Consider the following 121,896-nt stretch of genomic DNA (forward strand, 5'->3'; position numbering starts at 1 on the left):
TAAATTCCTCTGTACTCTTTCAACCTTATTTACATCTACCCTATAGGTTTGTGATCCAAACTGCACACAATACTCCAAATTAGTCCCCAACAACGTCTTAATACTTCAACATAACATCCATCTCCTTTACTCAATACTTCAATTTATGAAGGCCAGTGTGCCAAAAGCTTTCTTTATGACCATATCTATCTGTGACATCACTTTCAATGAATTAGGTACCTCTATTACCATATCCCTTTGCTCTAACGTTCACTGTGTAAGTGGACCTGGTTGGTCCTAACAAAGTGCAACACTAAGCACTTGTCTGCATTAAGTTTCAAATCTCTTCTCAATGTTCTATGTTCCAAGGAATAAAGTCCTAAACTATTCAATCTGTCTTTATACTCGGGTCCTACAGACCTGCAACATACTTGTAAATTTTCTCTGTATTCGTTAAACATTAGTTACATCCTGGAAGACTCCACAAGCAAAGTCATATGGACAGGGATTAGGAATGGAAAAAGTGTAACTTTGTAATGGGTGTATTGTCAGCCTCCAAACCAGCAACATGATGTTGAATGGCAGATATTAGAGAGAAACAATAAAAATAGGTTCATCGAACCAGCTATTGCCTTCCAGCTTCAGCCCATCTCCCTTCACTCTGCTATATACTGGCAATCTTTCCTGTGTACTCTTGACCCAAAATGTTGCCTTGTACCTTTTGACTAGATGTAGCGTTACCTGCTGAGCTCTTTCAGCATTGTTTTTCATTCTAGATTTCAGCATCTGTGATCTTTTTAGTTCTCAGAGCCAGTACCTCAATGCCTACTATTTTTGATGTGAGTCTTCATTTATATCAAGGCAGCCAGCAGCTCATCAAAAATGCGGTTCGTGGTGTCTTGCTGTGAATTAACTAATGGTGCAGGCTGGCAGCAGAGTACTTGCAGATGTGTACATGCAGCAGGTACCCAGGCAATTTGGCTCTTAAACTGCATTTGAAGCTTGGCTTGCTTACAAGGAAAGAACTCATGGAAATGGTTTTACAACGGGCATTTCATTGAATTACTCAGAAAAGAGACTGGATAGGTCATTTTTAGTTGGTAAACAGGAACTACCACTTGGTACAAGAATTGATTTCTATTAATGATTGATTGGAGCAGTATGTATTGTGGATAAGTATGCTGGTAAAATGGGTACAAGGGTAAGTCTTTGAGTGGACATAGAGATTAAACCTGAAAGGAAAAATAATAACAGGAGAAGTGTGATGTGATATGAAGTTACTGATTTTTCTTAGAATAGAAAAGCAGATTATTGTTTAAAAATTAACACCATACAAAATGCTCTTGTATAGTGCTGTATTTCATGAAACGATGTTAGTGTGCAGCGGCTGGAAATAATTATGAAGGTTAATGGAAAGTTGTCCTTTATTGAACTACTAAAGGATGGAAGTCTTTTCCACAATTGCACAGGGTGACAATGAGACCACACCTGGAGTACTGCATATAATTTTGGTCTTAGTTTATGCAGATCGTGTTTAGATTTGAAGCAATTTAAATAAGGTTAATTTATTTTGATAAAATGTTGTCTTACAGGGAAATTTTGCAGATACTTGGTCCTATGCACAGTTTAGAATAAAAGGTAACCCGATTGACACACAATTCTGAGGGGCTTTGACGTAATAGATGTTGTGAGGAATCTGGTTTCACTGGAACTGCTCTTGGATTGTCAATTTGATTGTAATAATAGGTGTGAATGGAGAAACTGAAAGATTATGTATAAACATCAAATTCCCTTGATTCATAATCTAGCTTCACAAAATGCTGGAGGAACTCAGCAGGCCAGGCAGCATCGAGGAAGAGAGTGTTGTGTTTCTCCAGTATTTTGTGTGTGGTGCTCGGATTTCCAGTATCTGCAGATATTCCTTTGTTCAGAATCTAGATTAGTGATTTGGCTGATGGGACCAAATGACATATATTCAAGTTTGCTGACATTGCTAAACTAGTTTTTGCTGTCTGTGGACAAACTGAATGACTGGATAGAACATAGAATATCTCAAAATGAGGATTTATCTGTTTTAATGTTCTGCAATGTAGAATATTCTTTGAATTGTGTATTCCTGATGTTCTAAGTGACCTGTATAATGTTTGTATATAAATCAGCAAGGGCCAACATGCAGGTGGCAAGACTGTGTTTTAAGTATTGTATACAGTTTTAAGGATGCATTTGCTATAGGATTGCAGCAAAAGTTGATTCCAGCTTGCACAAGGATTGAGGAGATCATGCTTTTAGAGTTCAGAAATTGAGATTTCCTCCTGAATGAACAGTGTTGGACCATGAGTCGTATTCTCACTATAAAAATTAAGAGCATCTAGGACTGAGCTGCGAAGAACCTTTTTCCCTTGCAGGACAAAGATAGTTTAGATTCTCAGAGGCTCCACAGCTCTCTAGGGTAGTCACCAGGTCTGGTCAAAAAATAAAGGTAAATGTAGACATCTGGATACAGATACAGGCTGGGTTGGAGCAGCCTGATGGTCTCCACATGCTCCTGTTTATGTAATGTGAACAGGATTTCTATCCCGTTCCATTGAGACGCTTTACATAATACTCCTTAGTAAACTTATCTGGAGCTGCATGGACATAGTAGCATATTAAGTGATATTGGTGTATTATGTTGATTGACCACTATTGGTGGAGAGTAATTGGTAATTTTTACAGAAGACCCAAGTCAAACAAAGGAATCAAAATTACCCATATTCTGTATTTAATTTTAGATACAATTGTGCAAATAAAAGCAGTTTTAAAATTTGAAGCATATTTTGATTTATATTAAATGCTTGTACCAAAAGCATCCAGCAAACATAATAAAAGCACCAGCAATTATATTAGTTCTTTTCAGTAACCAATTGGGAAAACATTTCTATGGCTGTATAGCACAAAACAAACAGTTTCTAAACGTAAAAGGTCAATTCAGTTTGAATATTCTATTTGTTTTATAAACCAAGATTCCAAAACATGATTCTCTGATCACCATTGTTGTGATCTACTTGTGCCATATTTATAGACTTAAAGAAAGGAGTTGCTAATTTTTGAATATTTGGACTTTCTTACAAAAGGTAATAATCATTAGTAAATCACTGATACAATGTGGCTGCTGCAAATATAAGATGTATAACTAATATAAGATGTCTTTCAGGAATATTGATACTCAATATGATCTGGATTAAAATAGTTTTGATTCCCACATTGCTGTGTAGCAATTCACCTTAAAGACAGGATAGCAATGCACTAACAAAATCAGAACCCTATTCCCTTCACTCTATGCCGATACATGATATCCAATTAGTGGAATTATTTTAGTTCTCATGTTGCTCCTTTATAGTTTAGAGATGTCCATTTTAGTATTTGGTTATTGATTGAAGACTGCCTTCTTGTGACATAGCAGCATTTTAGTTCAGTACCAGACGCAGCCACTGTGAAAAGAGAAATTAAAATAATCCATTAATCTCTGAGGGGAGAAAGTGTAAAATTTAAAGAGATGTGGTCAATTTATTTGGGAGTAACACCATAAGGGAAATAGTTTTAAAAAAAAGAAAAACGAAGTTTGTGTGGCTATATTCCTTTAGTAAGTTGAAAGCAAACTTTCTAATAGATGTGGTAGGGAGATTTTGCTGCATGATGTTGAAAAATTCCTGCTGGGATGTTCCCATTTAAAATGGATTTGGAATTTTGCTTAGATCAGAGGATAAATATTCCCCACTGCAGGTAAATGTATATAATGATTGTTAACTGTTTATTTCAAGTAATGAACCACAGACCTGTGCATTTGTTTCCAACCTTAACACGGACTTTTTAATTGAACTCACAGTTCCAAATGTTGATGGACTAACACTCATTTATATTAATTGGCATCAATCTTTTGGAATTGGAATGCTAAACATTTTACTTTACCTCTTGCCCCCCTTAACCTTTTTTCAACTTTGACTGCTTATCCTGGGGTGTATATTGAAATGTATCATCTCTATTTGGCAGAGACTCTACATCAAATGAAAATCCATTGCTTACCTTGAGGGTTGAACATTTCCTGTTTAGCCTGGATGCCTTGTTTTTTATATCGTGACTCATACCTTCTTAATCGTTCTCCAGCTCTACCCTTATTGCTGCTGTAAGTCCTGTATGGTTCTGGATGCAAGTCCACAGAAATGGCTGTCCACATTGAAGGGGAATTTGGGACAATTGCAACTCTTTCACAGCCTAACAAAAATCCCATAAATCCTATCCTTTGTTTGATAAATGATACTATAATGTTCATAATGGAAGTTTTCTCAAATACACATTCCCATAGTTTGCAGATTTCATAGGGAAGTGCAGGGATCAAGAATTTGAATCTTAGTTAACAATCACATAAGTAGTTGTTCTTGTTTAATTAACTTTAATTCTGTTTCTATATCCTCCTGAAAATAGGGGAAACACTGAATAGTGCTAGAAGTGGATAAATAGAATATTCAGTGTATTTAAAATATGCTGTTCTAGAATTTCTAACATACAGGGTTGGTGGCCACTTACCTGATATATATCCAACTCTGCTTCTCCATCATCCAGATCTAATGATTTAAATATCCCTGAAAAAACAGGAAGGTACAGTTTAAGCATTGCAATTTATCTCAATTTTGATAGAATGTGGATCTTAAATATTTAATGCCCTCAACAATGTAAATTAATATACTCACTATTAAGAAATTAATTTGAAATGAAAGCTTTTACCCAAATCTGTATTCAAATTGAACATGATTAATTTTAGTTTGAGACTCACTTGAAGTAGTTTACTTGTACCAAATGAATAATGAAGAAATGCAGCTATTGCTCACAAAGATTAGCACCCACTGTACTAAATCACATTAGGTAACCACTCGCTGTGCTATTTCAGGTGGAACACCACAATTTGGAATGTAAATAAAGCAATTTGTGTAACCCAGTAGCTGATTCCACTTTCCATCAATATTTTCTTAGGACTCTCAATTGTTTTGAACTGATCACAAAACTGCAAAGATTTGGGAGGGCCAAATCTGGCTCGGGAGTATACCTTGCGGTTGCACAATCAACAAAAAATGAGCCTAATTTGGAGCATATTGGAAGGAAGTTCTTTGACTATTTCTTTAATTCTGTACAAAGTCTTATTAGAAATTAAGTGAGCAGAAAGTAAATATTGTCATAGTGTGTTCGAAAAATGACTTTGCTTGTTAGTCCACCATAAGCCACTGTAACATTTCTGGTCTAATTGTCTTTAAATTGTTGGGACAACCAGGTGACGATTACTTAGCATGCAAATCTGAATCATCCCATACTATATTTTGCAGAGAGTATTGATTAATATCCAGCCAAGATATCTAGATATTTGTTGTGATTGATTTCAGTATAGAGGCAGCCCATGGTCCAGTGAATTTGAATCTCAATGTACATGTTAAATATAGGCTGTTAAAATGAAGTTCAAAAAATCAACTTACTGAACATGGTTTCCAGTCGAATCAAACAGCCAACAAAGTTATCAAAGTCAATGACCAGGTTGGAGTTTGCATAACGTGCAACAATGATCTGAATCAATGTATTGTTCAGAGTGAAACCTGAGGAGAAAAACATAAATTTACATTAATGGTAATTTTATTTCTGTGTCCATCTAATTATTACATCAGTATATAAGTATTGTTTTGCCAAGGGCTGCAGCTGATAATCATGGAAACAAAGATTATGTATTGAAGAAAGGTAAGGGATGAATGTTGGAAATAACTTGGAAAACATGTGGCTCAGGTGGTTGATGGTTGGGTTGCGTTCTCCAATCCTGGCAATCCACCTGCAAATATTTTGTCACCTTACGAGGAGACATCATCAGTGTGCTGTTCGTTTGTGGTGTGTTCTCCAAATGCTTGGCCTTTACATACTTAGCAATCAGCTGATTGATTGCATGGCAAACTCTGATTTTCCGCAAACAATTCCGTAGATAGACATGTAAATCTCAATCCTATTTATAAGCCAATGCAGGCGAAAATCCAGTGGCACTCACTCCTGCTCTCTGACACTCACAGAACTCTGGAACACTGCTGGTGTCTGCCACGGTGAAGACAGTTGCAGAGTAGCCATTAAGTTCATCTGCCTTTCTTTTGTCCCCCTTTACTACGGGCATCATTTTCCAGTGGTCCAATATCAACTCTTACCTCCCTTTTACTCTTTATATAAAAAAAATTGATATCCAGCTTTATATTATTGGCTAGTCTGCCCTCATTTCATCTTTTCCCTTCTTATAGCTTTTTTAGTTGCCATTTGTTGGATTTATAAAGCTTCCCAATCAACCAACTTCCCAGTCACTTTTGCTACCTTGTATGCTCTTTCTTTGGCTTTTAGGCAGTCCTAAACTTCCTTTGTTAGCCACGGTTGCCTACCCCTGTCATTTGAGAACTTCTTCCTCTGTGGGGCATATCTATCCTGTGCGTAGTGAACTATTCCCAGAAACTTAGGCCATCTCTGCTCTGCTGTCATCTCCACCAGTATCCTCTTCCAATCCACCTGGACAAGCTCCTCTCTCATGTATCTGTAATTACCTTTATTCCATTGTGATACACATACATGTGAGTTATGCTTCACCCTCTCAAATTGCAGTAGGAATTCAATGATGATCACTGCCTCCTAAGGGTTCCTTTATGTTAAGCTTCCTCATAAAATCTGGGTTATTGGACAACACCCAATCAAACATGGCCTTTCCCCAAGTAGGCTCAAGCACAAGCTGGTCCAAAATGCCACTTTGTAGGCATTCAACGAATTCCCTCCCTTGTGATCCACACACCAACTTGATTTTCCCAAACCCCTTGCATGTTGAAGTTCCCCATTACAATTGTGTCATTACCCTTATTACATGCATTTTCCAGCTCCCTTTGTTATCTCAATCCCACACCCTAGCTACTATTTGGAGGCCTATCTACAATTCCCATAATGTTTTTTTTAAACCCTTGCTATTTCTTAACTCGAACCACAAAGATTCAATGTTCTCTAATCTCTACGTCACCTCTTCCTAAAGATGTAATTCCATCTCTTACCAACAGAGCCACACCATGACCTATGCCTGTCCTTCAATACAAGGTATATATCCTTTGATGTTATGCTTCCAGCTATGGCCTTCTTTCAGCTACGATTTGGTGATGCCCACAATGTCACACCAATCAATCTCTAATTGCACCATGAGTTTGTCTACCTTATTCTGAATGCTACTTAAATACTGCATTTTTTGTTCTGCATTCTTCACCTTTGGAATTTTGCCTCTGTGGTACAATTTAACTCTTTGCTCTGTCTGCATTTGTACCCAGTCATTGTCTTGTCCTTCCATACATTCATGTTACATCCATCATCTACTTGTGAACCTGTTGGCTCATCCTCAGCTCTGTTATACTGGTTCCCATCTCCCTGCCATATCAGTTTAAACCATTCTCAATATCTCTAGTAAATCTGCCTGCAAGAATATTGGCCCCCTCAGATTTAAGTGCATCCCATCCCTTTTGTATAGGTTGTCCCTGTCCCAGAAGAGGTCCCAATGATCCAGAAATCTGAATCCCTGCCCCCTGCTCCAATTTTTAAGCCACACATTTATCTGCCACCTCATTCTATTCCTATTCTCAGTGTCATGTGGCACAGGCAATGATCCTGAGATTACTACCCTTGAGGATCTACTGCTCAGCTTTCTTCCTAACTCCTTACATTCTTTTTTTCAGGACCTTCTCCCTTTTTCTTCCTATGTCCTTGGTATCAATATGCATCACAACTTCTGCCTGCTCACCCTCCCTTTTCAGGATATTGTGGATGAGATCAGAAACATCTCAGATCCAAGCACCGAGGCAAATTACCATCCAGTTTCCTTTTTGCACCATACAATCGCCTATCTGTCCCCCAATGATAGTCCTCTATAACTGCTGTCATCCTCTTCAGTTCCCCAGGGCTAGACTCAGTGCGCTGTTGCTTCCCCCAGGTAGGTGTCCCCCCCAGCCCCACACCAACAGTACTCAAAATGGAGTAACTGTTGAGAAGGAGAGCCATACAGGAGCTCTCCACTATCTGATGTTCTTCTTTCCCTCTCCTGACAATCACCTGCTTATCTGTGTCTTGTAGCATGGGTGACTACCTCCCTGTAGCTCCTGTCTGTCATTGCCTCACTTTCCCTAACAAGCCTGTGCTCTCCTGTGTTCATTGAGAAAATCATAGTTACTCCAAGAGATGAAAGCAAGAAGTGGAGATGTTTTGAAAGACATTCATCTTACCAGTGAGGATCTATTTCAGTCTTATAGTACACTGAGGTGGTTTAAGTTCCCTGAAATTCATGGGAGCTTACAGGGGACATTATGAAGACCCTTGCAGAGATATTTCCTTCCTTCGTGAGGTTCCTGAAGACAGGAAGGTGGCTAATATTGTTCTGTTGTTTGAAAAACACAGCAAGGACAAGCCAAGGATCTACAATCCAGTCAACCTGACTTCAGTTGTGGGAAAGTTATTGGAGGGAATTCTGAGGGACAGGATCTACCAGCATTTGGATAGATAATACCTGATTAAGAAGACTTGACAATGCTTTGTGCTCAAGAATTCATTTTTGATGAATTTTGGAGTTGTTTGAAGAAGTGGCTAGAAAGTTAGATGCAGGGCAGTGCATGTTGTCCCATGTGGTATGTTGCTCCAGAAGGTTTGGTCTCAGAGAAACCAGAGAGAGCAAGTTAGGTGGATTCAAAATAAGCTTAGAGGTAGGAAACAGAGGGTGGTGGTTGAATGCTGTCTCTTGGAATGGAGGCCAGTGACTATTTCAGTGTTTGGACCCTTGTCATTCATTTATTTTATATAAATGTTTTGGATTCAGATGCACAAGGCTTGATCAGTAAATTTGTGGATGACATGGAATCAGGTGTTATTGATAATGAAGTTTATCACAAATTTCAAAGAGATCTTTGGGTTGAGGAGATGCAAATGGATTTCAATAAAAAAAATAAGCGTGAGGTGACGTATTTTGGAAAATCAAACCAGAATAAATGAATAGTAGAGCATTAGGGAGTGTAATGGAGCAGAAGAATTTAAGAGGACAAATACATTTGGAGAGGGTGATATAAAAAAAATAGCAAGTTGGCTTTCATCAATCAGGGCACCAAGTACAATTTTGATTATCCTATTATAGAAAGATGTGGTTAAACTGAAAAGAATGCAGAAAAGGAAAACTGTTGTCAGTTCTGTAAGCCCAAGTCATAGGGAGAGGTTGACCAGATTAGGTCTTTATTCCTTGGCCCTTGGGAAAATGAGGGGTGACCTTATAGAAATGTTTAAAATCAGGAGGCATAGTTAAAATGCATGTTAACAATCTTCCTCCCAAGGTAGATGAGACCAAAATAAGGGGGTGTATAGTTTAGGTGGGGGGAGGATTTAAAAAGGACCTGAGGGGTAACTTTTTCCACAGAGGACGGTGAGTATATAGAATGAGCTGTAAAAGGAAGTGGTTGAGGCAGGTATAAGTATTATTTGAGAAGCACTTGGATACATACATGGAGGAGTCAGGGTTCAGGGGGATAGGGACTGAATGCAGGGAATTGGGACTAGGTAGGTTGGCATCATGGTCAGTCTTAGACTCATTGGGCAGGGCCTGTATCATGCTCAATTGCTTTATGACTATTTTATTGCATATCAGTAGAATTAAACTTTGTTGTTCCTTTTGCACCAGCCACTCAGCTTTTATCCATCATTACAGAAGAAAAGGTGGTTATCTAATTTATATTCTTGTAAGTGATACTTGGAAGTAAAAGAGATAGCTCTAAAGTATCTGAAAAGATATCATCTCTGACGTGCCAATGGTCATTTCCATTTGAGATAAATTATTTGGCCAAAGCAAGAGCAAAGGAAATCTTTACCCACCTTTTGAAAATTAGTTACAAAAGGATGCTGGTTCAGATTAGTTAGCAAAAGATTGAAAGGAATTGATTGATTGGACTTGAAACTAATGAGATTCAGGGAGCATATTTGATCTGGTTGGATTACATTCATGCATTTTGATACAGCCTGGGCAAAAATAGCAGAGGCATAATTAATGTATTATTGTTGGAAAAAGTCTAATGCCAAATGCTTTACAGAATATTGATTACCTATATTTAGCTTATTATTGCTCTTCAGTATTAAGAAAAGCAGCAGAAACAAATAAGGCAATGAAATATAATGAAAAGTTGCTCGACTAATCTCATTAAGCTTTTCAGTGGTGTACCACATAATACACTAAAGAAAAATCGGGGAGCATTACCCAGGTTGGAAAATGAGTTCCCTTAAGGAACATGACCATTTGCTCATAGTTTACAAAAATAAGTTAGCCTTTAAAATTTGTTTGGTGCAATAGTTAATGCTGAAGACAACAATAAATCTACGTAATTGATAACCTGACCAGAGAATTTTAACATAGATTAGTGAAGCACAACATTTCTTGGAAAGCAGACTAGAGGATGAACGAACTCTTCTTGGGCTTCCAGCCAGGTAAGGGCATCAATGATAAGCTGACGTTTCGATGACCAGCTCTGCTATCCTCATCAGGGATGATGGCTGGACACATCTAGTCTGGCGGCATTTGTACCCCAGTAGTCCGTACCTCCTAATCGGTGAGTCCTCATCCAATCAGGTTTCCACTCTCCCACCATGTTTCAATTGAGTTCTGATTTTTACTTGGAGGGAGACCTTCTTCCTTGTCAAAATTCTTTTCCTCTAGTTTTATTTTAATGACTTCCTTTACCAGGCGGTCCCAAAAGCCACTGGTGTGACAAAGTGGTTTTGTGCCAAAGTCAAACCCATGGTCATTGCAAATGCAGTGTTCTGCTACCACCGATTTCTCCAGGTAACCCAAATGGATACACCTTCCTGTGCTCCTTGAAGTGGGTTCCCACCATCTGGTTGATATACACTGCTCTGCTTTCACAGGAAATCCTGTAAACCCCATACTTCTTGAGACCCAGGTCATCTTTGAACTGCATAAACTGATTTGAGCTTCCTTATGGGTTTGTGGATGGTATTCATCCTGAAGATATACCAAATGCTGGTGATCCTTCCAGAAACTGGAAATATAGGGAAGACAGGCAGTAGCAACAAGTTCCTCCTGGTTTTTCTATCGACCCTTTAAAGACCCAATTGATTTCCTTCACCTTGTAACCATTCTGTAAGAATGTCATACAGTTATTTCTCTGGGGAGACTCTCCTGGTCCAAAATAGATTCCACTGGAAGCCTGAAAAAAGTTTATTTGTCATATACATCAGGAAAGCAGTAGATACTCTTTCATCACCTCTACAGGGAGGAAGTTCACTGCAATATTTGTCGCTTTGAATCACTGCATAAAGAGAAGCTAAGGCTTCTTTATTCTTTAGCCTTCCTTCTGAGATGTCAGGACAAGGACATCATCCCTAAGTTCATGAGGTTGCATTCATAGTAGTTTCTCCAGCAGATAAATGCATTCTACAATAAGCTAGCCAAGCTTTGAGCAGGGAGCATGTCTATTACATTAGATCTGCTCTGGACATCAATGCGAACAGACCTGGGTTCCCTTCACCTGGGTCTGTCAGCCCTCGTCTCCTAGTGATTGGAAGTACATCGACAGGTCCTCCCCTGCCCAAAGTGAACTAGTTTCACTAAGGAACACTAAGAGGCAGGTCAGAAAATACTACAAACTATCCAAACAAAGTGTAACAATCTCTGTCTTAAGTACACCCAATGACCTGGACTCCACAGCTGCCTGTGGTAATACATTCCACAAATTCACCATGATTTGAAAAATCATTGCTAATGTCTCCACAATCTTTACCACTACCTCTTTTAGAACTCTGGGGTTCAGTTCACCTGGTCAGGGTGACTAAGGAAATTTCTCTGCAACTCTGTTTTAAGTGGACGCACCTCTACCCTGAGGTTGTGCCTCTTGTCCTAGTCAACCCCATCATGGGAAACATCTTTTCCACATCTACTCTGTCTGGACCTTTCAGCTTTAGAAAGGTTTCAGTGAGATCCCCACCCCCCCCCCCATTCTTTTAATTTCCAGCAAGTACAGACTCAGAGCCATCAAACATTCCTCCTATGATAATCTTTCATTCCCAGAATCAACCTTGTAAACCTCCTCTGGACCCCTTCCAATGTCAGCATATCTTAGATGAGGAGCCCAAAACTGTTCATAATACTTAAGGTGGGGTCTCACTAGTGCCTTATAAAGCCTCAGCATCACATCCCTGCTCGTGTATTCTAGACCTCTTGAAATTAATGCTTCTATTACATTTGCCTGCCTTACCACTAACTGCAAGTTAACCTTTAGGTTGTTCTGCACAAGGACTCCCAAGTCCCTTTGCATCTTAGATTTTTGGATTTTCTCTTTGTTTAGAAAATAGCCTGCACATATATTTCTACTACCAAAGTGCATGACCATGCATTTTTCTACATTTTATTTCATTTACCACTCTCTGGCCCATTCTCCTAATCTGTCTAAGTCCTTCTGCATCCTACCTGCTTCCTCAACACCACCTGCTTCTCCACCAATCTTTCTATCATCTGCAAACTTGACAAGAAAGCCATCTATTCCATCATCTAAATCACTGATGTACAGCATAAGAAGCAGTCCCAACACCGACCCCTGTGGAACACCACTACTCACTGGGAGCCAACCAGAAAAGAATCCTTTTATTCCCAGTCGCTACCTCCTAACAATCAGCCAATGCTCTAACCATGTTAGTAACTTTCCTGTAATACCATGGGCTCTTAACTTAAGCAGACTCATGTATGGCACCTTGTCAAAGGCCTTCTGAAAGTCTAAATATAAAACATCCACTGCATCCCCTTTATCTATCCTACGTGTAATCTCCTGAAAGATCCCAACAGGTTTGTCAGACAATCTTGTCCTGAGACTCCAAGTACTCCATAACTTCATCCTTAACAATTGACTCCAATATCTTCCCAACCACTGAAGTCAAGCTCATTTTCTTTCTGCTGCCTTCCTCCTTTCTTAAAGTGTGGGATGACATGGACAATTTTCCAGTCCTCTGCACTGTGCTGGAGTCCAAGGATTTTTTTTTTAAAGATCATTGCTAATGTCTCCAGAATCTCTACCACTACCTCTTTCAGAACCCTAGGGTACAGTTCATCTGGTCAGGGTGACCCTTGGGTCTTTCAGTGTTTTGAGCACTTCCTCCTTTGTAATAGTAACTGCATTCACTTCTAACCTTTCACACCCTTTGACATCTGGCACACTGCTAGTGTCTTCCATAGTGAAGACTGACACAAAATACTCATTTAGTTCATTAGCCATCTCCTTGTCTACTGTTGTTATTTCTCCAGCCTCATTTTCTAGCAGTCCAAGATCCACTCCATCTCTTTTTTTTTACATACTTGAAAAAGCTTTTACTATCCACTTTGATGTTGTCTGCTAGCTTGCTTTCATATTTTATCTTTTCCCTCCTAATGACTTTTTAATTGCTCTCTGTAGGGTTTTAAAAACGTCCCAATCCTCTGTCTTACCACTAATTTTTGCTTTGTTGTATGTTCTCTTTTGTTTTTACATTAGCTTGGTTGAACTATTTTGCCAGTTGAGTATTTCTTTGTGGAATACATCTATCCTACACCTTCTTCATTCTTCCCAGAAACTCACACCATTGCTGCTCTGCTGTCATCCCTGCCAGCAATCTCCTTCCAATTTACTTTGTCCAACTCCTTTCTCATACCACTCTAATTTAGTTTACTCCATTGAAATACTGTCAAACTTTACTTACTCTCTATCAAATTTCAAGTTGAACTCAATCATATTGTGATCACTGGTTCCAAAGGGTTCTTTTCCTAATCACCTCCAGTTAATTACACAACACCCAATCCAGTATAGCTGATCCCCTAGTAGGCTCAACAACAAACTGCTCTAAAAATCATCTAGGAGCATTCAACAAACTCACTCTCTTGAGATCCACTGCCAACTTGATTTTTCGCAATCGACCTGCATGTTGAAATCTCTCATGATTATCATAACATTGCCCTTTTGATACTATATTTCTATTTCCTGTTGTAATCTGTGATCCAGTCACTGTTAGACTCCTTTTACCCTTGCAGTTTCTTAACTCAACCCACATGGATTCAACATCTTCCGATCCTATGTCACATTTTCCTAATGATTTGATGCCATTGTTTACCTGCAGAGCCATGCCATTTCTTCAGACAACCTTCCTGTCCCTCCAATACATTGTGTAACCTTGGATATTCAGCTCCCAACTCCAGCCAATGCATTGATCTCACACTACTGGCTGCAATTATGTCCTAACATCTGCCTGCCCTTCCTGACAGTCTAACTGCACACTATCTTTGCTTTTTTTCTGTCCTGTCCTGAGTTCCTTCACTCCAGTTCCCACACCCCTGTCAAATTAGTTTAAACCCTCCCCAATAGCTCTAACAAACCTGCCCACGAGAATAGTAGTTCCCCTCGGGTTCAGGTGCAATCTGTTCCTTTTCAACAGGTCATACCTCCTGTTTCCAATGATCCAAGAACCTGAAACCTTACCTCCTGCACTCAGCCATGTATTAATCTGCCAAATCATCCTGTCTCTACCCTCACTGGCGCATGGCACAGGCAGCAACCCAGAAATTACTAAGCGGGATGTCCTGCTTCTCAGCTATCTGCCTAGCTCTCCAAATTCTCTTTTCAGGACCTCTTTTCCTTCCTATACTGTTGGTACCAATATGTACCAAGGCATCTGGCTGCTCTCTGTCCCTCTCCAAAATGTTGTGGACATGATCACAGTCTTCCCTGACCCTGTCACCTGTGAGGCTACATACCATCTGCGTGTCCCGTTCACATCCATAGAATCTCCTGTCTGTTCCCCTGACTATTCAGTCTCCTTTCACTATCACTATCACTCCCCTCTTCTCCCCCTCTCCCTTCTGCTTAGTGCCAGTAACCCGGTCTCCTTGGTGTTCTCCTGGGAGATTATCCCCACAACATTATCAAAAGTGGTATACACTATTTTTAAGGGGAATGGTAGAGGGGTGCTCTGTGCTAACTACCTATTTACATATCCATTTCTCCTGCCAGTCACCCAGCTACTCGCCTCCTGCAACTTCCAGGTGACTACTTCCATGTAACTCTGATCAATTATCTCCTCACTCTCCTGTACAAGCTGAAGGTCATCCAGTTGCTGCTCCATATCCCTAACATAGATATGCAGGATATAACAAGGAACTGCAGCTGGATCCAGTTTGTAGGATTCCCTGTGAACATGGAGCAGCATATATTGGCCCCACGGGACACACGGTGGAAACCTGCATCAAGGAGCACAGACGTATCTGTTTTGAGCTATATGGAGAAAATCAGCGGTAGCAGAACACTGCATCACAATGGCCACAAAAATACTGTTTGGGACAGCATGATGAAGGAAGCCATTGAAATAAAACTAGAGGAAAAGAACTTTAAAAAAGGTGATCTCGTTCCAAGTAAGAACTGGAATTCGATCATAAACAATGTGGAAAAGCAGAGACCCGATTGGATGAGGACTAACCAATCAGGAGGGACAGATGACCATCGGACTAGATATGCCAGGCATCATCCCTTATGAAGATGGCACAGTTGGTCATCAAGTCATCAGTTACAATTGATACCTTACCCGGATGGAAGCACAAGAGTTTATTTGTTAAATATGCCAAGAGAGCAAATAGATCCTTTTTCAGACTACAGGAGTTAAAGGAACAGATTTCCAGTCCATTTTCTAGTAATAAAGTCAAAAATAAGCTTACAATTAGAGAGCTTACATTCAAACACATGAAATGAATGCCAAATTTGCCACTGAATCTGGGTTCAACTAGACATTTGCACTGTGTGTAGTTATTATAGTTTAGCACTACAGTGCAGAACCTGGGCCTCTGTATATCCCTCTGTAACTGTATTCTCAACTTCCTAATCGGAAGACCACAATCCATGCAGATTGTAAATAATACCTCCAGCTCCCTGACAATGAACACTGGTGCACTTCAAGGATGTGTGCTAAGCCCACTCCTCTACTCTCTACACCCATAACTGTGTTGCTGCGTGCAGCTCACATGCCATCTACAAATTTGCTGACAGAATTGTTGGCAGAATTTCAAATTGTGATAAGAGGATGCACAGGAGTGAGATATCTCAGCTAGTTGAGTGGTGCTGCAGCAACAACCTTGCACTGAGACCAGTGAGACCAAAGAACTGACTGTGGACTTCAGGAAGGATAAAACAAAGGAACACACACCAGTTCTCATAAAGAGATCAGAAGTGGAAAGAGTGAGCAATTTCAAGTTCCTGGGTGTCAATAACTCTGAGGATCAAACCTGGAACCAACGTATCAGTGCAGTTACAAAGATGCCGCAATAGTAGCTTTATTTCATTAGGAGTTTGAGATGATTTGGTATATCACCAAAAACGCTCACAAATTTCTACGGTTGTCCCAAGCAGAGTATTCTAGCCGGCTGCATCACTGTCTGCACAGGATCACAATAAGCTGCAGAGAGTTGTAAACTTAGTCAGCTCCATCATGAGCACTAACCTCCGTAATACCCAGGACAAAAAGGAGCAATGCCTCAAAAAGGCGACATCCATCATTAAGGATCCCAATCATCTGAGCCATGCCTCATTCTCGTTGCTACCATCAGGATGGAGGTACAGAAGCCTGAAGACACACACTCAATGCTTTAGGAACAGCTTCATCCCCTCTGCCATCCAATTTATGAATGGACAATGAAACCATGAACACCACCTCACTCCTTTTTTTTTTAAATTTCCTATTATTTGTGCTTATTTAACTATATATTTACTGTAATACAGTTTTATTCTACTGTTATATTGCATTGTACTGCTGCCACAAAGACAAAAAAATTATACAACATATGCCGATGATATTAAACCTGATTCTCATTATCATCATGTTGTATTGAAAATAGAGGCACTTGAGAGAATCAAACAGCTTGTCAAGTTGTAACCCATCACTAAGAAATAAAAACGGGGAATTCAGAAAAAATATTTTCCCCAGATTGTGGCCAGACAACAAGTATCGAAATATTTAAGGTGAAGCTAAATGAGCACATGAAGGGAACAGGTTATACTGATTACAATGGTTGAGTCAAATGACAGATTTTCATACTAGACACGTCCAGTAAAACAAAAACCTGTTTCTTAAAACCTTCAATTTTTGGCAGTTGAGCGAACTACAAGATAAAGGAAATAAGTAATTCTGCCAATCGGTCTTGGAAAAGTACGTTTGCCTGCACTAGTGGACTATTCTGAAATTACCTGCTTCTTCAAGTGCCAGTCGCATTTCATGTGAACTCATGGTACCAGATTCATCAGCATCCATCTTCTTGAAGATTTTCTAAATGAAGAAAAGATGAATGTTTATTGTCGTATGGTCATCTGTTGATCTAATGAAAAGCTTGCTTGAAGGAGCATTAAAGGCTGACAGGTGCATCCGCTGAGCTGCGTTTCATGGGGCAGGGAAGGTCTGGCATGAAAATGTCACATTGTAAGCAACTGCACAAATTGAGCTTTCATAAAACAATGCATCATCTCCTGTACCTCCCACTTATGTCTAAATTAGAGTCACCTCCCATGTATCACATTTGCCAAACTTTATATTGTCAACTGCATATTCACTTGTTCTATTAGTCTTTCTAAATTAGTTATTCAATGAGGAAATGGTACATGAAATTATCACCACTATAATGCAGAGTCATCAAGCTAATTTACATACATAGAATTAAACAAATAGGTAACTACTCAAACGCCTGTTAAAGGTCATCTCAACCAAATGATGTTAGAGTGGGTCCTGATAGATGAAGTGTCTGTGGGCGTGTTTTCTTTTAAAGCAGCTAATATGGGAGCACAGGAAGATTTCAATTGGGAAACATCTTTATAAAAACACAATTACCAGCATCTTCTGTAACTTGTTCCAAAACACCTTGAATTCGACTAGTCCAATTTTTCCTGATCCATCTTTCTGTTTTTTTCATTCTTATTTAGGAAGACTACTTAGAAAAGGTATTAGAATATAGCAGCACAAGAACTGGCCCATCAACCCATGATGTGTTACTGAACTAAATAATCTCTTCTGCTTGCTCAGGTCCATATCCCTCCTTTCTCTGAACATGTGTCAAACAGCCCCTTAAACGTTTCTATCATATTTGCCTCCACCACACCCCTGGCAACACATGTCTAGTATCCACCACTCTGAGTATAATAAAAATACTTGCTCTGCACAAATCCTTCAGGCTTACTCATTTCTAACCATAAATGCATGTCCCCTTGTATTCGACATTTTGACCTTGGGAAAAAGATACTGGCTGTCTACTCTATTTAAGATCCTCATAGAGCTTCCCTCAGTCTTTGCTACTCATGAAAAACAGCTGAAGTTTGTCCATCCTCTCTTCATAGCACTTGCCCTTAATCCAAACAACGTTCGGCTTCACCTCTCACGTCGCTCTCCAAAACCTTGACATCCTTCCTATACTGTGATCAGAATTAGATGTAATACTCCAAATGCAATCTAACTAAAGTTTTATAAAGCTGCCGCATAAGTTCCTATTCCTGCACTCAATACCTTGACTAATAATGGCAAACATGTCATATGCCTTCTTTGCTACCCTATCGACTTGTGTGGTCACTTCCAGGGAGCTATGGACTAGGACCCTGAGATCCATCTGCACTACACCACTGTTAAGGGTTTTGCCATCAATGGTGTATTGTCCCCTTGCACTTTGGGAGATCAGCTGCAAAACCTCACGCTTGTCCAGACTAAACTCTGCCTGCCATTTCTCCAAACATATGTCAACTGAATCTCTATCACTATCTTTTGGAAATCTACACTATCCAAAATGTCACTAATCTTTACATCATCTGCAAACTTTCATCCAAATTGTTTACATACTGTCTAAACAAACATCAGAGATTCTAACACAATATTTTTTTATTCCTTTGAATCCCACCAACCCTCAGAGCAAATGATAATTCGGGGTGAATGCCTATCCAAGTCGACTGGGTCAAGACCAGCTTTTGGTGAGGCTATTTGGTGTTTAGAAAAGAGAGACACCCCAGTGTATCGATTCAGGAGCGCATGGCATAATGGTAAATAAAATTCCTGTTGCAATCTCTTCAAATCTGTCTGATCATGTCAGAAAATAAGAGAAAAGAACTTCTCCAAGGTAACAAAACAAAAAAAGACAATTAATTGTTCCTATAAGGCACTGTATGACTGCTGATCAGAGATCTAGATGCAGAATACCTGATGATAAGAGGACATTAATAATGATTACATTGTGATTTTTCAATCAATTGGGAAGTTTTGTGTTCGATACAGTAGTCTGTGGAATCTGATTTTTCTCTCATCTTTATAGTTATTAAAAGGATACATCCATTAGACTGATTACATTTCGACAGGTCTCCAAAGTAAAGCCATCAGTTTTAATGTCTTCACCTTGAAGAGAAAGAATATATTTAAAGGAACAATATTTACTCAACAATACAGATGCAACCCATTTTTCCCATGCAATTTACTTGGAAAAACCCATCCTTAATTTCATTCGCAATCCATGTAGTCTTTAAGCCTTTCTATCAGTAGAACGTCCAGCAATACCTGTGGTCATATTTATAGCTTTTTGTTAAATTTAGATAGACACTCATTTCTTCCATATAGTAGATTATTTCACAGAGTAGAAGAAGCCAAAATTCTTGTTTGTTTATTTCTCTATTGACCATTATGAAATTGTTTGAAACCCATCTGTAAGCTGGGTTCTAAGATTCATGCTGAATAGATCTAAGCAAATTCAGGGAAAGGATAGAGTTTGGTGTTTCTTCCAATTGGGACAAAGAAGGAAATTGACTTATTTCTGGGCTGAAGAAACCCTGATGTAATTTTGCAACATTAAACTGGTTCTGTCTTATACGTGCACTGATCACACAAGAAACCTGCTCTTTTATTCCAGCTCTCCCCAACCTGGATCCATCATAGTAACTCTTCTAATTTCAAGTCATCTGAAATCAGCAAATGGAACAATGACCATGATTAAATTTAGGCTTCAGGTATACAAAGTTAGCACTCTATTCCACTTAATTACTCAGGAGTATTAAAACACGACAGTCCTTTGACCCATCTAGGCCATGCCAAACTATTGACCTGACCAGGACATATCCCTTCTATCCATGTACCTATCCAAATTTCTCTTAAAGGCTGAAATTGAACCCATACCCACCACTACCACAAAGCAGCTTGTTCCAGACTCTCTGCACCCTCTGAGAGTAGAAGCTCCCCCTCATGTTCACCTTAACTTTTTCACCTTTTACCATTAACCCATGACCTCTGGTTCTAGTCTCACCCAAACTCAGTGGAAAAAGCCTGCTTGCATTTACATCAACTATACCCCTCATAATTGTATATACCTCTATCAAATCTCCCCATAATCTTCTACGTTCTAAGGAATAAAGTCCCAACCCATTCAACCTTTTTCTATAATTCAGGTCCTCAAGTCCCAGCAACAACCTTGTAAACTTTCTCAGCACTCTTTCAATCTTATTTATATCTTTCCTGTAGGTAGGTGACCAAATCTGGACACAGCACTTCAAATCAGGCCTCACCAACATCTTATCAGCATAGCATCCCAACTCCTATACTCAATTTCATTTATGGACGCCAATGTGCCGAAAGCTCTCTTTATAACCCTATCTACCTGTGACACCACTTCTGGGGAACCCTCTGTCCTGCCTTACTCTTCAGTGCCCTACTGCTCACCATGCGAGCCCTATCCTGGGTTGTCGTCCCAAAGTGCAATGGCTCACACCTCTCTGCATTCAATTCTATCTGCCATTTTCAACATTTTTCCAGCTGATCCAAATTCCACTGCAAACTTTGTTGGCCTTCCTCACTGTTCCCAATCTTGGTATACGTGCAGATGTACCATCATTTTATTCACTCACTCAGCACGCAGGCAACAAATTCAAATTGGAGCATCAGTACCGTCAGTGGATGAGCCTACATAATAAATGGGTTCCTTTACTCACGGTTGGATACAATTTTGTTCAGTATACTTTGCAGCTCGAAGGCGGAAATCTCCGCATCCTTAATTAAAAAAAAACAAAAGAGAAACAAAGTTCAAATAACTGCCACATCATTCCTACACAGCCTAAATGCCACGATCAATCTTTTGCTTCAAAATGGGTAGAATGAAAAAATTCACTATTGGGGCTTTAGCTATAAGGAGAGATTGGATAGGTTGGGCTTATTTTCAGTGGAAAGTCAAAGTCTGAGAAATGACCATACTGAGATTTGGGAAATGATGAGAGGCATAAGTAGGCCATATAGTCAGTGTTTTACCCAGGATAAGGTACCTAGCAGGAGGAAAGTGCATAGTTTTAAGATGAGCGGGGAAAATATTAATGGGGATTGAGGGGCAGGTTTTTCCACAGAGGTAGTGAACCTGAGGTAACAAGAAGGAACTGCCGGTGAAGGGGATAGTGGCAGATACATTTACAAAGTTAAAAATGCATTTGGACAGGTACTTTGGTAGGAAAGGTACAGAAGAATAAGGACCTAACATGGAAAAATGATTACAATACAAAGAAACAACATGTTGATGCGGTCAAATTGCGACACATTTTCTGTGCTGTACAATTCTATGAGAACTAGCTGTGGAGAATCAGAGAGTAATACATAACAAAAACAAGCCCTTCGGCCCAGCTGTCCAGGATGTTCAAGGCATTCTCCTCACTAGTTCCACTTGCCTGCATTCGCCCCAAACTCTCCAAGTCCCTTCCCTCTACGTACCTATTCAAATACCTCAAACAGGACATGCTACACTGGTTAGATATTAAGGAAATCAAAAGGAACAAGGGTAGTACAGGAAAATGGAGCAAGAGTGAATTTCACAAATTGCTCAAAGGGCCAGATAGATAACACTGCTCTAATTTTATATGTACAAACCTCAAATTTTACTTCCAATTTGAATGCATTTTACTGCCTTTTCTCATATTTAAATTGTTTTCTGAATTGAATACTGGTTAACCTATTGGGAAAAAAACCATTGGCAATTGAATCATCTTTATAAGTTTGACTATAAACCACAGTGGGTTATTGTCATTATGTCCTAATATTCTCCTGGGCCTCAATTCAGCTGTTTATAAAGTTGTAGAATCTGGAACTGCTTTGCATCTTCACTGTATCTGAACACTTTGCAATTCAACAAGGGACTCAACTAAATAATGAAAATCCCTTGTGTCTTTGTCAAACCCATTTTGCCTCTGCCTATTTTAGGTCATACTCATGGAATGTGTCTCTAATAATCAGCAAGATTAAAGTCATGAAAGGTAATCTTAGTGGTAAATTTGTCTTACCTCTCCCGCTAAATAATCAAACAAATTCTCGAAGTTCCTACTAATGTCTTCTTCATCAACCTTTAGAAATTTTTTTCAGAAAAGAAAATAATTAAAAGCACTTTATATGGAAGTGAATATAGCAAGGACAGAGACAGACAGACAGACAAATTAACAAGTATACATTACAGTGAAGCAGATCTTGGAATTTATCATTTCCAATGCAAAACCTTAAGTATTAAATGCACAAAATGCTTGCACTCTGCATAAAGATATCCAGTCATGTCTAGTACCCTGGCACCATCCTCAATGAAACCTCCATGTATGTTTGGGGGCGGGGGTATGAAAGCAGAAAAAGGCCTGTCACATTTATTGTTACTTTTGGGTTAATTTTTACAATTTTTTGGAGGATCAATTTAAAAATCATTGGTTGCTCCATCTTTCTTCATCCACAATGTGGTTGAAAGACCACCTTTGCAGAGTCCACAGTTCCATCAAACCATCTACCTGGTCCTTGTATTATTCGTAAATTTTCACCCTCACTTCAATGGAATTTAATCCATATTCCCTTTTAAAACAATAGCTTTATGTCCCACAGCTGTAACTTAGAAATTATTTAGATTTCACATTAGGTACACACATTATCATGTTTACAACTTTATTAAACTGCCTGACTCCATTCCTTTCAAGACTGTAAACCTCAAGTTTTTCTGTTCGTCATGACCTAGAACTTTAGATCAGGCATGAACTTTATTGCTGGCTCACATTTACACTTTTATGGGACCCTCTTTTTTTTAGATATTTACAGATCAGGAATTTTTTAAACACTGTACTTCCTACCTTTCCAAATCTGGATTGTATGGGTATTTTGGAGAAAATTTTAGAATTAAATCCTTTTCAGAAAGGTGTAATAGCAAATGTTTACAATATAATTATGAAAATACGTTCAGAAGTTTCTTATAAAATTAAGAATGATTGGGAAAGGAAACTTAAGTTTACTATTCCTATTGAGAAATGGGAAAAAATTCTTCAATTAGTTAATTCATCCTCTATATGTTCCAAGTATTCATTGATACAGTTTAAAGTTGTGCACAGGGCTCGTATGTCCAAGGATAAATTAGCTTGTTTTTATTCCCATATAAATCCTGTATGTGACAGATGTCAATCTGAGATAGCTTCTCTAACTCATATGTTTTGGTCATGACCATCTTTGAAAAAACATTGGCAAGATATCTTTGATATTATTTCCACGGTATTGAGTATTGATTTACAACCTCATCCTATTACTGCAATCTTTGGTTTACCAATGATAGAGTCAATTCATTTATCTCCTTCTGCTTGTCGGATGATTGCATTTCTTACATTAATGGCTAAAAGATGTATTTTGTTGAATTGGAAAGAGATTAATCCCTCTACCACATTTAATTCGTTTTCTCAAACTATGTTATGTTTAAATTTGGAAAAAATTAGAAGCGTCATACATGATTCTTCTATTAAATTTGAAAAGACTTGGAGGCCATTTATTCAATATTTTCATATGATGTAATTTGACCTTTTTCCAAACCTATTTCTTTCTGCTTCTGGTTATATACATGTAGAGAGAATCGGAGCTGATGACACTTATGAATTTTTTTCTTTTCTAAGATATTATAAACAGCCCATTTTTTTCTTTTCTTTTTTCTTTAGTTAGTGGTTAGCTTGTTAGAGTAGTTTCTTTTTTTTAGTTTTATTTGGGGTATAATTTGTTTTCTTCTTTTTCTGTTTTTTTTCATATTGTTACATCTAATTTTCTTGTCTTGTATACATTACATTTGTGTCATGTATGATTTTGGGAGACTCAATCATTTTTTTCTACCTATTGTTTATATATCCTTTTATGTTAACTTTTAATTTTGTAATCCCAATAATTATGTATTAATTATTGTATCATTTTTGTTATCTTAATATGCTGATATTAATAAAAAGATTGAAAAGACATTTACGCTCTTATGGTTGAAGGTAGCCATGACAGCAGAGATTACCGAAGCCACAATCAGACTGGAATAAACTATTGTTTCATCAGGGATTAATACTCTTTCATGGAAGAATTCCATTCAATTCTATCCCAACCATAACATACTTGGCAGGAATTTCACTACTTAGCCCGGCAGCAGCTAAAGAGTACCAAACATTGAAAGAGTTTGAAAATCCCCTAAAAACAGGGCACCACATCGGAGAAGCAGGCACCTAGTCCTCATGGTCATTCCTAATCTTCCTAGTGAATGCCAGAAATTGGGAATTGTGACAATAATAACCTTCGTGACATGGAAAGACAAGCAAAGTGACTAAATGGTTATAAAACTTTGCAGCAAACAGAAAATCAGTCACCTACCTCCTCATCCTCCAGTACTGCATCAACTTCAATGTCTATTGCCCTGTAATAAGACACATGAAGATAATTCCAATTGACATTCCAGTAGCACCTCAATCATAATTAATTTTTATTTTGTTTACTCTAATTTTCTTCCATTTTCATGCTTTGAAGCCGTGAACTGACAAATAAATGCTGGGAGTCCTGCTGAAGGGTCTTGGCCTGAAACATCAGCTCTTCATTCTTTTCCATAGATGTCATCTGATCTTCTGAGTTTCTCCAGCATTTTGTGTGTGTTGCTTTGGATTTCCAGCATCTGATTTTCTTGTGTTAATAAATGGTGGGATCTGGTTCTGCAGGCCCTAGCAACTCTTCAATGTTCCACTCAAAGACAAGTCTCAGTCAGAAACTGCTTGCAGACTACTTCACTCTGGTAGCAGTCCAGGATCTGGAGAATGGTCATAAAGGAAGCAATGGAAACTTTGCCTCCCCTACAGCTGTAGACATTGATTACTTCAGCAATGAAAGGAAAATTCCTTGACTGTGAAGACCACGTATAATGTGAAACAGAAATGAGAGGAAGCTTGGCCAAACGCATTCATGGCATGCAATTTAATTCTATCCTGCATATTCAAAAAAGATCCTGCTCGACATAGTCTTTAATTATGTAACTGTGCCAGTTGTTGTAACAGCACAGAGGACATTTCCATCCAGTGGACTGGTAGAGGGACAGATAAAGGTGTCATAATGAAAAACAAAATGGCAGCATCACTTCCCAAACGTGCCCTTTGAAAGGTAAATTACCATTATTAGTTACAGCATCTTCTAATTTAAAATTGCTTGATTTGTGTTTTTACTACTTACTCTACTTCAGCTTGTTTCTCTGTAAATATACGGATTGCAAAGTCTCCATCTTTATTTGGCTCAAAAGTGGATGGTACAATGAAGTATTGTCCGGGTGGAAGAGCATGTCGGTTCATGACCTCTCGCAGGTTGATGAAGGTTTCTGATCTAGCACGGGACGCATGGGTCATGAAAAAGTCCCTTCTCAGCTGAATATTAGTTTGGCCTTTATACTAATTTGTAGAAAGAGAGAAAAAATTACTTGTCAATGTTTTTGAAATACCCTTTCAGCACAGCATGTAAAATATCTTGCATTAAAGATATAGGCTACAATCTGCAAATCATCAGTATAATACATCAATCTACAATGACAGCATTAGCAACAGACAAGAAACAGAACAGTACAGAATACAAAGCATATTCCCATAATTCTCATTGTTTAGACTAGTCTTCTGTTGCATTGGAAAGTTGAATTAGAGATGGACAAGAAAATGCCAATTTTCATCTAATTTGTGTTATAAATGCATGCACTGGATTGTCTTAGCAAGGAACTACATAGCATCCAAGGAGTTGACTTTTATTGCAGAAAACTGGATTAAAAGACAAAAACATGGCATTTATAAGTGCAGACTTTATTTAATCAGGACATCCCATAGTACTTTACAGTCTACAGCATACTTTTGAATTAAGCCCTTTGGATATAGGAGCAGAATTAGGCCACTTGGCCCAATGAATCTGCTCCACCATTTCATTGTGGCTGATCCAATTTTCCTCTCAGCCCCAATCTCCTCCCTTCTCCCCATATCCCTTTATGCCCTGACTATTAAATATACCCAATAACTTGGCCTCCATCATTGTATTAACTCTATTAATGTAGGGAAGAGACTGAACAAACACAACAAATTTAGAATTCAATAAAGCTTGAATAAATCACAGGAATATTGGGAATACTATTTAAAAAATAGTATTCCAAATATTCCCAATAGTATATTGAAATCATTAATTGGAGAACATAATGTTAGATTGTCATGCTAAAAAGCGGGTATCTCAGCTGTAAATAATACAGCTTGTCTGATGCATGATTCCATTCAACAAAACAGAATTCTAGTCCCCAGTGATTTCTGAAATAATTAACTCTCAACTCTAGAACTAAAAGATGAAAGTTGATGCGGGTTCACCTCTTTAAGAAAGAACCTCAAACTCACTGGTTTCTTCTCACCCCTTACAAGGATACAAATTGCAAGTTCATAGGCACAACACCAACTGTTACAGAATAGAGACCATCAGATCCACCCTCATGCACTGTCTGGTTCATGATAGAAGGAGTGTTACTGGAAGAAAACCATTTACCTGATCTTCCTTCCAGAGTATCATGTATAAAAGTAATTTAAGTATAATGATAACTGAAGAAAAGGTACCAGATATTGTATAAATGGACTTAGCAAGGCCCTGCCTGGGAGGTCAGTCGACAAGGTTCGGTGGCATGGCATTCAAGATTGGGTGGCAAAATGGATTACACATGGGCTTCGCGGGAGAAGCTACAGAGTGGTAGTGGATGGTTGTCTCTCTGAGGTCGAGCTGTGACAGTGGAGTGCCACAGGGAATTGCGCTGGTCCGTTGTTGTTTGTCATAATCTGATTAACTGCATCAGCAAGTTTGCAAATGACACCAGGATTGGGATTGTGGTGGGTAGAGGGGAAGACTAGCAGAGCTTGCAGTGGGATTGGACTGGCTGGAAAAAGGGGCTGAAAAATGGCAGATGGAATTTATTGCAGACAAGTGCAAGGTATTGCACTTCAGTAGAACCAGCCAGGATAGATCTTACACAGTGAATGGCAGGACACTAAGCAGTGCTGTAGAACAAAGTGATTTGGGAATTCAGCTCCATAATCCATTAAAAGTGGTGTCACAGGGAGATAGCATCATAAAGAAAGCTTTTGGCTCATTGACCTTCATGAATCAAAGTAGTGAGTACAGGAGATGGAATCTTATGTTGAAGTTATATGAAATGTTAGTGAGGCCTAATTTGGAGCATTGTATGCAGTTTTGGTCACCTACCTAGAGGAAAGATATAAATAAGGTTGAAAGCGTACAGAGAACATTTAAAAGAATGTTGCTGGAACTGGAGGACCTGAGGTGTAGCAAAAGATTGAATGAGTTAGCATTTTATTCCTTGGAATGTAGAAGATTGAGGGGAGATTTGATAGAGGTATTTAAAATTATGAGGGGTCCAAATAGGGTAAATGGAAGCAGGTTTTTCCCACCAAGGTTGGGTGTGACAACTAGAGGTCATAGGCTAAGGGTGAAAGATGAAATGTTTAAGGGAAACACAAGGTTAAACTTCTTCACTCAGGGAGTCATGAGTGTGTGAACTGAGCTGCCAGTGCAAGTGGTGCATGTGAGCTTGATTCAACATGCAAGAGAAGTCTGGATAGCTACATGAATGGCAGGGGTTGGGAGGGCTATGGTTCCGGTGCATGTCGATGAGACTAAGCAGCTTAAATAGTTTGGCACAGACTGGATGGGCTAAAGGGCCTGTTTCTGTGCTGTACTTTTCTACAACTATAAAAGCACACTTACCAGTTCTTCATCAGCCCTCTCAGGATCAGTTTGAAGATCAATTGTGCAATATTCAATGAGTTATTATGAACTAACTAAATGGTGCCTACATGTAAAAATCTGATTAAATGTGCATCTCTGGAACATAATCCAACATACCTCATCAGGGACCTGCAAAATAAACAGAAGGGTAAATGAGCCTAAAGGCTTTCATAAAAAAGGCTATAAAAACTGCCTGAACCATATAAATTGAGCACAACTAAAGTCATGTATTCAGATACAGAATTAACATGAAAGAGGTATCTTAATAACATCAGAACAGGGTCTTCATACTAAAATGTATTTTACACTGGTAAAATATCAGCACCAAATAATGCAAACACACTTACACTAAGAGCAAATGGGATTGTCTGTCATCATCTGTCCCCACAAGTTGCTCTGTTTCAAAAATCTTTCAAGTCATTTCACAGAACAGACCCACTTGTTTTGTTCTATCACAAAAATAATAACTCAAATCATTCCATCTTTCTTACTATATGTATGAGGTAGTGTCCAAAGATTCAGTGTCCATTTAGGAATCCGATGGCAGAGGGGAAGAAGTTGTTCCTGAATCACTGAGTGTGTGCCTTCAGTACTTCCTTCCCGATGGTAGCCATCTGAAAACGGCATGACCTGGGTGATGGGGTTAATTAATGATGAATGTCACCTTTTTGAGGCATCGCTCCTTGAAGATGTCCTGGATACTACAGAGGCTAGTGTCCATGATGAAGCTGACTAAGTTTACAAGTCTTTGCAGCTTATTTCAATCCTGTGCAGGAGAAAAACCCCTCCTCTCGTACCAGCCAGTATTCCCTTTTACTAGCTCTGGTAGATTTTAGCATTAAAAACATACTTGGAGGCTGGTCTAGGGATGAATGGATTTAATCTCAAGACTAGTGTATTACCAACACCACACCATCATGTGGTATTGTGGCCAGAGATAGCGTACTGTCTTGCCAGCAATTATTTATTGGTACTTCGATCACTTGGGAAATCCTCAAGAGGCAGTGCCTCAAGGAGGTGGCATCCATCATTAAATACCCTCACCATTTGGAACATGCTGTCTTCACATTAATACCATCAGGGAGGAGCTACAGGAGTCCGAAGACCTCTGCTGAATGTTTTAGGAACATCTTGTTTCCTTCCACTATCAGATTTCTGAACAGTCTATGAACACTACCTCGTCCTTTACACTGTCAATTTATTTTTGTAATTTATTATCACTTGCTGTCTTGCACTGCACTGCCGTCACAAAGCAACACAGTTCAGCTCATATGAAAGTGTTAATAAACCTGATTCTGATTCTGAGGGTGGTGGAGGCAGGTACTCCGGCAGCACCAGATGCAAACTTGAAAGCAAATTCCATAGGTGGCTTTAGGCCATGTGCTTGGAAGTTTGGAAAAGATAGTGAGGGCTTCAAAGGTTACAGGGAGAAGGCAGAAGAATGGGGTTAAGAGGGAATCTAAATCAGCCATGATTGAATGACAGAGCAGACACAATGGGCTGAATGGCCTAACTCTGCTCCTATGTCTTTGTTCTAAATGGGGTTAGTATAGATAGGTACTCAGGCAGTGCAGGCACCTTGGACCCTACTTCTGTGCTGTATGACTTCATTCTGGAGATTTGAATGCCAGATAAAACCAACCATTGTCATATTTTTGATACAGAGACAACAACAGATCCCAGGCGCTTGATGCTGCATCATCACTGAATAATGGAACCAATAAAATTAGAGGATTATTAAATGAATTTAAACTTACAAAGATACAGGTTAAGTGCAGGAGTAAACAATAGCACCTTGAGCCCATTCCGTTTTTCAGTATTAACACTAGCAATATCTTTGGTAATTTTTTTGTGTTGAATTTATAAATCCCAAAAAGGCATTTTATTGGACTTCCTTCACCTTTTAGTTTATACAGCAGTAACAGGCAAAATGTTGAAACTTGCCTCATAGATAGCAAAGCCTACAGTATGCATGTCCTCTCCCATTTTCCGTTGCTGTCTACGATTCTTCTGAATCACCCCAACTAGAAAACTGCACAACTCATCTTCATCATCAGGATCTTCATCTGCTTCATTCAGAACAATCTTAAACTGAGGATTTGTCCAAAATGTCTCTGTGAATGGAAACCAAGAGGCATTGATGTTAAGATATGCAACAACTGATGAATGTATACATAACAGAACAAGCAAATCAGTTTCACTTTCCTACTCCAATCTGAAAATGTCTGGGTAATGTGGGATATGAAGGCATGATTATTATGTACTGAGATAGACTGACAACCCAGGGGACTGGACTATCAATCTGAAGCCACAAGTTCAAATTCTGCCATGGAAAAAGGGAAACATTTCTGCAGATGCTGGAAGTCCAGAGTAACACATACACAGAGTGCTGGAGGAACTCAGCAGGTGGGGCAGCCTCCACGGAAAGGAATAAAGACTCGAGGTTTCAGGCTGAGTCTCTTCATCAGGATTCGAAAGAAAGGGGAAAGGAACTAGAATAAGGTGGTGGGGTAGAAGGTGTTAAGTGTTGCCAGATGTGGGTGAAGGTAGGTGGGTGAGGGAAGGGTGATGAAGTGAGGTAAAGAGTGGAAAGGGGAAAAACTTGAAGAAGGAATCTGATTGGAGAGGAAAGTGAGCTATGGGCAAAAAGGGGAAAGAGGAGGGGCACCAGAGGTGATGAATGGCAGTTGAGAGGAGAAAAGGAACGAAGGGAGCCAGAATGGGGAATGGAGGAAAAGAAAAGGAGGAGGGGCAAGAAATTACCAGAAGTCAAAGAAATTGATGTTAATACTGTCAGGTTGGAGGCTACCCAGATGGAATACAAGTTGTTGCTCCTCCAACCCAATAGTGGACTCATTGTGACAGTAGAAGGGGCCATGGACCAATATAGGGGAATGTGGACTGGAATTAAAATGGTTGGCCAGGGGGGAATCCTGTTTGTTGCAGATGGTACCAAGGTGCTCGACAAAGTGGTCCCTAAATCTACATTGGTGAAACCCAAAGTCAGGACCAGACCAGTGCACCAGATACAGTGAGTGACACTAACAGATTCACAGGTAAAGTGTTGCCTCACTGGAAGGACTGTTTTGGGCCCTGATTGGAGAACAGAAATTTGAATTATGTAATCCAGAATAAAAACCTGACTTCAATGATCTGATCTCAGTCTGGCCTACGTGCACCTCCAGAACAATTGGCATAATGCACTTTTAATGCTGGGTTCAGAATTTTAGAGCATGGAGGTTATCATACACCTGTATAAAACATAAGCAATAGCTGGAATCTTGGGTTCAGTTCGTGCCACCACAGTAGGAAGGATGTGACTGCAATGGAGAAAGATCAGAGAAGATTCATTTGGATATTGATTAACAAACACGAGGAAATCTGCAGATGCTGGAAATTCTAACAACACCATACACAAAATGCTGGTGGAACGCAGCAGGCCAGGCAGCATCTATAAGGAGAAGCGCTGTCGACGTTTCGGGCCGAGACTCTTCTCAGGACTAAACATCGACAGCGCTTCTCCTTATGGATGCTCCCTGGCCTGCTGTGTTCCACCAGCATTTTGTGTGTGTTGTTGTTTGGATATTGATTGCCTGGATCAGAATTCTTCAGATATGAAGAGGATTGGATAGCCTGGGCTTGTTTACTGGGAGAGGGAGTGGGTGTACAAAATTACAAGAAACAGTGTTGTTGGGTAGATAAAGTGTTGAAAAAAATACAAGGATAGTGCCAAGATTTGAACGTTGACAGTATGGAACAAGCTGTCAACAGAAGGTAAGTGCAGGTTTAATTGTAACATTTAAGAGAAGTTTGGACAGGGACATGGACAGGAGAGGTATAGAGGGGCTATACCTTGGGTCTGGTTGATGGAACTTGACACAAGATCAGGCCCAAAAAGAACTAGGTGAGTCAAAGGGCCTGTTTCTCTATTATAGTGCTCTATGACTTTATAAATTGGGATGAGTATAGACAGATACTTGATGACCAGAATAGACACAGTGGGCCAAAGGGCCTGTTTCTGTGCTGTCTGATTATGTTTGAAATTGTTCATATTAATAGCTCTGCCAGCTATGCCCATTTCTTAAAACCTCAATCTAATGAATGGATAATTACAAAATGTTAATGAACTTTGTGTGTTGTATCATTGTTTGAGCTGCTATTTTATCACCTGCATAAGACAACAATTTTAAATGGTTAACAAGTCCCTTTAGTAGAAGCCATGTGGAGAACAGGGATAATTTGATGTTAAGGTAAGACTGGAGACATTTAATAGGAACCCGGTGGGGGGGGGGCAACATTTTCACCCTTACAGTGACCAGTATTTGGAGCGAGCTGCTAGTGGAAGTGGTTATGGTAGGTACATTATTAACATTTATGTCATAAAGAAAGATCTATAGAGATATGGGTCAAATGCAGGCCAATGTTGGCTGGACGGGTATCTTGGTTGGCGTTGAACAGCCAGGTTAACACGATATGGTAATAAGCCTGATTTAAAAGGGCCCATTTTAATGCTCAAAAAACCTAAGTATTGAGAGAATAGAAGTATTGTCTTACTAATTAGAAAATGGGATAAGCAGGAATTTCATTTAATAAAGCCAACTAAAAAAATTCATAAATAGACTGAGTCTTGAAACAGAAACCATACCAAAAAATGTTTTCTTGTCACTAAGTTATCTTTGGATGAAGTAAAGAAAACATATTAGCAGAGCCAGAGTCTTTCCAACAGTTTGGTTCCAAGACAGTGTTACCAGGGAATACACTGGATTCTACAGAATTACAATGATGAGGAAAATAGTAATTTTATACTTGGGTAGTTTCGACATCCCCCTGCAGAAGATCCAGTTCTCCAGGACCCATTGTGAACAATCATGCTCCATTTATGAACTTCATCACTGGCAAGTGTGTCAGGGGTGAGATTGCAGATTTCCACTCGAGAGAAATTCCTTAGAAATTCAGAAAATGCCATCCTAGAATGTGGAGATGTAACAAAATAAATCTGAAACTCTCTCAGGACAAAATCCTCACCTTGTCAAAGTATTGCAGACATTTATGAATGGACTTGTTTCTTATGCATTAAACGAGGTGGACAGACTGATGTACATTAATTACTACATAGGAATAGTAATTTCATCCATCTATTCTGGTGTTTGTTCAGAATCAGGTTTAATATATGTCATGAAATTTGCTAACTTAGTGGCAGCAATACAATGATAAATAAGTCAATTACAGTAAGTATGTATTAAATATGTGTATTAAATAATTAAATTAAAAGTTGTGCAAAAGCAGAAATAAAATAAAAATAAAATGAGGTAGTGTTCACAGATTCAATGTCCATTTGGGAATTATACAGCAGAGGGGAAGAAGCTGTTCCCGAATTGCTGAGTGTGTGCCTTCAGGCTTCTGTACTTCCTTTCTGACAGTAACAATGAGAACAGGGAATGTCTTGGATGATGGCGGTCCTTAATAATGGACACCACCCTTCTGAGACACCAGTCCCTGAAGGATGTTTTCACTAGAACTCAAGATGGAGCTGACTAATTTTATAACTTGCTGAAGCTTCTTTCGATCCTGTGCAGTCGCCAAAGTCATTTAGATCACATTTCTTCCCCATGCTGATGTTTGGTCTGAACAACAACTGAACCTCTTGACCATGTCTGCGTGCATTGAGTTGCTGGCACATGATTGGCTGATTAGATATTTGCATTAACAAGCAGGTGTACAGGTGTACCTAATAAAGTGGTCACGAATGTACACCTCATTTGGCATGGACACACTGAGCCACAGGGCCTTTCTCCATTCTATACAATACTACAAATCTATGACATTAACTCATCTACTCGCATTAGATCTGTTTCATTTTATTTCTAGCCTACCTGAGTGCCTGTCTAAATTTCTATTAAGATAGTGATTTCATCTGATACCACGAGCAGCAGAAAACTCCAAATATAAACTCCCTATACAAAAGACATTATTATCAAATCACATTTACAGCTCCTTCCTTTCACTTCGAGGCAACGCCCTTTTATTTTTCATGCCCTAACTAAAGGAAAACAGATTCTGGGATTCTATACCTCTCATAATCTGATATCCCTCTATCAGGTTACCCCTCAATCTCCTTGGATCAACAGAAAATAAGCCCACCCTATCCAACTTCTCTTCATAGTTGATGTCCAGGCATCATCCTGGTGAATCTGTCCTACACACTCTCCAGTACAAACCACATCCTTCTGATAATGCGGCAAGCAGAACTAGAATGGCCTAACCAGTGTTTTAACCTCCCAACTTTTACATTTTATGATCCAACCCATGAAAGCAATTGTCTTTCATCTCCACTCTATCTACCCAAGATTCCACTTTCAACGAACTATGAACCTGAACCACAAGGTCCCTCTGTTAGTCACTATTACTTAGTGTCCTTACCATTTACTGTATATAATCTATTTCTATTTTACTTCACATCACACTTGTTGGGAATAAATTCCATCTGCCCACATTCCACTCAACTTTTCATCTCAGCTACTCCCTTCTGCAGCCTTAGACAAACTTTCCTGCTATTCACACCACCGGCAACTTTCATTTCACCCAGAGCCTTAGTTATAATAATTTAAGATTATAATCATTACAATTACAAACCTTAGTTAAACATTTCCATCCAAGTTGTCAATTTAAAAAGAAATCACAAACAAGGGTCCCAGCACTGGTTCCTGTGCTATACAATTGGTTGCAGACTCCCAAAAAGAGAAACATCCTATGCCCCCTTTTACCAATCCAATTTTCCATCTTTTTAGCCAGTTTGAGTTGGATCCAATGTGCCTTAAACTGCTGGACCAGACTATAATATGGGACTAGTCAGTTGTAATGAAAATTCCTTGACCCAAAGCTAAGGATGCCACCTGAACAGCAGAATTCTTCCATCATTTTCTGTTTTTCTTTAATTTCTCCATCTTCTGCAGCACTTTTTTCCAGCTAATATATCAATGTGGAAGCCAAAATTTCAATCCAAACCCTTTCACATGCTTCTTAAAAAGGTTTCTTTGGACCAGAGCTTTATAGCACTCACATTTAATCTTAAACTGTAAAAACTCACATGCTGGATTTCATGGGTCCCCGATAATCCAGCGTATTTGTAATCCCATATTGCCTCCATGATTCACCAGCTGCCTTCCCGTCAGGATCAGTTACTGCCACCTGAACAATGTTCCTATTTGCCAGATAACTAAGCTTTTACTCAAGGTTTCTTGATTCAGCATCCTGAGTTACTAGCCTCACCAATTCTAACCACGTTCACAGCAATTATCAAGACTGCAGTCATGAAGTAATATAGCTATATGGATTTACTACTCTGGGATGTTGTCCATCAGGTGACCTATCCACCTTAAGACCTTTGAGTTTGCCTAGCACTTTTTCCTTTGTAATAGCAATGACACTCACTCCTGCTCGCTGACACTCTCACACCTCTGGCACACTGCCAGTTTCTTCCACAGTGAAGATAGATGCCAAGTACCCATTAAGTTCATCTGCCATTTCTTTATCCTCCATTGCTACCTCACCAGCATCATTTTTCTGGTCCAACAGCAACTCTCACCTCCCTTTTATGCTTTATATAACTATAAAAAAATTTGGTATCCTTCCTTATATTATTGGCTAGTCTGTCCTTATAATTTCATCTTTTCCATTCTTGTAGCTTTTTTAGTTGCCTTTTGTTGGATTCTAAAAGCTTCCCAATCATCCAACTTCCCACTCACTTCTGCCATCTTATATGCCCTTTTCTTGGCTTTTATGCAGTCCTTAACTTTCCTTGTCAGCCACAGTTGCCTACCCCTGCCATTTGAGAACTTCTTTCTCTGTGGGACATATCTATCCTGTGCGTAGTGAACTATTCCCAGAAACTTCAGCCATCCCTGCTCTGCTGTCATCCCTGCCAGTATCCTCCTCCAATCCACCTGGGCAGCTCCTCTCTCCTGCCGCTGTAATTCCCTTTATTGCATTGCGATACTGATACATGAGAGTAATGCTTCTCCCCCTCAAACTTAGCTTTACCTCTATCTCCACAAGTTTGCATGTTGAATACCTCCTTTACACATCCAGCTACCATATTGCTTAGTTTGTCATTGAACTATTTATAAAATCAAGGAGAAATTCATTTTTACCAGAATTCTCCATTCTCCGATCGGTCACAAAGGCGCTCTCTTTCTTCATCAGGGACACATCCCCACTCTGATGCACTGGAATTAGATGAAAAGTGTTACAAACCCCATAATTGGGTGACTTACCAGCAAAGATAGGGACGTCCGTTGAAGTCTGATGATACTATTTTTAACAGTATTTATTAGTAAAAATACACAAAAATAATATCAATGCAAACATACAGATAATATACGTCATCAATACTGAACCTAAAAGTGCGGGTATAATAATAATCAATAAGAAATAAGCTCTATCGTTGTCTAGGGGATAATGTATTGTCCGAAGGAAATATAAAGTTCACTTAGTTCATGCAGGCTGCAGCCTTTGGGAACCGCTGGGTTGCAATGGTTGGAGAGATTTGGAGAAAAACTTGCCGATTTTCCTTTTATGATTTTGATCCGTCGGAGTCTCGTTGTTCACTTGTGGCCTCTCCTTTAGCTAAACCGTTCTTCCGCGGTGAGCCCACCAATCCCAGGCAAGGGAAGGATGCACACGAGCCCCCCACCGGCTGTCGCTATTAAATGCTGTCACAGGATTTCTAGCATTTCTCCTGGTGCATCTAAAGGGGCTGTTCCCAGGACCCTCTTTTATCCTTACTCACGGGGTCTCAGATGTCAATCAGGTGGGGATGATGCAATCCCTCAACCAGCCCACTCTGGTTGTCCCCTGAGGGGTTTCAATGAATAGTACAGTACTCAGTACACAATTCCGTCTCCAAGAGACAATAGCCATTATCAGCGGTTCCGTTTCGCTGAGGCCAGGACACATTCCAAGCCTTGTGTATTCTGGATGTCTCTCTCTCACTTCCTGGGTCCCAGACCCGAATTAATAGCGATCTTGCGATTCTCAAAAAGGAGGGGGGGGGGGCGACTTTGTACCCTTCGGCCCCTCAGAGTTGCGGCACATTCGTAACAAAAGTATAAAAGGTAATTATGTTGTCACTGTTTACAGGAACAGCACATGAACATAAACATCATCTTTTCTCATGAAAGCTCAAAATTATCTAGATAAATGCATAATACTTGAAACCCTTAGGAACAACATAACCAATGTTGGAGTACTCTCAGTAATGCACTTGGTTTCTCTTAAGGATGAGATTCAGACTTTAGTTTGGTTGCAAGGCGTAACTGGAATTTCAGAAATGGCTTAAAAATAAATTGTTGTTAATGTCATTTATCAAAAGCAGTTTCTCAGTTTGCACCTGAGAGAAACAGGAGAAAGGATACGATTAGAGACAGAGCAAAGAGGCTGTTCACTATGAGTTTTTGAATGTAATCTGCATCATCATTATGCATGCAGTTTAAAACTGCAGTCAGTCCCCAGGTTATGTGAAGATTCCACTACCGAGAACAGTCTGTTAATCGAAATTTCCAAGTCAGAAATGATCAATTTCAATGAGGGCTGCTTAACATGAACATTTATAATTTTCCCTATGTAATTACAATGATACAGAGGTCCTACATCCAATTGGCAAGATTTGATGATCTTTAAGTGTGAAATATATTGTTAGATATTTTGCAAATATCAGTTGAAGAGATTGTCTTGTTTGTTTCCATAGCAAATCCCTTATGCATGTGACACAGGAGCTGCATTGTAATTACTGCAAGGAGTTTGTCTTTTTTAAAGTGATGCACTAAGTTAATGCTAACAATCAGTCATCCACTTATTTTTGACATAAGTGTGATGAATCTCTGGAATTGTTGGCCATGGAGGGCTGTGACGGTTACATAGTCCAGAATTCCCGCTTGAAACTCAGCACAGCAATATTCACTCCAGGATGCCAAAGCTCCTCTTGATGACTAATCAGAGGCAGGTACATTGCCCAGCTCACTTATGGTTGAATGCCTCATGACATCACTGCTTTTGGGAAGAGGGGTCTTGGCTTGTCACAGAAATGGCCATCTATTAACATAGGTCAGCAGAATTCAAAAGAATGGATTAAGGATCATAAACATTTGATAACCATCAACATAAAAATTACACAAAATAACCTACTTGTCAGACCAGCTTCCAGTCCACTCTACTTGACCCCAAGGATTCCTGACTCGGATCAATTTTTCCTGATCACCTTGATAGCTCACCTACAAGATTAAAACTACGTCCTCAATTTATTTCTACATTATTCATCACTAAGACAACATTCTTCAATTCTACAGCAAAATATGCATTCATAAGCTATATTTAATATAGGAAATTGCCTCAAGGTGCTTCAAGAGTTTCAGCAAATAAAACTTGGCAAGGACAAAGCAGATGTTACAATATTCATCCAAAACTTGTACAAAGAGGAAATTTTTATGAATCCCTTAAAGTAAGAAAACAGAGAACATGAAGTAGGAAGATCTTTCAAGAATTGGGAAGAGCATGTCAGTGAAGAAATTTGAAAAAAAAATGTTTAAATTATACATGCTATTAACTGGGAAGCAAATCATAGATTTTAAATAGAGGTGTGATTGGTGAACAGAACTTGTAATGGATTAGACAAAGTTAGAAGAGATTTCCGCAGATTCACCACCTACTGACTGAAGAAATTTCTCCTCATCTCTGTCCTAAATGGAAGTCCCCCTATTATGAGGTTGTACCATCTTGTCATAGACTTCACTACTATAGGAAACGTACTCCCACATCAACTATCTAGGCCTTTCAATATTCAATTGGATTCAATGAGATCCCCCCCCCCCACATTCTTCTACATTCCAGTCAGTACAGGCCCAGAGCCGTCAAACACTCCTCTTATGATAAGCCTTTCATTCCCAGAATCATTTTTGAACCCTCTCCAAAGATTTTGGGTCCAAAACTGCTCAGAATACTCCAAAGTGAGGCCTCACTAGTCCATTGTAAAGCCTTATCTCTACATTCTTGTTTATATATTCTAGTCCTCTCAAGATGAACACTATTTGCCCTCTTCACTGCTGACTCAACCTGCAAGTTAATCTTTAGGGAATCCTGCATGAGGACTCCCAAGTCCCTTTTCAACTCAGATTTTTGCATCTTCTCCCCATTTAGGAACTAGTCCATGGCATTTTTGCTCCTTCTACCAAAGTCTATGACCATGCACTTCCCTACAGTATATTCCATCTGCCACTTCTCTGCCCACTCTCCTAATCTGTCCAAGTCCTTCTGCAGATTCTCTGCTTCCTGAACACTACCTGCCCCTCCACCTACCTTCGTATCATACACAAACTCAGCCACAGCCATCAATTCCATATTCCAAATTATTGATATACACCATAAAGAGAATTAGTCCCTACACCAACCCCTTTGAAACTCCACTAGTCACTGGCAGCTAATCAGAAACGACTCCCTTTATTCCCACTGTTTGCCTCCTGCCAATCAGCCACTGCTCCATCCATGCTAGAATCTTTCCTGTACTGTCAGGTTTCTTAGCTGGATAAGCAGTCATGTGCAGCACCTTGTCAATAGCCGCCTGAAATCCAAGTACACAACATCCATTGATTCTCCTTTGTCTGCCTTGCTTATTTCCTCAAAGAATTCCAATAGATTTGTTATGCAATATTTTCCTTTTAGGAAACCATGCTGACTTTGGCCTACTTTATCATGTGCCTTCATGTACTTTGAGATCTCACCCTTAACAATCGACTCCAACATCTTCTCAACCACTATCAAGCTAACTAGTATACAATTTATTTTCTTCTTCCTCCGTCCGTACTTAGAGTAGAGTGACATTTACAATTTTCCAGTCCTCTGGAACTATGCCAGAATCTAGTGATTCCTGAAAGATCATAACCAATGCCTCCACAATCTCTTCAGATACCTCTTTCAGAACACTGGTCCAGGTGACAGTGGATAATCAGGCAGAACTAATTTTTTGCTTACAAGACTGAAATGTCAATGTCATTGTCAAGGAGAAGGGTTTTGGGTCAATCACCAGGTCTTCCTAGGAGAGGCTGTTGGGTACAAGTGTTGGGACATCACATTACACCAGTACAAGATGTTGGTGAGACTGCACATGGAATATTGCGTGCAGTTATGGTCATTGTACGATAAGAGTTAACATGGAGAGGGTGCAGAAAACATTGACAAGGATGCTTTCAAGACTAGAGGGCTTGAGTTATAAGACGGACTAGGACTGTTTTCCCTGGAGTGGAGGAGGGCAAGGATTGACACTGGAGGTTATTTTTTTAAATCATGAGAGGTGTAGACAAAGTGAATGGTCGTAATCCCTTTTCCCCAAGATAGGGGAATTTAAAAGTACAGGGTAAAGCGTAGGGTGAGGCGAAAGATTTAAAGGGGATTTGAGAGGCAGGTTTATCCACCCAGAGGGTGGTGGGTATATGAAAAAAGCTGCCAGAGGAAATAGTGGGGTTGGATATAATTATAACATTGAAAAAATATTTGGACAGGTACATGAATATTAACGTTTTATACTGATTGATGAAGGCAAGAATGCCATATGCCATGCTTTACCACCTTTCCTACTTGTGATGTCGCTTTCGGGGAACTATATCCCAATGCACTTTACTGCTAATGAAATACATTTTGATGTGTAACTCTGATGGCAATTCACATTCCCACCAAATTTTCCTCAAACTGCAATATGGCAGTGACTAGTGATGCTGATTAAATGATACATATTGTCTGGGACACCCACGACAACTCCGCTGCTTGCTTTCAACACAAAGTAATTTATTCTCCTTTTGGAAAGCACACAGAGCTGGAATAAGTATCTGATCTTAAAGATGGCACTCTGATGGTGTAGTGTTCCCTCGGTATTGCAAAGGAGTAATAGTCTGGAATTTATACTTAAACCTTTAAAGTAAAACTTCATTCCACAATCTTCTTACTTGCTCTAGGGTGGTACTAAATGAAAGGCAGTTGACAGAGTCAAGCTGTCCGTGCCAGAAGAAAGGTGTTTAGCACAGATGAGGCAGCTGCAATTTCATTCCAAGCTAGCCCCAGGATGTGGTCTAGCCAGATCGAACAACAAGTACGTTCGAGTTTGTGACAGGTGGACCCAATGATATGCTGCAGCACGGTAAGAGTGTTTCTGGAGAGAGGAATTTGAAAGGAATGTATGAGCAAAAGTGCCAGATAGATAGAGTTTGCAGGGAGAGCTGTGCTTGACTGTTTTGGCAACAAATAGAATGCCATAGGCTCGCTCTACCTGTGTAACCACTTGCTTCAATCAGCACAACTCAACTGCTTAAAGGGAGAGGGAGTGACTCCCAGGGAAACTGCACAGAAATGGTGAACAATGAGGAAACACTAGAATTCGGAGTACAAGTTTATAAAACACTCGTTTTCAGACTTACTGTTTCTGCTCCAGTTACAGAGTAAGCATGTCCTTTGACCAGCTGCTGCGAAGTAATAGCCTCCGTTTCTGCTGAGCTTGTGATCTAATGCATAAATAGTCAAATAAATCAGCGTTCATTCATCAACATGCATTCATCACATAAGTCAGTTAATTGAATTTATTACTTATGTAATGCACGATATCTCGTGCTACTTTATTTTTCCGTGAGTAGTACTACAGAGCACCGTGAGTAGGCCACAGAAGTAATATCAGAACGCTGGGGAGTGGCAAATGTTATTCCTTTGTTCAAGAAAAGTAACAGGGATAATCCTGGGAATTATAGAGCTGTAGTAGTGGAGGGCAAAATATTGGAGAGGGTTCTTAGAGACACGAACATTTGGAGAAACACCCTAATTAGGAATACTCAATATGATGGTGGCCATGCCTCAGTAATCTGACTGAATTATTTAAGGAAGTGACAAAAGATATTGATGAAGGTAGAGCAGTGGATGTGGTGCACATGGATTTTAGTAAGGCATTCAGAAAGTCAGAAGGCATGGGATCCAGAGAAACTTGGGTACGTGGATTCAGAACTGGCTTGCCCACAGAAGGCAGAGAGTGGTTGTTGAAGCAGCATATTATGCCTGGAGGTTGGTGACCGGTAATTTTCTGCAGGGATCCCTGCTTTTGTGATGTTTATAAATGACTTGGACGAGGAAGTGGAAGAGTGGGTTGGTAAGTTTGCAGATGATATGACAGTGTAGATGGTTGTAGGTTACAATGGGACATTGATAGGATGCAGAGCTAGGCTGAGAAGTGCCAGATGGAGTTCAATCTGGAAAAGTGTTAAGTAATTCACTTTGGAAGCTCAAACTTGAAGGCAAGTATAGGTTAATGGTAGGATTCATCAGTATGGTGGAACAGAGGGATCTTGAGGTCCATGCCTATATATGCCTTAAAGTTGTAGCACAAGTTGATAAAGTGGTTAAGGTGGCTCATGGTGCTTTGGCCTTCATTAGTTGGGTGGGGGGGGAATTGAGTTCCAGGTTTATAAAGCTCTGGTCAGTCCACATTTGGAATACTGTCTTAAGTTTTGATTGCCTTGTTATAATAAGGATGTGGAAGTTTTAGAGAGGGTGCAGAGGAGATTTACCAGGATGCTGCCTGGATCAGAGAGTGTGTCTTATGAGGAAAAGTTGAGAGTGCTAGGGCTTTTTTCTTTGGAGAGAAGTTAGGATGAGAAATGACTTGACAGAGGTGCAGGATGATAAGAGGCATAGATAAGTGTGCCTTTTCCCTCAGCACAGAAATGGGTGATATGAGAGGTCATCATTTTAAAGTGGTTGGAGCAAAGTACTTTGTCTGAGGAAGGATGTTTTAATTTTTTAAAAACACAGAGTGGTGGGTGCATGGTAGAGGTAGGTACATCAGGAACATTGAAGAGACTCTTTAGATAGGGACATGGATGAAAGAAAAATGATGGACTATGTGAGAGGGAAGTGTTAGACAAGTCTTAGAGTTGGTTAATAGATCAGCACAACATCGAGGGGCAAAGGGTCTGTACTATGCTGTACGGTTCTACGTTCATATACAATTACTCTTCTCTTCCACAGCTTCCCCCCACCATGTGCTCAGTCAGGAAGTTTAAAACTTTAACCAAGTTCAAAGGTCTTCAAATAGCTTGAATGACAATACAGCTTAAGTAGGTAGCACCACATTATAAAGCAGTGAGTCTATCTTTTCTACAAGGTAGATTTTGAAAAGTTTCTCGTTAGGATTTGTCTCTGCTGCTGAAATTCTGCCAACAATAGTTGTGTCATCAGCAAACTTATAGATGGCATTTGAGCTGTACCTAGCCCTCACAATCATGGATGTAGAGTGAGTCAGCCATCCTTGAGGTGTGCCAGTGTTGATTGTCAAAGAGGACGAGACGTTATTTCCAATCCGCTCTGATTGTGGTCTCCCAATGAAGAAGTCAAGGATCCAGTTGCAGAGGGAGGAGGTACAGAGACCCAGGTTTTGGAGCTTATTGATTATAACCGAGAGTATGATTGTGTTGAAGGCTGAGCTTTAGTCAATAAACAGCAGCCTGATGGTGAAATAATCACCGATAAAAGCAAGCAGATGAAACGTTGGGTAGACTCTGAGCTCTACTCAGGGGAAATGTTGTTGTTAGCTCAGCCATTGACGCCATCGATTGTCTACCGGTCATGGATGAACTCGACTCCGAACCAACCATTGAGGACCTCAGCAAGGCAAATGACAGTCCGGCCCCAGGGAGACCTCCTGGCAATGATGGGATTCCTCCAGACCTGATCAAACACTGCAAGAGCTCACTCCTCCAACCTTTATACAAGGTCCTCTGTCAGTGCTGGAAGGAAGGAGCCATACCACAGGATATGTGCAACTCCAAAATCATCACTTTGTACAAGAACAAGGGTGATAGGAGCAACTGCAACAACTACAGGGGTATCTCCCTCCTGAGTACTGTCAGCAAAGTCAGCTCGCGTAACTCTGGCATGTCTAAAAACTCTGGCAGGGATCTACCCTGAGTCCCAATGTGGTTTAAGCGCAAGTAGGTCAACTGTCAGCATGATTTTCTCACTCCGTCAACTCCAGGAGACATGCAGGGAAAAACAGAAACCCCTCTATGTCACTTTCATCAACTTGACCAAGGTATTTGACCTTGGACAAAAACCAGAGGACACGGGTTAAGGATGAAGGGGGAAAAGTTTAAAGGGAACATTGGGGGGGGGGCTTCTTCACACAGAGAGTGGTGGGAGTGTGGAATGAGCTGCCAGATGAAGTGGTAAATGCGGGCTCACTTTTAACATTTAAGAAAAACTTGGACAGGTACATGGATGAGAGGTCTATGGAGGGATATGGACCAGGTCCAGGTCAGTGGGACTAGGCAGAAAAAAGGTACAGCACAGCCAAGAAGGGCCAAAAGGCCTGTTTCTGTGCTGTAATGTTCTATGGTCAGCAGGGATGGGCTCTTTCAGGTTCTCCTCAAGACCGGCTGTCCCCCGAAACTCCAAAGTATCATCAAGTAATTCCATGATGACATGAGGGCTGCTGTTCAGTACGACGGCAGCTCGTCAGAACCCTTCACTATTCGTAGTGGAGTCAAACAAGGATGCGTGTTGGCCCCAACATTATTCGGCATCTTCTTCTTTATGCTATTGAAGCATGCATCTGTGACATCAGCAGCAGGCATCTACATGCACACCAGGTCTGACGGGCGGCTGCTCAGCCCTGCGTGCCTGAGAGCAAGCACAAAGGTGCGAAAGATCTTAATACGTGACATGGTCTTTGCTGATGACGCTGCAATAACCTCGCACACCAAACAGCAACTACAAACTCTCATGGACCGCTTCCCTAAGGCATGCAAGGACTTCGGGTTTATCATCAGCCTAAAGAAAATAAATGTCCTTGCTCAGAACGTAGTGGAGACACCAGTCATTACCATCGATAATTACGATCTAGAAGTGATCCATGAGTTCACACGCTTGGGGTCAATTATTAGTGACACTCTCTCCCTCAATGCTGAAATCAATAGGCCTATAGGCAAAGCAGCATCGATCCTTACTCAACTCTCCTTGCGGGTCTGGGAGAATCTGACACCCGGTACAAAGACCAAGACAATGCATGCGCTATCAGCACCCTCCTGTATGGTAGCGAGACTTGGACTACCTACACCAAGCAGGAGAGAAAACTCAATAGTTTTCACCTGCGCAGCCTTTGCTGCATCCTCTGCATCGCCTGGAGAGACCAAGTCCCAAACTCTGAGGTCCTCTCCCGCACTGGACTTCCCACTATGTTCACGCTTTTAAGACAACGCAGACGGCACTGGCTGTGCCATATCCGTCGTGTGAAGGATGGTAGTCTGCCAAAGGACATCCTCTACAGAGAACTAGCAACAGGCAAGAGGAACGTTGGTAGACCCCAGCTTCGCTTCAACAACCTCTGTAAGCACGACATGAAAGCCTTAAAAATCAACACAGAGTGGGGGGAGGATACAGCAGATGACGGCAACAAATGGCGAGGTACTCTTCAGCAACACCCAGAGCAAGGTGAAAGAGTGACCGAGTCAGTTTGAGGAGCTGACAACTAAACAGAGAACATAGTGGACAGCCAACAACAATTCCTTGACACCCTACACATGCAGCAACCGTGGCAGAGCCTGCCGTTCTAGGATTGGCCTCTATAGGCACAGTCCATGCTGCTCGACAAACCAGCGACTACCAGAGGTACAGTACCCATGACTGACCACGACCAACGGAGGACACACACACACACTCTGCAGGTATTGCTATTGCCTAGGTGATCAATGGCCAAGTGGAGAGCCAGTGAGATTGCATCTGCTGTAAAGCTGTTGTAGCAAAAGCCAAATTGCAGCATGTCCAGGCCTTTGCTTGGGCAGGAGATGATGCTAGCCATGACTAACGTCTCAAAGCATTTCATCACTGTTGTTGTGAGTGAACTGAGCGATAGTCATTGAGGCAATTCACACTGCTCTTCTTGGGCAATGGTAAGATTTCATCCCTTTGAAGGAAATAGGAACCTCCAACTGCAGCAGTGAGACTGAAGGTATGCTTGAACATTTCCACCAGTTAGTTGGCACAGATATTCAGAGTCCTGATGGTACGCCATCAGGGCTTGATGCATTATGAGGGTTCACCGACTCAAAGAATGTTCTGACGTTGTCATCCAAGATCATTTTCACTGGGTCACCAGATGCTGCAGGGATTGACACAAGTATAGTTTTTTCCTCCCTTTCAAAGTGTGATTAGGTGGTGCTCAGCTCATCTGGGAGTGAGCATCACAGCGATTAGGTTTCACTTTGTAGGACATAATAGTCTGAAAACCCTGCCACAGCTGACGTGCATCCAATTCCATCTCAATGGGAATTCATTTTTTTACCGTTAAAGTGGACTTCATGTATAGTTCTGGATCACCAGTCTTCAATGCCACAGATCTAGCTCTCAGCAGACTATGAATCTCCTGGTTCACTCAATGCTTTTGGTTTGGCTATGTCTGGTATGTTCTTGAAGGCATATACTCCACCACACAGGTCTTGATGAAGTCAGTGACAAATGTGACGCATTCATTCAGATTCAGAGATGAATCCCTGAATATCGTCAAAGCAGTCCTGTAAGCCTTCCTCCACCTCCAACCACAGAGATGAGGAGTAATTTCTTTAGCCAGAGGTCGGTGAGTCTGCGGAATTCATTGCCATAGATGGCTGTAGAGGCCAAGATATTCTGTATATTTAAAGCAGAGGTTGTTAGCTTGTTGATTAGTAAGGGTGTCAGGGAAAAGGCATTAGAATGGGGTTATGGAGGGTCAATAAATCAACAACAATGGAATTGCAAAGTAGACTTGATGGCCAAAGGTCTCAATTCTGCTCTTATATCTTATTGTTTTATAGAGTTAGCAAAAACTTTAAACCAAAATGTAAACCAAGGATGATGAGCTCTGGATTAAGATGATACTCACATTAATAGAACAGCCAAGTAGTGACCCACTTCTTAATGCCTTTTGTATGATCTTAAAGAGATTGTCTGGTGCTTCATTTAGTTCATACCACTCTGAAATTCCTCCTGTAAAATCTTCAAACCCCTCTGTTGTGGATCCTCCGGACAGTGCTTCGTAGGACCCATTTAACCTGGAAAATGAATATTACAATTAATCCTTTGTGAGAACAGCAGACAAGAAAATTGGTTCAGGAACAGGGTCGTGGGCCCACAATCCTATCCCACTGTTTGACATGATCATGACTGATCTGGTCCATCTCTTCTTCTCTGCCAATTGAATAATCAAGACAGTATTTCACTTGCAAGGCTCAATGCAGCAGGAGAAACAAATTCCTTGTTGAGGAAATGAAAGCTGGCGAGAAATAGGAGGAAAAAAAACATTCAGACTTGGTGCTGGTGGTGGTGGTGGCTAGGGATGGGAGGTGTGGATCAGTCTGCAAATGGGCATTTCTGGAGTCTGAAGACACACGTTCAAAGCTTCAGCAACAGCTTCTACCCTCCACCATTATATTTCTGAACAATGAACTAACCCTTGAACACCATCCCTCTATTTTTACACTACTCATTGAACTTAAACATATATTTCTTATTGTAATTTATATTGTTATGTATTGCACTGTAATGCTGCCGCAAAACAACAAATTCACAACATATTTCGGTGATATTAAACCTGATTCTGATTCCCAGCTCTCAGAGTGGATGGCAAAAATTCAACAGTATGAGAAGTCCACATTCATTCATTGGACCCCAGGAAGCACTTGTGGTTTTTGTTGAAGGAAAGTTTAAAAGTTGATAACAATGACTCTTTTGGGCCACATCGTGTCTCCTACAGGTTTCAGCTTCACAGTAAGCTGCTGGGGCTTCCAGCTCAGCCCACTGAAGTGAAATAGATATCTAAATTTGAAACAGACGACCTTCTGGCTTTGTGACTGCTCAATTCAACTTCTTTAAATCCAAAATGGGCAGCTCACCACAGTTCCAATATGGGAAAGTAATTTTAACTCTATTTAACTTTGTGGAAGAAGCCAGAGTCTGGTCATAGAGGGTTACCTCTCTGATTGAAGGCCTGTGTCTGGTGGTGTGCTGCAGGGATCAACGCTGGGTCCTTTGTTATCTATCGCAATGATCTGGATGATAGTGTTGTTAACTGGATCAGCAAATTTGCAGATGACTCCATGATTGGGAGTATAGTAGACAGCAAGGAAGGCTATCGTGGCCTACAGAGGGGTCTGCATCAGCTGTAAAAATGGGTTAACAATGGCAGATGGAATTTAATGCAGACAAGTGCAAGGTTTTGCACTTTGGTAGGACCAACCAGGGTAGGTCTTAAACAGTGAATGGCAGAGCACTGAGGAGTGTGATAGGACAAAGATCTGGAAATACAGCACATAATTCGTTGAAAGTGGTGTCACAAGTAGGTAGGGTTGTAAAGAAAGCTTTTGGTACATTGGATTTCATAAATCAATGTACTGAGTACAGGAGATAGATGTTACATTGAAGTTGTAAATTGTAAGTTGTAAGGCCAAATTTGGTATATTGTGTGCAGTTTTGATCATCTACCTACAGGAAAGGTGTAAACAAGGTTGAAAGAGTACAGAGAAAATTCATGAGGATGTTGCCAGGTTTGGAGGACCTGAGTAATAAGGAAAAATTGAATAGGTTAGGACTGTATTGTTTAGAATGTAGAAGACTGAGAGGAGATTGAATAAAGGTACACAAGTTAATGAGGAGTATAGATAGGGTAAATGCAAGCAGGTTTTTTCCCCCACTGAGGTTGGGTGGGATTATAACCAAAGGTCTTGGTTTAAGGGTGAAAGATGAAAAGTTTAAGGGGAACACAAACAGAAACTTCTTTAATCAGTGTGGAACGAGCTGCCAGAACAAGTGGTCTATGCGAGTTTGATTTGATAGTTTAAGGGTAATTTAGACAAGTGCATGAATAGCAGGGATATGGAGGGCTATATTCCAGTGCAGGTCATTGGGAATAGGCAGTTTAAATGGCTTTCAGCATTGACTAGATGGGCCGATTGGCCTGTTTGCATTCAGTACTTCTCTATGACTCTATGCCTCTGCCTGATGAGTGAACAAAAACACTACAAGGTCAAGAATATTGTAGGAAAGGCAAGTGAGCTTAGGACATGGATCAGCATGTGGAATTATTGTAGTCACTAGTGATCTGCAAGAGGACCACAATCTTGTTGTGATTTAGAGGCTTGCATGCCACAATGACCCAGAGAGCTATGATGGCTGGAGTCAGGGTTTATGCTTTGGCTCTTGGTATTTCACCTATGCCAAACAGGTCAAAGGGTAGAGGTCAGACTAACAGTGGTCCACTGGTCATTCAGGTTGAGGAGTTCAGCTCAGGGCTAAAAACCCTGGTTGGTCAAACAAAACTGTTAGAGAAACTGCAATGAAGTATCCTTCTATATCTGTGCTTGATGGTATTCCTGAGTTTCCACCTGTGACTCACATGGCTGACAGTTGTAAAAACCAAGAGGAAGCTACTGGTACAATGAAGGAAGCCTTGACTACTGCCAAGACAAAATGGCCAAGGACAGACCGTGATGGAGGACCTTCACTGCTGCCCTAAATACCAGTGGCACAACAGGCAGCAAGTCAGTCATTAGTGAGACTTGGTTGCGGGGACAGGCAGCTCAATGTTCAAAGGTTTCATTGCTTTGGACACGATAGAGCAGAAGGGATTAAGGGAGAGGGTAGTGTCATATTCAGGGAAAATATCACAGCAATGCTCAGGCAGGACAGACTGGTAAACTTGTCTACTGAGGCTATATGAGTGGAACGAATGAGTAGAAAGGGATGACCATGTTAATATGATTATATTCTAGACCACCCAACAGTCTGAGGGATTTAGAGGAGCAAATTTGTTGAAAGATCTCAGACTGTTGCGAGAAACACAAGGTTGTGATAATGGGTGATTTTAATTTTCCATATATTAACTGGACTCCCACACTGCAAAAAGACAGGATGAGAGAGTTTGTCAAATGTTTTCAGGAAAGTTTCTTTAATCAGTACACGGAGATCCAACTGGAGAAAGTGCAATTCTAAATCTCCTATAAGGGAATGATTCAGGGCAGGTAACAGAATTTTGTGTAGGGAACAATTTGTATTTAGTGATCATAACAACATTAGTTTCAATATAATTATGGATTAGGATTTCGGGCAAATGGGGCTCATCAACACTGGTTGGCAGCTCATTTAGGAGAAGGAGAATGCTGATCTCAACCCTCTGCAACCTTGCAGCTACACCCACTCACGGGGAAGGCTTCAGGAATAAGCCCCAAGTGAAAAATGCAGAGCTGGAGTTCCCAAGGCAATCCTACATTGGTTTCAATGCTGACTGGCAACTCCTGTGACACTGCAGGTGCCAAACTGTATCAGTCTCTGCTGTTGCTTTGGGTTCATCAGATGCATGCAGAGGGAGAGCTTGCTCTCCGTATCATACTGCCCTGGTTTATGTATCTATTCATCTAGGACGCAACATCTACTGTCAACCCCGACTGACAGAGGCCTCATCATGTATTAGGATAGGTCTGGTCCTTGGGTTGAGATTCTACATCTAATAAAGGCAAATTTGGATAGTATCAGAAAGGATCTGGCATCTGGATTAGGACAGATTGTTTTCTGGCAAAGATGTAAGTTGGAAGACTTCAAAAGTGAAACTTTGAGAGTACAGAATTTGGATGTTCTGGTCAGAATAGAAGGCAAGGATACTAGGTTTAGGGAGCCTTAGTTTTTAGAGAGGGACAGGCAGGCCCTGGTTCAGAAAAAGCAGATGCATGACAGGAAGGAGCAAATGAGATACTTAAGGAGTATGAGAAATGCAAGAGCACATTTAGAGGTTGCTCTAGCAGACATGGTGAAGGAAAAACCCAAGGGCTTCTACAAATATCCCAAGTCGCAGGAGGCAGGTACCTGATTTGACTATCAGGAGATGGAAAGGAAATGGGTAGCCAGTCCAAGAGTACCCCAGTGGGCTGTTCCCTTCAATAATAAGAATGCTGTATTCAGATACTGTTGGGGGCAACAACCTACCTACTAGGGGAAGCCACTGTGACCAGGTGTCTGACACGGAGTCTGGCACTGCAGCTCAGAAGGGAAGGGGAGAAGAGAACTGATGTATTTTAAATCAGCCACTTCTAAGAGCAGTTACAGCCTCGCTTCAAAATTTTCTGTAAATGCTACCTGTGTAGTACCACCTCAGTGCTTCTAGGCATGTCAAATCAGATTCGTGAGTTCAGCTCACTGGGAATTTAATCCACAGCTCTCCAATTCAGTTGGAAGAACCTGAACAACCGAGTTGTGCAAATATTAAAAGCAAAGCAAAAAAAAGTTATGGGTAAAAATGCAATTTTCTCTTGCTGCTATTTTTACAGTACTTACTTTGAATAAGCTTTCTCCAGCAGAGCACTCCAGAACTCGTTCCCTGAAGCTGAGTGCACAAACATCAGCTCATCGTCCTTCGTGGGCAGCCTGTCATCGATCACCACATCCACCCATTCTCCGTACTGCCAGAACTACACCGGAACATCAGAGATTACTTGCAGCTGCCCTCAATTCCATTAAATCCCAAAATTTCAATAAATACAGATTTTTAAATATATCATGCCTCTGATTATACACATAATGCTGGAGGAACACAGCAGGCTAGGCAGCATCTTTGGAAAAGAGTAAACAGTCAACGTTTCGGGCAGAGATCCTTCATCAGGACTGGGCTTCCAGCATCTGCAGATTTTCTCTTGCTTGTGAGGCCTCCAGTCATAACCTACTTTCGCAAAACTCTACATACAGCTGAGATAGCTTTGCTTTAAGAATTTTCAGTGTCTAAAACAATCACAGGATGAACAGAACAGATGCAAATTTTTATGTTTAGCAACTCCAGAATATAAAACTACTAATTGAAAGGAAATATGGAGTCGGGAATACCCGTCTTAGTTTCAATTTTTATTTAAGCAAGGTGCACACAATTATAATGTGGAGGCATAATAACGTATGCCATTCATACAATTTTACATATAACCAATAAAGAATTTAAGCAAACAAAGAATACTTAATCAAACAAAATATTTACAATATTACTCAAATATTACTGAAATACTAAATACACAACACAGGTATACTATTTCAAGTAAACATGTAAAGGAAACAGGCAGATGACAGAACAATATCACACAAAGGATAAAGTGACACTGACCATTTTGGATTGAATCAATGTTCTAACATCTTTACGTTAAAAATCCCTTTGGTTGCTGGATGCCGCCAATTGCAGCCTCCGTTCTCAACCCTAACTCAAGATATTTTATCTGCCTTTCTTCTTCCCCTTCCAACCATTTCCTTGTGATTCCCAGCACTTTTACCCATTATGACATGCACTTTGACTAGACAAAGCTTCACATAACTCTTTGCTCCTTGTAAAGAAGGATTCTTAAATTCATCCTGCTCCATTACAGTAAAATTTTGAAGTAGAAGTCATTTGATTTACCCGGAAATGGAAAATTCCTGCATAATCAGAGCTGAAGTCTTGTCCTTCAGGCACCACTCTGTGTAGAACCTCATTGTTCAGGGTCAGTGATGCAATGGCAGCCAAAAGCCAGCAGTCACCTATATAGTAAACAAGAGACAATTTTATAATCTATGCAAATGCACACTTTCAGGTATCAGCTTTATTTATCGCAAAGTTCCAGAGGCATCCCTGTGTAAAACAATAGAGTTTCAGCATTAAAACTCTGAGGTGGGAGAACCTATGGGTGAGGTGAAGTTTAGAATGGAGGATGGATGGAAGCATTTGTAAGGCAGAAAAAGGCAATTAAGGACTTTGTGGACATTCTCCTGATAAGAACATGAGAAAACAACATTCATAAGAACATAACCAATAGAATAAATAGGTTATTCTATCACTTGTACCTGCTTCACCATTCAATAAAACCATGGGTAACCAGTTGACTGAGTATCACCCTCCTACATTGATCCCACTTGGCCCGAAATATTAATATCAAAAAATCTTTCTGTTTTAAATAGATCAATCTTTGACTGTCTCAGACAGTGATCCAGCCTTATCCAGTAAAGTTAAATGTGATCAACTTTCACATTTGTGTTTCTATCATGCTCATCCTAGTGCAGGAGATTTTACCATTACGTGGGTAACCAGCATGGTGGAAAATGTATTCTGTTCACACCTTGTCCATAGGTGTGCTTATATTCTTAAACTTTCTTATATCAACCATAGAGAGCAATCGGTATTTGGACAATTCTCCCTTTCAGATACTTACATAGCAAAAGCAATAGTTAACTTCAATTAACTGTAAAACCTAATCCATAATTCTGTTCTTGATTTTTGACAGAATTCTATTTCTGATTTCTCTTTCTGTGCTTTCAGTGTCAACAACTGTTCTTACACTTTCCAGGCAAAAGATCACAGGCTAATTAGATGGCCAGGTTTCTGAAACGAGAACAAAGGATAGATTTCTATCTGCTCTGTAGCTCATGGTTTTATTAAATGAACTCTGAGCTGCCATCAGAAGCAGAGCTTTTATTTTTATTATTGACTCAGGTTGTGGACATTAGCAATGCCAGCGTTTGTTGTCTGTCCACACGGGAAGCACTCAAGAATCAACTATATTGGTATATCTGGTGCCACATTTGGGCCATGCCAGTTCTGTATGGCAGATATTCTACCCTGCAGGGCATTAGTCAACCATATGAGCTTTTACAAAATGCAGTAGCTTTATGGTCACCATTATCATCATGCTTACCTTTATTGAGACTCAAGCAATTTCTGTACACAAGCGCATGTGAGGGACAAGAGCAGGGGAACAGGGACCAAGTGCCATTCTTTAATGTACCAGGCCTGATGAACTGTTAATGTTGTAAAGAAGAAAATAGATATAAAAAATATAGATATTGGAGAGAAAAATCTAGCTGAACAGAATTACTTTGAGGATATATGGGTGTACGGGAAGACAGAATTTAGAAGAGTCAGTCAGGGGGATCTGAAGTCTATATAACTAGTGACGGAGAGGAGGTTTGGTGAAATTCAGCATGAAAAATAGCTGTTTTTATAAATTAAAGAAGTGTAATGTTCAGCTTACGTGGCATCATCCAATATAAGCCAACTCCTCAAATTTAACTACTGTTCAAAAAAAGTTGACTGAACTGCCTCCTTATTCCACAGCAGAAATCGTTCCAGAAGGAAACAGAATGATAGATTGTCCATTGATACAAAATATTTAATGTTTTCAGTTTTTCTGTAAAGCTAATATTGATCTAGCCAACCATTAAAAAAAACTTCTAAACTGGCAGCAAGGCATCTTTTTGAATTAGAGGCATGTGAAGCAACATAGATTAATTAAACAATAATCCTTCAAATGCTCTGTAGTTAATTAACTTAGAGTCATAAAACACTACAGCCAAGAAGCATTCCCTTTGGCCCATCTAGTCTGTGCAGAAGCATTAATCTGTCTTGTCCCATCGACCTGCACCTAGACCATACCCCTCTCATCCATAGAAACATAGAAAAACTACAGCACAATACAGGCCCTTTGGTCCACAATGCTGCGCCAAACATGTACTTACTTTAGAAATTACCTAGCGTTACCCATAGCCCTCTATTTTTCTAAGCTCCATGTATCTACCTTTTAAAAGACCCTATTGTATCCGCCTCCACCACCATCACCGGCAGCCCATTCCACGCACTCACCACTCTCCACATAAAAAACTTACCCCTGACATCTCCTCTGTACCTACTTCCAAGCATCTGAAAACTGTGTCCTCTTGTGTTAGCCATTTCAGCCCTGGGGAAAAGCCTCTGACTATCCACACGATCAATACCTCTCATCATCTTATACACCTCTATCAGGTCACCTCTCATCCTCTGTCGCTCCAAGGAGAAAAGGCCGAGTTCACTCGTAAGGCATGCTCCCCAGTCCAGGCAACATCCTTGTAAATCTCCTCTGCACCCTTTCTATGGTTTCCACATCCTTCCTGTAGTGAGGTGACCAGAACTGAGCATTCCAAGTGGGGTCCACTCCCCACAGCATGCCACTAGTCACAGGCCTCCAGTCAGAGAGGCAACTGTCTACTACCACTTCTCCAGCAAAGCCTAATCCATGTACCTATCCAAATCTATCTTAAATGTTAAAACCAAACCCACATTCACCACTTGTGCTGGCAGCTCCATCCACACTGTCACCACCCTCACCACCTTTCACCCTTACCCCATGTTCTCTAGTTCTAATCTCTCAGCCTCAGTTTTGGGACTCTCTCTCTCCCTCTGTTATTGATGTCTCCAATTGACCATGCACTCAGTGGGAAAAGCCTGCTTGCTTTTACTCTATTTATACCCTCATAATTTTGTATACCTTTATCAAATTTCCTCTCAATGTTCTATGTTCAAGGGAATAATGTTCTAATGTATCCAATCTTTCTCTATAACTCAGGACCTCAAATGCTGGTAATATTCTTGTAAATTTTTTCTGCACCCTTCCAACATTTATATCTTTCCTGTAGGTAGGTGATCAAAACGGCACATAATACTCCAAATTAGGTCTCAACAACATATGACAACTTCCATATAACATCCCAACTCCTGTACTCAATACACTGAATTAAGGCAATGCGGTTAAAGCTATCTTTACGACTCTATCTACCTGTGACACCACTTTCAAGGAATTATGGATCTGTATACTGTTACGTACCCGTGGGTATTTTGTACTTGTCACGTGACAGTGGTGTTGAAGCTATACTGGACTTAAGGTAGTGGTCTCCTGAAGGTGGAGTGACGTCATTTTCTCACCAATAGAGGTCATGTGACAGGTTATTATTTTTTTACAGGGTATAAAAGGAGGACCCCTCCCTGTGAGGAGGGGCAGTTCGTGGCTGGATTTGCCGTGGCTTCATGCCACTGCGTGGTCCAATATTATGACGCAGTTTGGTTGAAAGATGGAGTTTTATTTAATGCCTAAAGTTTAAAAGGTCATTGCCGGCAGTTTCTTTATAATACTGCCAGTTAGAAATCAGTGGAGAGTGAAGATTGGAGTTCGTGAGATAAAAGATCGAGGAAAGTCGATTTCGACGGTGAAACAGGTTCGACCTTGTTCGATCCTCATTCGGAAGGAATTCGTTGACTGTGCTCATGTTAATCCCTGCGAAATATAGCAGAAAGGATTGGGTACAGTTTTGTAAAGGAAAGGTCAGTGCCTTTAAGCCGTTTCATTTTCATCTTCGTAAATTCTCCGGGGAAAAATATAGTTCGACTGGGAACCGCAACAACACGACGTGAAAGAGAATTTAAATCATCTAAAAAGTCTCTCCTTTAATGGACTGTAAGCATTTTGAACTTTTGCAGTACTACTTTGAAGAACTGTTTTTGCAACATCGCTTTAAGAACTGATTTCGCTTTATTCCTTTAAGAACTGTTTAAGCTGCCGCACAGCAGCTGATTTTCGGTTACGTTAGTTGTTTGTTTACTTTTGGGGGTTTGTTTTTCAGCATTTAATAAACATTTTGTTTGTTATAAAAAACCCTGCCTCACTCATATATTTATTGTTGCTGAATCCGTAACAATACCCAGATCACTTTTTTTTCTTCAGCATTCCTCAGTGTCCTACTGCTCACCATATAAGACCTACCCCGTTTGGTCCTCTGAAAGTGCAACTCCTCACACTTGTCTGCATTAAATTCCATCTGCCATTTTAGTCCAGTTCTCCAGCTGGACAAGATCCCATTGCAAGCTTTGATAGTGTTCCTCACTGTCCATCCCACCCCCAATCTTCATGTCACCTGCAAATTTGCTGTTACAGTCCACCACATTATCATTCAAATCATTGATATAGATGACAAACAATGATCAATCTGGCATGCCACTAGTCAGACAGGCAACTGTCTACTACCACTTCTCCTGCCAAGCCAATGTCTAATTTACCACCAGATCTTGAATGCCAAGCAACTGAATCTACTTAAACAACCTCTCATGCAGGATCTTGTCAAAGACCTTGCTAAAGTCCATGTAGGCACCATCCACAGCTTTACCTTCATCAACTTTAGATCATTAGACCATAAGATATAGAAGCAGAATTAGGCCATTTGGCCCATCAAGTCTGCTCCATCATTTCATCACAACTGATCCATTTTCCCTTTCAGTCCCAATATCCTGCCTTCTCCTCATATCCGTTCATGCCTCGACTAGTCAAGAATCTATCAAGCTCTGCCTTAAATATACTCAATGACTTGCCTCCACAGCAGCCTGTGGCAATGAATTCCGCAGATTCCCCACTCTCTGGCTAAAGAAATTCCTCCTCATCTCCATTCTAAAAGGCCGCCCCTCTATTCGGAGGCCGTGTTTTCTGGTCTTAGACTCTCCCACCATAGGAAACATCCTCTCCACATCCGCTCTGTCGAGATCTTTCAACATTCAATAGTTTTCAATGATGTCACCCCTGATGGTTGGATCTGGAGCCAAATAGGGAGCAGATACAGTCTGGATGATAGATTTCAATGGAACTGGTGGTTTTTATGGCACTCTGATAGTTTCCTCACCATGGTTAACAGTACTGGATTAACTTATTTTACTGATAATTTCCTCAAAAAATTCAGTAACATTGGTTAGACCTGACCTACCATGCACAAAGCATGACTATCCCTAATCAGCCCATCTACCCAAATACTTTGATGCCCTGTCCCTTAGAATTCTTTCCAATAGACTGATGTTTCCAGGCTTATTATTACAGCCTTTCTTAAACAAGAAAAGAACATTAGTTATCCTCCAGTCCTCCGGCACCTCATTCATGGATAATGTTATTTTAAATATCTCTGCTTGGGCCTCTACAATTTCTGCACTAGCTTCTCACAGGGTCTGAGGGAATATTGTTATGTATGACAACAATGAATATAGAATTGAAAGGTTTTTTATAAACAAATAAAACATTTATTAAACACTGCTCAATAAAAATGATAAGTAAACAAAGAACTAACTTAGCCGGAAATTAACTGCTATACTGCAACTCGAACAGTTCTTAAAGCGATAAATGGTGAATGCGAAAGTCCAACATGATTTACACAATTAGGAGAGACTTTCCTGAAGTAACAAATTCCTTGATGACGCGACGTTACTGTTGATCCCAGTCGAAATATGCCTTGTCTGAAGGACTTATGACGAAGGAAATAAGAACGTCTTAAAGGCACTGCCCTTTTCCTTGGTGAATAACGCTGCCCCCAGCCCCTTCTGCTTTCACAATGCAGGGGCTATCTCGGATGCAGGTTACTACCTCCTTGAACGAGGATTCAATAAGGTCGATCCTGTATTACTGCCAACACCACCAACTTTTCTCGATCCTCCGGGTTTTCTGTACTTTGGTAAATTCTTCACTCTCTGACTGAATTGCAAAGGTAGAAACCAAACCACAACTGGCAGTGTTTAGCGAAGCTGCCGGCAATAACCTTTGAGACTTAAGATAGAAAGCAAAACTCCACTTTAAAACAAAACTGCGTCATGAGATGAATACGCAGTGTAACGGAGTAACTGACAGATTAAACAACGAATTGACCTGTGTCACAGCAAGGTTTTCCTGTTTTATACCTGTTAGAACAGGCCATCACATGACCTCTCACTGGCGGGAAATTACATCACCCCACCATCACAACACCATTACATCATGCTCAATTACACCATGGTCATAAGATAGTCACAAGATACCCATGCAGTATGTAACAATACGTTGTCAGGCCCTGAGGATTTATCCAGCCTAATTTCCCTCAAGTCAGCAAACAATTTCTTCTCTATAATCTATACACAGTCCACAACCTCACTGCTGCATTTCCTAACACTTACAGACTCTGTGTCCATCTCTCGAGTAAATACAGACGCAAAATAAAAAAACCATTTCAGATCTCGCCCATCTCCTTCAGCTCCACACATAGATTAGCACTCTGATCTTCCGGAGGACCAATTTACTCCTTCGCTATGCTTTTGATGTTAATATATATGTAGAAGTCCCCAAGGATTTTCCTTCACCTTGTCTGCTAGAGCAACCTCATGCCTTCTTATAGCCCCCCCCCCACCTCACCCTATTTCCTAAGTACTCTCTTGCATTTCTTATACTCCAAGTTCCTCATTTGTTCTTTTCTGCTTTTATTTGATACGCACCACATCCTTTTTCTTAAGCAGGGCCTCAATATCTCTTGCAAACCAAGGTTCCTTAAAACTGTTATCCTTGCCTTTTACTCTGTCAGGAACATACAAACCCTGTAATCTCAAAATTGCGCTTTTGAAGGCCTCCAACTTCCGAAGTGCACCTTAGCCAGAAAACAACCTGTTCAAATCCACACTTGCCAGGACCTCTTTGATAGCATCACAATTAGCCTTTCTCCAGTTTAGAATCTCAACTGAGGATCAGACCTACCCTTTTCCATAATGATCTTGAAACTAGTGGCATCATGATCAACATATCCAAGGTGTTCCCCACGTTGGGGAACCAGGGATGGGAAATGTGCTGGCTTCGCTGGCAACACCCACATCCCATATGTGAACAAATTTTAAAAAACATGAACTATAGTCACTTGCCCTGTCTCATCCCCGAACAGGACGTCTAATATCACACCCTCTCCAGTTTGGACTTCTGTGTAGATTAAGGAAACTTCCCTGAACACACCTGACCAACTCTTTCCTATCCAGCCTTTTTACAGTATGGGAGTCCCAGTCAATATGTGGAAGTTTAAAATCACCTATGATGGCAACCTTGTGTTTCTTGCAACTGTCTGGAATCTCTCTGCAAATTTGCTCCTGTAAATCCCGCAAACTTCTTAAGAAGAAAAGCTGGAGAGGGAGGGGCTCTGCCAGGTTTCAGATGCCCAGGACACTCTGTACGATGAGCATAAAAAAAACTTGTTGTGACGGCGCCCCGATGACTCCACCAGGAGTTAAGCAAGCACACACACACACGCGCACACACACACGCGCGCACACACACACTCGCACACACACCTACCTACCTTTCTTATTCCTCAGTTCTACCCCTAAAGCCTCACTAGATGAGCTCTCCAGCTCTCCAGTCTGTCGTGCCTGAGCACTGCCTGATATTTAAGCTGACTAGTAATGCCCTGCCCCTTTAACCCCGCTCGCTCTATCACACCCAAAACAATGGAAGCCCAGAACATTGAGCTGCCCATTCTGCTCCTCTGGCAACTGGGTCTCAGTAATGGCTACAATGTCATAATTCCACGTGCTGATCCATGCCTAAAGCTCATCTGCCTTTCCTACAATACTCCTTGCATTTGATTCCAGACTTTGCATGTAGGCGTAACAACTTTCCCCACAACCATTCCCCCATCAGTTCAGATACTCTGGTCCTCAACTCCTGCAACTCTAGTTTGACACCCTACCCCAACCGTACAGAAGTGGCAAACTTCCGCGCTAGGATATTAGTCCTCCTCCAGTTCGGGTGCAAACAGTCCCTTCTGCACAGGTCCCACCTTCCCAGGGAAGACAGCCCAATGATCTGAAGTTGTCCCTCCTGCACCATCTCCTTCGCAATGTGTAAAAGTGTCTGATCTTTTTGTTTCTTGCCTCACTGGCACGTGGCATGGGCAGCAACCCCGAGACCAAACGTTGGATATCCTGTCATTAACAGCACCAAATTCCTTGAAATCACTTTATAAGACCTCATCACCCCTCTTACCCATATCACTGGTACCAATGTGGATCATGACACCTTTCCACTTTACTGTGGACTCCATCTGACACATCACAGACCCTAGTGCCTGGGAGGCAATTTACCATCCAGGAATCTCATTCTCAGCCACAGAACTTCCCGTCTGTTTCATAACCAACAAATCCCCTCCCACTACAGCTCACCTCTCCCCCCCCCCCCCACCAACACCCACTTCCCCTCTGAGCCACAGAGCCAGACACAGCACCAATGGCCTGACCGCTGAGGCTTTCCTCTGCCAGGACAATTCCCCAAACAGGATCCAAAGCTGCACCCTACTTGTTGTTGAGGGGAATGGCCACAGGGGTATTCTGCCTATCCCCTTTGCTCCTCCTAAGTCACTCAGTTAATTGTCTCCTGTACCTTAGCTGTAGCTACCTCCTGTTTGTCCTGCCTATCAACCACTCAAGCCTCTCAAATGACCCGGAGTTCCTCAAGCTCCAGCTCCTTAACACAGTCCATTAGACGCTGCAGCAGATGCACTTCTGGCAGGTGTAGTCGTCAAGGACACAGGTGCCTCCTCACATCCCCCAAAGAGAACATTCCACCATCCTGCCTGGCACCCCCACTGCTCTATACAGTAAGAAAAAAGTATACATATATATTTTTTTAAATGGCCTACCCTCATCAAAGCCTCAATGAGCCAATGCCTCAACTCCCCACTCAAACACTGGCCCACTCACATAATGGCTGCTCCACTTAAACCTAACTTTTTCCATTGGATCTTGCCAAGTGCCTAATTATGCAGAATTCAATGTCGTCTTGCGAGCTGTGCTTGCAAAATTTGCAGATGCCCACGCTCGCTCTCCCTCTACACAGTCTAACGTCATATCAGGAACTGTGGCACACAAAACGTGCAAAATATTTGAATACAAACAAGAGCTAATATAATAATATAAGGAAGTAAAAAATCTGAAAAGGAAGTAAGAAATAACATTTAATTTCCAATACACTCATCTCCCAGGCTAGTAACATGGTAGATCTGGTTTTGGGACTACTACATTCAGATTTGCATATTTCTCTTAATTTCACAATGGGTAAGGGTGGGGTAGATGAAGAAACAAGTTTAACATTAAACCTTCCACCCCTTCAAATGTCAAGAGAGAACTATCTGGCCAAGTCCCCAAGCGCACCACCCTGTTACGGTGGGAGCAGAGCCCGTTACCGTAAGGAGACGCAGTCTTCACATGTTCTGTATCTAATGTATTTGAAAACAAAGCCAACACAAGCTCTTCTGCAGAGCTACATGCTTCAGGTTTTTTTTTGCTGGATCTCATTTACACTCTCTCTGTCCCCCCCATCGCAATCATATCGTGTCATTCAGTCATTGAAATGGCAGTATCCAGCAGGTGAAATACCTTTGTATGAACTGTTTACTCACTTTCCAAAGAACAGTGTAGGTTTTGCATTTACCATTATGGTATCAGGCTGAGTGGTTCCACAACAAAAACCTCTTACTCAATGCCGTCAAGACCTTGGAGCTGATTATTGACTTCAGGAAGAGGCAAATGTAGGTCCCTGAGCCAGTCCTCATGGGGAGGGGGGGGGGGGCGGTCAGCAACTTTAAATTCCTAGGTGTTATTATTTCAGATGACCTGTCCTGGACAATAATGAAGAAAGTATGGCAGCACCTCTGCTTTCTTGGGCGCTTGCTCAGATTTGGCATGACATCTAAAATTTTGACAAGGTTTCACTGATGTGTGATGGAGAATATATTGACTGACTGCATCACAGCCTGGTATGGAAGCACCAATGTCCGTGTCCAGAAAATCCTACAAAAAGCAGTGGATACTGCCCAGTCTTTCAGAGGCGAAGCCCTCCCCGTCATTGAGCATATCTACATGAAGCATTAATTGCAGCAAGGCAGCAACCATCATCAGGGACCCATAACATCCAGGTCATGCTCTCTTCTCACTGCTGCCACTAGGAAGGTGGTACAGAAGTCTTAGGACTCTCACCACCAAGTTCAGGAACAGTTATTACCCCTCAACCATCAGGCTCTTGAACCAGAGGGGATAACTTCACTCACCCATCACTGAACTGTTCCCTACAACCTGTGAACTCACTTTCAAGGACTCTTCATCTCAGGTTTTCAATATTTATTGCTAATTTATTTATTATTATTACTTTTTTGTTTCATTTGTATTTGCCCAGTTTGTTTTCTGCACCCAGCTGTCCACGCTGTTGGGTGTAGTCTTTCACTGATTCTATTATGGCTATTGGATTTATTGAGTGTGCCCACAGGAAAATGAATTGCAGTGTTGTATGTGGTGACATACACGTACTTTAATAATAAATATACTTTGAATTTTGAAGTAGAGTTAGCCAGAATTAAGGCCAATAGACTAGAAATCTCTCAATTGTTTTTGAAATATAAATAATTCATGCTATCTGGGCAGATTGAGGCTTACAGCAAGTTACTATAAAATACATGTTGCAGATATTGTTCCTGAAGAAGTATGTTTTGATCATGGCACATGGCTAGATACAGACTGAATTTAGTCTCTGAATTACAAAAAATATTAATCTAACAGCATTGGTGAAGCAGTTAGGAACTACAAATTTTCGTAGATATTTTGTTCAGAATTCTTTGCATTAACGTTCAGTATTTTTAGGTGTGAAATTCATTTTTTTTCCCACATCCTTCTGTCAAGAATCCTTAATCTGAGTTTATATTCTTTTAAGAGGCAGACCCGACACAATATGCATGTCGGAAATCTGCTCAAAGAGAGAATGGCTCACTATGAAGGCTCCGAAGGATATTGGTTGAAAGTTAGTTATTACAAGTTAACTTTATTGCACACTTGTTAACATGATTTTTAAACCACAAGAGCCAGCCTCATCACTGATCTTAGCCTACATGTGGGATCACCAGACTTGCTTGAACCTTGCAAATATTTAAATCTTTTCATTGTCAAAGGCAGATTTGCTTTTCAAAGTACATTCCCTTCCTATTCCCATTCATTACTATTTACCTCCAGTTTGGCTAACTCATGTATCAACATTGATAATGGGGTATTCATGGGCCCCACAAAACAACCTTATCCAAATTGATATCAAGAGGCTCTGCAAGGAGTGGCACCTATTAAGAGTTTAAGAAAGAGAAAATTAAATATTAGAGGTCCTGTGACATTTATGTTGAACTGGACTGCAAACTACATGGGGGTTTGCTTGACTCAAAACTGTCACTTTAAATTCCTTATCCTGCCCTGCACCAAGATTGCTTTCACTTCCAACACAATCCATCTCCATTCTACTGCACAATTCCTGAAAAACTTCCTGTCCACAAAGGATGAAGTTTCCATCATTCTCACTGCATTTTCCAGAAATCAACTGAACTCTTCAGCACAAACACATTTGGATTCGTAGATGAACAACATAGCATTCCCCACAAATGTTCTCAGCTTCCTTTGGACCATCTAGCCTGTGGTGTACTTCACTGAACATTTCAATTTTTAATAATGCAGAATTTCAGGCAAATGAACTCCTGTTGTACTTCAAGTTGCAAGTTAGTTTCATGCTCTCGAATGGAAAGCGACTTAATCTACAAACCATGGATCTCAAGAACTTTAAAAGGAAAAGATCTAAAGCTGCCAAATTATGAAATTTCCTCATCTTCTAATCTCCTGATTTTTTTGGTAAAATTGTAGACCTTTCTCCCCTATTCTGATACAGTAATTATTTTTTTTGTCTTAGAAATGCTTTACCTATTCTGGTTTCTTATTTTTATATATATATATAATTATGAAACTATAATGTGATAAATAATGTAAACTGCATTGATGGTTTAAAGTTAGCCCTTCCTTGCTTACCGCAAGTCCCAATTTAGCCTAGCCGCATTGTGTTGCTCTTAAGGCATTCGTTTAGTTTATTACATTTTCACTTTAGTAATTCGTTTGTAATTCTTTTCTAGTGAAAGTTAAGGTTGTTGAAAGTAAATTCGTTGTCTGTGATGCATCACGGCATGCGATAATGTCACACCCGGTTTTGCCGCGTCTTGTGGGGAAATACCAGTTTGGAGAAGAGGGAAGGAGGGGGCTTGTGTGTGCAGGATCAGTGCGAGGAAAGTTTCTGAGAAACATCAAAGAAGCAATGCCGTAAGTTCATAAGATAATCGGTATGTTGAAGTAAAAATGCTGATTCTGTTAAAAGTAATGACGGTTGATAAAGTTTATTTTCTTGTGCTATTGAAAGAGTTGCTGGATAGTTCGTGTGAAGTGTATTTAAAGCCAGTGGATGGCGTAGGTAGATTCTGACTGTATGTTGTACTTTAACATAATATAGTTTGTTGTAGTTTTACTTTTACAAGTATTTATGATGTAAATGTGATGTCAAGAAGGAAACAAATACTGTATATATTTTGTATTCTTTTATCAACAGTTTTCACCATACGTTAATGTGGAAGAGTGAACAGTAAACGGTTAATCTTACTGCGATCATGCCCTCGTTGACTACGGTTTACCTCGGTGTTTAGTTCAGAGTTTTTACACCTGAATGAGAACACTACACACATCCTGTCTGATACTTTAATAGACTGCTTTTAAATTTAAAAGCCAGGTTTCAGATTGAACCAAATCATTTTCAATAGCTGTATCAAATTTCTCAGAATATTATGACAATTCTTCCCCAAGAGCTCTGGCTGTTGATGGGGCATGGGGAGAATAAACTGGAATTCGAGTAAACGGGTGGTTGTTGGTCAGTGCAGCCTCGGGTGTTGAGAGTCCTGGTTCTATGCTGCAAGACTATTTATTAAGAGATACCATGTGAAATAGGTTCTTCCAGCCTAATGAGCTGCACTGTGCAACAAGCCACCTACTTAACTCTAGCTTGATCATAGGACGCGTTGCAATGACCACTTGAACTACTAACCTAGACATCTTGGGACTGTGGAAACCCATGCAGTCACAAGCAGAACATACAAACTTCTTACAGACAGTGCCAGAAATAAACTCTGAACTCCAGACCAGTGCCGTGCTACCAACTACACTACCATGGCGGAAAAGGGCAAAATTTGCATCAGTGCCAATTTTTTATATTAAAATGATCTAACAAAGTAATTGGCTTGCTAACAAATAGGCTAGGCACATCTTTTGTTGGTGTCAGGTAAAACCTGTTTGGCATATGCATCAACTGCCTTGATCAAGTTATATAAATCTATCTTTGCATACTGGCAGGATGAGGTAATGCAAGTTATTCACACAAAAACGTGTAAAATAAAAAGCAGAGAATCTTGGGAGGTACAATGGGATCAGTGCATAATACGAGGAAGGTAGATCAGCAGACAATATCAGGTATCAAACTTTCTTTTTCCAGACCATATTAATACCCATGAAATTTCCTGTCAGCAACAGAAGCTTTTATGAGAATAACTGAGGAAAGTAGAGCCCACATGCAATGATGAAGGATGTGGGCAAGATTTTCAATAACTATTCTGTGACTGTCTTCAGAAAGGAAATGATATCAGTGCGGGGTTAAAGGTGAGTACGTGTGAAATGCTGGACCAGACTAATGTAATCCAGAAATAAGTATTAAGGGGAGTAGTCCCTTTGAAAATAGATAAATAATGACTAGAATGATTAAGGTCTTTGAAGGGGTCACAAGGAAGTCTGATGTAGTCTTTATATAGTCTACATAAATTTTAATAACATTTTTGACAAGGTCCTACACGAAAGACTATTCAGGAGTAGAAGTACAAGGCAGTGTGGAAAATTAGATTGGACAATTGGCCTGATGCCAGAGTAAAAGCTGAGGGACTTTTGTGTTTGGCAACAAAAAGCATTTACATCAGTTCTTCTGAAGAACTGAAACATTAACTTTCTTTCTCCTTCCAGAGCTGCTGTCCGACTTGATGGGCACCGATCCAGATTTTGCTCTTCTACCGTGCAGTCAAACATCAGCGAACGGGCCCTTTGGAACACTTAGTGCATCCACCAATGGGCACCCATTTACATTCATCCCTGTTTATTCTCCCCAGTGTCACTTGAATTGCCAGAGCAGTTCAGGGAACAGTTTTATAATATTTCCAGTTTCTGCATTTTTCTTTTAATATTGTTTAAATACTTCTTCATTCCCTAATGCATCTGCAGAGCTGGTTCTCTTGCTCAGCGCATTCAAATGCACAGGAAACATTGGCTGCAAATGCATTCCTCTGCCACCCTAAAAGCCATACATCAACTCATTATTGATGATTGCTACACAGGCAGTTGCAAAGAGTGCATCATTTAGTACTCTGAAACACATCCATATAAAAGCACTCAACCCACCAAGTTTCCAGCTGTCTCCATTAATCAGCTCATTTACTCAATCCCAGCAGGCACACCTCAAGCGACAGGATGCTGTTCAGACACGTTCATAAAATTCCTTCCGCATTTTGTGCACAAGAAAATTGATCAGAAACTACGCCCACATTTACAGTGATTATTGTGGTAGGATAGAGAGAAATATTACTCCTGATTAAGGTTGAGTAACAAACAGCAAGAAACTCCTTTCACTGGTTGGAGAAGCATGGGTGTGGTTTAAAACTTCCACATACAGAACACAATGCTAGCTTAATGGACTGGTTTTAAAGCATGACACAAATACACATTTGCTTATCCTAAAATATTCAAGGAAGGGCCATGTTAAAAATGGGTGTACCATTCAATCATAACTTAAAAGAAAAAAAAACAAGCTCCAGGACTTAATCAATTGAAAAGATATATAAATTCCCCCTTCCCAGGTTATAGTATGGTTCCATTCCTGAGAACTGTCAGTAACGCTGTAAATTTGTTGTAAGTTGGAAATGCGATGAGAGAGGGAGCAGAGCATCTGATAGCCAGCCTGACTCAGTGATCCCAGCTCTGCTCAGCACAATTCAGCCCCCAAATTATTTGATTTGGCTGACGGTGAGGGAGAGAAGGTACGTGGAAATGGTCTGTTCCCACCCAACATAACTGTAGCCCTGCAGATGCCAGCACATTGATTCCCGTCCATTCTACTGGTCTCCCAAAAGCTTGTTCATATGTATTGGCTGCCCACAAGGCTTGAGGAGGACCTCTCAACATGGGATGACCACGTGAAATATTTTAGCGTAACTTGGTCTCTCCCTTGAGGTTGTTCAAATTTAACTAGCCTCATCACTTTAAGAACATTGGTCTAGCAATACTCCCGAAGTATTAAGTACATTTTATTACTGCTTCCTTAATTTGGGAAGTGATCAAGTAGGGGGGCAGTGGCTAGTGAAGCCACTGCTCCAGAGACAGAGGTTCAGTCCTGACGCCCGGTGCTGGCTACGTGGAGCTTCTTCCTGCGACCGCACAGATATCCGTCCACATCCCAAAAATGTGTGGATTAGTAGGTTAAATGGCCAATGCATATTGTTCCTCGGGTGGAGACGAGGGGTAGAATCTGTGAAGCATTTGGCAGCAATGTGGAAAAATAAAGTGAGTTAGCACAGAATTAGTGTAAACATGGATCGCTAATGATCAGCCTAGACACAATGGGCTGAAGGGCCCGTTTCTATACTGTATCTTCCTCTCTGCCTCTATGAATAAAACTCAATTGTCCATAGAATTAAAAAATATATTAGTGCTCATTATATCCAAACAGATAGCCCCACAGAACTTTATAAAGGAGAATGATAACAATTACATAAATTATCTACTTAAGAATTGAAGAAACAGTGATAAAATATACTTAATACTTTGGGAGCATTGGAAACAGTGCAGAAAGGATTTAAGGAGGATGTATACAGGATAACAGAATGGAAGGGCACATACAGTATGACAGCCTAATAGCAAGAATAATTTATCTTGAAAGGAACTGTGGCTAAAAACATTCAAGTGCTACCTTAAAATGATTAAAATTAAATACTAGCCACAAAATTCACTCTTTAATGGACTTTTCAAACAGATTACGAGAACAGACAAAATGCAGATTACTGAAAATTTCCAAAATGATCTGTCAATATCTGCAAATAAACACTACTTGAGCCAGAGACGGTGCCAGCAAGATTCTCTTCCCAACTACATTTAAAAATGCATTACCACTGAAATAAAACCTGTTTACCAACTGTTAATGGAATGCAAAGAAGCACTCAGGCTTTTCCCTATTAAAGCATCTTTGTAAATGGGTGAACAGCCAATGTGTGGCAGCAGAAAAGCAGCACAATCAAAAGAGAGGTTGTGTCAAGCATATGGTCACAATTTTTTGGATTAAGAAATAAGGAAGGTTCTTAGTAGCCTTCAGCAACTTACAGAAAACTTCAGCCAGCATTTCTGTTTCAAAAAAAATCTAACTACGTGCAGTTACAATTATAACTGATTCACTGTACCTTTCATAGGGCAATTTCTTATTTTTGTTTTGGTGTTGTAGCCTGCCCCATCATCATTTGTGATAAAAGTAACTTATAATAAATGGAATGTGTTGATCTGAGGGCATGAAGAATGGACTGAATTTCCTGGTGATATTTTTATGTAATTGAAATTTTCAAAAATGCTTGCATGCTACAGCAGCCACATTCCAGTGCACAGCTTCAACAGGCAGGCTAAACCAGGTGAGGGTAGCCAGCACCCTCTTTCCCTGGTGAGTTAGGGATGTGCCTGTCTCAGAATATGAAGATTGCTCCGGTGGGCTGGGTGGATGTGATCTCCTGTGAGATCCGACAGCCAGAAAGGCAGCATGGAGAGCGAAGGGCATGACAAGACACAGAAGATGCCACGCTCATCCACGGTAACTAGGGAGGACCTCAGTTTGTGACACCTGTTTGTACCATTGGACTTGGACTTTGAGATCAAGAGAATGAAACTGCCCCAGCACAACAACTTCTTCCACTGCAAAAATTCTTCCACACGTTTCCCATCTTTGTGGAAAACACCCAACAACACTTAACATTAGAAGGGAGCTTAAAAAATAATTGCCAATAGGAGTCATCACCAACAATGGAAGGTGGCTCCTTTGAGTTTCCTTTGTGCCTTCTTATATCTCACTCCTCACCCTGGCTTCAATTTGAAAACTAGAGGCCTGCTGTTCTTTACACCATCGTTCCGACGAAGGGTCACTTAGGATACTAATTGACTGGCTGAGTTCTTCCAGCATTTCTCAGATTAGACCATCTGCAACTTTTGTTTGCTTTCTTTAGAGTAATGGAGGAACTAAGTTCAGGAAAGAAAAGTGCAGAAAAGAAGCACGTGTATGTGAAGGTCATAGGTTAGTGCTAAAGATGCATAAAGTACAGTGTACAGATGTCATATTGATGTACAGACCTTGAACTATTATACATATCTTCAGCAGTTTCACATCAATCTTGTATTATTTCTATGCTTGCCTTTACTTTGTTGTGTTTGTCACAATAGGCAAGTCTTTTGTGCTGAGCCTCAACTATTTCATTTGAATAAATTCAAGCCAACCCCAGAGCGCAGGTGCAAGAGAAAGCTTCCTACAGAAAGACCGTGAAAGAAAATGCACTTAAATAAGATTTTTAATTGTGTAGACAGAGGGAGCTTATTGTACAGATATCAATGTCTGTGGAGTTGACAATTTAAGGTAACACTCTGGAAAAAGTCAAAAGGGACAAACTCTTGAATATGAAGGTTTACAGTACAGAATTTCAAAGCATCATGCCAAACAGAAACTGGCATTGCTGGTTTCAACAAGATGTTTCCTGTTGATCAATTGCCAATTTCTCATGCCGCTCAGCCAGGGAGGTATTCGCAGGCAATGCTCAGAGGAACACATCACAAAATAAGCAGCAAGCTTCCACTTGCAAGGAATATTGCTACTGAATGAATGCATGCTGCATTGATGTGTGGACATGTATGCTCTCAGAGTCTTGAAGGGGTTCTGACTCTCTGGTGAAGAATAGTAACACAAACATGACTTAAGGGTGAAGGAACAGAGATCCTCCAGGGTTAACAAGCTAGACTTGGTTCCTTAAGGTTGTCAAAGCCAGGGAAGGTGGTGAGGATAAACTCCCCCTACCTATTAAATGCTCCCAATAGCGTACACCTCAAATAGGTAACCAAGTCCAGCTGATGGCGTTCATGTGTGGCTTTGCTACTAAGCTTGGCAGAACCATTTCTACTGACAGGAGAAGGGGAAAAGGCAGGTGACTGGTGCCTTAAATCCGGTTGCTTCAGGGAGATAAGGCTCATCAGCTGTGGTTGACAACTCTGATCTCAAACCTCTGCTGCCTTGTGGCTATATCTACTCAGGGGAAAGGCTTTGGGAGTAAACTCAGCAGAAAAATCGGGAGCTGGAGTCCCTGAGGCAGTCCTACATTGAGTTCGACACTGACCAGCAACTCCTGTGACGCACTGGTGCCAAACCGTATCAGACTCTGCCTTTCCTTCGTGGATTCATGAGCTGCTTGGAGAGGGGGAGCCTGCCGTACAGGCAACAGCTTGCCCTCCATATCGCACTGCCCTGGTCTGCACGTCAGGTAGACAGCTATGACACAATATCCACTGTCAACCCTGTCCAATGGAGGGCTTCAACAGGCTGCAAGGACAAGGACTGGAACCAAAGGCTCCCATTTGTCAGGACCAGCCACGGATTTTGTGTCCTAGCTGGCTAGATACTTAAGTCTGGCCAGTACAATATGGAGGGCAAGCTGTTGCCTGTGCAACAGACACCCCCTATCCACACATGTGATGAACCTGGAGGAGTGGCACCAGCAGCACTGAAGGAGTTGCCAGTTGGACAGAAAGACATTGGACTGCCTTAGGGACTCCAGCTCTGGATTTTTCCATTACTCTTGAAGCCTTCCCCATGAGTGGGTACATCTACAAGGTTTAAGATCAGGCTTTCCTTCTCCTAGATGAGCTACCAAACATGGTTGATGAGCCCCATCTGCCCAAAGTGACCAGTTTTAAGGCACCAGTAATGTGCCTTTGTCCTTCTGTCAGTAGGAACAATTCCACCGGGCTCAGTAGCTGAGCCACACATGAAGGCCATGTGGTGAACTATGTGCCTGTCTGGACACGCCCCCTTCTGACTGCTCCTGTGGCTCCTCCCACAGGCCCCTGTATAAAGACGATCGAGGTCTGATCCTCTGCCTCATTCTCCAGGATGTAATATGATGGTCACTCACTGCTGGTTCCTTCTTCAGTCAATAAAAGCCGATATCTCGCCTTACGTCTCAGAGTGAGTTATTGATGGTGCATCAATTTTATTGACTGAAAGTTTTAAAACATGGAAACCGTTTTGCGTCCGGAAAGGTTGGATTTGGACCCTCAAGACCCTGAAGCAGCTCTCGCTTTTGAACACTGGCTTGCATGCTTCCAATCATACTTGGCGGAGCTTCGTGCGACTGACCCTGCCGTTATGTACAGAATTCTCCTCTCGAGGGTCACCCCAAAAGTTTATTCCATTATCCGGGACCTGCCGACCTATGAAGGGGCACTGGATGCCCTCAAAAGACAGTACCTGCGGCCGGTGAACACCGTCTACGCAAGACATTGTTTAGCTACCCGGCGACAGCGGCCTGGAGAATCGAGCGCCGAGTTTCTCCGAGCACTACAGACACTTGTCCGAGCTTGTGACTGCAAGACGCTCACGGCAGAACAGCATGCGGAGCTGCTAGTGCGAGACGCCTTTGTGACGGGACTGAGGTCAGTGTACATGCGCCAGCGACTGCTGGAACACTCCGACCTTACCTTACGCTCGGCGATCGAGACAGCCAACGCTCTGGAAGCTGCGCTGCACTACACCGACGCTGTCCAGTCGCGCGATTCCCCGCCAGTTCCGTGGACGCCTCAGACCCCGCCACCGCCGGCTCCCGCGAGCGAAATCGCTGCTCCCAGTCGCGATTCCACGAGCTCCCCGAACCCGACCACAGCGGTGGCCCATCAGAAGCCTGTGCTTTGTTATTTCTGTGGACTCAAAACGCACACAGAAATAACAATGCCCAGCGTGAGAAACGACCTGCTCCAGCTGCGGAAAGCGGGGCCATTTCGCCGAGGTCTGTAAGTCTAAACTGCGAGCGGAGTGCAGCACTGCGGGTGAGATGTGGGGGCCGCCATCTTGCATGCCCGGATGTGGGCGGCCATCTTTGTCGGCGTCAGCATGCCACGCCCCCGACCCTCCGATGCTGACCGGGTACCCCGGATGTGGGCGGCCATCTTTGTCGGCGTCAGCATGCCCCGCCCCCAACCCTCCGATGCTTACCGGGGACCCCGACGGCGATTCAACTCTGGCCACTGTAACTCTCGACCAAAGCGCCCCACACCAGCTTGCAAGGTCCATGATGGACATCCAGGTGGAGGGGCACAGGACTAGATGCCTGTTTGACATGGGCAGCGCTAAGAGTTTTATTCACCCGGACACAGTGCAACGCTGTGGACTCACAACACGGCCAGTAAGTCAGAAGATCCATTTGGTTTCTGGGTCGCATTCCACAGACATCCGGGTGGGTTGTGTAGCGACATTGGTGGTGCAAGGCACAGAATATCGGAACTTTGCGCTACTGGTCATGCCTAATCTGTGCGCACCTGTGCTATTGGGGCTGGACTTCCAGAGCCGTCTCGAAAGTGTGACTATGGTATATGACGGGCCCCTCCCACCACTCACTGTCCGGAATCCTCAGTTCTGTGGGACTTCATCACTATTGACCACAAACACACAGTGACACACACATCCCATCCAGCACGACAGCTGCGCTACCGACACCACTTGCAGTCTCTCCACCGTCAAGGTCCCTCCCCCGCCGCTGTTCGCCAACCTGACCCCGACTGTAAACCTGTGGCGACTAAAAGCATGAGGTACAGTGCGGGGGACAGGGCCTTCATTCAGTCAGAGGTGCAGTGGCTGCTCAGGGAGGGGATCATTGAGCCAAGCACAAGCCCTTGGAGGGCCCAGGTGGTCGGATGGTGGCCTCACGAACTCCTATTCTCTTTTCCCAGGAAGTCTGTCACTGGGACTGCTCTACCAGTTTGGCTGATGTCCCCGGGGCCAGTGCTGCTCCGGAAACATGTGAGGAGCAATAAATACTCCCCGCTGGTCGAGAGGGTTCACCTACTTCATGCGAACCCCCAGTATGCTTACATGGTCTTACCTGATGGGCGGGAGGACACGGTCTCCCTCCGCGACCTGGCACCCGTGGTGGTGCAGACCACTACCCTGAACACTCTCCAGTAACTATGAACCCTGTACACGAGGTGACACCGCGCTCACCAGGCCCTACAAGGACTCCTCATGACACTTATATACCAGGTGCCTCGCACATGCATGAGCTGGAACCAGCACAACCTCCGTCTCCTGTGCAATCACCAATGTTGCCGGCATCGGTGCAATCACAGCCGGTGCTACGTAGATCGCAGCGACAGATTCGACCACCTGATAGACTTGACCTGTACGAAACTTTGCCACATGGGGACTCTTTCAAACAAAGGGGAGGTGAATGTGGTGAACTATGTGCCTGTCTGGACACGCCCCCTTCTGACTGCTCCTGTGGCTCCTCCCACAGGCCCCTGTATAAAGGCAATCGAGGTCTGATCCTCTGCCTCATTCTCCAGGATGTAATATGATGGTCACTCACTGCTGGTTCCTTCTTCAGTCAATAAAAGCCGATATCTCGCCTTACGTCTCAGAGTGAGTTATTGATGGTGCATCAGGCCAGGAGCTGGACTTGGGTGTCAGAGGCTATTTAAAGCACACGCCATTGGGAACACTTAATACCTAGTGGGAGCTTGTCCCCATTACCGCCCGTCTATAACAACCATAAGGAACTGAGGACAAGGGCACAGTCACTGAACTCTGGGAAAACTTGCATAGCAAGTGCTTAAGCTTGCTCCCAGAAGTCAAAGGAAGCTGACGAACTCTCCTCTCCTTGGAGCTCCCCACAGCTGCAGTGAACCACAAACAGTGAAGTGAGCCACATAGGAGTAGCTGCAGCCCAGAAAATTCCCCAGGTGAGGGAGCCAAAGGTGCCCAACATGGGCAATGCTACCAAGGCATATACATGTAAAGTTACTTTTGAGGATGGAGGCATCAATGAGACAGTGAGTGCAGTGTGACAACTGGCTCATTATATAGCCATTTATATCTCCCTGATGAGCCAAACACCTTTTACGCAAGTCTTGAAGAATAAAACTATAACTGTGCAAATCCTTACACCATTCAGTAACCCTGTGATATCGGTCTCAGAGGCCAATGTCAAAACATCTTCAAGAGGACAAACCCTCAAAGGCACTGAGACCCAAAGATGTACCTGGGAGGGTATGAAAACCTGTGCCAAACAACTGGGGGGAGTGTTCAAGGACAAATTTGTTCTGTACTTACATGTGTTTGGAACCTTACAGGTTGCTGTCGAGCTTCCCTGTGTATTACATACTGAACATAATGTGAGAGGGCAGTTTGTGTAAATGACTTACAAGCAAACTAAGTTTGTCCCTCACCTCTCCATCTCCCGTGTGTTATTCACGGCCACCCAGCTTTCCAGCACCATACATGTAGCAAATGGCGACGAAGTAACAAGTCCTCACGTGATATTTATTGTTTTGTTCCCTTCAGCAAAAAAAAAAGTCCACGTGCAATGCTGGCAGTATACCGCTGTGTAATGTGGCCGAGCAAAAAGAAAGTGGCTGCAGGAAACAGTGTGTGAAGATTCCGAGGTGAGAGAGAGGGGACAGGATGATTAAATAAAACAATGAGAGGGAGAGAGAGATAGATTAGACTTTTCTGGAACACCACTGTGCTTGAAAATGGTGACAATGTTTAGGACTATGGGGGCCATCTGATGAAACGGCAGAGCAACGGAGTTCATATAATAAAGGATTTGAATATTTTGCACTGGCAAATCAAACTTCAGGTGATATTCATATCAACTTTTAGACAATAGACAGGAGGTGCAGGAGTAGCCATTCAGCCCTTCTAGCCAGCACCGCTATTCACTGTGATCATGGCTGATCATACACAATCAGAACCCCGTTCCTGCCCTCTCCCCATATCCCTTGACCCCGCTATCTATAAGAGCTCTATCTAACTCTCTCTTGAATGCATCCAGAGACTTGGCCTCCACTGCCTTCTGGGGCAGAGCATTCCACATTCCCACCACTCTCTGGGTGAAAAAGTTTTTCCACATCTCTGTTCTAAATGGCCTACCCCTTATTCTTAACCTGTGGCCTCTAGTTCTGGACTCACCCATCAGCAGGAACATGCTTCCTGCCTCCAGTGTGTCCAATCCTTTAATAATCTTATATGCTTCAATCAGATCCCCTCTCATCTTTCTAAATTCCAGTGTATACAAGCCCAGTCACTCCAATCTTTCAACATATGACAGTCCTGCCATTCCGGGAATTAACCTTGTGAACCTACGCTGCACTCCCTCAATAGCAAGAATGTCCTTCCTCAAATTTGGAGACCAAAACTGCACACAATACTCCAGGTGTGGTCTTACCAGGGCCCTGTACAGCTGCAGAAGGACCTCTTTACTCCTATACTCAATTCCTCTTGTTATAAAAGCCAGCATGCCATTAGTTTTCTTCACTGACTGCTGTACCTGCATGCTTGCTTTCATTGACTGATGTACAAGAACACCTAGATCTCATTGTACTTCCCCTTTTCCTAATTTGACTCCATTTAGATAGTAATCTGCCTTCCTGTTCTTGCCACCAAGTGGATAACCTCACATTTATCCACATTAAACTGCATCTGCCATACATTTGCCCACTCACCCAACCTGTCCAAGTCACCCTGCATTCTCATAACATCCTCCTGACATTTCACACTGCCACCCAGCTTTGTGTCATCAGCAAATTTGCTAATGTTACTTTTAATCCCTTCATCTAAATCATTAATGTATATTGTAAACAGCTGCGGTCCCAGCACCGAACCTTGCGGTTCCCCACTGGTCACAGCCTGCCATTCCGAAAGGGACCCGTTAATCACTACTCTTTGTTTCCTGTCAGCCAGTCAATTTTCAATCCATGTCAGTACTCTTCCCCCAATACCATGTTCCCTAATTTTGCCCACTAATCTGCTATGTGGGACTTTATCAGAAGCTTTCTGGAAGTCCAGGTACACTACATCCACTGGCTCTCACATGTCCATTTTCATAGTTACATCCTCAAAAAATTCCAGATTAGTCAAGCATGATTTTCCCTTCATAAATCCATGCTGACTCGGACTGATCCTTCTATTGCTATCCAAATGTGTCATAATTTCCTCTTTTATAATTGACTCCAGCATCTTTCCCACCATTGACGTCAGGCTAACCAGTCTATAATTCCCTGTTTTCTCTCTCCCTCTTTTCTTGAAAAGTGGGACAACATTAGCCACCCTCCAATCAGCAGGAACTGTTCCTGAATCTACAGAACATTGGAAAATGATTACCAATGCGTCCACGATTTCTAGAGCCACCTCTTTAAGTACCCTGGGATGCAGACCATCAGGTCTCGGGGACTTATCAGCCTTCAGATTCAACAGTCTATCCAACAGTTTTTTGCCTAATATAAATTTCCTTCAATTCATCCTTTACCCTAGTTCCTTTGGCCACTATTACATCTGGGAGATTGTTTGTGTCTTCCCTGATGAAGACAGATCCAAAGTACCTGTTCAACTCGTCTGCCATTTCCTTGTTCCCCATAATAAACTCACCCATTTCTGTCTTCAATGGCTCAATTTTGGTCTTAACTATTTTTTGCTATTCACATACCTAAAGAAGCTTTTACTAACCTCCTTTATATTCTTGGCTAGTTTATCTTCGTACCTCATTTTTTCTTGGTGTATTGCCTTTTTTGTTATCTTCTGTTGCTCTTTAAAAGCTTCCCAGTCCTCCGGTTTCCCGCTCATCTTTGCTATGTTATACTTCTTCTCTTTTATTTTTATACTGCTTTACTTCCCTTGTCAGCCACGGCCGCCCCTTACTCCCCTTAGGATCTTTTTTTCCTCTTTGGAATGAACCGATCCTGTACCTTCTGCATTATTCCCAGAAATACCTGCCATTTTTGCTCCACTGTCTTCCCTGCTAGGGTATTGTTCCATTGAACTTTGGCCAGCTCCTTCCTCATAGCTCCATAGTTCCCTTTGTTCAACTGACTGGGATGGGTGCAAAAATGTTTAATTTATTACATAGTTTAGTGCAACCTGCTAAGCTTGGTGATAAGCCTTATGAGGATAATGTTAGTCATAAAGGACCACTATTTTCACCTAAACCTTTCATTGTTGCCGACAGGTTTAAATTTCATGGAAAGAATAAAGAGGAAAGTGAGTCTACTTCCCATTTTGTGGTGGTGCTGAAGCAATTGTTTGAACACTCTGATTTTGGGCAGTTGCTGAATGATACCTTACATGATAGATTCATATGTGGTCTGCGTAGTGAGGCATTTCAGATACATTCACTTACAGAGGGCAGACTAACATTACAGAAGGCAATTGACTGTAGATCTATGAAGATGGCAGCTAAAGAAGCACAACTATTAAGCGCATCTTCCGAAGTTCATATAGTTTCTACTGACAATCAATGTTACTATTGTGGCAAAACTGAGCATTCAGCCAAAGAATAGTGGTATAAGGATTTAGATTGCCAAAACTGTGGCAAAAAGGGATATACTGAATGTCCCTGTAAAAGTAAAAGACCCTTTTTCTAAAAGTCTGTTTACTTTATTGCATTGTTTTGGTTGCCAAGGATAAACATGAACTAGATGTAGCATATTGAGGATGGATTGAGTGACTCTCACTCCATGGTTGAAAAAACTTTCGTGTTTTATCTGTTGCAGGACAAGGGCAGTTATTGGATGGGGCCACAGTGAAGATGCACGTGGACATGAGTGCGGCAGTATTGCTGGTGTCAGAGACAGCCCACAAGGTGAAATTGCAGCTTCTCAGCTAAGAAGGGTGAAGGTTGACTTTAAAGACTTGCACTGGTGAAGCTGTTCCAGTGAGGGGAGATTAATGAACAAAGAAAGAAACCTCCACTGTACATTGTTGATAGTAGTTATCCAGTGCTTTTGGGCTGATCATGGTTGGAGCAGCTTAAACCCAAACAGGCACAAGGTGCACTCGATTGGTGACAGCACTGGTCTACAAGAGGTATTAAAGAAACATGCAGAAGTATTCAATGGAGAACTGAGCAGTATTAAAGGAATCAATGTCAAGATGGCTGACGACACAAAACCTAAGTGCCCAAAGGCAAGACTGATGCCAATTGCCCTCAAACCAAAAGTAGAGACGGAATTGGAAAGACTAGTTCGGAGTAAGATATTGGAATCAATGTGTGCAGGTAAATGTGCAATTCCAATGGTTCCTGTCCTAAAAAAGGGACATGTCTTTAAGGCTTTGTGGAGAATTCGGGGTAACCATTAATCCAGTTCTTATACTGAACAATAACTTCTCCCTGCATGGATGACCTTTTTTGCAGGATTGGCCAGAGGACAAACATTTAGCAAGACAATTTTGTGTCAAGAGTAATTGCAAATGCATGTGGAGTCAGAGTCACAGAGAACCGGTAAGCACAGTGACTCACAAAGGAATCTTCAGGTACTGAAGGCTTCTGTTGGGCTTCAGCACGGCTCACACAGTTTTTCAGCGAGCAATGAATCTGATACTGAGTGGCGTGCAATGTTATTTGGAGAACTTACTCATTACTGGGAAAAATGAGGGGAGCACCTACAAGACTTGGACGCTGCACTACAAAGACTCGAGGAATATGAGCCAAGGGTCCAGAAAGACAGATGTTGGTTCTTTCCACCTTCAGTTGAATATTTGGGCCATGTGATCGACAACTCAGGCATTCACAAAGCACAAAAGGTGAAGGCAGAGCATGCCCACATTGTCGGTGAGTGAGCAATGTTCCTCAAATTGCATCCATGGGAATGGCCTGAAGAACTATGGCAGAGGATTCACATAGATTTTACAGGACCAATAGAAAGCCACATGTTCTTAGTCATAGTTGACGCACATAACAAATGGCCCGATGTCGTCATCATGAAGAACATTATCTGAAAAAAATGCACTAAGGAGCCACATTCCACCTTTAGCTGTTTTGCACTTCCTCAACAACTTGGCAATGGCCCACAATCCCTTTCTGAAGCATTCAAGGAATTTATTTAATGAAGCAAACTGTATTCAGCACATCAAATCAGCTCCATATCATCCTGTCACTAATTGCCTTGCTGATTGATTTGTACAAACAATGAAACAAGCCCTCAAGACTTCAGTGAGTTCCCACGCATGACCCAAGCCAAAATCTACACAAACACCGCCAAGAGACAAAAAGACTTTGGCATCATCCCCAGGTCCCCGGTACCCTCACAGGAACAGACAGCCTCCAGACAGAGTAAATCTCTAGTTTCGTGACTAACTCTCAGCACTCAGGGGCAGAATAATCCCCAGGGTTAAGTCTGGGAACAGAGGCATCTACCCTCTTTCCCTAGTTTAGAAAAAGAAAACTTTTTTGTTGTTGGTTGAATTTGATGATTACTCCATTCAATGTTGGCAGTTCAGCAGCTGGTCTGGGGATGGGAAGGGGGAGAAACCTTTAAAATAAGGGGCGAGGGGTATGTTACAAGTTCATGCACACTTTGAGCCTTGCAGGTTGCTGTCAAGCTTCCCTGTGTGTTACACAGTGGATGTAATGTGAGAGGGTGTTCTGCAGAGGTGACTTGCAAGTAAAATAAACAGCTGCACCTTTGTTCCGCACCTGCCTCGCGTGTGTTATTCATGGCCACCTGGCTTCCCAGTACCAGAAACACAACAACATTCAATCTCTCCCTGCTACAGTTGGAAGTTCCCAACTGATTCAAAAGGGCATCGATCATACCAGTGCTCAAGAAGAGTGGGTGAGTTGCTTCAATGACCATCCTCCAGTAGCACTCACATCTACTGTGATGGAATGCTTTGAAAGGTTGGCCATGGCTAGAATTAACTCCTGCCTAAGCAAGGAGCTAGACCCAGTGCAATTGCCTACTGCCACGATAGGTCTACACCGGATACAATCTCACTGGCTCTCCATTCGCCCTTGGACCACTTCAACAACAGCAATATGTATATCAGGCACTGCTTATAGCTCAGTTTTCAACACCATAATGCCCTCAGTACTAATTAACAAACTACAAAACATGGGCTTCTGTACTTCCCTCTGCAAATGGACTGATTTCCTCATCGGTGAATCAAAGTCAGTGCTGATTGGAAATAACATATCCTCCTCGCTGACAGTCAACACAGGCACATCTCAAGAATATGTACTTAGCCCACTCTCTATACCCATGACAGTGTGGCTAGGCATAACTTAAACAGCGTCTAAAAATTTGCTGATGGCACAGGTGGCAAGAATTAACAAGGTAAGACTCAAACCATAAATGGTAGGGCTCTGATGGGTGCAGTAGAAAAAAAGGACCAGGGAATACAGATCAATAATCACAGGTAGATAGGGTCATGAAGACAGATTTTGGCATACTGGCCCTCATAATGGATAGGTACATGAATGGGAGGGGAATGGAGGGCAATCGTCCAGGTGCAAGTAGATGGACTAGGTAGAAGACAAAGTGTGAATGGACCAGACAGCTGAAGGGCCTATTTCTTTGCTGCAGTATTCTACGATTATAATATGAATGCATTGTATATTTGTAAATTCTGTGGTAAATGTGCATTTCACCAGCAACAGGCTAGAGAAGTGTCACATTACTCAAAGATACATACCTACCAGAAAGTGCTGAAACGTTACATGCTTGTGTTAAGAATGTGATACAAATTAGAATGTGGATTGAAACAGAAGAAATACAGATTTCTATAGCATCAATTTTCAGGACATTTCAAAGCACTTAACACTCAAAGGAACTTAATGTAGTTAAAGAACTTGAGCACAGTCGATATTGCGATGAACGAACATAGCTGCCAGTTTGCATATACCATTCTCCTACAAACAATGTGCTTCTAGTTAGATAATGTATTTAAATGAAAAGTAATTTGGAGGATTAACTTTGACCAGGGGAAAACAATTGACGGCAATGCTTGACAGGAATTTAAAGACATGCCCAGAAACAGGCATGGGGTACACCATGTGCAAGCAGATTGGATTTGTCTGAATTGGCATCATGTCTGGCACAGATATACTGTGCAACAAATGGCCTGTTCCTGTGATGCATGTTCAGTGACACACCTGAGAAAGTAAATTATATCTCATTCTAGTCCAGTGGCTTTTACAATCACGCATTCTCAATGGCAGCCTTTGCCTTTGAACCTCTGAGTCAAAGATAACTTGCCTTGCTCCAGTTCAGTGGGCTGTTTGATAAGGCCAATATAGGTGGGTAGACTGGAAGATAGTGCACTCCTCCTGCCATTGAGCTTCTGTGTACTCCCAATCAATGACCAAAGAACTCACCCAGCTCGATTTTGAATGAAAATGTGCCTGTGATTCCCATTAATCAATGTTGATGCTTCATGTTTCTCAAGGAGGTTTCAGGAAGATACTCAACTCAACATTTGATCTACTGGCAATCTGTTGATTTGATAGAACCTGAAGCAATCCATCTGTTCTGTGAACATGACACCAGGAATGCAAACAACAGCCTGTTTACAGCAGCTGATGGAATATAATTAGGGCTTCGGAGCAGAGGATATTGGCCTGAAAGAACACTGACGTTGGCTCATTTATCCTTTTAGTGTATTGGGTAAACTTGTAATGAGATTATTAATAATACCTTCCTATTGTTGAAGAGAATGCTGTAGGTAGTTGAGTTCTCAGAGACAAAAAATAAACTGGCAGGGATCATTGCTGCCTACAGACAATGAGTTTTGTGCCAACTTTGAGATCCCAAACTTCAAATGCACTTTTTCCTAAGCTAGGCTTTGGCAAATTGGTAGTCTGAATTCTGCCTTCATTGAGAGGTAACTCCAAAAATATGCAAAATGGCCCACATTTTCCAGAGTCTCATTGTGGACATTTTGTTGAAGACAGTAGTGTACAGTTAGGGTGGGGAGTGTGATTGGTGAAGGACCTTTGTTTTCCTCTATGCTAATACAAGACATTCTCTCACATTTTTCAGTAAATTAATTGACAATCACTTGGAGGAGTTCAGCATCTGACCATGTGCGCATACTATTATGACCATGGTTGGGTTGAACTTGGTTCTAAAGTGCTGTAGGTTGAACAGTTTCCAATTTGTGTCACAGTGTAAGCTCCCCTCCAAGGACAAGCTTGTGGGAAGTACAGTGCAGAATTACGGAAAAATAAATACCAAGCAGAGAAGAGTGTGAGTGTAATTAGGCAACATTGCCCAATCTCCAGCTGAATTGAGATTGGGTATATCTTGATCCTTTGATCCAAGAGCATGGCTTTCACATAGAAGATGCAAGATGAAAGCAAATTTCTGCAGACAGGTGAATTTAAAAAGGATACACAATGGTCGGTCTTAAGGGAAAGACCTCATGAAGTTTATAATAAAATGAGATATATGGTGGTGGCTGTCCTCTGTAGCTCTGAGAGTACACAGTGAAGATCCATCTCTGTTGTCCCTCTAAATTAAGTGTGCACACTGCAGTTTGGGGAGCAGGTCCTCAGTCACTGGGAGGTGATATTTAGGAGGACCTTTGACTTGAATGAACATCTAAATCACCTTCCAACCCATTAGAAATTACCATCAGAACAGTTACCACAACTTTGGAAACTCTACAATGAGGAAAGACCTCTACTCCAATCTGGTGGGAGAAAAACCCTACCCCTCAATCCCAGAGAGGGGGAGGTAAATTGTTCAATTTGGGAAACTTTAATGCCAGGCTGAGAAAAAGAGATTGTTGGCTCAGAGAATATAGGGAAAACACCAAGGGACTCCTTGGACAAAGAGCTTGAATCATGGCTTTGTCATAACCAACACCCAATTTCAGAGTGATTAGCACATCAGGTTTTGGCCTTGCTCAATTACATCAGCTGAACAAGGTTGTTAACATCACCAGTGCCTTGTCTGGTGCTGCTGTTTGTTGGAATAACCACAGCCTAATTTTCTATTACAGCCATTAACCGTGCTACTAAACAGTAATAATTGTAAAAAAAAATGTTGACTAGCACAGCGGGGGGTAGGTAGAACTTGGGTGGTGTCTGTGTGTGTTACATGTTTTCCTTGGATTGTGTAAGGTGTCCTCCCACATTCCACTAGAGTGTGGGTTGATGGTTGAATTACTTGCTGTAACATGCCCTTGCTCTGTAAACCAGGATAGACATCAGCTGATAGGTCTGCCACATTGTAATGAAGTATCAAAGAAGGTTCTAAGAAAATGCCTCACCCCTATTCACAAAAGATACAAACCCTCCATAGCAATTGGGCTTCCAAGGTTCATCATAATTAGCATCTCTGCAGACTTTTGGCTTTTCTCCCAGAATGGTCAAGACTGGTTGTAACCATGAATACAAGCCATTCTTGGTCTGGGGCCCTGATCATGCCTCAAGGAGAAAGAAATAGATCTACCGATTCCTGTAGATTATGGCCCAAACAAAAATTACCAAAAAAAATGGATGATTGTGCAGATCCAGTAAATCAGAGATTGACACAAATATACCAAGGGCAGTGAGGCAGCCAGCATCAGCTGGGAAAAAATACTTTTAAAGAATTCCATCCCACTACAGAATATCCAGTCCATTCCATTAGCAAGTGAGTATATAAGCCTTACATTAATTGTCAAACATCACAACCTTGGAAGTAGATGGTATCTGTGTTGACATTCTAAAAACACAGCAGACGGGAGCTTCAGTCACAAGTTCACAGCCTCATTTCCCTTATTTTGGAGGAGGACATACCGTAATTACAACCTCCTTCTTAAAAGGAAACAACAATGATAGTCATTAGAGAGATAGCCTGGCAGTCTGCCACAAGAAAATTCATATGACTGTGGTTATTGGTCCTTATTGTTTGTGCACTGGAGGAGAACGACTGGCGATCTGCTGTCCACAGCTCAGCACGTTCATAACATTAATACCTGTGCACTGCATTGAAGGCCAGAGGCTAGAGAACTTGCCACAGGTTCTAGGATCAGTTGGACAGGATATTCTCTGCACTTGGCCTTCTTAACAATTCTTTACCCAGCATGTCAGGCAATCTGTCACAGCCCCAAGCACTAAAATCAGCTCACTGATCATTATTTTAAAAAAATGTGAGGGCAGGTGCATCTTGCATTCATGTTTAAGCGTTTAATAGGTTTTAATATTTTCAATATTAAATCTATTTTAATTAATTTATGATTCAAAGTTGATTGCAAGCACAAAAGGTACACCCACAGACCTTGGCTCCCAGTCTGCCAAGGGGTCCAGTTGCCAAGATACTGTCGCCACCCCTTGACTACCTGGCAATGAAGCCCATGAGCTTTGGGAGCTGTAAAGCTGCAGAATAAGTGTGATCTTGGAATAGAGTTTGGGTTTTGGGTTGGGGGGGGGGGGGTGTACATACACATTTCACAGGCCACCTCAAGCACAATATGGGTTAATGTTCTCCATAATGTACAACTTCAGGGTGTGAGCCTGTGGTAACCCAGTTCCTTGCCAACTGAAGTGTCGTGGGTGACTGAAACACTGGGATAGTGGATGCTGTGTGCAGCTGTCAGATGACGGTCTCTCTCTCTCTCTCTCTCTCTCTCTCTCTCTCTCTCTCTCTCTCTCTCTCTCTCTCTCTCTCTCTCTCTCTCGAGAGAGAGAGAGAGAGAGAGAGAGAGAGAGAGAGAGAGAGAGAGAGAGAGAGAGAGAGAGAGAGAGAGAGAGAGAGAGAGAGAGAGAGAGAGAGAGAGAGAGAGAGAGAGAGAGAGAGAGCCTATCTGAGATAACGAAATGTTGCGTTTATTGACTCCACACAAAGGTCTATTTCAGGGCTGTGCTATTGCTTGCATGGTGGGTGAGGGTATAGGGGTCTGTGCTTTTGCTGGAGCAAGGGGGGGGGGAGATGGTTGCTGCCACTTGTGCATGGGGAGGGGTGGGGGCATGTGGGGCTCTGATGGTTCTGTCTTTCATGCTTTGAAGTTTTTTTTCTGTTTTTCGGATGGCTGGAAGAATCAGAACTTCAGCTTGTATACATTCTCTGATATTAAATCAAACCATTGAATTGGGCCATTAAACCACAATGTTCTAACTCAGCCAACGCAAGTACTGGTATGTTTAAACCAAATAGTAAATCAGACAAAATGTAGAAGCAAATTATTTAACTTCAGCTTCACATTCAAAAGCAAGCCTAGTATTCTAAAAGGATTTTACAAAATAACATTGTAAATATAGTTCAAAATCTGGAACTCAGATAGCAGTCCACATCCCATTTTAAGATTCCCCCACCCTAATTTCCATCTAGGCCCTTGTATGCACATTAGCTCCCTCAGGCATGTGAAAGCTCCACTGTCATCAACACCAAAGTATTTGAGCAGCTGTCTTGACACAAAAGATGGGCAGGGATGAAACTTAACAAACCTGATTTTGTCGGGCATTTCTATACAGCTTTGTTCCTACATGGAATTCCACCACAATTAGAATATAAACCATCTTAAAAAGGTGACGTCTTTACTAAGTTTAGACAAAGTTACTTCATCTTAAAAATAAACTTGCATGATGTTAAAGACCCTCAATTCATATTTAGATGATAAAAGGCAAACACTATTTCAACGTAAAGAAGTTCAGAGTTCTCATTAACTTAAAGGTATGATGGTTACATACTAGTAATACAGTCTTGGGTTTATAAACCAAATTAAGTTCTTACCCAACCACAGCAGAGTTTAAATTCTATTTAAAAGTCAGCATGGGTTTGTGAAAGGAAAATCATGTCTGACGAATCTTATAGAATTTTTTGAAGATGTAACTAGTAGAGTGGATGGGGAGAGCCAGTGGATGTGGTATATTTAGAATTTCAAAAGGCTTTTGACAAGGTCCCACCCAGGAGATTAGTGTGCAAACTTAAAGCACACGGTATTGGGGGGTATGGTATTGATGTGGATAGAGAATTGGTTGGCAGACAGGAAGCAAAGAGTGGGAGTAAACGGGACCTTTTCAGAATGGCAGGCAGTGACTAGTGGGGTACCGCAAGGCTCAGTGCTGGGACCCCAGTTGTATTAATGATTTAGACGAGGGAATTAAATGCAGCATTTCCAAGTTTGTGGATGACATGAAGCTGGGCAGCGGTGTTAGCTGTGAGGAGGATGCTAAGAGGATGCGGGGTGACTTGGATAGGTTAGGTGAGTGGGCAAATTCATGGCAGATGCAATTTAATGTGGATAAATGTGAGGTTATCCACTTTGGTTGCAAGGACAGGAAAACAGATCATTATCTGCACGGTGGCCGATTAGGAAAAGGGGAGATGCAATGAGACCTGGGTGTCATTGTACACCAGTCATTGAAGGTGGGCATGCAGGTACAGCAGGCAGTGAAAAAGGCAAATGGTATGTTGGCATTCATAGCAAAAGGATTTGAGTACAGGAGCAGGGAGGTTCTACTGCAGTTGTACAAGGCCTTGGTAAGACCACACCTAGAGTATTGTGTGCAGTTTTGGTCCCCTAATCTGAGGAAAGACATTCTTGCCATAGAGGGAGTACAAAGAAGGTTCACCAGATTGATTCCTGGGATGGCAGGACTTTCATATGAAGAAAGACTGGATCGTCTAGGCTTATACTCAATGGAATTTAGAAGATTGAGGGGGGATCTTATTGAAACGTATAAAATTCTAAAGGGATTGGACAGGCTAGATGCAGGAAGATTGTTTCCGATGTTGGGGAAGTCCAGAATGAGGGGTCACAGTTTAAGGATAAAGGGGAAGCCTTTTAGGACCGAGATGAGGAAAAACTTCTTCACACAGAGAGTGGTGAATCTGTGGAATTCTCTGCCACAAGAAACAGTTGAGGCCGGTTCATTGGCTATATTTAAGAGGAAGTTAGATATGGCCCTTGTGGCTAAAGGGATCAGGAGGTATGGAGAGAAAGCAGGTACAGGGTTCTGAGTTGGATGATCAGCCATGATCATACTGAATGGTGGTGCAGGCTCAAAGGGCTGAATGGCCTACTCCTGCACCTATTTTCTATGTTTCCATTATAAACACAAAGTACACTGCAGATGCTGGGGTCAAAGCAACAAGCACAACACACTGGAGGAACTTGGCAGGTCGGGCAGCATCCGTGGAAACAGGCAGTCAATGTTTCGGGCCGAGACCCTTCGTCAGGACTGAAGAGGGAGGGGGCAGGGGCCCTATAAAGAAGGTGGGGGAGGGTGGAAAGGAGAAGGCTGGTAGGTGCTCCATGCTGGTAATTCTCCAATTTATGCTAATTCTCTCCCCCTCCCTTCCCCCATCCTAGTTTCACTCTGCCTCATCCTCCAGCTGGCTATCACCTCTCTCATGATTCTGCCTTCTTCTACTACCCATAGTGCTTTCCCCTTACATTCCTTCTTCACCTTTCTTGCCTATCCCCTCCCTGCTTCCCCTCCCCCACCCCTTGATCTTTCCCCTTACTGGTTTTTCACCCTCCCCACCACCTTCTTTATAGGGCCCCTGCCCCCTCCCTCTTGTTCTGACGAAGGGTCTCAGCCCGAAACGTTGACTGCTCATTTCCACGGATGCTGCCCGACCTGCTGAGTTCCTCCAGTGTGTTGTAGGTGTTGCTTTAAATTCTATTACCCAATCAACAGACAACGCAATAGCCACTGCTCTGCATATCTTCCTTACACACCTAGAGAAGGATGCTTCTGTGAGAATGCTGTTTTTGGACTACAGTTCAGCATTCAACACCATAATCCCATCCAGGCTCGACAGGAAGCTCAGAAACTTTGGCCTTGACCGTGCCTTGTGCAGCTCGATCCTGGACTTCCTGTCAGATTGCCAGCAGATGGTAAGAGTGGGCTCCCTCACCTCTGATCCTCAATACAGGAGCCCTTCAGGGCTGTGTACTATGTCCCCACCTTTACTCCCTGTATATTCATGAGTGGGTGACCACCCACAGCTCTAATCTGCTAATTAAATTTGCCGATGATACTACATTGATTGGCCTCATCTCAAATAATAGCAAGGTGGCCTACAGGGAACAAGTAATTTCTCTGACACAGTGGTGTCAACAAAACAACCTCTTCCTCACTGTTGCAAAAACAAAGGAGCTGGTTGTGGATTCCAGGAGGAAAAGAGACCATCTAACCCCTATTGATGTCAATGGATCTGGGGTAAACATCTTTAAGTTCATCAGCATCCACATCACTGAGGACCTCACGTGGTCTGTACACACCAGCTGTGTGGTGAAAAAGGCACAACAGCACCTCTTTCACCTCAGACAGTTGAGGAAGTTTGGTGTGGGCCCCCAAATCCTAAGAACTTTCTACAGGGGCTCAATTGAGAGCATCCTGACTGGCTGCATCACTGCCTGGTATAGGAACTGTACCTCCCTTAATCGCAGGACTCTGCAGAGGGTGGTGCAGACAGCCCAGTGCATCTGTAGTTGTGAACTTCCCATGATTCAGAGTATTTACAAAGACAGATGTGAGAAAAGGGCCCGAAGGATCATTAGGGACCAGAGTCACCCCAACCACAATCTATTCCAGCTGCTACCATCTGGGAAATGATACCACAGCATAAAAGTCATGACCACCAGGCTCCAGGACAACTTCTTCCACCAGGCCATCAGACTGATGAACTCACACTGATTTGAGTGTATTTCTATGTTACCTTGACTGTTCTGTTTATTGTAAATTACTCTGATTGCACATTAAGATGGAGGCATAACGTAAAGATTTTTACTCCTCATGTATGTGAAGTATGTAAGAAATACAGTCAATTCAATCAACAAAATGTTAGCATCTGTAGCAATGATGGCATTGGTTCAAATATCCTTCAAGGAAAGGAATTTCTTTTTAAATAAAAGTCACTCCGCTTCACAGACTGAGTCAGCATTGCACTGCCCAATCCCAAGAGTTGCAGTCCTTGAAATGCTGGTAAACTCACAATGTTGTTTATGCGGGAGTTCCAGGATTTAGATCCAACAACGAAGGGTGTTACATATCCAAGTCATGATGGTGTGGGGTTCGGAAAGAAACCTGTTTTAAGTGTTAGTGTTCCATGTTTCTGCTGCCTTTGTCCTAGTAGGCAGAAGTTATGGATTTGGAAAGCACTATCCAAGGCATTTTGATGAGTATATTTCAACTACCTGGACTGCCTTTTGTTCAGCTATAAAGCCCATTATAATGCAAGTGTCTTTTAATTATCCTCTGAAAATCATACTGCCACAACACAGCTCCACCACCACCTTTCTCAAGGGTAACGAGGCATAGGCAATAGGATCTGAAAGAGATCCCCGTGGGCCAAAATTGAGGACAAATATCTGAATGCTTATCCTAAAACAGTAAATGCAGTAATTAGCAGTGGAATGGGAGGAATCGTTAGCAAATCAAAATGTCAAGAAGAGGACATATTCCATTTAGCACGAGAGAAATGAGGGGTGCAGGCTAAAGCTTTCACCTTGACCCTTTCCACCCCGCCCAACTCTCAAAAAAAGGCAAAGGATGGAATGCTTACAGCAGAAAAAGAGGCATTTCCAAAAATATTTATAAACTGAATATATATTTGAAAGCAATTTAAAGACTACACAGAGGTTAATCAGATTCTGTTCCTTGCAAGTTCCAAAAAACTCTTCTATTGATACTAATGGAATAAAGGTTAAAAATACAGAAACTGTGGACCTATAGCAGAATGGACTTCTGGCTAACAAAGAGCTGGAGTACACAGTAAACATTTGCACTGGGTAGGATGGTCCATGAAGAAATCCGAGGGGATCAATATTCTTGTGGGCAGGTTTACCAGAGATGTTGGGAGCGGCTTAAATTAATATAGCAGGGGCATGGGAACCAGTATGATAGAGTTGAGGATGAGCCAGCAGGCTTACAAGTAGATGATGGATGTAATATGAATGTAAGGAAGGACAAGCCAGAGACTGGGTACAAATGTCAGACACAGCAGAGTGTTACATGGTACCACAGAAGCAAAATCCAAAAGGGCAAAGGACACAGGACAAAAGGTTCTGTATTTAAATGCACATAGCATTCGGAAAAGGTGGACTAACTCGTGGCACAATTAGAGATTGGTTGGTATGACGTTGTGGGCATCACTGAGTCGTGGCTGAAAGAAGGCCATAGTTGGGAGCTTAACGTCAAAGGACATATTTTGTATTGAAAGGACAGGCAGGAAAGCATAGGCGATGGTGTGGCTCTGTTGGTAAGAGATAGAATTACATCTTTAGAAAGAAGTGACATTCAGTCAGAGAATGTCGAATCTTTGTGGGTTGAGTTAAGAAACTGCAAGGGTAAAAAAAACATTGAGAATCATATATAGGTCTCCAAATAGTAGCCAAGATGTAGGGTTGAGATTGCAAAGGGAGCCAAAAAATGCATATAGTAAGGGTAATGTCACAATTGTAATGGGGGACTTCAATATGCAAGGGAATTGGGAAAATCAGGTTGGTTTCAGATCGCAAGAGAGGGAATTTGTTGAATGCCTACGAGATGGCTTTTTAGGGCAGCTTGTACTTGAGCCTACTAGGGGAAAGGCTATCTTAGATTGGGTGTTGTGTAATCACCCAGATCATATTAGGGAGCTTAATGTAAAGGGATCCTTAGGAGACAGTGATAATAATATGATTGAATTCACAACTGCAATTTGAGAGGGAGAAGCACAAGTCGCATGTATCAATATTGCAATGGAATAAAGTAAATTACAGAAGAGAATTACAGAAGAAGAAACAGGTGGAGGCAACTGTAGCTGACATGGGAAGAAAGGGCATAAGATAGTAAAAGTGAGGGGGAAGTTGGATGATGGGGAAGCTTTTAAAATCCAACTAAGAAAGCTACAGGAAGGGAAAAGATGAAATCGGAGGGCAAACTAGCCAATAATGTAAAGTAGGATACTGAAGTTCTTTTCAGTTATATAACAAGTAAAAGGGAGATGAGAGTTGATATTGAACCACTGGAAAATGACACTGGTGAGGTAGTAATGGGGGACAAGGAAATGGCAGATGAACTTAATAGGTATTTTGCATCTGTCTTCACTATGAAAGACACTAGCAATTTGCCAGAGGTCTGCAAGAGTCAGGGAGCAGGAGTGAGTACCATTCCAATTACAAATGAAAAAGTGCTAAGCAAGCTCAAAGGTTTTAAAGTGAATAAGTCACCTGGGCCAGATGGACCACATCCCAGAGTTCTGAGAGAGGTTGCTGAAGCGATAACAGATGCATTGGCCATGATCTTACCAGAATCAATTGTTTCCAGCATGGTCCTGGAGTTCTGGAAGATTGCAAATGTCACCCCACTCTTTAAGGGAGAAAGGCAAAAGAAAGGAAATTATAGGCCAGTTAGCCTAACCTCAGTGGTTGGGAAAGTGTTTGGGTCTATTATTAAAGATGAGGTTTTGGGGTACTTGGAGACTAATAATAAAATAAGTCAAAGTTAACCTGGTTTCTGTAAAGGGAAATCTTGCCTGACAAATCTGTTAGAGTTCTTCGAGGAAATAACAAGCAGGGTGGACAAAGGAGAGACTGTGGATATCATTTACTGTATTGGATTTTCAGAAGGCATTTGATAAGGTGCAACATAAGGCTGCTTGACAGGATAAAATCCTATGGTGTTACAGGAAACATACTGGCATGGATAGAGGAATGGCTGACAGGCAGGAGGCAGCGAGTGGGAATTTCTATTGGTGTTCCTCGAGGGGTCAATATTGGGACCACTACTTTTCACATTGTTAGTCAATGATTTGGATAATGGAATTGACTGCTTTGTGGCAAAGTTTCCAGACGGAGGAGTAGGTAGTGCCGAGGAAGCAATGTGATTGCAGCAGGATTAGACAAATTAGAAGAATGGACAGAAAAACAGCAGATGGAATACAGTGTTGGGAAATGTATGATAACGCATTTTGGTAAAATGGTGTGGACTATTATCTGAATGGGAGAAGCTCCAAACATCACAGGTGCAGAGGGACTTAGGAGTCCTCGTGCAAGACACCCAGAAGGATAATTTTCAGGTTGAGTCTGTAGTAAGTAAGGCAAATGCAAAGTCGGCATTTATTTCAAGGGGAGTACAATATAAAAGCAAGGAGGTAATGCTGAGAATTTATAAGACTAGTCAGGCTGCACTTGGAGTATTGTCAACAATTTTAGGCCCCATATCTCAGAAAGAATGTGTTGTCATTGGAGAGAGTCCAGAGGAGGTTCACTAGGATGATTCTGGGAATGAAGGGGTTAAAATATGAGGAGCGTTTGGCAGCTTTGGGCCTGTAATCACTGGAATTTATAAGAATGGGTGGGGTTCTCATTGAAAGCCACTGAATGTTGAAAGGACTAGATAGGGTGGATGTGGAGAGCTGTTTCCCATGGTGAGGGTATCCTGAACTAGAGGGCACAGTCTCAAAATTGAGGGGTGCCCTTCAGAACAGAGAGAAGGTGGATTTTTTTTTAAAGCAGAGAGTAGTGAATCTGTGGAATGCTCTGCCACAAACTGCAGTAGAGGCCAAATCTGTTGGTATATTCAAGGTGTAAATTGATTGGTCAGGGCATCAAAGGATATGGGGAGAGAGCGTGTATGGGGTTGAGTGGGACTCAGGATCAGCCTTGACGGAATGGTGGAGCAGACTTGTTGGGCTGGATGGCCTAATTCTGTTCCTATGTCTTCTGGTCATGCTGGAAGCACTGCTATTCATGAGTTACATTCAACAATCAAAACAAAACATCAGCAGATTGCAGAAAATTTTTGTAGGGTGGATGGGGAGAGTAGGGTGGGATGCATGAGAGAAAAATAGTCAACTAGTCAGAATAGAGTAGGATTTACAGGAGCATAGTAATTGAAAAATAAGGGCCAACAAAACTAAATGCCAAATAATACATTTTGGTGCAAAAGCAGAAAAATTATGTCACCTGCAAAATGCAAGTCAGTAGTTTAGAGGAACAAAATGGGTTACCATTTACAAATATACCAATTATTAAAATGCTGCTCCATTACTTGAGTACTGGATTTACTTAAACATAATCAGACACAGTCCACATTGCAGATTATGTCACGAACCCCTCCCTTTGTCTAACCGGTTTCTAAATCTGTTCCAACGAATTGGGACATTCGTACAAGTATCCAATGTGCATTTTCTGTCAGCTAAAGTTATGAGACTAGTTTGGAAAATGCTCAGAGGATGGGATATACAGGTTTCTGTAAAGGTTCCCCTTTCTTTTCAACAAGTTCCTTGTCCACCGGTTCTGTCACAGTAAATCTGTAAGGCTTACACAACAATCTCTGATGCTACACTTGGAGGCTTACATTTCAAACTGAAATATCTATCAGTTGAAACAGTCGATCTGCAGTTAGAACACAAGCATGAAGACTATTTTGTGTACGCATGTGAATTCCATGGTTACGCTTGCAAATCTTGAATGGGGAGTGTTAGTGACTAGGTATATCTTGTGTGTGTTAAGCAAAGACCCACCCTTTTGCACAATCTCAATATATTATTAGAGGCCAGTTTTACTATTCTCTTTGTTGACACATAGGTTTGGAAGCAAAGAGCTGTATCACATTCACTCAGCCCCACCCTCTGCCTTCAACTATTTATGCAGTCAACTGCCTTCAAATAATTGCAACACACACAAAACGCTGGAGGAACTCTGCAGGCCAGGGAGCATCTATGGAAAAGAGTACAGTCGACGTTTTGGGCTGAAACCGGGTGTTGCTCGACTTCCAGCATCTGCAGATTTTTTCTCGCCTTCTAATAACTGACAACTGGCAGTTGTATTTAAGGCCTGTAACTTAACATTAGTGGACTAATTATTGAACTATTGCTCAATTACAGGCAGTATTTTCCAATGAAACAAGGTGGAAGCCAAAGAGGAGTTTGTTGGTTGAATTGGACATCATGCTGCCAAAAGTAGCAACAGAGTTATCGATTAGGCTGCATTATTACAGGGTGTTCCCAGCGTTCATTTGTAAGAAAGGGCAGTTCATTAAGGTCTGCAAGTTGAAGATTGTCCAGTCTTTCCCAAGACCTCAATGCCTCGTATACTGTCTTCTTCCAAGAACCCTTTGTCAAATTTAACCTGGCTAAATGCATATATCATTTAGCCACTAAGCAGCAATTCATCTTTTTCCTAAAAGAGATGCTGAAAATCCACAAAAGCTGAAAAGTAATAGTTATGGAGAAGAGAGTGTGTGATTGTGTAACTACTGTCACAGTTCATCCCCGGTAGCTGCATAACAGAGGCACTCCGATCTACAGGCTAATCCCAGGGATACATACCTGGACAGACACCAACTCAAGTGAAAGAGAACCCATGGTCTGCCTGAAACTGGATCTCCCAGCAGAGCAAACTGTCTGTAAGGGAATACAATAGACAGGCATAGAATAAGCAATGCACTGAAGCTCAGTGCAGCCAACGCCAAGTCCCTGTGGGGAAGGATCACAATATGGACTCCTTAAGCAACTGCACTAGAGTGGGTGGAGAGGACTCGCAACAATGAAAAGGGCCACATGACTGGAATGGTGCCATGCTAGTTTTTACTTTTAAAAAAAGCTTACACTACTGAATCTAACATCCATGAATGCAAAAGTTTCTTGCACTGTCTCTTTATTTGTATATATTTTCTATCATGAATAGAGTTTTTTTTTTAAATTAACAATGTTCTACCGGACATTCAAGAAAAGGCTAATCCAGTCTATAAGCAAGGGGTAAAATAAGGAAAATAAAAGTGGAATGAACATAAATGGCTGATTAATGGTCAGAATGATTACACTCAGCAAGTGCAGGTGTCCCCTGCTTTACGAAGGTTCGCTTTACACCACTTTACAAAAGACCTACATTAGTAACCTGTTTTCGCATTACAAAGAGGATTTTCACTTTTACTAAAATTTTTCCCATATAAATTAATGGTTCTTCACTTTACGCCATTTCAGCTTAAGAAAGGTTTCATAGGAACGTTCTACCTTTGTGGGGGGGGGGGGGGAAATCACCTGTGCTCCTTTTTGTTGCAATCTCAAAGGAAATCTTAAGAGGTGCTGTAACCAAAGTTTCCAAATTTCATTCCACCTACCATTTCCATCAGTGTAAATATTTAAAATTTATTCAGTTTGTAAATATGAATTAAGATAACTCACAGCTGTACCAATGATTCAAATTTGACATATTGATTTTATTTGCAAATGAGTTGCTGAAGAGAACAGTCCCTGCACAGATTGTTCAAATGCAATTCTTCCTTATCCATGTTTTCTTCATTTCTATTGCACCAAGACAACAAAACAATGCAAGTCTGTTTTAAAATGACAGATAAATGGCATCAAGGTACTGCAGAAAAGATGGGTATTTTCTGTAACTGTTCTATTTACCATTCATTTCTGCACAACTATCCAATTTTGGTCAATCAAGAATTAGAGTATGGATGATGAAAACCAACTGAAAGTAAGCCTACTCTGCAAAAGAAAACAGGAGAAAGGCCTCTCTCATTTATTGTTGCACAGTTAACACACTAAAAAACAACTTGAAGGTGGTCCAGTCTGATATGACAACTCTTTAATCCTTTCCATAGAAGCTGACAGATCTGCTGAGTTCCTCCAGCATTTTGTGTGAGTTGCTTTGGCTTTCATATCTGCTTTTCATATCTAATACCTATCTACAATATTTTTAATTGAAATGATTTTCTTCAAATTATTGCCAGTAGGCTGCTTAAAAAAACATTAAATCTGAAGCAAAAACCCAAAGAGGAACATCTCATCTTTTCTCCACAATCAGTATTTAATTCTTTCAGTATTGGCTAGCAACCCAAAGATGTAGTATTCTCTGAAACCCAGTCCAATCATATACCCGTTGAGAAAGAAGACAGCAATCTTGAAATAGCTCATGTTTTACCAAATTTCTTTCAGGGAACATTGAACCATGACATCCGGAATCTATAGGGAATTCTGGAGAAATTTTGGGAACAGTGAGAACGTGGAATTTTGCCCCAAAGCTAAACTGGAGTAGATAAGTCCAGAGGAAATGGCTGAAAAGGATGAGAGTTTGAAAATGGGCAAAGAACTTTAGGTAATTCCATGGTTTCCAGAGAGTTTTTAAAAATGGAGGCTACTCAAGTGTGAATTAGAATTGCAAAATTGTGAAAAGGACTAAAGACAAAAACTCCAGTCATCCCAACATTATAGAATGGACTGTTTCCAGATTTTGTCATAGAGGGAAAAGTTCAGATGAGAAATGGGAGAGGGGCAAGAAATATGCTTGAAAGAACCCAGCAGGTCAAGTAGCATTAGTAGAGGCAAAGGGAAAGCTAAATTTTGGGCTAAGACCCAAGATCCATCAAGTAAAGAGAGGAGTTATTGATGGTGATTCACCGGCTATGAATGCAAACAAGAATGAAACAGGCAAGACCAGTCCCACCCATCATCTTGGCAAAAGGTAATAGGGGAAGATACTGCATTCAATTATTCCACAGCCTGCAAGCTGAACAAGGAGGAATAGATTACCTTTATCATGTTCACAGAATGGCTTTGATCAACACCATTCATGTACTATGACAGGCTGCCACATGGTAATTAAGTAACTTAAACAGAATTAATGATAAAAATTTTTAAAAATAGACACTTAAGTCATTGAAGGTAGATGAAGGGTGGGCTAGAGTGCAAGCAATGACACACAAAGTGGACCAAGTGGCTCAGTTCTGAACTTTACATTGCATATTACTGCATTAAATGTGTACTGAAAATAATCATTTGTAAATGTAACTTACCAAGCGCCCCTTGGCAGATATCCGTACGTGATGCTCCTCCAATTATAAATTCAGGGTTTGCACACAGATCCTAAAAATAATAAAAAGGATAAGTAGAAAAGTGAAGAAAAAACATTTCTTGAGCAAAGCAAACTGACAGCACAAAATAGCAGATTAATGATTATACTGTATAGTCAGTGAAACTGCACAGAGAGACCTTTCAACACACTGCAATTATGCTGATCTTGTTGCATATTTACCCACAACAGATTCATATCTATACAACCTTTGCCTATTCAAGTAACTGTATAAATGTCACCTATGCAACATGATTGTATCTGACTTCATCACCTCCTCTGACAGCAAATTCCACATATCGACCACTATATTTAAAAACAACTTTCCTTTCAAATCCCATTTAAAATTTCTTCCACACATTAAACTCAAGCCCTTTTTTTCCTGATATGCCTGCTGTGGGAAAAGGATTCTAGACCAACTCAACCTCTATGCCTCTTATCAATTTTATAAACCTCTGTCAAGTTCTCATCAGACTCCTTCACAACATAACTAAAGGACACCAATCCTGGTGAACCTCTGCACTCTCTCCAGCTAATCAATTCTGTTCCTCTAGTGTGGCAACCAGACCTGCACGGAATACTCCAAGTACAACCAAGCTGGTGTTTGGTAACGTTACAACATAGCATCCCAGCTTTCATTCTATGCCTCATCTATGATGGAGGCATGCTATATGGCTTCTACACTGGAGCTGACACTTTCAGGGAACTATCAACCCAAATAGAGGGACCTTGAAGTTCATTAGTATTTCGTAGCTGTACCTTACCATTTCTATCTCCTCTCATTTGATTACTTCACCTCACATTTGTCACAATTAAATTCTATTTACTAATCTTCCACACAGCTTTCCAGCTGATCCACATTCAACTATAGCCTTAAACAATTTTGCAATTCCACGTAATTAATATACAAAATTACAAAACAGGGATCCAACATTAATTCCTGCAGTGCACCATTGGTCACTGACTTCCAATGAAAAACATCCTCCCACCACGCCAATTTTGATTTAATCAGTCAGCTCAATATGGATCCCAGGTGCTTTATAATCTTCTGGGGAGGACTTCATGTGGGACCTCACTGATGTCCAAGTAGATAACATTACCATCTTGCCTTCAATCAATCTTCTTAGTTACCTCCTTAAAATTACTCAGATTAATGAGGTTGAATATTACCTACACAGAGCCATGCTGATAATCCATGCTTAGTCCTTGCATACGCACATGTATAAAATTTTACCAATTAGAATTTTTCCAAAAATGTCAGTACTTCAGAATAATTGAGCACTGCTATCTAACATACAACACGCAAGCGTCCCAACAGGTTCTTTGACTAGTTCCCTTACTAAATCTAGACATATAATAGTCCTACATCTCATTCATTTCAATCAGCTTAATGAATAGGCAAGACCATTTTTGTTTAAAATACTTAGTTTAGCTTTGATGTAAATCTTTTAGAATATTGTTAATTATAATCACTTTTTAAATGTTTCAGAACACTGGGAATGTCTAATAGTTGTAAAAAGTTTCAGTGGCTTTAATGAGGAGATAAGGCAAATTCCTCAATCAAAATCCCTCAGACGTTCCAGAAACTGGTCCTCAGACAAGCACTTCAGATGTTTGAGCGTGGCAGGCCAGCCTAATAAAATTACATCACATCCACAAAAAAATCCTATCATTTGCCCAATGTGCAACTTATTTCACCCATGCACAGGGGTAAATACACAATTAATGCTCAGAGTGGATATAACCAGCAGTACATCAACCTGTGCAATTTCAGATCTTAGTTAACATATTTGATATAAAAACTCCTGATCTTTTTGAAAAATATGAAGTTTTTTTCTGACTATGAATCAGGGATATTTCAATTTTTTTTTTAGAAAGACTGCAGCTTCCAATTTAAACAAAAAAACTTGAAAAACAGGCATAACGTTGCAAATTGTTAAGAGAGCATTATCCAACCAATTCAGACTTCTTAATGTATTTACATCACCAGTCTTCATTTAAAAAGCAGTCAGCAATATTTACGGAGGTGAAACTGCAGATTGAAATACACCTGCTACACCTGTCCAAGAACAAAAAGGCTACAAGACTACCAGCTTTTTAAAAAATATATATTTTAGATGCCTTGTCTAATATTTCCACCATCATGACTCAGCAATAGTTGGGTGTAGAAAGGGAGGACGATAACAGGGCCCTGTGGAGGATTTTATCGAATGGTGCAAGCTGAATCGTCTGCAGCTGAACATCAGTAAGACAAAGGAAATGGTGACGGACTTTAGGAAGACTAAGCCTGCAATGATCCCTATTAGCATTGATGTGGATGTGGTGAGGACTTTAAAATTGCTGGGGTGCACCTGGATGACAGACTCAAGTGGAGCACCAACACAGAATCTGTGTACAAGAAGGGCCAGAGTCACCTTTAAACTTCCTGAGGTGACTGAGGTCCTTTGCAGTATGCAGGCCTCTCCTTCACATGTTCTACCAATCTACTGTCATGAGTACAATCTTCTATATGGTGGTGTGCTGGGGCAATGGCAACAACAGGCTCAATAGGAAGGCTGGCTCTGTTATAGGAGTCAATCTGGACACACTGGAGGCTGTGGTAGAACAAAGGACCCTATGGAAAATCCTGGCGATTCTTGACAATGTTTCTGACCCTCTGTAGGCCACCTTGACTGAACGGAGGAGCACCTTCAGTAACAGACCAAGACAACTACGCTGCTCCAAAGAGGTAATTCTTTCCCCTTGGCCTTTAGGTTCTATAATGAGTCAAGCTGTAGCTGGCAAAGTGATGACCCTCTCCAGTTAAACTGTTTAAAGTAACTTATTTTTTATTCTTTCTTACTGCTCTTCCAATATTTGCATGTCTATGCACCTGTAATACTACTGCGACACTGTAATCTCCTTTGGGATCAATGAAGTATCTATCTCTTGGTGCAGTGGCACATCCGGATCACAGTTCTAGTGCCTGTTACTTCAACTGTCTTCACTCTCCTTTTTTAGGAGTTTAAGGAGATTTGATATGTGACCAAAGACTCTTTCACATTACTACAGAAGTATGGTGAAGAGCTTTCTGACAGGTTGCATCACAGCCTGGTGCAGAGCCCGGATGCACAGAATGACAAGAGGTTGCAGAGAGCTGTCACATCAGCCAGATCCATCTTGGCCACAATACTCCCCACCACTCAGCACATCCTGGAGAGACAGCAACGTCACTGAGAACCTTCATCATTCAGTGTATTGTCTCCTTTCTTATCAGGGAGAGGGCCCACACTCAAATGATTCAGAACTGTTTCTTACCCTACACCCTCAGTTTTCTGAACAATCCAAGAATACTACCTCTATATTCATTTTTTGTACTATTTTTGGTAATTGTATGTTGTTGTGCTGTAAATGTCTCCACACATAAATCAATAATAAGTCTGATTCTGCTCAGAGTGGAGTTTACATGCTCTTACTACCAAGTGGGCCGCTTTCCCCAACTCTCCATTTCGCAAAATCGAGCAGGTTGATTAACTATAGTGTGCAGGAAGTGATGATATATTTGGGGAGAATAAAGTGCCATTAATTAAATAGGTACTTGGTGGTCAGGGCTGACCCGATGGGCGAAGAGCTCGTTTCCGTGCGACTTGACGGAATTGTCTAATATTAGACCAAGGCCGAGCTCCTTCTGTTGGCGAGAGGAGAAGGTTACTGCAGTGGTCTGGGTACAAACTTGGGGCGTCACTCAAAAATTCTCCGCACGTTATTTACAAGGAATAAGAACCGAATGTATACATTAAAATGATCTTTTATCGCGCTTTTAAGATCTCTAATGCGAAACAGAATTGGTTCACCATATAACATCAATGAGACACTGGAGTGCAGTGGGGAGTGTACGGGCACAGAAAACTTGACACAAAGTGAAATTCTAATTATTGCAGTTTACCGATAAACTACGTGTTGTTCCATTGCATAATATACTATTGCACTTTGGATCAAGCTCCCCTTAAATTCACCCTTTCCGTGAAGTAGTTATCATCCCTCGATAAAGCATTTACAGCAGGGAGCGGTTCCGTTCTTGCTGGATGTGGAGGTATCGAGATTACTGTAAGGATAAGAACTGAGTTTCCAGGAGCACAGTCCCGCGGAGGAGTCAACTGTACGTAAATCTACGTTCACTTGTTTATTTTATAACTGTGTTCAGATTAGTTTATTACGTACACCGAAGTACAATTAAAATCGTTGTTTCCGTGGATTCACAAGGTATACTCTGACAAATGCTTTAGGGCTTTACATTAAAATCTTTTACTCTGGCATTTGTAAGGGATCGAGTTTTTTCTAAACAAACAGAAATCGAAAAGTTTACAGGTATAGCAATCGCGCAGTACTTGGCGCAACAGGGACTCTGCCTACACATATCCTGGAAACAAACTCGTAGGTGCGCCAGTTACGCATAATTTTCTACGTAATAAGACAAACAAGTTGAAGTTAGTAAGCAACCCTCTTGTATTACATTTCAAACAGCAGAAGATATAACTAAAACAAATTAAGACATTTAATAGCAAGAATGTATTTTAAAGGAAAATTCATACTCCCGGGCGTTTCCACTCCACGTCTCTAACTTTGAATGAACCAGGTCCGAGTTCATTGTAGCCCAGGGATGAAGGACACGCGGGGAAAGACTCATCACAGAACAGGCTTCCCGTTTCCAAGCACTGCTGTCGGAGCGCTTCATAATCCTGTTTGAGAAATTTCACAGGTTGCTCCCAGGAGCCGATTCCGGCCGCACGCTCCCTGCACTTCTTGATACGAGACGCCATTCCTGACATTATGAGAGCCAATCCACGGGGGGCACACTACTCAATCAGAAAACGCGTACAAATCTGCCTTCTCTGGAAGGAAAGTGCCTCGCAGCTTTTAAAGAGACAGCTGATGCACGATTTGGCTGTATCTGCGGCAGTAGCTGCATAAAAGAGGTACCCACCCATCTCCTGATTTTCATAAACCAATCTACCGCCCATTGCCAAATATAATCTCAACCCAGTCAGAATGTGGAAAGAGAGATGGAATTAAAGGTTGGCCAGCAGGATGAGTTCAATTGACAGGATGAATCTTATTTCCATTCATTTCACGCACCGCATTGTCTTTCAAAAGAGATTAAAGTCTAATATCAGAGAATAAAACAATTGGGGAAATCACAACAAGAGCAATTTTCAGGGTCTATTGGTCAGTTTAATTGAATTAGATAAACCCCCACTTGGGACAAGGATGTCATCATGACCACTGGAGACTCAAGAGGCTGTAGATGTTGGAATCCCGAGCATCAGTCTGTCAGAGGAACGGTTGACTGTGATCAAAACCATCCGAGAGACAGATGGTGATATAGAAGTCTTAATTCATCACAACAAGCAGGCATAAATGTGGAGAAAAGAGTAGCCAACGTTTCGGGCCGAGACCCTCCATCAGGAAAGGTCTCGGCCCAAAGCGTTGGCTACTCTTTTCTCACGGATGCTGCCTGGCCTGCTGAATTCTTCCAGCATTGTGTACGTATTCTTTGACCCACAGCATCTGCAGTTGTATTTTTGTGTGATAATTGCGGAGACACTTTTAGTGGAGACTCACAAATCCAAAGATACATCACATTTTAATACCTTTAAAATCAAAGACAAAAGTAGGAAAATCAACAATGACATCATTTACCTCAATCCTTTAGATTGACGTATGGTTCCTTTGAGATACATACCAGAAGCACATTGTAATTGATTAGACCCTTCTGAAGGTCATTTGGGAGAAACTAATTAGAACAAATATTATAAAAGCCTTTGACAACAGAGATCCAGGCACCCAAATACAATGTTGCCAGGCTGTCTCTGAGTACCCAAATATGGTAAATACACAAAAACTATTGATGGCCTCTAACTGTGACCATGTTAGATATGCTGAGTGAGAACATCAGTCTGGTCTGCCAGCTTGAACTCGGTCACAATGGTGCAAATCACTTAGCCCAAATTGTCTGGTTTGATGTAGGGCAATTAACACAACCCCATTGTCTTAACGTTTGGCTGTTGCATAACGTTTTGGCTCTTAGCCTGTGGGCCAGTTTAGCTTCAATTTACTGATTGCAATTTCTAATAAGAACTAGAGGCTAATGACAAACAACCTGAATATATTTACATTTACAATAAGAACTGAAGACTGGTTCTTGTTTGAATTAATATTTACTTTATCCACATAACTTGAATAGCAGCAAGGGCCTTGCCACAGTGGCACACCCCCCTGGACCGTCCTTTCGATCGCTGATCCAACCACTGGAAAGGGCCAGCTTATTTGTGCTCATTCCCCGTTCAGCTGGGGTAACACTGTGTGTAATTTCTTCTTTTTTTCTCAGCCTACTTTGCCATCAAGGTTGAGGAACTTGATGTCCCCGTCTTAACTTGGATCATTCCCAGCTATTTCCCCAATATCTTTCTATTTCGATCTAATCATCTACCTCCAAGACCAGCCTTCAGCATAATTACTGTTACACTTTGAACTTTATTCACGGTCTCTCTCTGTCTCCTGCATTCGTTTTCATCTGTGGGTCTACTTCCATCAGGTGTGGTCAGATGTGATGCAGCAGGCTGGTGTTCATCAGATTCACTGTAATGACTCTTTTAAAGGGTGGAGTTGATCCCCTGTTCTGTCTGTCAAGTTGACAAAAAGGTGATTCATACAGTTTAACCTGAGTCCAGTATTTCCACTGACTGCCTTGCCAGGTCTGTACACAAACACAGGAGTTACTTGTCAGAGGTACCACCTATAGTCCTACCCATTTAGAAGTGAACCTTGCCTTTTCGGGCAGCTTGCTTAATATGACTACATCCTGGCTGTGGGAGGATTACTCTCTCTCCATCTGGCTCTCTCTGATCAGCAATGTGTTGCTGTGGTTTTGCTCGGTCCTTCAACACTTTACACACTGGATCATTTTACCCCTACAAGTTCCAGGTTCTCACTACCCATAATCACCCCGTAAAGGAGTCACATTGCTTGCCCCATCAGTAATTCACAGGGGCTAAGATCCAGCGTGCCATTTGGGGTTGCTCTTAATCTCATCAGGATTCCATCAACCTATGTCTTTCTTGTCTCTGTTGCGGCTTTAGCTCAGGAAGTTTTGATAGTTCGGTTCAACCTTCCTACAATTCCTGAGCTCTGAGTGTGATAAGGCATGTGGAATCGCTGTTAAATCCCTAACGGATTGCACACTTCCTTCATCACTTTCTCTGTGAAATGCTCCCTGCCAGGGCTGGGGTTCAGCACCTGGAGAGGATTTTCTGAGCTGAAATCTATGCTGCTGTGCGGGTGGTACAATCTCTCATTGCGAAAGCCTCCACCCACTGGGTGAAGTGATCCATGATAATCAGACTGTAGCTTTTCATAGAGACGTAGAAAACCTACAGCGCAATACAGGCCCTTCGGTCCACAATGCTGTGCTGAACATGTACGTTAGAGATTACCTAGGGTTACCCATAGCCCTCCATTTTTCTAAGCTCCATGTACATATCTAGGAGTCTCTTAAAAGACCCGATCGTATCCGCCTCCACCACTGTCACCGGCGGCCCATTCCATGCACTCACCACTCTCTGCATAAAAAACTTACCCCTGACATCTCCTCTGTACCTACTCCCAAGCACTTTAAAACTGTGTCCTCTCATGTTAGCCCTTTCAGCCCTGGGAAAAAGCCTTTGACTATCCACATGATCAATGCCTCGCATCATCTTACATCTCTATCAGGTCACCTCTCAACCTCTGTCGCTCCAAGGAGAAAAGGCTGTTTGCTCAACCTATTCTCACAAGGCATGCTCTCCAATCCAGATCTCCTCTGCACCCTTTCTATCTTTTCCACATCTTTCCTGTACTGAGGCAACCAGAACTGAGCATAGTACTTCAAATGGGGTCTTGACCAGGGTCCTATATAGCTGCAACATTACCTCTTGGCTCCTAAACTCAATCCCACGGTTGATGAAGGCCAACGCACTGTATGCTTTCTTAACCACAGAGTCAATCTTCAAAGCAGCTCTGAGTGTCCTGTGGACTCCGACCACAAGGTCCCTCTGATCCTCCACACTGCCAAGGGTCTTACCATTAATACTATATTCTGTCATCACATTTGACCTACCAAAATGTAGCACCTCACACTTAACTGGGTTGAACTCCATCTGCCACTTCTCAGCCCAGATTTGCATCCAATCAATGTCCCACTGTAATCTCTGACAGCCCTCCACACTATCCACAACACCCCCAAGTTTTGCGTCATCAGCAAATTTACTAACCCATCCCTTCACTTCCTAATCCAGGTTATTTATAAAATCATGAAGAGAAGGGGTCCCAGAACAGATCCCTGTGGCACACCACTGGTCACAGATCTCCATGCAGAATATGACCCGTCTACAACCACTCTTTACCTTGTGTGAGCAAGCCAGTTCAAGATTCACAAAGCAAGGTCCCCTTGGCTCCCATGCCTCCTTACTTTGTCAATAAGCCGTGCATGGGGTACCTTGTCAAATGCCGTACTGAAATCCATATACACTACATCCACTGCTCTACCTTCATCAGTATGTTTGGTCACATCCTCGAAAAATTCAATCAGGCTCACAAGGCACGAGCTGCCTTTGACAAAGCCATGCTGACTATTCCTAATCATATTATGCCTCTCCAAATGTTCTTAAATCCTGCCTCTCAGGATGTTTTCCATCAATTTACCAACCACTGAGGTAAGACTCACTGGTCTTTAAGTTCCTGGGCGCTCTCTGCTCTCTTTCTTGAATAAGAACACAACATCCTGCTTTTTGGCAGGGGCCCCATGAACTCCACCAGATTGTTTTCTCAGGGCCCCTCTGCCATGGCTGGTTTGTTAGTTGCCCCTTCATTCCCCATCAGGGTTATATTGGGCACAAACGATAAATGTATGACAAAATTTCTCAACGCCTCTTCCCATCCCAGGCCATCACCAAGTGCACTTGAGGGTCATGACCATACCTTCCCTGATGCATCATCCCATGATAGCGGTACCTACCTAAAATATGCTGGCGCTGCTACTAATCCTTCCCCCTGCATCCAGCTGATCCCTCCTTTGCTCCTTCTCTTCCCCACTTGTCCTTCTCCTCTGCCTCCACATCCCCATATTGTTTTACTAGATTGACTTTGAAAGGTTTTCCTTCTACGCTGGCAATTTCTGTTGGTTGGTGTTCTTCTGCTGCTCTTTTTGCCCTGAGGTCTGCCCAGTTTTCACTCTCTGGTGAGCCTTTACTTTAATCTCTACTACCTCTGCAGACAACTTCACTGCCTCCAGCAGTTTTAGGTGTGCACACGGGATACTTGTGCCCGTTGAGGTGCCCATGCACTATGCCATCAGGAGATCCTGCACCACCCTAAAAGCATACTTGCTGTCTGTGTATATGCTCCCGCAGGTAATTTCTGTTCCATCAATGTCACTGTGGCCCATCCAGTCTGTGGCTTCCCATCTATAGTATGTACCTTCAATTCCCATCTATAAAATCTCCTTTACACCAGTATCTTCCTCCTGCTCTATTTTCTGTTGACAATCCTGTGCCTCACCCTCTCTATCATTTGAGAGGTTCACTCCAGTGTCTTGGGGATGTAGAGCTCCCTCCCAAACTGCTCTCTGACAGTCAGTCTCCCTGTATTCAGGAGCTCTACAATGGTGGGTGGGGAGTGTAATGTGAGCTGCCCCACCATCACTGCCGGCTCACAAACCCGCACAGTCCAAGGCTGTAACCCACCAGGGAAGTCTGGCTACACCAGGAGTCTGTTTTGTTGAATAATATGCTGCTGGTCCTTTCGTTTTCCCGTTGTTCTGAGCCGCCACGACATAGCAGTACCTTCCTTCATTGCTGCAGTAAAGGTGAAAGGGTCGTCCCATCTGGATGTCCTAAAGCAGCTGAAGAAACTAGATCTTTCTTAATATCCCTGAAGGCCTTCTCTTCGACTGCCCCTCCCCCCCACTTTACTTCCACCAGAGAGGGCTTCTCTTCTCTCACTAAAACCTGTACTGGGGTCACCAGTGCAGCAAATCCCAGTATGGTTCTGGCTGTAATTGAGCAGTCCCATTACCTTCCTCATTCACCTCACATTAACTGGATGGGGCAAGGATCTAATTGCAGTCCTTCAGTCATCGGACACGTAGGTGAGATAACGTGCCCCAGGTGTTGACCTGTTTGCTTTGCTGCTTGGGCTCTGTGTGGGCTGATTTAAATCCCGGGTGCTGTAATACTTCAGAAATACTATTGCTCCTCAGTGCCCTACTTTATCATTTGAGGTAATTAACAAATCACCTACAAAATGTAGAATTGTACTACTCTTTGGTGTCAAAGGGAACCTTGCCCACGGTCTGTGTCATGACTTTATGGAAAACTGGTGGCTACTGAGGAAACACTGATGCATTCTGTTGTCTTTCTAAGGTGCAGGAAAATTGGTCCTGAGACTCAGGAGAAAATGGCCACCCCTAGAATCGATTAGCAATATCTGGGTTGGTGAATATTCTATATGCTGAGGATTGTGGCCAGTCTGTCTGCAATGGGATGCCATTGCGGTGTAGTCTTACTGAGTGCAGTGTAATCTATTGTCAACCAGTAGATCCACCCGGCTACTTTACCGGCCACGTTGGTGAGCTGGTCAAAGCTAATCAATAAGCTCCTAGGCTTAGCCTCAATACCTCCTTGTGCAATTGGATCCTTGAATTTTTCCACTTGCAGACAGACCCCAATCGGTTTGGACTGGCAACAACATCTCCTCCACAGTCTCCACCAGCACAGGTGTACAGAAGTGTTTAGCCCCCTGCTCTACTTGCTTTACACTCGTGACTGTGTGGCCAAGCACAGCTCCAATGCCATGTTCAAGTTTGCTGCTGATACCACTGTTGTAGGCCAAATCAAAGGTGGTGATGAATCAGCACCCAGGAGGGAGATCGAAAATCTCACTGAGTGGTGTCATAACAATATCAGCAAGACCAAGGAGCTGATTATTGACTTCACGAGGAGGAAACCAGAGGTCCATGAGCCAGTCCTCACTGAAGGATCAGAGGTGGAGATGGTCAGTAACTTTAAATTCCTTGGTGTTGTTATTTCAGAGGAACTGTCCTGGGCCCAACACATGTGCAATTACTAAAAAGCCACAGCAGTGCCTTTGCTTCCTTGGGAGTTTACAGAGATTCAGCATGATATCCAAAACTTCGAGTAGCTTCTATAAATGTGCACTGGAGAGTATATGGACTGAATGCAACACAGCCTTGTATGAAAACATCATGCTCTTAAACAGAAAATCCGATAAAAAGTAGTCCATTATGGGAATGTCCATTGAGCATACCTACATGAAATGCTGTTGCAGGAAAGAAGCTTCTATCATCAGGGACCCCCACCACCCAAGTCATTTTTTCTTTGTCCTGCTGCCATCAGGAAGAAGGTCCAAGAGCCTCAGGAATCACACCACCAGGTTCAAGAACCGTTATTACCTTTCAACCATCAGGCTCATGAACCAAAGGAAATAACCTCGCAATACTTCACTTGACCCATCATTGAAATGTTCCCCAAGCTATGGACTCACTTTCAAGGACTCTTCTTCTCAAGTTCTCAATATTTATTGTTACTTATTCAGTATCATTATTTATTTATTTTTCTATTTGCAGTTTGTAGTCTTTCGCTCACTAGGTGATCGCCCAATATGGTGCAGTGTTAAATTATAACCATATAACAGTTATAGCACAGAAACAGGCCATCTCGGCCCTTCTAGTCTGTGCCGAACGCTTATTCTCACCTAGTCCCACTGAACTGCACTCAGCCCATAACCCTCCATTCCTTTCCTGTCCATATACATATCCAATTTTACTTTAAATGACAATATTGAACCTGCCTCTACCAATTCTACTGGAAGATCGTTCCACACAGCTACCACTCTCTGAGTAAAGAAGCTCCCCCTCATGTTACCCCTAAACTTTTGCCCCTTAACTCTCAACTCATGTCCTCTTGTTTGAATCTCCCCTACTCTCAATGAAAAAAGCCTATCCACGTCAACTCTATCTACCCCCTCACAATTTTAAATACCTCTATCAAGTCCCCCCTCAATCTTCTACACTTCAAAGAGTAAAGACCTAACTTATTCAACCTTTCTCTGTAACTTAGGTGCTGAAACCCAGGTAACATTCTAGTAAATCTCCTCTGTACTCTCTCTATTTTTTTGACATCTTTCTTATAATTCGGTGACCAGAACTGTTCACAATACTCCAAATTTGGCCTCACCAATGCCTTGTACAATTTTAACATTACATCCCAACTCCTATACTCAATGCTCTGATTTATAAAGGCCAGCATACAAAAAGCTTTCTTCACCACCCTATCCACATAAGATTCCACCTTTGGGGAATTATGCACCATTATTCCTAGATCACTCTGTTCTACTGCATTCTTCGATGCCCTACCATTAACCATGTATGTCCTATTTGGATTATTCCTATCAAAATGTAGCACCTCACATTTATCAGCATTAAACTCCATCTGCCATCTTTCAGTCCACTCTTCTAACTGGCCTAAATTTTTCTGCAAGCTTTGAAAACCTACTTCATTACCACAATGCCACCTGTCTTAGTATCATCTGCATTCTTACTAATCCAATTTACCACCCCATGATTCCAGATCATTAATGTATATGACAAACAACATTGGACCAAGTACAGATCCCTGAGGCACACCACTAGTCACCGGCCTCCAACCTGACAAACAGTTATCCACCACTACTCTCTGGCATCTCCCATCCAGCCACTGTTAAATCCATTTTACTACTTCAATATTAATACCTAACAATTTAACCTTCCTAACTAACCTTCCATGTGGAATTTGTCAAAGGCCTTACTGAAGTCCATATAGACAACATCCACTGCTTTACCCTTGTCAACTTTCCTAGTAACCTCTTCAAAAAATTCAATAAGATCTGTCAAACATAACCTTCTGCGCACAAATCCATGCTGACTGTTCCTAATCAGACCCTGTCTATCCAGATAAGTATATATACCATCTCTAAGAATAATTTCCAATAATTTACCCACCACTGATGTCAAACTTACAGGCCTATAATTGCTAGGTTTACTCTTAGAACCCTTTATAAACAATGGAACAACATGAGCAATATGCTAATCCTTCAGCACCATCCCTGTTTCTAATGATATTTGATTCACTTATAGTTATTATTCTATGTATTTATTGAGTATGCCTGCAAGAAAATGAGTCTGAAGATTGTATATGGTGATATATATACTTTGAAGATAAATTTTCTTTAAACTTTGGTTATCGAAGAAGTCTCCTTTAGTATACCCTGATGTTTCAATTCTGTTACTATACTTTGAATAGCTATCAGTGCATCAGCTTTTATAGGATAGAGTCAGGGGGTTGGTTGATGGTGCAGTGAAGTCAGCATCGGACTCCGGAATGGAGGTTCCCAGGTTCGAATCCAGTCGGGCTGTTCCCGAGTATGCTTTCCATCCGTGCCAGGTTGAGTGTTGAGCTTGCAACTCGACTTGGAAAATAAAGAAAAATACTGGGAAATGTCTGTGTGAGGAGTGGTGCGCCACACAGTCTTTCGTTCCGCACCTTGTGAGGCATGAAAATACCCGACGCTGACCTCTCAGGCCTGAGTTGATGTTGTCGTCATCATCATCATTGAAAAGTACAGCACAGAAACAGGCCCTTTGGCCCATCTAGTCCTTTCTGAACTATCTGAACTGCCTACACCCATCAACTTGCACCAGGACCATAGTCCTCCATATCCCAACCATCCATGTACCTATCCAAACATCTCTTAAACATTGAAATCAAGCTTGCATGCATCACTTGAGCCAGCAACTCACTCCGCACTCTCACAACCCTCTGAGTGAAGAATTTTTCCTTTATGTTCCCCTTAAACCTCTCACCTTTCACACTTAACCCATAACCTCTAGTTGTAGTCTCACCCAACCTCAGTGGAAAAAGCCTGCTTGCATTTAGATCATAAGACCAGAAGGTACATTAGCAGAATTTGGCCCATCAAGTCTGCTCTGCTATTTCAACATGGCTGATCCAATTTTCCTCTCAGCCTCGGTCTCCTGCCATCTCGCCATAACCCTTCATGTCCTGAAAAATCAAGAATCTATCAACTTCTGCCTTAAAAATACATGAAGACTTGCCCTCCACACGTGCTTGTGGCAAAGAATTCCACAGATTCACCACTTTCTGGCTAAAGCAATTCCTCCTCATATCTGTGCTAAATGGCCATCCCTCTATTCTGAGGTGGTGTCCTTTGGTCTTAGACTCTCCCACCATAGGAAACACCTCTTCTCTCCACATCCACTCTATCAAGGTCTTTCACCATTCGATAGGTTTCAATGAGGTCTCACCTCATTCTGCTAAATGCCAGTGAGTACAAACCCAGAGCCATCAAACGCTCTTCATATGACAAGCTGTTTAATTGTGGAATCATTTTCGGGAACTTCCTTTGAACCCTCTCCCTTCACCCTTCTAAGATAAAGGGTCCAAACCTGCTCACAATACTCCAAGTGAGACCTCGCCAGTGCTTTATAAAGTCTCAATATTACATCCTTGCTTTTATATTCCAGTCTGTCTTAAAATGAATGCTAAGTCGCATTTACTTTCCTCACCACAGACTCAACCTGCAAATTAACCTTTAGGGAATCCTGCACAAGGACTCCCAAGTCCCTCTGTGCCTCAGTTTTTTAGTATTTTCTCCCCACTTAAAAAATAGTCACCCTTTCATTTCTTCTTCTGATGCATGACCGTACATTTCCCGATACTGTATTCCATCTCTCACTCCTTTGCCCATTCTCCTCATCTAAGTCTTCCTGTAGCCTCTCTACTTCCTCAAAACTACCTGTCACTCCCCCTATCTTCACATCGTCTGAAAAATTTGCAACAAAACCATCAATTCCATCATCCAAATCATTGACATATAACGCAAAAAGAATCAGTCCCAACACAGACCACTGTGGAACACCACTAATCATTGGCAGCCAAACAGAAAAGACTAACTGGCCTACAATTTACTTTTTTCTGCCTCTCTCGCTTCTCAAAGAGTGGAATGACATTTGCAATTTTCCGGTCTTCTGGAACCATTCCAGAATCTAGTGTTTCTTGAAAGATGATCATTAATAATTCCTCCACAATCTCTTCTGCCACCTCTTTCAGAACCCTGGAACATACACCATCATGTCCAGGTGACTTACTCGCCTTCAGACTTTTCAGTTTCCCAAGAACTTTCTCTCTAATAATGGTAACTTCACACACTTCATGACTCCAACACCTGGGAGCTTCCACCATACTGCTCGTGTCTTCCACAGAGAACACTGATGCAAAATACTTATCCAGTTCGTCTGCCATTTCCTTGTCTCCCATTACTACCTCTCCAACAATCTGATATCCACTCTTCCTTCTCTTTTACACTTTATGTATCTGAAGAAATTTTTGGTATCCTCTTTAACATTATTAGCTATCTTATTTTTGAATTCCATTTGTACTTTCTTAATGACTTTATTAGTTGCCTTCAGTTCCTTTTTAAAAGCTTCCCAATCCTCTAGCTTCATTGCTTTTCTAATCTTTGCTCTATTATATTCCCTTTCTTTGGCTTTTATGTTGGCTTTGACTTTCCATGTTAGCCCTGGTTGTGTCATCTTGCCTTTAGAATACATTTCCTTTTTGGGTTGTATATATCCTTTGCCTTCTGAATTCCTTCTGGCAATTCCAGCCATTGCTACCTTTCTGTCATTCCTGCCAGTGTTGTTTTCCAATCTATTCTGGCCAACTCCTCTCTCATGCCTCTGTAATTTCCTTTACTCCACTGTAATGCTAATACATCGGACTTTTCCCCTTATTAAATTTCAGGATGCATTTGATCATATTATTATCAGTCCCCCCCCCCCACCCCCAGGTCCTTTTATCTTAAGCTTTCTAGATCAATACCAGTTAATTGCGTAAGACCCAATCCAGAATAACTGATCCCCTAGTAGTGGGTTCAACCATGAGCTGCTCTAAAATGCCACCTCATAGGCATTCTAGAAATTCCCCATCTTGGAATCCAGCACCAACCCAATTTTCCAATCTACCTCCATATTGAAAACCTCAATGACTGTTATAACATTGCTCTTTTTCTATACATCTCATCAAGGTCCTTTTACCCTTGCAGTTTCTTAACTCTATAGCCACCTTCTGATCCTATGTCATCTCTTTCTAATGATTTGATTTCATGTTTTGCCAACAGAACCACCCCACCCCGCTGCCTACCTGTCTTTCTTTTCAGACAGACAGACATACTTTATTGATCCTGCGGGAAATTGGATTTTGTTACAGTCGCACCAACCAAGAATAGTGTAGAAATATAGCAATATAAAACCATAAATTAAATAATAATAAGTAAATTATGCCAAGTGGAAATAAGTCCAGGACCGGCCTATTGGCTCAGGGTGTCAGTCACTCCGAGGGAGGAGTTGTAAAGTTTGATGGCCACAGGCAGGAATTACTTCCTATGACGCTTAGTGCTGCATCTCGGTTAAATGAGTCTCTGGCTGAATGTACTCCTGTGCCTAACCAGTACATTATGGAGTGGATGGGAGTCATTGTGCAAGATGGCATGCAACTTGGTCAGCATCCTCTTTTCAGACACCACCGTCAGAGAGTCCAGTTCCACCCCCACAACATCACTGGCCTTACGAATGAGTTTGTTGATTCTGTTGGTGTCTGCTACCCTCAACCTGCTGCCCCAGCACTCAACAGCAAACATGACAGCACTGGCCACCACAGACTCGTAGAACACCCTCAGCATTGTCCGGCAGATGTTAAAGGACCTCAGTCTCCTCAGGAACTCGAGACAGCTCTGACCCTTCTTGTAGGCAACCTCAGTGTTCTTTGACCCGAAACTTGAATCTTAAGCTCCCAGCTACAGTCTTCATTCAGCCATGATATAGTGATGCCCACAACATAATATACCACTTATTATCTTGTATACCTCTATCAAATTTTCCCTCAATCTCATACATTCCAAATAATGAATTGAAGTAGGTACAGAGGAGATACCAGGGATAAGTTTTTTTATGCAGAGAGTGGTGAATGCGTGGAATGGGCTGTTGGCGACGGTGGTGGAGGCGGATAAGATAGGGTCTTTTAAGAGACTCCTGGACAGGTATATGGAGCTCAGAAAAATCGAGGGCTATGGGTAACCCTAGGTAATTTCTCAGGTCAGGACATGTTTGGCACAGCTTTGTGGGCCGAAGGGCCTGTATTGTGCTGTAGGTTTTCTATGTTTCTAACTCCTAACCTATTCAATCTTTCCTTATAACTCAGGCCTTCCAGACCCAGCAACATACTTGTAAATTTTCTCTGTACTCTTTCAACCTTCTTTACATCTTTCCTATAGGTAGGTAATCAAAGCTACACACAATACTCCTAATTAGGCCTCATCAACATCTTATGCAACTTCAACATAGTATCCCATCTCCTGTACTCAGTACTGTGCTTTATGAAGGCCAAGGTACCAAACTCTTTCTTTATGACCCTATCTACCTGTGATGCCATTTTAAATGAATCATGGACCTGTACTCTCAGATCCTCTTGTTCTACAGCACTCTTCAGCACCCTTTCACTCATCATGTAAGACCTACATCCTATTGGAGTGCAACCCTTACACATGACTGCATTAAATTCTATTTTTCATTTTCAAACCCATTTTTCCAGCTGGTTCAGATCCTGCTGCAAGCTCTCATTGTCTTCCTCACTGTCCACTACACCCCCTGCAAATTTGTTGATTCAGTTAACTTGATTATCATCCAGAACATTGATATAGATGACAAACAATGGACCCAGCACTGATCCCTGCTTACTCTACTAGTCATAGATCTCCAGTCAGAGGCAACCATCTATTACCGCTCTCCAGCTTCTCCCATAAAGACAATATCTAATCCAATTACTATTTCATCTTGACTGCTGAGCAAGTGAACCTTGACCAACCTCCCATGTAGGACCTTGTCAAATACCTTGCTAAAGTCCATGTAGACAACATCCACTGCCTTGCCTTCATCCACTTTCCTGGTAACTTCTTCGAAAACCTGTAAGATTGGTTAGACACGACCTACCACGCACAAAGCCATGCTGACTGTCCCTAATCAGTCCACCTCTATTCAAATACTCACGTATCTGGTCCCTAAGAATACCTTCCAATAACCTTCCTACTACTGATGTCAGGCTCACTGACCTAGAATTTCCTGGTTCCTGAAGTCAATGCAGCTTTGTTTCACTTCTATAGGCACGGTGTCTGTCTCCTGAGTAAATATAGATGCAAAAAAATCCATTTTGGGATCTCTCCCATCTCTTTTGGCTGTATGCATTGATTACCATTCTGATCTTCCAGACAAGGAATCCTTTTGCTCTTAACATATCTGTAGAATCCTTTAGGATTCTCCTTCACCATGTCTGCCAGAGCAACTTCATGCTTCCTTTTAGCCCTTCTGATTCTCTTGCGTTGCATATACTCCATAAGAACCTCAATTGTTCCTACCAGCCTATAGTTTTTTTTTATTTTCTTAACCAGGGCTTCAATATCTCTTGAGATACCAAGGTTCCCAACATTTGTTATCTTTGCCTTTTATTCTGACAGGTGCATATAAACTTCACGCTCTCTAAATTTCACTTTTGAAGGCCTCCTATTTACTAAGTACAACTTTACCTGTCCCAATTCACATTTGCCAGATCCTTTCTGATACCATCGAAATTGGCCTTTCTCCAGTTTAGAATTGGAACCAATGGACCAGATCTGTCACTTTGCACATTTACTTTGAAACTAAAGACATTATGATCATTATATGCAAAGTGTTCCCCAACACAAACTTCTGTCATTTTAGAATCTTTTTTTATTGATATATAATCTTCAACAGCTATAAAATGATACAAAACTATAAAATATATAGTTACAAAATATATAGATACAAAAATATATAATTAATAAAGCTGAAGAAGAAAACTGATCGTAAAGTATAAAAATGGAAAAAAAATTTATACATAGGAAAAAGAAGGAAAAAAAAGAACCCCATCTAACTAGGAAAAACCCCCCACTAACTACAAAAAAACCCATTAGGAATCAACACCCCGGAGCAATACATTTGACCATCATCTAAATATATATAAAAAAGTCATCAACTGCCATTTCATATTTATAAAAAAATAAAATTGGAAGGATACCATATAAACTTAATTCAAATTAAATGATAATATTTGGCAAAATTCTGTCACGTGCACCGTCATTCTGTAATAGGGGAACAAGTATCATACACTCTCTCATTAAGACTCCTATGTACTGATTAAGAAAACTTCCTTTAACGTATTTGACAAACTCTATCCCATCTAGTCCTTTTGCAGTATGGAATTCCCAGTCAGCATGTGGAAGTTTAAATCATCTACTATAACAACCTTATGTTTCTTGCTGCAGTCTGCGGTCTCTCTGGAAATGTGTTTCTTTAAATCCCTCAGACTGTTCAGTGGTCTATAATATAACCCCATTAATGTGATCATACCTTTCCTATTTCTTAGTTCCACTCATATTGCTTCACTATTCTGTCCTTACTGAGCGCTGCCATGACATTTTCATTGACTAGTAATGCCACGCTTCTCCTTTAATCCCTCCACTCTGCCACGTCTAAACAATGGAACCCTGGAATAAATACCGAGCGGCCTGTCCTGCCCCTCCTGCAACCCAGTCTCACTAATAATTACAGAATAATAATAATAATAATTCCATGTGCTGATCCATGCCTGAGTTAACCTGCCTTTCCTCCGATACTTCTTGCATTGAAATATATGCAGCTTAAGACATTAGTTGCACTGTGCTCATCCTTTTGATTCATGATTTTGAAATCTTAATATCTTTTTCCACAACTTCTGTCACTGTCTGCTCTGGCTCTCTGGTTCCCATCTTCCTTCAACTCTTGTTTAACCAACTCTATGCAGCACTAGCAAACCTCCCTAAGAGGATGTTAGTCCCTCTCCAGTTCAGGTCCCGCCTTCCATGGAAGATGGACCAAATAATCCAAAAGCACACTTGCTCTTACACCAACTCCTGAGCCACATATTAAATTGTATGCTCAACCCATTTCTGGCTTTACTAGCACATGGCATGGGTAGCACTCCTGATCTCACAACTTTGGATGTCCTGCCTTTAACTGAACTCCCTGAACTCTTTGCAGACCCTTGCCATTCTTTCTACCTATGTCATTCGTACCTATGTGAACCACGACCTCTAGCTGTTCACCCTCCCATTTCGAATCCCCAAATGGCTGCTGCTCAAAACACCAAACTTCTGCAAGTCGATGAGTTAAGTAGTCAACTGGCAAAGCTGAGTGAGCGATGTCTTCTCACACTTCCCATCTCCAATTGTTTGTGGGGTTTGTTCAATTCTCTTTCTACTTTAATTGGATCTTTTCTAATCTGCCCAAAGTCTTGTTTGCATTTGGCCCAGATCCCTGGGAACTGCTGATAGAGTAACCCATACGTACCTTCCTTGCTCCAATCCATCTGTTGGAGCTGCTGTGGACTACATTGTGAACTCTGGAGATTGTGTGTGTCCACTTACCCTGACTTGTCCATGTAATTTCTCCGTTCCTGAATCTATGATGGCACTGTCTCCCTTAATACATCGATTTCCAGTACAGTACCCTCATTGTTTGGGCAGACCCAGAAACGAAGTGAGATGCTCTCCCTGTTTTCAAGCACCTGAAGCTCACACTTTTCTTCCCTTATTGTTTATCCCCCATACATCAGTAATATCACAGCCTTCCCAGTTATTGGCCAGTTATTGATACTGATGCTCCTGTGTCCACTAACATATTTCATTGCTGTCACCCTAACAATACTGTAGTGTAGTTCTGTGGGTCATCAGTGCAGATGATAGGGACTGGCAGCTATTTGTCGAAGCTTCTAGCTTGTACTTTTTCTCCTCTCTTCACCTTCTTGTTCTGGCTTCTTTCTCCCTCCTTTCAAGTTCTGATAAAGGGCCAACTGTTCATTCAGTTCCATACATGATGCCTGGCCTGCTGAGTCCCTCCAGCATTTTGTGTGTATCATTCTGATGAATCCTTCTGACACTAGCATATACTTAGAGATGCAGAACCCAGAACTTACTGTCTTCCTAATGCAGTTTAACCTAGTAGTATAACATGCAAGACCTCTTTAAGATCAAGGGCTCAGATTCCATTAGCTATTTATTTTATATCTGTGTCCAATATTATTTCTTTAATTATCATTTATTCAAATATCTAGTTCTCCCTTCCTTTCTGTTGATTGTCTTTAGCTTTAGGATGTTAGTTTGATCATTTACGTTTGCAAAAACTAATTTTCCAAGACGAAACAGCCTAAATCTAAGATAGACAGCTGTATGATTTTTAATGTACTATTGTTAACATTCAACACATCATCTAGGCCATACCTCCAGTATGTAAAAATAATTCACAGCTGTAATCATTAATATGATAATCATTGCTATTTGCTTTGTGGTGTGTTTTGTTGTATTGTTAAACAGAACTATGAACCCTCTGGGGAAACGAAGCAAGCTGTGCTACCTTTGATATTTGTGACCTGACAGTTGGAACTGATTTGTGGTAATAATGCCTTTTAGAATTGTTGTCTTAGAACTTTCTGGATGCTTTCAAAGTCCTTGCCAAATGAGTACAACCAGTTTGACAGTCTTAAACTTTATCACAAAGCTAAATTTTACAGTGATAAGAGGAGGGTGCAATCAAATGCAGAGTTGAAAATAAGTTGTTAATATTATTGTTGTTTGAAAATGTGCGTTATTGGATACTTCAGGAACTGATAGTTGTTGCAGCAATGTTCTGGTGGGTTAAAGTATTTGAGAAATGCTGCTTTCCATTCTGTGTATTGCTCTCTGTAAATCTTATCTCTTCCACTCAAGCAATTTAAAAATGTAATCTCAGCAAAGATGGTGACCTATTTACCCCTCCATGCTATACTCTGTCCAAAAGTAAAATTCTATTAAACAATACAATTTATGAGAAAATTGGCATCATAAAGCAAGCAGGTGTAATCATGTATAATTAAAATTGTTTACACTGTGTTGGTTCAATAGAGAATTTACACACAGTTTGTGGCAGGTCTTTAGAACAATACATGTTAGTAAAGAGTATTTGTATATTCTGTTTTATCAAATTCTGCAATTTTCAAACATCTTTTTCCTGTTGTTAAGATGTTACCTAGCAAAGTTTAACAAAACCACAAAGACTATAGATAAATATCATGAGTGTTGCAGGAGCCATGTGCATTTATTTGGTACATTGTTGAAATTTATGCCATAGAAATTAGGAAGGGCTAAAAAAAATATAACGAGCAGTGAGTGCATCTTCCGGTCAAGATAGTGCCAGCAAACAATGCTACTTTGGGCAACATCTTTCAGAGGTCCACAAAACAGTTTCTTACACTTCTTTAATTTTGCTTTTCTTTTAAATGTGGTTTTGTTTCTGTTGGAGCCCGTGATCTGCAGCTTGAAAATGTGTTTTCATGCCAATTAAACAACCTGGCGCTTTGCTGTCTCCGAGAAGCATCTGGGAGGCAAACAGGCTCAGGGCCAAGAAGCTCAGAGATGGGGTACCAAGCCCATGATCGACTCCATTTCTCGCTGATTCAAGCATCAAGGAGGATTGAAAACTTCAAGGCAAGGAAGGCAAATGAGTGTTCAGCAACATGTACCAGGCTTTTACTTGCTGCTGCTGGAGGAAGGTGTCTGTGTATGATGGTCTCTCTTTCTCTCCCTCTGCCCATAGGATGGTCCCAGCATTCAAATGGTCTTCCTCTCTCTTCCCCCCCACCCCCCCGATGCTATCAGAGGATGGTATCAAAGTTCTGAGTCCATAGTTCAATTGGACTCCTTCAACTTGATGTATTTATATTCACTTGTTCTTTCTTGCTGCCATTTGTCTGATTTTTTGTGTGTATGCTGTGGGGTGGGTGCAGTTGATGTTATTGTTTCTGCTTACATGATTCATTTTTTGTGCATGGAAGTGGGGTTGAAATTCTTGAAGTATGTGTGGTTTGATTTTTCTGCATGTGCTGGAGGGGGGGGGAGTTGATGACTTTCTTTAAACAGGTTCAATACATTTCTTTGTTTCATGTCTGGCCATAGAGAAGAGGAATCTCAGGGTTGTATACTGTATATAAGAGCATAAGATATAGGAGCAGTAGGCCATTTGGCCCATCGCATCTATTCCACCATTCAATCATGGTCTGATCCAATTCTTCCAGTCATCCCCATTCCCCTGCCTTCTCCCCATACCTATCTAATCAAGAACCTATTTTTCTCTGCATAAATGCATTTGATGAGTTGGTCTCCACAGCTGCTCATGGCAACAAATTCCACAGATTTACCACCCTCTGACTAAAGTAATTTCTCTGCATCTCTGATCTGAATGGACATCCTTCAATCCTGAAGTTGTGCCCTCTTGTTCTGGACTCCCCTACTCTACCACGGGGTGATTAATAAGTACATGGCCTAAGGATTCAATTTTAGAAAACCTAGCACATTTATTTTTCAACATACAGTAGTCCACCCCCACCTTTAAACATTCAGTCCAGTGGTCGTGGAGCATACGCATCTTGGACCTCCAGAAAGTTTCCACAGCAGGGGTGATTGATGTTCATGGCCTAAGGTAGAAGGAGATGAGTTATTAACTTCAAACTTCCTGCCTAATCAAAGAGTTGAACTGCATATGCCTGTAATAAGAGCTGTATAACTCATCTCCTTCTACCTTAGGCCATAAACTGATCAATCACCCATCTGTTGGCACTTTCTGGAGGTCCAAGATCCATATGCTCCTCAACTGCTGGACTAAGTGTGTAAATGTAGGAGGGGATGATGTTGAAAAATGTGCAAGGTTTTCTAAATGCAAACATGAGGAAATCTGTAGATGCTGGAAACACAGACAAAATACTGGTGGAACGCAGCAGGCCAGGCAGCATCTATAGGAAGAAGTACAGTCGACATTTTGGGCCGAGACTCTTCATCAGGACGAACTGAAAGGAAAGATAGTAAGAGATTTGAAAGTGGGAGGGGGAGGGGAGATCCAAAATGATAGAAGACAGGAGGGGGAGGGATGAAGCCAAGAGCAGGAAAGTTGATTTGCAAAAGGGCCCGAGGCCAATTGGAATAAATTGGCTGTGGAGACACATTCCAAGGAAGGCTATATGGCTGTCATAATAGGTCTGGGTCAGGATGTGGTTGAAAAGTTGAATGGCCAAAGAAATTCCGGATAGGGAGCAGTAAGAGAGGGTTTCACTAAGCTCCTGTCAAAGAG

At 41.5% G+C, this 121,896-nt stretch overlaps 1 protein-coding gene across 1 annotated transcript; it reads right to left on the reverse strand.

Annotated features, from left to right (window-relative positions):
* Positions 1 to 2,725: 2,725 nt before the first annotated feature.
* Positions 2,726 to 102,349, reverse strand: LOC132402724 (calpain-2 catalytic subunit-like). Its single transcript, XM_059985689.1, has 21 exons — positions 102,113 to 102,349; positions 97,486 to 97,555; positions 52,622 to 52,740; positions 51,523 to 51,656; positions 47,084 to 47,252; positions 41,604 to 41,687; positions 38,329 to 38,414; positions 36,297 to 36,371; positions 32,953 to 33,113; positions 30,091 to 30,260; positions 28,264 to 28,275; positions 25,567 to 25,778; positions 24,724 to 24,766; positions 22,374 to 22,433; positions 21,045 to 21,102; positions 19,400 to 19,464; positions 17,923 to 17,991; positions 17,289 to 17,367; positions 5,481 to 5,597; positions 4,543 to 4,598; positions 2,726 to 3,449 (listed from the first exon to the last, which is right to left on the reverse strand). Exons 1-21 carry the CDS (start codon positions 102,347 to 102,349, stop codon positions 3,426 to 3,428), a joined length of 2,100 nt encoding a protein of 699 aa, XP_059841672.1. The 3' UTR covers positions 2,726 to 3,425.
* Positions 102,350 to 121,896: the final 19,547 nt, after the last annotated feature.

This window comes from Hypanus sabinus, chromosome 12, assembly GCF_030144855.1.
Source record: "Hypanus sabinus isolate sHypSab1 chromosome 12, sHypSab1.hap1, whole genome shotgun sequence".
Lineage (NCBI taxonomy): Eukaryota > Metazoa > Chordata > Chondrichthyes > Myliobatiformes > Dasyatidae > Hypanus > Hypanus sabinus.

Excerpts from the sequence above, each read along its gene's own strand:
- LOC132402724 (XM_059985689.1), bottom strand. The coding sequence starts at position 102,349 with ATGTCAGGAATGGCGTCTCGTATCAAGAAGTGCAGGGAGCGTGCGGCC. Across the intron at positions 17,368-17,922 it reads ACAAGTTACAGAAGATGCTG|AAAATCTTCAAGAAGATGGA; the intron begins GTAATTGTGTTT and ends TTCTTCATTTAG. Across the intron at positions 5,598-17,288 it reads ACTGGCACTTGAAGAAGCAG|GTTTCACTCTGAACAATACA; the intron begins GTAATTTCAGAA and ends TTTTCTCCTCAG.